Raw genomic sequence first — 144,179 nt, forward strand, 5'->3', positions numbered from 1 at the left:
CGGTAATAATGGCAGTCCCCTATGGAGTCCTATTGGATGGGGATTAGCCTACCCCTACTGGCACTTGGAATCTGCCAGCATTTCCAGCAGACTGACAGTAATTCCGTTTGGTGGTATCTTGCCCGATTTACCACCGAGGTACCACCAAACTCAAAATGAGGACCAAAGTATTGAACTTTCTGATGCAGAGTGTTAGAGGATCTGCAACCCTTTTGTTTGTTTGTGAACTACTAAAACCAGTGGAAGGAAGTCATTCCCCCTTGTGGGGAACTTTCAACCAGAACTGTGCCACCTAGTCCAGGAGGAGGGAGTCATTCTCCTGGACCAAGGACTTTGGTGTAGCTGTTTATTTTAGTTTAAAGTGTAAAGGACAAGAGATGGGGACAATGTGACAAAGGGCAGTTGACTTGTTACGTTACTAAGACATACTGACAGAACCATTAGCACTTTAGTGTTTTTTTTCTCTTTATTAACATCTCAAATAAGTCTATTACAATCACTTTGCCACCTGTGTCTCAGTCTCCTACTTCTGCACCCTTAGAATACCTAGAACAATTATGCAAGTGAAGTCACTCCCATGTTGCATCACCAAGCAGAGTTCTGTTGCTGGAGCTGAATCACTCAAGACCACGGGGAAAGGGTTATTATCTGCTATCCAATTTCCACCTTTAAGTTGCCCATTGAAAATGAAAAATGTACACTTTTAAACATTAATAAAACAGAGACACCACTGAAGGGAATCTAGCAAATATACATGTTAAACATACATTTGCCTTTTGCAGGCAATTTGCATGATGACATGTTAAGTAGCTTGTCTTTAAAAAAAGAAATCTGGAATGTTGTTTGAGATGGTCACAAGCTTATTAAGGAGAGTATCTATTTTCAATAAAGGAGAAGTAGAAAGACTTAGATAGGCAGGGATGTTCTGATTTAATTTGGTTTTCTATAAAAATTACAACTTTGTCCTGAGCCCTCATCTAATATTCAACGCATGGTAAATGTGCGCTCAGGGAAAACCAAAGGTATACATGGTGATGTGTATGTGTTTTCAAAAATATATACTGAAGTAAACGTATCATTGAAAATTTAAGAGACCAGTGTATTGATCATTCTTCATTGTAGTCATCATTGACATTGTAATTTCATAGATGCATAATTTGTTTATATTTAAATTGATTTAATAATTTATATTTGATTTATTAATAGATCTTCTGTGCAACCTGCCTGCTCCTTGTCCCAAAGGGGAGAGAGGCTCTATGGAATTAATATTGGTAAATTGGGAGTAGCAGGTTCATAGAAATAACTTTATCAAATAAATACAAATTCTATGTGCCTGATTTGGGGTGGGTGGAAAATTCCACCGAACTAGATGTGACCCAATGAAAACATCATACAAACTGCAGGTCCCACTGAGATATTTGTGGGATTACTAGTGTCATTGCAACATAAACCTTTTAACTCAAGTTGTGCAGAGTCCATGAATGTGCATGGAAACATTTGTTGCATTTTAATTACATGTTATTGATATCGCAGCCTCATAAGGATATACTATGGTGTGCACAGAAGTATGATATTGTGTGGAATAGATCAAGGTTTTAATTTGTTATTTGTTGTTGTAAGTGACTGAGTGACAGTAGTAACCTAGCAGTAAGCAAAGTTTACATTTTTCTGTTTAGCGAGAAATGTGGAGGTAGATTGCTACTTTTTAACCAGAGAGATGCCTGACATAGAAATATCTGTGGTTAAAGCCTATGCTCTTTCAAATTTAAATTTGAAAGGAGATTGGACTATCACAGATATTGAAATAGGGTGGACAGAAATGATAGCAAGAATACCATCTTTGGATTCAGATAGATGGGATGAAAAAGGCCTGTTAAATCTGGCCCTACAGAGGCTATATATTACTTCAACAGTCAAAGAACATCATTTTAAACTGATATGCCTCTTTGCAGATTTGTATTTCCACCATCAATTGGGCAGAATGACAGATATAAATGCTTAGATTAAACAGTGTCAAGATACATCCTAGAAACATACTGAGTAGCTGCTGAGCGCCAAACAATTGTGTAATGACTAGAAGACGTTATGTGGTTGCAAGAAACACTGAAAGAAAGTCAGCTTTCCTTATTGCAACAGCAACATGTCATTGTGCAAGTTTAATGTGAAATCAAGACATATCGTGATGAGCTGCAGAGCCAAGTGATGCAGTATTTCAGTCTCTAGCACATTTATAATGAGTGTATGGAGGCCCAAAATAAGCTTCAGGGAAAATATAATGATCAGTTTGCATTTAATAATGCCTCATTAGATAACATTTGGACACTGAAACAACCTATTGAGGAAATAAATCAAGAAAATAAGAATCTAATTCTCAAAGAAGTTGTGTCCCAAACTGAATTTGATCAAGCCACGTCTCTTCCCAAGAACTAGCTAAAGTGAAAGATGACAATTTGTGCCTACAAGATCAATTAGAAAAAATAGATACTGACTTGAAACAGGCAGCCCAACAAAAAGAGTAATGTGAAAAAATAAAGGATGTACTGGCGAGAGAAAACTCATGAAAACTCTATTGTAATGCAAACTTGCCAGCATGAGAATACATTTTTGCAAGGAATTGCAAGTTAATTGTCTTTACTTCACATAGCAAAATGCCAGAAGCTAGTTAGGCCAGTATGCGTGATTTGAGAGAACAGTTTATTTTATTTTCCATTTATTTCCGTGCACACAGCCCTGAGGCATCTAGGCGCTAGTTACAGAAGATGCAAGGTACATTGGTGTAGTGCGAGGATATACATATGGTTACAAACATAAAATGGTGTGTGTACACTAACTGGCAATGCCACATCTCATGTTACAGGGAGCTACATCAGGCTGCATATAAGTCAAATAGATACGATCACACAGACTGAGAAAGCCACACCTCATGTTACGGGGGGCTATATCAGGCAGTATACAAGACAAATAGGTGAAATTGCATAGACTGGCAACGCCACACCTCATGTTACAGGAGGCTATATCAGGCTGAATATAAGTCAAATAGATACGATCACACAGACTGAGAAAGCCACACCTCATGTTACGGGGGGCTGCATCAGGCAGCATAAGAGACAAATAGGTGAAGTTACACAGACTGGCAAAGCCACACCTCGTGTCACAGGGGGCTACATCAGTCTGTGTATAAGTCAAATTGGTATGATTACACAGACTGGGAAAGCCCTGTCTCGTGGAGTGAGGCGCATAGTGAAGGACTAGTAAGTGAATAATAAACAATGAACATAGAGAGCGTCTTACCAACCCGAAGGACACTCTACTGGCACTCTAATGCACAAGAGCAAATATTGTTGCACAGATGTAAAAATACCTACATTCAATATTTTGAAAGGCACTTCAAGGCATGCATAACATGGAGGCATTGTTGTTAATTTTGGACATGAAACTATCGATGGACTGTGAGGAACAGACTCACAGTGCTTGGCGAAACATGCCAAGGTTCAAATTTAACAACAACACAAGAATGTGTTACAGAGGAGGGAAGCTTTCCAAGCGAGTGTGATCACAAAAATGATCCATGCGCTTTCAAAAGAGAACAAATCTTCCCAAGCGAACAAAGCTCTCCCGCGCTCGATCATGAGCTGCACCATGCCACTTGGGAAGCCGCGCACACGATCGGCATTCCCACAGTGCGCCCATTGATCCGCAGATTATAGGCCACCTGTCACCTCAAAAGATTGCGCTTGACCAAACAGGATGGCACGCGCACAGAGTCCAATGAATCCACTCTTATGGTATTTTGAACACAGGACAGAGGGGCTTGTGATAAAACTCCTGACATACGCCCTGTTTTTGCTGTCTTACAGGATTCGAGAAACGCACCGCCACAGCTGATTAAAAACCCGGCTAACAGCCTGCACACGCCAGAGCTTTTATAAGGTAACCACCAGCAACTAATGCCATCAAAAGAATCAAAAATAGCCAGAACGACCATGAATCACTGTTCAGTTAATCCTAATGTTCTTTAATTAATGTATTCAAAATAATTAAAAAAGCACTCCCTTATTAGATTAAGCATAAGAAATTACAGTGACCTCAAGACTCAAAACCCACTTTGGTTTTCTCTTTCTCTTAGGTAGATGGGATGATGGCCCCCGCGCCCCTCACCTACCCTTGATCTCCCTGAGACAAGCTAAAATCACAGTCCTGAACAAGATGATAAATAGCCATCATCGAAACCGGTCGACCACCTTTTTAACCAAGGATATCCCAGAAATCAAGCAGGGATACCCCATGAACTCGACCATACAAACACTGTACTATGGATGAAGTTCCTTGTTTTTAATTATTTTTTACAAACACTTTGTTTGTTTTTTTGAACCATCAACAAGTGATTTGTAACTCGGGGACCACACACTTCCTATGAAGGTCAATAAAAGAAGAAAACATAGTTCCTCTCTGAAATGTGGCCCCAAGTTCTTCTGAAACAAAACAGTCAACCCAGAAATGGGCAGCAGTCCCATACACCCCACGCCTAAGGACAGAAGCCCCCATATAGTATCAGGAATCTTCTGTGAATATCGCTCTTTGAGGTCATCCATTAATTGGCACCAGAGCAAGAACCAGCCTCCACACTGAAAAAGGTGGACCCCAAAAAGTGTTCATGTGTGTTAAAAACATTGTTCCAAATAACACTTCAGGAAACAACTTTCTAATTCATCGCCTCCCTGAATGTGATCCAGTATATCTTTGTGATCCAGTATATCTTTGCGCAGCCGTCTGACTGCTGGGAAGTATAAATACTAACTGGTCTGGAGTATCACTCCGGTCCAAAAAAGATTGACAACAAGAAGGAACAGTCTGGACATTTTGGCTAAAAAAGACACGTCCTACAAAAGCCACCATACTGTAGAAGATGGCAGAAAACAACTACCTAGCGTTTGCAGAAGATCTCGTGGAAGGCATCCTAGCGAACCCCTCGCTACTTGGAACAAACGCAACAATACAAGCCCTGACAAATAATGACGAATGGAATGAAATTGAAGCCCTAAGAAAAAAACTAATATGGACAGAACTACATGGAGCGCTAATGGTAAAATACCTAAGAGCTCATGCAGCCCCTAGTGGACTCATCATACACATAGAACCAAGAATCCTCCTAGATGACCTACAGTTCAGAAAAGACTGGTCATTTATAGCTAACAAATGCAAAAGAGATTGGCTTATCCTCATTATTAACACAGCAAAAACAGTTTCAGAAAATTTAATGAAGGACATTCAAACCAAATTAGACACCAGCAAAGCAAATATTGCACTAGAGATTTACAACACGAAATTAGCAGCGCTAGAGACATCCTTGAAGGAATTCCACAAACTAAATCTCACCCGGAAGATCAACAAACTGAAAAAAGATCTATCAACTTTCTCACACGAGAAAACCTACCCATACACCACGGAGAACTATTTCACTGAAGAGGCAAAATTAGCAAAAAAAAACGCTTTTCTACAAAGCCAACAAATGGGTGGAAGACAGTACAGAGGCAATAAATCGGGCTCCTCCAACAATTCTAGTATGAGCTCAGACGATGACCGAAGGGCACAACAACAACAACCAACTACAGCAGACCAATCCCGGAACAACCAGGGGTGAGGCACCAACAATGTCCATTTTTTAGGCCAACAAGGGAACCAACTAGGGAGACCACGTTGGCAACCCTTTTCCCCAAGGACAACCCGCAGCCGCGGAAGAGGATTCCAACAACCGAGCTTTCATTAGTCATGAATTTGTCATCACATGCACTCACAGAAGCAGAAAGAAACATCCTGGAAAAAGGACTCTCATTTGTGCCAACTGCTTGGTATGACCCGTTGCAAACACGAATTGAAATAACGCAACTGATCACAAAAATAAGTTTAAAACAGTTTTTTCAAGATACCACAGAAACAGAAACAGGGAAATTCACGGATCTCCGTCCAGCCTCACAATTCTTTCCGCCCACTGAAAGCAACACCCCTGAGGGCAACACTTTCGAAAGAGCACTCCTTAAAAAAGTAGAAATAATGGAAAAAGAACACAAATTTACACACAACAACTACAGCAAAGCGGAACCAGAGGCTCTAAAAACATTGGCAAATGATGATACGATAATAATTAAGCTGGCAGACAAGGGAGGAGCTACGGTCCTTATGGATTTACATGATTACCAGCAGATGGTTAATACCCTGGTGCAGGACCCGACCAGCTACAGAGCCATTCCCTGTGACCCCACTCCATCCTTAAGAAGACTTATTGCACCAATAGTGGAAGAGGCACTTAATGAGGAATACATTAATGAGAAAGAAGCCTCCTTCCTTACACCGACACATCCAAGGCTAGCAGCATTCTACGCATTACCAAAGGTGCACAAGGGGATAAAACCCATACCTGGAAGACCCATAGTATCAGACATCAATTCAATTCTGGAACCCCTGTCCCAATACGTAGACAGATTTCTACGTGATAGGATCCCAAAGATGACATCTTATGTAAAAGACTCAACGGCCATACTAAATCTGCTCACTGCACTTACCTTTGACAGAACCAACCAATGGCTAGTAACAATGGATATCGAGGCCCTGTATACCAGTATCCCCCAGCGGGAGACAGTTAAAATGGTAAGAAGAAATCTGACTAATGACCACACTATAACACCAGGACATGCAGGTTTCATCACTGAATTTGCCAAATTAGTACTATCCAGAAACTTCTTCATTCTTGAGAATACATTTTTTCAACAGATTTCTGGAACAGCAATGGGCGTAACCTTTGCGCCCAGTCTAGCGAACCGTTATGTTGAACATTTCGAAAAGGAATTTGTGTATGCAAACACAAACCCCTTCCGGGACAAAATAAAGATGTGTAAAAGATATATCGATGATGTCTTCATGATAAATCAAGGGACGGAAGAAGAATTAACAGCATTCCACCAGTGGATGAACAACTGCAATGGTCATTTGAAATTCACCATCGAGGCTAACAGGACAGACACACACTTCCTAGACCTCCAGATCACCAATCAAGGGAATGAACTTCTGGCACGGGTCTACAAAAAAGACACCGATAGAAACTCATTGTTGCAATATAACGGTTACCATACAAGAGCCCTGAGGGACAACCTCCCCTTTGGCCAATTTCTCCGGTATCGCAGGACATGTACAAGATTGGAAGAATTCAAAGAATAATCTGGGGCTCTCAAAAAACTATTGAAAAAAAGAGGTTATCCAAAAAGAATTATCAATGACACATGCAAACGGGCAAGAAATATACCGAGAGAAATCACGCTCCAACAACACAAAAAATATGAAAAAAGAGAAGAAATAACGGCAGTAATGAGTTATCCCCCCATGTTCAACATCATCAAAAGGGAAATCAAAAAACTTTGGACTATCCAAAATACAGGTTCCAGCTCCCTGGCTTTACCAGCCTTCGCCATAAAAAGGCGCAGAAATGTAAGGGACAGCCTGGTACATACTATGAAAGAACCAATTGACAACGAGGTAGAGAACACAATTTGGGGAGCAAACAAACCGATGGGACATACACCATGCAGGGGTTGCTCAATGTGTGCACAAACATCCAGAAGCAAGTCCATCGAGATTGGATGGCACATGCCATGGCATCAAAGAAGCTTCACTAATTGCAAATCCAAAGGGGTAGTCTACCTCATCACGTGCCCGTGTACCCTCCGATACATGGGCATGACAACAAGGGAAGTGAAAAAAAGACTGATTGAACATAAATCATGTATTCGAACAAAAAAATTGACAGCCCCTCTTGTGAACCACTTTGTCAAAGAAGGACACACACACGAGGATTTCACGTGGACCATTCTTGAAAAACTAACCCCACCAAGAAGAGGTGGGGATTTTGGACAAATGCTCCTTAAATGAGAACAACTTTGGATTTTCCAACTCAATACAGAAAAAAATGGATTGAATGAAGAAATCCAGTGGAACAATTTGGCCCTAATGAGATGAATATATAACAAGATTGCCAAAAAATACTGTTTGTAACACGGTTTTGTGAGGACACAGTTTGATGTAATAACCTAAGAACAATAATGTATATGTCCTACACATGTGGAACCCACTCTCCGCAGTCAACTGGTGCTAGTGCCCCCATCCCCACATAAATAATCGGGCTTTCCACCTACTCAAATCAGAATGAGGTTAACACCTTGAAATTAAACAATTAAAATTAAAACTATTAAGTTTTGCCCCCCAGCACAGCACCACTGATGACGGAAGAAGGCAGATACATGTGTATGAGACACAATCACTGATATTGTTATGTAACATGATAAGGGGGCCCACGAGCCATATCAAAAAGAAACACCGATTTGTATCACTGCTGTATAAATGTAAGGGACAAATGACGCTGCACCCTTAGCAATCCTTCAGTGTTTAACATGACTATCCCATGATTAGCCCATAGCCCCAAGCCACTTCAAAATGGCCGACAGAAACTAGGAGCAACAACAGCAACAAAGGACTATTTATAAATGTCCCCGTTGCTGGCCAACCGTTGCCAAAACTGAGCAAGAACCACGGCGTCCTGAGGCCAGACACAAGCGGCTGCTCGAAGGCATACAGTGAGTGGTTCTCCTGCAATCTCCCCACGCGTTCTGAAACAAATAAAAAAGACGCTCCCAATTCACCCTCCGCGCACGAATGCAAGCAATGCTTTGCCATCTCGGCTTCCATGCACGAGGCATCTAGGCGCTAGTTACAGAAGGTGCAAGGTACATTGGTGTAGTGCGAGGATACACATATGGTTACAAACATAAAATGGTGTGTGTACACTAACTGGCAATGCCACATCTCATGTTACAGGGAGCTACATCAGGCCTCATATAAGTCAAATAGGTACAATCACACAGACTGGGAAAGCCACACCTCATGTTACGGGGGGGGCTATATCAGGCAGCATAAGAGACAAATAGATTAAATTACACAGACTGGCAAAGCCACACCTCATGTTACGGGGGGCGATATCAGGCTGCATATAGGTTAAATAGGTACGATCACACAGACTGGGAAAGCCACACCTCATGTTACGGGGGGCTATATCAGGCAGTATACGAGACAAATAGGTGAAATTACATAGACTGGCAACGCCACACCTCATGTTACAGGGGGCTATATCAGGCTGCATATAAGTCAAATAGATACGATCACACAGACTGAGAAAGCCACACCTCATGTTACGGGGGGCTACATCAGGCAGCATAAGAGACAAATAGGTGAAGTTACACAGACTGGCAAAGCCACACCTCTTGTTACAGGGGGCTACATCAGTCTGTTTATAAGTCAAATTGGTATGATTACACAGACTGGGAAAGCCCTGTCTCGTGGAGTGAGGCACATAGTGAAGGACTCAGCAGGTAAGTGAATAATAATCAATGAACATAGAGAGCATCTTACCAACCCGAAGGACACTCTACTGGCACTCTAATGCACAAGAGCAAATATTGCTGCACAGATGTAAAAATACTTACATTCAATATTTTGAAAGGCTCTTCAAGGCATGCATAACATGGAGGTATTGCTGTTAATTTTGGACATGAAACTATCGATGGACTGTGAGGAACAGACTCACAGTGGTTGGCGAAACATGCCAAGGTTCAAATTTAACAGCAACACAAGAATGTGTTACACAGGAGGGAAGCTTTCCAAGCAAGTGTGATCAGAAAAATGATCCATGCGCTTTCAAAAGAGAACAAAGCTTCCCAAGCGAACGAAGCTCTACCGCGCTCAATCATGAGCTGCACCATGCCACTTGGGAAGCCGCGCACACGATCGGCATTCCCACAGGGCGCCCATTGATCCGCAGATTATAGGCCACCTGTCACCTCAAAAGATTGCGCTTGACCAAACAGGATGGCACGCGCACAGAGTCCAATGAATCCACCCTTATGGTATTTTGAACACAGGACAGAGGGGCTTGTGATAAAACTCCTGACATACGCCCCGTTTTTGCTGTCTTACAGGATTCGAGAAACGCACCACCACAGCTGATTAAAAACCCGGCTAACAGCCTGGACACGCCAGAGCTTTTATAAGGTAACCACCAGCAACTAATGCCATCAAAAGAATCAAAAATAGCCAGAACGACCATGAATGACTGTTCAGTTAATCCTAATGTTCTTTAATTAATTTATTCAAAATAATTAAAAAAGCACTCCCTTATTAGATTAAGCATAAGAAATTACAGTGACCTCAAGACTCAAAACCCACTCTGGTTTTCTCTTTCTCTTAGGTAGATGGGATGATGGCCCCCGCACCCTTCACTTACCCCTGATCTCCCTGAGACAAGCTAAAATCACGGTCCTGAAGAAGATGATAAATAGCCATCATCGAAACCGGTCGACCACCTTTTTAACCAAGGATATCCCAGAAATCAAGCAGGGATACCCCGTGAGCTAGACCATACAAACACTGTACTATGGATGAAGTTCCTTGTTTTTAATTATTTTTTACAAACACTTTGTTTGTTTTTTTGAACCATCAACGAGTGATTTGTAACTCGGGGAACACACACTTCCTATGAAGGTCAATAAAAGAAGAAAACATAGTTCCTCTCTGAAATGTGGTCCCAAGTTCTTCTGAAACAAAACAGTCAACCCATAAATGGGCAGCAGTCCCATACACCCCACGCATAAGGACAGAAGCCCCCATATAGTATGAGGAATCTTCTGTGAATATCGCTCTTTGAGGTCATCCATTAATTGGCACCAGGGCAAGAACCAGCCTCCACACTGAAAAAGGTGGACCCCAAAAAGTGTTCATGTGTGTTAAAAACATTGTTCCAAATAACACTTCAGTAAACAACTTTCTAATTCATCGCCTCCCTGAATGTGATCCAGTATATCTTTGTGATCCAGTATATCTTTGCACAGCCGTCTGACTGCTGGGAAGTATAAATACTAACTGGTCCGGAGTATCACTCCGGTCCAAAAAAGATTGACAACAAGAAGGAACAGTCTGGAAATTTTGGCTAAAAAAGACACATCCTACAAAAACCACCATACTGTAGAAGATGGCAGAAAACAACTACCTAGCGTTTGCAGAAGATCTCGTGGAAGGCATCCTAGCGAACCCCTCGCTACTTGGAACAAACGCAACAATGCAAGCCCTGACAAATAATGACAAATGGAATGAAATTGAAGCCCTAAGAAAAAAACTAAAATGGACAGAACTACATGGAGCGCTAATGGTAGAATACCTAAGAGCTCATGCAGCCCCTAGTGGACTCATCATACACATAGAACCAAGAATCTTCCTAGATGACCTACATTTCAGAAAAGACTGGTCATTTATAGCTAACAAATGCAAAAGAGATTGGCTAATCCTCATTATTAACACAGCAAAAACAGTTTCAGAAAATTTAATGAAGGACATTCAAACCAAATTAGACACCAGCAAAGCAAATATTGCACTAGAGATTTACAACACGAAATTAGCAGCGCTAGAGACATCCTTGAAGGAATTCCACGAACTAAATCTCACCCGGAAGATCAACAAACTGAAAAAAGATCTATCAACTTTCTCACACGAGAAAACCTACCCATACACCACGGAGAACTACTTCACTGAAGAGGCAAAATTAGTGAGAAAAAACGCTTTTCTACAAAGCCAACAAATGGGTGGAAGACAGTACAGAGGCAATAAATCGGGCTTCTCCAACAATTCTAGTATGAGCTCAAATGATGACCGAAGGGCACAACAACAACAACCAACTACAGCAGGCCAATCCCGGAACAACCAGGGGTGAGGCACCAACAATGTCATTTTTTTAGGCCAACAAGGGAACCAACGAGGGAGACCACGTTGGCAACCCTTTTCCCCAATGACAACCCGCAGCTGCGGAAGAGGATTCCAACAACCGAACTTTCATTAGTCATGAATTTGTCATCACATGCACTCACAGAAGCAGAAAGAAACATCCTGGAAAAAGGACTCTCATTTGTGCCAATTGCTCGGTATGACACGTTACAAACACGAATTGAAATAACGCAACTGATCAGAAAAATAAGTTTAAAATAGTTTTTTCAAGATACCACAGAAACAGAAACGGGGAAATTCACGGATCTCCGTCCAGCCTCACAATTCTTTCCGCCCACTGAAAGCAACACACCTGAGGGCAACACTTTCGAAAGAGCACTCCTTAAAAAAGTAGAATTAATGGAAAAAGAACACAAATTTACACACAACATCTACAGCAAAGCGGAAGCAGAGGCTCTAAAAACATTGGCAAATGATGATACAATAATAATTAATCCGGCAGACAAGGGAGGAGCTACGGTCTTTATGGATTTACATGATTACCAGCAGATGGTTAATACCCTGGTGCAGGACCCAACCAGCTACAGAGCCCTTCCCTGTGACTCCACTCCATCCTTAAGAAGACTTATCGCACCAATAGTGGAAGAGGCACTTAATGAGGAATACATTAATGAGAAAGAAGCCTCCTTCCTTACACCGACACATCGAAGGCTACCAGCATTCTACGCATTACCAAAGGTGCTCAAGGGGATAAAACCCATACCTGGAAGACCCATAGTATCAGGCATCAATTCAATTCTGGAACCCCAGTCCCAATACGTAGACAGATTTCTACGTGATAGGATCCCAAAGATGACATCTTATGTGAAAGACTCAACGGCCATACTAAATCTGCTCACTGCACTTACCTTTGACAGAACCAACCAATGGCTAGTAACAATGGATATCGAGGCCCTGTATACCAGTATCCCCCAGCGGGAGACAGTCGAAATGGTAAGAAGAACTATGACTAATGACCAGAGTATAACACCAGGACATGCAGGTTTCATCACTGAATTTGCCGAAATAGTACTATCCAGAAACTTCTTCATTCTTCAGAATACATTTTTTCAAAAGATTTCTGGAACAGCAATGGGCGTAACCTTTGCGCCCAGTCTAGCAAATCTTTATGTTGAACATTTCGAAAAGGAATTTGTGTATGCAAACACAAACCCCTTCCGGGACAAAATAAAGATGTGTAAAAGATATATCGATGATGTCTTCATGATATATCAAGGGACGGAAGAAGAATTAACAGCATTCCACCAGTGGATGAACAACTGCAATGGTCATTTGAAATTCACCATCGAGGCTAACAGGACAGACACACACTTCCTAGACCTCCAGATCACCAATCAAGGGAATGAACTGCTGGCACGGGTCTTCAAAAAAGACACCGATAGAAACTCATTGTTGCAATATAACGGTTACCATACAAGAGCCCTGAGGGACAACCTCCCCTTTGGCCAATTTCTCAGGTATCGCAGGACATGTACAAGATTGGAAGAATTCAAAGAATAATCTGGGGCTCTCAAAAAACTATTGAAAAAAAGAGGTTATCCAAAAAGAATTATCAATGACACATGCAAACGGGCAAGAAATATACCGAGAGAAATCACGCTCCAACAACACAAAAAATATGAAAAAAGAGAAGAAATAACTGCAGTAATGAGTTATTCCCCCATGTTCAACAACATCAAAAGGGAAATCAAAAGACTTTGGCCTATCCTAAATACAGGTTCCAGCTCCCTGGCTTTACCAGCCTTCGCCATAAAAAGGCACAGAAACTTAAGGGACAGCCTGGTACATACTATGAAAGAACCAATTGACAACGATGTAGAGAACACAATTTGGGGAGCAAACAAACCGATGGGACATACACCATGCGGGGGTTGCTCAATGTGTGCACAAACATCCAGAAGCAAGTCCATCGAGATTGGATGGCACACGCCATGGCACCAAAGAAACCTCACTAATTGCAAATCCAAAGGGGTAGTCTACCTCATCACGTGCCCGTGTACCCTCCGATACGTGGGCATGACAACAAGGGAAGTGAAAAAAAGACTGATTGAACATAAATCATGTATTCGAACAAAAAAATTGACAGCCCCTCTTGTGAACCACTTTGTCAAAGAAGGACACACACACGAGGATTTCACGTGGACCATTCTTGAAAAACTAACCCCACCAAGAAGAGGTGGGGATTTTGGACAAATGCTCCTTAAACGAGAACAGCTTTGGATTTTCCAACTCAATACAGAAAAAAATGGATTGAATGAAGAAATCCAGTGGAACAATTTGGCCCTAATGAGATGAATATATAACAAGATTGCCAAGAAATACTGTTTGTAACACTGTTTTGTGAGGACACAGTTTGATGTAATAACCTCAGAACAGTAATGTATATGTCCTACACATGTGGAACCCACTCTCCGCAGTGAACTGGTGCTAGTGCCCCCATCCCCACATAAATAATCAGGCTTTCCACCTACTCAAATCACAATGAGGTTAACACCTTGAAATTAAATAATTAATACTAAAAACTATTCAGTTTTGCCTCCCAGCACAGCACCACTGATGACGAAAGAAGGCGGATACATGTGTATGAGACACAATCACTGATATTGTTATGTAACGTGATAAGGGGGCCCACGAGCCATATCAAAAAGAAACACTGATTTGTATCATTGCTGTATAAATGTAAGGGACAAATGACGCTGCACCCTTAGCAATCCTTCAGTGTTTAACATGACTATCCCATGATTAGCCCATAGCCCCAAGCCACTTCAAAATGGCTGACAGAAACAAGGAGCAACAACAGCAACAAAGGACTATTTATAAATGTTCCCGTTGCTGGGCAACCGTTGCCAAAACTGAGCAAGAACCACGGCGTCCTGAGGACAGACACAAGCGGTTGCTCGAAGGCATACAGTGAGTGGTGCTCCTGCAATCTCCCCACGCGTTCTCAAACAAATAAAAAAGACGCTCCCAATTCACCCTCCGCGCACGAATGTAAGCAATGCTTTGCCATCTCGGCTTCCATGCACAAGGCATCTAGGCGCTAGTTACAGAAGGTGCAAGGTACATTGGTGTAGTGGGAGGATACACATATGGTTACAAACATAAAATGGTGTGTGTACACTAACTGGCAATGCCACATCTCATGTTACATGGAGCTACATCAGGCTGCATATAAGTCAAATAGGTACAATCACACAGACTGGGAAAGCCACACCTCATGTTACGGGGGGGGGCTATATCAGGCAGCAAGAGACAAATAGATTAAATTACACAGACTGGCAAAGCCACACCTCATGTTACGGGGGGCTATATCAGGCTGCATATAAGTCAAAAAGGTACGATCACACAGACTGGGAAAGCCACACCTCATGTTACGGGGGGCTATATCAGGCAGTATACGAGACAAATAGATGAAATTACATAGACTGGCAACGCCACACCTCATGTTACAGGGGGCTATATTAGGCTGCATATAAGTCAAATAGATACGATCACACAGACTGAGAAAGCCACACCTCATGTTAGGGGGGGCTTCATCAGGCAGCCTAAGAGACAAATAGGTGAAGTTACACAGACTGGCAAAGCCACACCTCGTGTTAAAGGGGGCTACATCAGTCTGTGTATAAGTCAAATTGCTATGATTACACAGACTCGGAAAGCCCTGTCTCGTGGACTGAGGCACATAGTGAAGGACTCAGCAGGTAAGTGAATAATAAACAATGAACATAGAGAGCGTCTTACCAACCCGAAGGACACTCTACTGGCACTCTAATGCACAAGAGCAAATATTGCTGCACAGATGTAAAAATACTTACATTCAATATTTTGAAAGGCACTTCAAGGCATGCATAACATGGAGGTATTGTTGTTAATTTTGGACATGAAACTATCGATGGACTGTGAGGAACAGACTCACAGTGGTTGGCGAAACATGCCAAGGTTCAAATTTAACAACAACACAAGAATGTGTTACAGAGGAGGGAAGCTTTCCAAGCGAGTGTGATCACAAAAATGATCCATGCGCTTTCAAAAGAGAACAAAGCTTCCCAAGCGAACGAAGCTCTCCAGCGCTCGATCATGAGCTGCACCATGCCACTTGGGAAGCCGCGCACACGATCGGCATTCCCACAGGGCGCCCATTGATCCGCAGATTATAGGCCACCGGTCACCTCGAAAGATTGCGCTTGACCAAACAGGATGGCACGCGCACAGAGTCCAATGAATCCACCCTTATGGTATTTTGAACACAGGACAGAGGGGCTTGTGATAAAACTCCTGACATACGCCCCATTTTTGCTGTCTTACAGGATACGAGAAACGCACCACCACAGCTGATTAAAAACCCGGCTAACAGCCTGCACACGCCAGAGCTTTTATAAGGTAACCACCAGCAACTAATGCCATCAAAAGAATCAAAAATAGCCAGAACGACCATGAATGACTGTTCAGTTAATCCTAATGTTCTTTAATTAATTTATTCAAAATAATTAAAAAAGCACTCCCTTATTAGATTAAGCATAAGAAATTACAGTGACCTCAAGACTCAAAAACCACTTTGGTTTTCTCTTTCTCTTAGGTAGATGGGATGATGGCCCCCGCGCCCCTCACTTACCCTTGATCTCCCTGAGACAAGCTAAAATCACGGTACTGAAGAAGATGATAAATAGCCATCATTGAAACCGGTCGACCACCTTTTTAACCAAGGATATCCCAGAAATTAAGCAGGGCTACCCCGTGAACTAGGCCATACAAACAATGTACTATGGATGAAGTTCCTTGTTTTTAATTATTTTTTACAAACACTTTGTTTGTTTTTTTGAACCATCAACGAGAGATTTGTAACTCGGGGACCACACACTTCCTATGAAGGTCAATAAAAGAAGAAAACATAGTTCCTCTCTGAAATGTGGCCCCAAGTTCTTCTGAAACAAAACAGTCAACCCAGAAATGGGCAGCAGTCCCATACACCCCACGCCTAAGGACAGAAGCCCCCATATAGTATCAGGAATCTTCTGTGAATATCGCTCTTTGAGGTCATCCATTAATTGGCACCAGAGCAAGAACCAGCCTCCACACTGAAAAAGGTGGACCCCAAAAAGTGTTCATGTGTGTTAAAAGCATTGTTCCAAATAACACTTCAGGAAACAACTTTCTAATTCATCGCCTACCTGAATGTGATCCAGTATATCTTTGTGATGCAGTATATCTTTGCGCAGCCGTCTGACTGCTGGGAAGTATAAATACTAACTGGTCTGGAGTATCACTCTGGTCCAAAGAAGATTGACAACAAGAAGGAACAGTCTGGAAATTTTGGCTAAAAAAGAAACGTCCTACAAAAACCACCATACTGTAGAAGATGGCAGAAAACAACTACCTAGCGTTTGCAGAAGATCTCGTGGAAGGCATCCTAGCGAACCCCTCGCTACTTGGAACAAACGCAACAATACAAGCCCTGACAAATAATGACGAATGGAATGAAATTGAAGCCCTATGAAAAAAACTAATATGGACAGAACTACATGGAGCGCTAATGGTAGAATACCTAAGAGCTCATGCAGCCCCTATTGGACTCATCATACACATAGAACCAAGAATCTTCCTAGATGACCTACAGTTCAGAAAAGGCTGGTCATTTATAGCTAACAAATGCAAAAGAGATTGGCTAATCCTCATTATTAACACAGCAAAAACAGTTTCAGAAAATTTAATGACGGACATTCAAACCAAATTAGACACCAGCAAAGCAAATATTGCACTACAGATTTACAACACGAAATTAGGAGCGCTAGAGACATCTTTGAAGGAATTCCACGAACTAAATCTCACCCGGAAGATCAACAAACTGAAAAAAGATCTATCAACTTTCTCACACGAGAAAACCTACCCATACACCACGGAGAACTACATTACAGAAGAGGCAAAATTAGCGAGAAAAAACGCTTTTCTACAAAGCCAACAAATGGGTGGAAGACAGTACAGAGGCAATAAATCGGGCTCCTCCAACAATTCTAGTATGAGCTCAGACAATGACGAAGGGCACAACAACAACAACAACCAACTACAGCAGGCCAATCCCGGAACAACCAGGCGTGAGGCACCAACAATGTCCATTTTTTAGGCCAACAAGTGAACCAACGAGGGAGACCAAGTTGGCAACCCTTTTCCCCAATGACAACCCGCAGCCGCGGAAGAGGATTCCAACAACCGAACTTTCATTAGTCATGAATTTGTCATCACATGCACTCACAGAAGCAGAAAGAAACATCCTGGAAAAAGGACTCTCATTTGTGCCAACTGCTCGGTATGACCCGTTCCAAACACGAATTGAAATAACGCAACTGATCAGAAAAATAAGTTTAAAACAGTTTTTTCAAGATACCACAGAAACAGAAACGGGGAAATTCACGGATCTCCGTCCAGCCTCGCAATTCTTTCCGCCCACTGAAAGCAACACCCCTGAGGGCAACACTTTCGAAAGAGCACTCCTTAAAAAAGTAGAAATAATGGAAAAAGAACACAAATTTACACACAACAACTACAGCAAAGCGGAACCAGAGGCTCTAAAAACATTGGCAAATGATGATACGATAATAATTAAGCCGGCAGACAAGGGAGGAGCTACGGTCCTTATGGATTTACATGATTACCAGCAGATGGTTAATACCCTGGTGCAGGACCCAACCAGCTACAGAGCCCTTCCCTGTGACCCCACTCCATCCTTAAGAAGACTTATCGCACCAATAGTGGAAGAGGCATTTAAAGAGGAATACATTAATGAGAAAGAATCCTCCTTCCTTACACCGACACATCGAAGGCTACAAGCATTCTACGCATTACCAAAGGTGCACAAGGGGATAAAACCCATACCTGGAAGACCCATAGTATCAGGCATCAATTCAATTCTGGAACCCCTGTCCCAATACGTAGACAGATTTCTACGTGATAGGATCCCAAAGATGACATAAAGAATCAACGGCCATACTAAATCTGCTCACTGCACTTACCTTTGACAGAACCAACCAATGGCTAGTAAAAATGGATATCGAGGCCCTGTATACCAGTATCCCCAAGCGGGACACAGTCGAAATGGTAAGAAGAACTCTGACTAATGACCAGAGTATAACACCAGGACATGCAGATTTCATCACTGAATTTGCCGAAATAGTACTATCCAGAAACTTCTTCATTCTTCCGAATACAATTTTTCAACAGATTTCTGGAACAGCAATGGGCGCAACCTTTGCGCCCAGTCTAGCGAACCTTTATGTTGAACATTTCGAAAAGGAATTCGTGTATGCAAACACAAACCCCTTCCGGGACAAAATAAAGATGTGTAAAAGATATATCGATGATGTCTTCATGATATATCAAGGGACGGAAGAAGAATTAACAGCATTCCACCAGTGGATGAACAACTGCAATGGTCATTTGAAATTCACCATCGAGGCTAACAGGACAGACACACACTTCCTAGACCTCCAGATCACCAATCAAGGGAATGAACTGCTGGCACGGGTCTTCAAAAAAGACACCGATAGAAACTCATTGTTGCAATATAACAGTTACCATACAAGAGCCCTGAGGGACAACCTCCCCTTTGGCCAATTTCTCCGGTATCGCAGGACATGTACAAGATTGGAAGAATTCAAAGAATAATCTGGGGCTCTCAAAAAACTATTGAAAAAAAGCGGTTATCCAAATAGAATTATCAATGACACATGCAAACGGGCAAGAAATATACCGAGAGAAATCACGCTCCAGCAACACAAAAAATATGAAAAAAGAGAAGAAATAACGGCAGTAATGAGTTATTCCCCCATGTTCAACAACATCAAAAGGGAAATCAAAAAACTTTGGCCTATCCTAAATACAGGTTCCAGCTCCCTGGCTTTACCAGCCTTCGCCATAAAAAGGCGCAGAAACTTAAGGGACAGCCTGGTACATACTATGAAAGAACCAATTGACAACGAGGTAGAGAACACAATTTGGGGAGCAAACAAACCGATGGGACATACACCATGCGGGGGTTGCTCAATGTGTGCACAAACATCCAGAAGTAAGTCCATCGAGATTGGATGGCACACGCCATGGCAACAAAGAAACTTCACTAATTGCAAATCCAAAGGGGTAGTCTACCTCATCACGTGCCCGTGTACCCTCCGATACGTGGGCATGACAACAAGGGAAGTGAAAAAAAGACTGATTGAACATAAATCATGTATTCGAACAAAAAAATTGACAGCCCCTCTTGTGAACCACTTTGTCAAAGAAGGACACACACACGAGGATTTCACGTGGACCATTCTTGAAAAACTAACCCCACCAAGAAGAGGTGGGGTTTTGGACAAATGCTCCTTAAATGAGAACAACTTTGGATTTTCCAACTCAATACAGAAAAAAATGGATTGAATGAAGAAATCCAGTGGAACAATTTGGCCCTAACGAGATGAATATATAACAAGATTGCCAAGAAATACTGTTTGTAACACGGTTTTGTGAGGACACAGTTTAACGTAATAACCTAAGAACAATAATGTATATGTCCTACACATGTGGAACCCACTCTCCGCAGTCAACTGGTGCTAGTGCCCCCATCCCTACATAAATAATCGGGCTTTCCACCTACTCAAATCACAATGAGGTTAACACCTTGAAATTAAATAATTAAAACTAAAAACTATTCAGTTTTGCCCCGCAGCACAGCACCGCTGACGACGGAAGAAGGCGGATACATGTGTATGAGACACAATCACTGATATTGTTATGTAACATGATAAGGGGGCCCACGAGCCATATCAAAAAGAAACACTGATTTGTATCACTGCTGCATAAATGTAAGGGACAAATGACGCTGCACCCTTAGCAATCCTTCGTTGTTTAACATGACTATCCCATGATTAGCCCATAGCCCCAAGCCACTTCAAAATGGCCGACAGAAACGAGGAGCAACAACAGCAACAAAGGACTATTTATAAATGTCCCCGTTGCTGGGCAACCGTTGCCAAAACTGAGCAAGAACCACGGCGTCCTGAGGCCAGACACAAGCAGCTGCTTGCGTCTGGCCTCAGGAGAACAAAGCTTCCCAAGCGAACAAAGCTCTCCCGCGCTTGATCATGAGCTGCGCCATGCCACTTGGGCAGCCGCGCACACGATCGGCATTACCACAGGGCGCCCATTGATCCGCAGATTATAGGCCACCGGTCACCTCAAAAGATTGCGCTTGACCAAACAGGATGGCACGCTCACAGAGTCCAATGAATCCACCCTTTTGGTATTTTGAACACAGGACAGAGGGGCTTGTGATAAAACTCCTGACATACGCCCCGTTTTTGCTGTCTTACAGGATTCGAGAGACGCACCACCACAGCTGATTAAATACCCGGCTAACAGCCTGCACACGCTAGAGCTGTTATAAGGTAACCACCAGCAACTAATGCCATCAAAAGAATCAAAAATAGCCAGAATGACCATGAATGACTGTTCAGTTAATCCTAATGTTCTTTAACTTTAATTAATTTATTCAAAATAATTAAAAAAGCACTCCCTTATTAGATTAAGGATAAGAAATTACAGTGACCTCAAGACTCAAAACCCACTTTGGTTTTCTCTTTCTCTTAGGTAGATGGGATGATGGCCCCCGCGCCCCTCACCTACTGTTGATCTCCCTGAGACAAGCTAAAATCATGGTCCTGAAGAAGATGATCAAATAGCCATCATCGAAACCGGTCGACCACCTTTTTAACCAAGGATATCCCGTGAACTAGACCATACAAACACTGTACTATGGATGAAGTTCCTTGTTTTTAATTATTTTTTACGAACACTTTGTTTGTTTTTTCGAACCATCAACGAGTGATTTGTAACTCGGGGACCACACACTTCCTATGAAGGTAAATAAAAGAAGAAAAAATAGTTCCTCTCTGAAATGTGGCCCCAAGTTCTTCTGAAACAAAACAGTCAACCCAGAAATGGGCAGCAGTCCCATACACCCCACGGCTAGGGACAGAAGCCCCCATATAGTATGAGGAATCTTCTGTGAATATCGCTCTTTGAGGTCATCCATTAATTGGCACCAGAGCAAGAACCAGCCTCCACACTGAAAAAAGGTGGACCCCAAAAAGTGTTCATGTGTGTTAAAAACATTGTAACCAAATAACACTTTGGGAAAAAACTTTGAAGTATAATTCATCGCCTCCCTGAATGTGATCCAGTTACAGAGGAGGACTACAGTAAAACATAGAAGGGAGAAATGGCAAAGGCACACCTAATTCAGCAGTATTGTGGGCTTGTGAAGTAGCCTAACAGTGGCCCTCATTCCGAGTTTGGCGGTAAGTAACGTCCCTTACTGGCATGGCGCAAATAGCGTGTCTGTGCTGGCACCAGTCCACTAATTAAGGACTATTACGACTTCACGGGCACAAGCTTTGCGCCATGCCGGTAAGGTACCTAGCGCCATGCTGCAAAAGGCTCCCAAAAAGCCTTTATCGGCATGATGCTAGGCGCAGATTACACTTCCGACTTAGTGCAATGCGTCATTAGCGGTGACCGTAAATAGCGGTGACCGTAATTAGCAAACACCGCTATTTACGGTCACTGCTAAATAGTGAAACCAGAAATAGCGTCGTCGCCCAGGAACGGGAAGGAGCACGGTGGCCATCTTTAAAAACACAATCCATTGCCATCCTCAGCACACAGGACCCCTGTTACACTGCTGATTGACTGAAAAGTACCCCCTACAAGCCAAGAATGCCAAAAGCTCTGAAGAAGGGATCTGCCCGCCTCCGAAAGGAGAGATTTAACCAGGACGAACTGCAGATGCTTGTAGACACTTTGCATGAGCATGCAGGCACATTCTTCAGCAGCAACATGAGGAGAGAGGCAGTGCTGCGTAAAAAAGAGATCTGGGCACTTGTTGCCCAGAAGGTTAGTGCAGTGGGCAACACACCCCGCACGGTGAAAGACTGCCGTAAGCGGTGGGATGATCTGCGCCTAAGGGTGCGCAACATATTATCAGTAAATCGCACCCAGGCCATGGAAATTGGCGGAGGACCTAGGTCACCCATAAAACTCACTCCGTGGGAGGACACATGTGCAAGCATGATTGGGTCGGAATCGATTTAAGGTGTAGGTGAGATGGAGTGTGGCGCCACGACATCTGCTGATGGAGGTGAGTGTTCAAAGTAAACACTGCTAATGATGAAAGTCAATGCCAATGTCTGTCCAAAGAGTCACGCCATGGTCAGCCACACACACACTCCCTATAAAGTAGGCCGAAGCAAGTGAGACACATGCTGATGCCTTCTGCAAGCCCATATCGTACATGACACATACCACACAAAGTAGGAAATTCCACAAGCCACACAGCGTGCATGACCAAAATAGTGAGCATGTCAGACAGCACTGTTCCTGGCCAACATGAGTGACTCCGACATATGGCTGCATTTACCACCCATGTATGAAATGACGTGCCCTTCCCAACACAAATGCCTATTACCCAAAATTGTGTGGATGAGCAATTGGCCCAATGTATGTATGATGCCTATCCAAACATCACTCATGCCGTCCCTCTCTTCCACCCCCAGAGGCAGTGAGCATGACAGCGAAGAGCAGGACACCACCTCTGCACAGGCCACACCGAGTAAGAGGTCCCAGGAGGACAGCAATCGTCAGTCAACTTCCAGGGGACAAATCAGTGGGCGCTGTGTCCCAGCAAGCAAGCCACCGCAGGTACACATAGCACCTGTACCACCAAGGCCTGTGGATGGCACACCCCCCCAAACCTCCCACCCACTGTTCTGCCTGGAGACACCTGTAAGACACCCCATTCGGAGGAGTCCAGTGTGGCTGGGGAAGTGGAAGAAGCCAGGATGACATCTCGGGCACCATGGAGGATGATGCAATGGATGTTGTCCATACCCAAACCCAAATTACATCCCCCCAGGTATCTACGAGCGATACCGTTAACACCAACACCCCAGAGCACTTTGCCCATGATGACACCCAGGGACATATCAGTCCAGTATCCAGTGTTGGGGAGGATGAGCAGGCTGGGCATGCCAGCCACATACCCAGCACACCCGCAGGTGCAGCCGCAGGACCACAGCGGGCTGACGTGTGCACTGCAATCATCCGAGAATTCATACAGGACAACCGTCAGGCCAGGGAGGAGTGGCGTACAGAGTTATCAGCACTGGGCCGGTCCTTTACGGACAACACCAACCGCCTCTGCGAGGAGGTCTTGGCCCTCCGGCAGGTGCTAGGGCGCATCGCTGATGCCTTGGAGGCAGGTTGTCCCACCCCACCACCTCAGCAGTAGGCCACACCATCCTCCAGCAGTTCAACCCAAACCAGCCTGCTCCACCGGTCGGTCCGAGCACTGCGCCGACGGAAACATGCCACCCCCTGGCTCTGGGAGTGCTGAGTGAATGTTATGGCAGCCTCATGTAGGCTTCATGGACTCAATGGGACTTGTGTGGGGGAGTTGTGGGGGGAGGGGAGGGGAGTGAGGGTGTGTGGGGGTGTTGTGTGGGGAGGGGAAGAGAGAGGGGGAGGGGGTGAGGGTGTGTGGGGGAGTTGTGGGGGGAGGGCAAGAGGGGTGAGGGTGGTGGAGGGTTTTGACACTTACGTTAATATTGTTACATTCAATACACCAGTTGTGTGAAAAAGAAGACCTGAGTGGACATTCATCATCGTGCATGTGTCATTTAATAATTCACAGTGCATAGTGTACATGTACCCCCACACCCAGTGCCCTATGTCCAAACATTATGTCACCTTCTGCTGACATGTGTGTCAGAAATATTGTGCGATCAATGACTGCCGCACAGCACGACCCTCCTGTGCATCAGCACCGTGATGAGGTCCTGCCACATCTTCCTCCTCCCCTTCATCATCATCAGGTGGTAGCAGTTCCATGTCAGGGGCAGGGGCACGTTCCAGCGGATGCACATATTGTGCAGCATTACACATGCCATGGTGATCTTGGCCACCTTCTCATGCCTGTAGAAGATTGCCCCACCCGACCGGCTGTGGCAGCGAAATCGTGCCTACAACAGGCCAAAGGTATGCTTGATGACCATTCCATGGGTATGGGAACGATTGTAGTCCTCCTCGTGCCTGTTCTGTGGGTTTCAGACAGGGGTGAGGAGCCACGGCTTCAAGGGATAGCCGCTATCACCTTTATGAGAGAAAAATGAAGGTAAATGTCAGGGGAATCATGAAGGACAGCTGTACTAGTCACACATGCCTGCAGTTTATGGTTGCCCATATGCACATGTCCCTGGATGCATTGCGGCCATTTACTGTCCCTCTATGTGTCCTGTGCCATGGTCTAATGGTGTGGGTTTCATCTTCAAGATGATGGTGTGCACTGACGTCTAGTTGCACATGCATGGTGCATGCATACATCTGTGTAAGTGTCAAAATAGTGAGGTGTTGTGTCATGTGAGATTTGGAAGTAGTCTGTGCCATTTTGGGCAGTCAGCATTGGCATTCCCATGGTGACATGTAGCATTCCTGTGATTGTGGCGGCCCTGTGCCGGACTGTGGATTCCTAGTAGGTTCAGTATGATGCTCTCCCAGGGATGCTTGTCCTGTGTGGTGATATGCTGGAGACATCAACATGGTGCATATGCACTGCATGGTGAAGGATGGCGTTACGGAGGGTGAGGGTCGCTGATTGGTGGTGCACGTGTTGTGGGATGTGGGGTGGCTTCCTGTTAGTCATGTTGTGATAGGTGTGGACCTTACTTCATTTATATTGGATTTGTGTGTCTTGTACGGTATGTGATGGTTTGGGCACAATGGTTGGTGATGTGCACATCGTGCAGTCTCATCAACATTGGCAGCATGGTGGTGTGTGCATCTCTCCCCCCTTTTCAATGCCATGTGCCAGTCCTGCTACTTACCAAGCAGCCAGGAACGTCGTCCAGCATGTCGCTCCATGAAGCGTGGTACTGTGGAGTTCCGCAGGACCAAAGAGTCATGAGTTGATCCGGGATATCGGGCACAACAATGTGTGATGATCTTGCTGGCGTCGCATACCATCTGCACATTGATGGAGTGGTATTGCTTGCGGTTGCGGTACACCACCTCCATGGCATGTGGGACCACCATCTCCACGTGGGTGCAGTCGAGGGCACCTACACAATTTGGCATGCCTGCCAGTGCATGGAAGGCAACTTTTGTATCAAATATCTCCTGGGGAGTCCTTGGTAGGGATATGTAGTCGCTTGTGTGCTTGAGGAGGGCATCCAGCACTTGGTTCAGGATCCGGGAAAATAAGGTTTGTGATATGCCATGCATGTGCCCCACTGTGTTGCTGGTAGGTGCCTGTGGCAAGGAAGTGGAGCACAGACACTACCTTCAGTAGAGGGGGGATGGCGGTGCGTATTTCAATGAGGCTCACTATGTCGTCGTGTATCAGGTCAACTATGGTGGTGATGGTGTCCAGATCCAGATGGTACAGGTTGTGGATCTGCTCAGGGGTTAGGTTGAAGGGAGTGGCTCTGATGCGAGGGATTGGGGGCTGCTGGCGTGGTAACGGTGGCTGCACTGGTGGGGCATGCTGGGCCTGTCTCACCCTCCTTCTTCTCCTGCGTCTCCTCTGTGGTGGCGGCTGTTGTTGTTGATGTTGAGGCATTGCAAGCAGGTCCTCCAGCTCCCGTAATGCTACTACTATTGGTATCATCTTGGTGTGGGAGGGGGTGTGGTGTGTGGGTGTGCTCCTTTTGTACTGGACCTGACTCAATTGCCTCCACCTGTGCTGATTGTGTGCACCTGGGGCATTTGGAAACACTGCTCAGGGCTCTTTACGGTAGGTCGGCGATGCTGGTATTTACGGCATGCCGGTAGGCACTTTTTCCGCCTTCATGAGGCCGTTATTTGCATGTCCGCCTCACTTGTGATCTGCTCCGGTTTACGGCATGCCACTAATGCCGGCATGGTGGGTCGCGTGCGCGCACCCAGCCCGCTATTAACGGCATCGTACTTTACGGTGCCGTTAATAGTGGTCAGGTTGGTCAGAATAGCCCGTAGTGGTAAGCGATTCCGGTAATCCTTTTGCCGGCATCGTTTTTCCCTTACCTCCAAACTCAGAATGAGGGCCAGTGTCTGGGACATGACTGTTACTGTGTTATTGCTAGGGGCTCCTGAGGTGCACGATTGTGTGGTGGATGGCAGAGGAGAGTTTGTTCCAGGAGGCAGAGGGGTGATGAAGCATAGGCTGGTGGGTGCCTCAGAGCACTCAAGGCCCTGACAGGGCCAGACAGGTGCCTTAGTTCAGGGCCTTCGTGCAAGGCTTCAGAAGGCCGGAAAAAGCACACAGCAGCCAATCAGGAGCATTGTTTGATCTGCTCCATGGACACCCTTGGAGGCACTCCAGTGCCAAAGATGAGGGTGGCCATTTGTAAATGATGGAAACGCAAAGCGCCCCACACATGGGAGGGTTAATCTTCTGAGGACACACTCGAGAACATAGTGCAGTGTAGATAGGGCATTTTTAATCTGCTGTAGAGAGCAGATTAGACATGGGAACACCACTGCTGTGCTTCTGTGCCCAGCAGGGCTTACCTTGATGGGCAAATGCTGGTGCAGTCCTCTTGTGCAGAAGGGCTCATCTGGGAGAGGCGGGGGAGCCGGGAGGGGGCAGCGACCAACATGCTGCTGAAGAAAGCTGGAAAGGTGGACAGTGTAACCAGACGGGGCATTAGTTCAGGGCCTTCATGCGGGGGGTGGCTTTCATCCTGCCGGTTTCTGATAGGCCAGAAAAAGCACACAGCAGCCAATCAGGAGCATTGATTGATCTGCTCCATGGCAACCCCTGGAGGCACTCCAGGCAAGGAGGAGGGCAGCCATTTGTAAATGATGGAAACACAAAGCAGCTCACACGTGGGTGAGAGAATCTTCTGTGGGCACACTCAAGAACATAGTGCAGTGTAGATAGGGCATTTGCAATCTGCTGTAGGGCGCAGAAAGCAGTTATTCCGTTATAAGCAGAAAATGATGGAAACAAATGAACGATTATGCCAGGAAGTAAGGGTCCATAAAATGGCCTTACAACCACAGAGAAGACAACCACAAGAGGAAGGCACTTTGGTCTGGAGTGATTATTTCCTTCTGCCAAAGGCCTCATCCAACCCACCTAACACTTCCTATATGCATGCTGAGGGACATAATATGTCTCTCCGCCCTGCAGAACAAGGAACTGTGAGGTGTCTAACATTCCCTCTCCAAAATATTTCTGATCAGGTAGTTGATCATTCCTTATCTTGCCCAAATGACTTCTCATCCTTACCAGCAAGAAGTGAGCAGGATACCCCATTCAGTATGTGAGGTGGGGACAGGAGTAGAAATGAAAATACATCTGGACCAGAAGAAAAATATCAAGACTACTTGAGAGACGTAGAACTGCAGAAAATGATCCAGTAGAGAAATCTAGAGCAAATGCATGCATACTGGGTGCCTACTAATGCTTAGCGCCTCTCCTCAAGTTCGAGCTAATATGCACCTAAGCTAACTACTACTATCCATCATCCACGAGCCACTCTTGCCTGCTTTTAACAAACTCGCATTTATACCCTATGCATCTATATAATGTACCCTTATAGCTGCATTTAGCATAACCTCGAAAGCTGCATTCTGAAAGCTGTATTTAGCCTGACCTAAGAGCTGTATTTGAAAGTTGTTTTTAGCCTGACCTAAGAGCTGTATTTGAAAGTTGTTTTTAGCCTGACCTAAGAGCTGCACTTTTTTGCACTTCTCCTTGATTTCGAATCTAGGTGCCCGATTGTATTCTTACTTAAAGTGTTGCATTAGTGCATCTGTGCTACAGTCTGTGACATCGAACCTAAGAGCTCACCACTGCTCACTACCTGCGATTAATTGCTAGGGGCACCCCCACGGTGAACTATTTGCCAGCCTGCCAGCCGTTGAGCCTAGTCTGCTAACCACTGCGCCTCTCCCTGATTGCGCCTACTTGCTAGCCATTGTACTGACCACTGTGCCTCACCATGATTGAACCTACTTGCTAGCCATTGTACTGACCACTGTGCCTCACCTGGATTGTGCCTACTTGCTAGCCATTGTACTGACCACTGTGCCTCACTTTGATTGTGTCTACTTGCTAGCCTCTGCGCCCTAGTCTATTGACCACTGTGCCCATTGTACCTTATTCTGTTCTCGACTACTTGCCCTCCTGCCTATCCCAACCCAGTCAGCTCCCGCTCCACCCCAAACTACTCAACTGCAATCTAGCCTACCTCACCCACTATACCCAGGTCTCACACCGACCACCCATGGCAAACCTCTACGTAGTCACTCTCACCTTAACAGCTACACTTGCCTTGCTCCACCTCAAAAACTCCACATGCCACAAACACCGTCCACAATCACCCCCAACCCAACATCCCTCATACACCTCTACCATGGGTTTTCTTGAGGCCCAACATATTGACCAGCCCAACGGCACCCTCAGCCCCATAGAATGGATCCGTCGATTTGCTGCTACGCCCACTCCCTGGAACCCATGCCCATTGAAAGACAGAAACCTGAGACTCGGCTCTCGGTTCATAACCCCCAAGTCTCTCGCCAAAAGACACTCCCCTCATCCCATGCTCAATCAAGCCAACACCGCCCAAACTTCAAAAAACACCCAAACAGCCCCCCTGAACACCGCTGAACAGCCATTGATCAAGGGCGCCCTCATTAATGCCCACTCCCTGGTCGCCCATGCGCTAGATATCGCAGACCTCATCTCTACCAACAACTTGCACTTTCTGGCCATCACTGAAACCTGGCTGCACCAAGCAGCAGGCCCAGCTCTATCCCTCGCCTTCCCAGAAGGTTATTCAATACAAAGGAAAGACCGGGACACAGGTAAAGGAGGAGGAGTAGCCTTCATTGCCAAAACATCCCTTGGCCTTAGATTAACCCCATCGCCCAGCTTCCACTCTGCAGAACTTCTGTCAGCCAAGCTCCAACTCTCGGCGATCCAAACAATGTGCTCTCCCTGGTAAGCACCATCTCCCAACTACGGTTCAAGCTCAGAATCACAGACCCTACTCACAAAAAAGGCAGGACCCTGGACTGGCTAGCGGATTTCAACTGCTCTACGACCATCACAAAAAACGAGCAAACCGTATGGTCTAACCACCACGCCATCGCCTTCTCCATCCAAGGGAAATCACAACCAAACATACCAACCACCATCCCCCAAACCCTCACCAGAAACAACCGCAACATCACCTTACAAAACCTCTGCCCACTTTTAGACAACATCCTTACCCCCACAAACTACGGTAACCTAGATGCGGAGAAACTTGCTGACCTCTACAACAAAACGTTAAATTCAGCAGTAGACACCAGCACTCCACTGAAACTCTCCAAAGCCAAACCGGCAGCCCACATGAACAAATGGTTCACACCAGAGCTAAAAATCCTCCGAAACTCCAAATGAGCTGCCGAAGCCACCTGGAGAAAAACACCCAACCTATCCAACAAAACACAACTCTCGATAGCAGCTTCCACCTACAAAACCGCCATCCTCAAGGCCAAAAAAGAGACATATGATAAAAGAATCGAGAGCGCCAAATCCAAAACAAAAGAGCTCTTTAATATCCTCAGCGAACTCAAATCCCCCCCTACACTGGCAGAAACATGCGTGAAAGATGCAGACTGGTGTGAGAGGATTCAAAAAGCCCTAGCAGACAAAATCACCATGTTATAATCCACAATCGAACAGAAAAAGCTTAGCCTGTCCAAAAAAACAAACCGTCCACCACTCCCAAAACTCCCACTTGCCCCCATTCTCCTTCTCACCAGTATCCACTAAAGAAGTAGAAAGCATCATTAAGGGCCTCAAACCCTCCAGATGCCAAGGAGACTCATGCCCAGCTCCCATCATCCAGGAAGGCGCCAACATTCTGGCCCCCTTCATAACAGCCCTTATCAATGCATCCTTCAAATCAAGCTCAGTGCCTAGCAGCCTCAAGGAGGCCTGGGTCATGCCACTACTAAAAAAACCTAATCTAGACCCCAACAACCCAACCAACTACAGGCCTATCACCACCGTTCCTTACATCCTAAAATTCTTAGACAGAGTGGCCTACCTGCAAATACAGAAGCACCTGGAAGGCAACAACCTCCTAGGTCTTAGACAATCCAGCTTCAGGCCAAAGCACGGAACAGAGTCAGCCCTACTGGACCTAAAAATCCAGATGTATGAGGCAAAGGACAAGGGTAATCTAGCCATTCTCCTACTACTTGATCTATCAGCAGCCTTCGACCTCGTCGACCATCAGATCCTCACGGAACATCTGACGACCTCAGCGGCCTTCTCGAACCAAGCTACCACCTGGATCCAGTCCTTCTTAGCCAACCGAACTACCCAGGTCTTCTCCCCGGGGGCCTCAGCACTCCCTGTCCCCATCTCCTGCGGCGTCCCTCAAGGCTTGTGCGTCTCGCCGACCCTATACAATATCTTCACTTAGCTATTGTTTGACCGCTTAGATAACCTGGGTGTCACATACACAAACTATGCTGACGATACCCAGGTTCTCATCACCCTATCAGGGTGCTACGGTGAGGACTCCACCAAAATCAACAACCTATATTTGGAGATCCAAGCCTGGATGGCAGAGCACGGTCTATGCCTCAACGACGAGAAAACTGAGCTCCTTCTTGTCGGCTCACAACCACAGCTAAATAAACTAGACCCCCGTTACGCGTCCATCAACATAGATGGTAACCTAATCACAGTAGCCAAAGAAATTAAAACCCTTGGGGTTTATCTAGACTCTACTCTCTCACTCAAAAGACAGGTGAATGCCACAGCCTCTTCCACCGCTTATACAAATAAGCTGATCAATGCCTGCAAACCCTTCCTATCTCCCTCCAGCTGCATTACACTAGCCAGAGCGCTGGTGCTCTCAAAAATTGACTACTGTAACACACTCTTTCTCTACACATCAGAACGCAACCTGAACAAACTACAGGTGCTTCAAAATAATGCCCGCAGAGCCGCCCTTAGTATCCCTCGACACGCTCACACCTCCTCCAGCTTCAGGCAAGACACTCACTGGCTCCCGGTACGAGACAGAATCACGCTCAGATCCCTCGTCATCGTCCATAAATGCCGCTCCAATGACGCACCCAAATACCTGGCAGACAAGTTCCAGAACCACACATCTACTAGACCAACGAGAACGCCATACTCACATTGCCTCTCCATTCCCAAATTCTCCCTAAAAAAAGCAGGTGGCGCCAGCTTCCCGGTCCTAGCTGCCAAACTATGGAACGCTATGCCTCTGACTCTTACAGCAGAACCCTCTTTCTCGACTTTTAGAGCCAATACTAAAACATGGCTTGCCAACAAAAATTCTGCTTAAGGCACCTCATCTCTGCATGTCCTTTGTTTACCATCTTGTAACCTGGTCCTACACACTCTAATGCTGTTATTTCACAGTCTGTATTATATACTTTGCCATGTTATAACTGTTTCTAAGTCTCCGGCGCCTGGTTACCCCAGGGTTCGGCGCGCGGTACAAATAAAGAAACTAAACTAAACTAAACTAAACTAAACTAAACTAAATCATCTCACCCACGTGGCTGATACAGGCAGAGAAAATCCTCAGCCCAAAAGGAGCATTTTAAAAGTCTCTTCACAACAGAGCGACTGTGAGTACTCTTCTAGGTCATCTAGGAGAAAAGACAGTATTTGTTTTCAATCCTTAGATGAACAAACCCACTATAATCTGACCTCTAATATGGGATCCTTGGAAACAAAACGTGGATATTCCCAGAAAATAGAACAAAGGGAGGAAACTGTATCCCCTGCATCTAAACGGCATTCCCAAAATCAGTATGATAGGGAGGGCCCATATGACAAAAGGCAATAGGGTTCCTGCAGAAGCTCTGACTTTCAGAGAGAGTGGACTCAGGTTCAAAGACGCAGGAAGTGTAGATCCCAAAAGAGTTGCATTAAAGACTCCATAAAGCAAATAAAAGCCATAAAAAATGTCCTGACTACTTATTACAAAAATGCCAAATATTCTGTGTTGGAATATCTAGAGTTGTATAAAGAAACAATGTCCTCATTTGGAATGAAGAGTGATTTCAATAACATGGAATGTGCAAAATGGATCTCCATCCTGAGTATTCCAGCTTCTTTGCAGGGCTGGAGGACCAAAACCACCATAAATGGTGTACTTATAAGGCAGCCATTTTAAAACACTTTTCTACACACAGAATCCCCCAAGAGGCCGGCAAAGCTGCATACAATATGGTGTGTGGGGAGGACCGATCTCCAAGATAATTTGCCCATGAGTTGAAGCGTGCATTCATGCAGGCTTCTTGCGGGTAAATACCAACAGTACTGATTTCCTTACTGCATTTTTTCACACTCCTCCCATAAAAATGGTCATCCAGTTAGTGAGGGATTACGGTGATGGATTTTTATTTTTAATCTCTATTTGTTTATTGCCATTTTGTTCTGATACAGTGGACATATAGTGTTGAGGCACACATGCGCAACATTTCATAATTCAATTTGACAAGCCAATAATCTTTCAGCGGGAAGGAAATAGGAAGAAAATGGGAGGGGAAAAACTGGGAAGGAGAAAGAGAAGAGAAATAAAAGAACAAAAACCTGATACCCAACCATTTCTGCAAGAATAGTGTTACAAGTGTTCATTTTGCACCCGAAAGGTAACACAGCTTGTCACTTTAGGGGATCCTGTGTGTCTCTGACTGCTATCTGCGTAGCAGGGTGGGATGTACAGTTTATTCTGCAGGAGACAAACATGTATGAAGGGAGCTTACTCAAGTCCTACCCGCTCTCTGAGGTAGTTCATGGTGGTTTATCGTCTGAGGGATAAAGGACAGAATTGACTAATGCCTTCCAAGCTTCGAAATGGAGCCCCACCCCTGGGCAATGTACATTGATAGAATGTCCCAATGCTGTAGTTTCAGCTTCACACAAGCGCTGCATTTCATTTAGCCATATTTCAAACTGCTGACCTCTACTTGATTTCCAGGTCATGGTTATGCACCTCTTACCTAATATCCAGGCTATGTCCATGAATCTAGAGACATGTTTGTGCTTGCTTGTTCTGGAGTACATCCATAGTATGCACTCCTCTGGGGTCCACTTATATCTACTAATCCCTGCCTTCTAACAAGTGCATTTAATTCTAGCCCAAAACCTTTGTATCAGCACGCATTTGCAAAGCAAGTGCATTAAGTGGGAATTTTCTTGAACTCATCAGGGGCTATTAGATGATGCATATTTTTTTAACTTGCCACTCTAGCAGGGGTCATATATGTGTGATGAAGCACATTGACTTGAATCAGTCTACATCTCATATTGCGGGACACATTTTCCACAAAGCTGAGTGCCCATATCCACTGCTTGTCTGTGATATATGCTCCCAAATCTGTCTCCCACTGCGTCTTAAGTTTTATAAGGTTGATGTTTGTGTTATCTATTAGGGCCCTGTAGCATCTGGACACCGGCCTATAGCCACCGTCTAAGTCATACATGAGTACTAGCAATGCATTCTGCTGGGGTTCAGTGGGCCAGTCCGGCCAGGTGCGCTTAACAAATTTGGTTACTCTCATATATCTCAGAAACTGCCCTCTTGGAAGACCCTCTTTTTCTATGAAGTCTGGGAGTTCTCTATAGGTACCATTCTCATACATGTCTCCCCAAGTTGCAATACCTGACTCCTCCCAACATTGTGCTGCCTTCAGCTCCTCTGGGTCCCACTGTGTGCTAACCAGGATGGGGGCATGCAGAGAATAGGGGTGTTTAAGTTTCAAAATTCTTTGAATCCTTAGCCAGACCTGTCTGCCCACCGTTAGCAGTAATGGGTCGGTTACGTGTTTCCTCTCGGGGTGCCACAGCACTTCTCTTAATAACATAGGGGCAATCATGGCGTTAAGCAAGCTATGTTCCGTAGTGGCGTCATCCACCAACCATTTGGTAGTGAAGCTAAGGTGGGCCGCCAGATAGTAGTATTCCAGCTTTGGGTGCTGGACTCCACCCTGTTCAAAGGGGCGAGATAGTCTGTGCCTCTTAGGACCCCATAAAAAGGTCCTCAGTGTGGCCTCCAATTCTCGAAAGAAAGAGGGTGAAATATAATAGGTAACATTCATGAACCCATGCAGAGGTTGGGGTAGAACGATAATTTTCATGATGGTCCCCCTGCCCATAAGTGAAAGAGGTAGACCGGACCCAAACACCATTGATTTCTTAACACCTTCCACTGCTCTTAATGTGTTTAAGGTATGTGTTTGTTCCGTGGTATGTGCAACTCGTATGCCTAAATATCGAAAGGAGTCATGTTTCCACATTAGGACCCAGTCCAGAGTAGAAGTCAGCCTAGTCTCATTTAGCCCAGCTAGGGGAACTAAGCATGATTTATGTCTATTGAAAGTAATCCCAGAAATTGTCTAGTAGCTCCAGCACTATAGGCAGATTATAGTGTGGCTGGCATAGGTAAAATAGTACATCATCAATGTACAATGAAAGTAAATGCATGGTGTCTCCAATGCGTATCCCTGCCTCATGGTACTCTTGTCTGAGATATGCCGCTATGGGTTCTAATAACCTGGATAGTCTCTCCCAAGTAGCTCGGCAGTTGAACTGAGCTTCTCCAAGGGCCCTCCCCGTAGATAGTGTTTGTGGTTGCCGTGACTCTAGTTCTCTAACCTTGGCCTCTAGGACCTCCAATGCCTTTCTCAGTTGTTTACAGACTCCACCAGCCCCTGCAAGAACTTCACCTATAGTGGCCACATTTAAGGTTTCATAAACAGTCCCCCACCTTTTAACACTGCCAATATATTGTGGAGTTGTTCTCAAAAGACTGGGTCTGACAGTGTGTCTGTGGTCATGCGCCACGTCGGTACAGGGGAACACTGTATCTCCTGATGCCATGTAACAATAGGTGCGGAGTGGTCTGACATGATGCAGGTTATATACTCTGTGTTTTTAAATTCCTGTAAGCGGTGAGTACCCACGAAGATGTAATCTAATTTAGTGTGGAGATTATGGGGGGAGGAATAATAAGAGTATTCTCTCAAACCTGGATGGATCTCTCGCCAATCATCTGCCAAGGTCAGATCAGTTAGAGCTGTGTTAAGTGAAGTTGTGGCTGGGGAGGATCGGGATCGGAGTGGTATGGATCTGTCACATGTCAAGTCCAGACACAATTAAAATCCCCGCCCCAGATAAAGAGGGCATCCCTGTGGGGGGTCATACGTGCACTTAATGTTTAAATATGCGCTGGTATAGCATGGTTTGGAAAGTAAGAGTTGACTATGACCAATTTCGTACCACCTAGGTAAACTTTGAGGATACTGTATCAGCCCTCTGGATCTTTTTTGCAGTCCAGTAACTGGAATGGGAGCAAACCACTGACCGATATGAGAACTCCCACTGCATACTTAGAGTATAGAAACCCATGCACTGTGCCTCCCCAGCACTTTACCACTGTTCCCTGCTCCATAGCTATCTAATGGATTTCTTGTAACAGGGTTATTGAGATCTTTTTACGCTGAAGGTATGATTTGACCCTATTTCTGTGTATATATGTGGCCAGGCCCCTCACGTTCCACGTCATAATCTTAATCTGCCCCATATTCTACACATGTTATTTCCGACTATTAGGCGACGGTACACAGTGCCCCAGCTTCGTGTACTATTAGTCAATCTATTACATAGTGGCCAATATCGGGTGACCTCTAGCTCTGCATAGTTAATCAGACAATGGGTGTGAACAATCACAGTGGTTGGGTAAATAAGACTGAACTTAAACAACCAACCAAGGAACATGGGGTTCCAACTGTGCCCAACAGATGTAATCTGTTCGGACCTACCAGTGCTTGGGTCTCTGAGCAGGCACCAGCTTGAGAGGTCGACAAGTACCACTTGTCGATTGTGCGGATGGATTGGGGTGAGTCCCATTAAAGCTCAGTGGGCTTGGTCACCTGCTCCGGCATAATGGCTGCAGTTTCCACAGCTGCTTGTTCATGTTGTCCTGAGCCGCTGTGCAGTTGTGGGTCAAATCTCTAGTGAAGCTTTCTTTACTAGTGTGTGCATTGGGCCTTTCATTTTCAGGCGTCGCTTTACAATGCGGTGTGTGGATAATCCTCATAAACTGCTGTCTTGGTGGTTTTGGTTCCAGATTCTTGTTGCGTAGGATCTTCATACATGTCTAAGTTATTATGTTCCATCCACATTGACACTGCCTCCAGGCTCTCCAAGAATCTTATCCTCCCTTCGTGTATCACCTTAAGTCTCGCTGGGCACGTGAGCATGTACCTAATCCCCTTTTTCCATAGCTTGGCTTTAGCTGAGATTAATCTGGTCCTTTGTTGCTGCACTAAAGGGGTATAATCAGGGTATATGGTTACATTCGAGCCACCTCATTGTATAACTCTGCCGTTCCTAGAGAGCTTCAGAAGCACCTTCCAATCCCTAAAATTCAGTATTGTAGCTATCATGGGGTGAGGGTGGGATCCGGGTAGTGGCTTCTTTTGTAGTGATAGCGAATCCCTGCGATAGCTTGCCTGGGCCGACCTCCTACAGGAACAAATTTTCTGTACAGGTTGTTGGGTCTTTGCCCTCTGTGTCTTCCAGTATGCCAAGAACTCTGATGTTATTTCTGCGGTAGCGATCTTCTGCGTCTTCAGCTCCCTGCTCTAGAAAGCTATTTTTGGACTCAAGGATTTTCAGTCGGGTGGCGAGATCAGTGGTGTTTGCAGCTGTGTCTTTCAAAAGTTCCTTGAGTGTTCGTGACTCACTCTGCTAAGGGAATCGAAGTGATTTGCCCGCGGCTGAAAATACCGCGGGCAAATTGTTCACATGAGAAAGGTGCGAACTACCAAAAGTTTGCACCTTTCTCATGCGAACACACATACATTCTCACACACACACAACACACCCATAACACTGCCCCCACCCACACCCTCAGCACACCCCCACCCACACCCGCAACATAAACAAACCCCACTTACCTTGTCTTCACGCAGGGTCCTTTTCTTTTCTTTTTTTTTGTAACGGAAGGCTGTGGTGCGTTCCCCACAGTGAGCGGGGCGATGCGGGGGACAAATCCGCAGCCCCTGTTTATTTTTTTGTAACGGAAGGCTGCAGGGGTGTCTCCTGCAGCCCCCGCTCACTATACCATGAAGTATAGTGAGCGGGGGGCTGCGGGGGGACACCCACGCAACCCCAATATTTATTTATTTATTTATTAAACAAAAGGCTGTGGGGGTGTCCCCCGCAGCCCCTGTTTTTTTTACAATGCTACCACCAAAGGTTCGAACTTTTGGTGTTCGAACCTTTGGTGGTAGTATTTGTAGAACTTTTGGTCAATGCGATCATTTAGTTTTGGTTATTTCGTCCTAAACCTCTAAACCTGCTAAGGAGCTCACATCCTGGCATAAGAGTTGCACATCAATTTTAACCTCATCAATCTCATGTTCTAGAGAGGTTCTTAATGCTGCAATTGCTGCTAGTACCTTGTCCTCTTGCGGAACTGCCTGAGCTGCCTTATCTACTGCAGCTACACCGCTCCCCCCCCCCATGGCCAGCACCTTTGTCTTCGCCAGACCTGCAAAGGAGTCCATATTGGTGGCCTTCTGTTTGTTTTTTGTTGAGGGCATAGCTTCTGTTCCAGTGGTTCTAATGTGCAGTGCCATCTGCGTGCGCTCAAATCAGATCTGCTAAGTCATGTTTTGATTTAACCCTTTCTTCAGCAGTTCTCTAATGGGTCACTGTAAATCTATTGATGCCTGTACTCGCTCTGCTGATGTTTGCCAGATTCAGGCACACCTGTGTACAATCCTTTGTGTACTGTCACTCCGCAGTTGCCGCCGCAATAAAGGTGTCCCACCAGAACCTGTGTAGATTAATTGATTGCTATAGTGTGATTTAGTAGCATTAGGAGTCAATATAAGCACTTCAGGGCCTAAAGATGCATCAGTTCAGGTAAGGTTCAGTTGTACAGTTCCGCAGCTTGGAGCGTCGAAAGGCCCACCAGTCACTACACCAGTCTGCACACTACCGGTTGCAAAAAGTGTTTGTAACAAAAGAGGGAGGTTTTTCCTCTTCTTAACCCAAAGCAAGAGCAGCCCCTGCACTACCGGTTATACTCAAGCGGGCAAAACTAAACCATGTCTTTACTAACACACCACACTGAGGAGCTGAGGGTTCCACCAGGAGCCAGGCACTAGTATTCAAAGGCCCCCCTAAGAAGGGAGTGTCCGGCACACAAACGTGGATCCACCAGGGAGGCAGGTGTAGTTATTCACCGGGTCCTTAATAGTCCTTTGGCTAATTGTACCATTGCAATCTGTAGTCGCCACAAGAAGTGCAGGCATAAGGTGATGGAGCAAAGCCATACTATGCACTTCAATGAGGGGCAGAGTCACCATGCAGGGGAAGGGGAAGTCTTGTATCCGGTGTTTTGGCTGCCGGTCATATGCCATAGGGCATTCACCCTAGATACTGCCGCTCCTTTGATACTCTCCCCATATCAATGTCAGGCCCCTGCAATGCCAGGCAGTGCAACTGCCCACAACAACAAGAGGGGGCAGGTAGGCAACCAGATCAGGGCCCAGTCATTTAGGTTTGTTCCTTTGCTGCAGGGGGGGACAACTACCCTCCAGCTGCTTCCACGCCATCAACAGTTACACAGTCACTAACGTGCAGCGTGCCTGCTTCACCGCGCTGGCCAACAGTCCTAGTGGGACACCTCCTCAATACTGGATATACCTAGTTTCCACATCGATGAAGCACTTGCTGTCGGTGCTCTGTTGTAGTCCATATAAAAGTCCTTTGGCTAATTGTACCATTGCAATCTGTAGTCGCCACAAGAAGTGCAGGCATAAGGTGATGGAGCAAAGCCATACTATGCACTTCAATGAGGGGCACAGTCACCATGCAGGGGAAGGGGAAGTCTTGTATCCGGTGTTTTGGCTGCCGGTCATATGCCATAGGGCATTCACCCTAGATACTGCCGCTCCTTTGATACTCTCCCCATTTCAATGTCAGGCCCCTGCAATGCCAGGCAGTGCAACTGACCACAACAACAAGAGGGGGCAGGTAGGCAACCAGATCAGGGCCCAGTCATTTAGGTTTGTTCCTTTGCTGCAGGGGGGGACAACTACCCTCCAGCTGCTTCCACGCCATCGACAGTTACACAGTTACTAACGTGCAGCGTGCCTGCTTCACCGCGCTGGCCAACAGTCCTAGTGGGACACCTCCTCAATACTGGATATACCTAGTTTCCACATCGATGAAGCACTTGCTGTCGGTGCTCTGTTGTAGTCCATATATCCATAGCATTCAGCTACCGGGAGCCCGTGCAAGTTTTCAATCAGTGCTGGCCATTCCGCTGGATCTCTGCTCACTATATCTCTGTATGACGGCACCGTTTGTGCTGGCAATTGTCTTTCAAGCCAGCATCCCGGTGGCTTTTAGGACCCAACCGCCGTCCTGTGCGTGCCGCCAACAGGGGAGCTTTTCCCCATTGCAGGGGGGTCAAGTGCACAAGACCTGTTGTGTCTGCAAAGTATGTGAGGAATCTGCTCCATTCTCCGGCTTCTCTGGCATCCAACACTTAGCCGTTGATATGGCACTCCTGCTCTGCGGTGTTGTCTCTCGGCTGCATTCAAGTCGGGCACCGAGTGCCAGCCATCATTTCATTTTGTTTGCGCTGTATAGAGGTCCGGATCTCTGTTACCTCTATCAGGTTTCAATCAATGGTAGGCAGACCGAACGCAACACAAATCTTGTTTGTAGAGGTTATTGATGATGTGTAAAAAGCAAGAAGGTCAAAAAAAGACAATAAAAAAGCCATGTTACAGGATCTTTTGCCAGATAAGTGCCGGAGCTCAGCTCAAGTGCAGCCTTTCAGCATGAGCTCCAGGCCACACACCCCTAGGGTGATTGATGAAGTATCTAATAGGTGATTTCTCAAGCTACAAGGATTTACAATGTGCAAATGCCTACCGAAAGTAAAAATAATCCCTAAACTCCCAAATAACCCATAACACCTACCATCGCCAAAGCGGCAGAGGTGAAGAGGGCTCCTCCATTGGATATGGCGTTAGTGGGGTTGAAAAAAGCTCATCCTACTACCAAACAGAATGACTGACAGAGGAGGCCCTCTGCACAGTCCCAATTGAGAAATGCTCAACCTGCGTTCCAAAATACAGGCACTTCTGACATCAGTACATCTATAAGTCCACATTATATGGGTTCTAGACCCATTGTGCCTATGGATAAACTCCTGCGCAACAAGGGATGAATCCGAATAAAGGAACAGTTCAGCTGGGAAATCCTAATCAGAATTGTTCGCGGGAAACAAACCCAACATTCCCTCTAAATCAAAATGTCCAAAATATATACCCATTGTAATCCAAATTTACCAAACAGCTTCCCTCCTTCTCCTTCTAGAGCCCAGAATCAAGGGGAGTGGAAACGCACAAATGATGGTTACAGCAGTAATTTTCAACAATATCCGAGTTACCTTGCTCGGAGGGATAGTTACTCTTCCAGGGAGCAACAGAAGTCTGACGTCCAAAGACCTTCCTATAGCCTTGAGGGAGGAGAAAAGAACTATCAACATGGGACAGGTCAAGCAATTGACAGAGAACCTTGGACAGATGTTGAGGGACCAACAGAACCCTGAGACAGCCAGAATTCCCCAATATGCTGCTATGTCCTTGTCCGGTGCCTGGGGTGACAATGACAAAAGACAAACAATTCCAATCATAGTGTCCTAATGGAAGAGGAAAAAGTGGATATGGAGGAAGAGCTATGTGAAGCCTTTGAGAAATCTTCCTTTCTGACCCATGAAAGACCCAATAATTAAATAAAGAAATGCCTGAAACTAGTAGCGACCACTCTTCCCACTGGGAAAAGGAGCCAAAAGAACAGAGAAAAGTAGTGAAATTCCAAGAAAAGAAAAAGAATAGTCACAATTGAAAAAGGAAAGATCTCAGAAAACCCAGAAAAGAAAGTCTTCCCCTTGAGAGATGGTGTGACACCTCCCAAAGAAAAGTGAGTACAAATAGAAAACCCTGAGATAGGCAGAGAAAGAGAAGTGTGAAGAAGCCCCTAGATACAAAAGCCAATCGGATAAAAGAGAAACTAAAAACCCAGAAAGTTCCAAAAACACTAGAGGCACCATATCTCTTAAAGCATTCTGAAGCTTGTCCTCTGAAAAAAGAAGACAGCAAAGAGTCTGCGTAAAGAGGGATACACCTACTCCATATTTAATTTCCAGGTACGTGTGTATTCTGATAGGTTTCCAAACCTTCTCATGTGAACTTTATCTCCAATAAGGTAGCGCGCACATGGCGGTGACCCAAAATCAAGTTTAAGGAATATACAACATAAAGAAAGTTGATGCTGAGTTGTCCAATAACTCACACTTTCTTTATAAACTAGAGTCTAAAGAAGTTAGGTTCTATGCTCCTGTCTAGATACAAGGTCAGCATGATTTATCACGTCTGGTAGACACAGGGTCACAATCGAACTAGATTTATAAACAAATCTTTGACCAACTGAAGCTGGGAAGGGGGTAGGGGGCCATGAAATGCCCTTTCAAACCTCTTTTAGGGGAACTCCAACATTTCTGTGAAAATTATATTTCCGTCAATGGGATTGCAAAACTGGAGATCAAAATTGGTTGACCCCATCAGAAAAACATTTGGTCATCATCATGGTTCCAGAGGGCATATCCTTCTTACTGGCAAACTATTGCCTTTGGTGTCATCCCCTCTGATTGATTGCGTCAAAATGTCCCATCAAGCTGAATTGCCAGTTATGTTAGCCTTAATGGCACTTATCACTTGATTGAACGATACCTCAATCAAATTGAATTTCATTTTCAGAATAATCAGGTTCCAGAGATCACCATCATCTCTGTAGGTTAGCAGAGTAGGGAGGGGACCTCATCTCAACTCTTAAAACATTATCTCTATCCAAATGACAAGTAGTATTCTACATTTCAAGTGGATATTTTGAAGTTCTACACTCAGAAGGATCCCAAAGAGATACAAGGTGCTCCCAGAAACAGTTCAGAAAAACATATTCACAATATGACTGACATTCAGAGAAGGGCAAACACACATTCTTCCTTATTCAAATAAATAGAGGGAAAGATCTTGTACTCGCCAGAGTTTGTCTAATCAATGGAAAAAGCTTACTAAGCAAAGCACTGTTTCAGTGACTCCAAAAAGATGAGACCATTCCCTGTTTAATTTGACAAATAAATGACAAGTTGGTCTGGAAACCCAACATTTCAAACATAAAATATCGAGCAGGTTTCTGTTCAGAGTTTCAATGATGATAAAACTAATGTTCATAATATTTGAATCGTTAGAGATGTCACTTCTGACTTTTATCTGGGTGGAGATATTCTCCATTGATTTGTAATTAATTTGGATTTCACCAATAATGTTTAGTCAAGACTGGGGAGGGTAAACCAATGGGCTTTGATAAAGTTGAGAAAGTATGTTGGTCAGCTCAACTGTTGCCTTATGCTGTTGAAGTCCAAGCAAAAATAGAAGTTACTATCCCAGGACAGGTGTCACAATTTACAGGAGACATTTATAAATTTGAATCATACACTGAAACATCAAGGATTGCCCCCCCATAGCGATCCTCAAAGTATTACTTTGGACACAGACACCTCTTTTGGAATGGCTGTCGATTCTCAATACTATTTGATTGATTTAGAAAATGAAATTATAGGCCAGAATCCTAAAGATTGCTATGAGAAGATCGACATTATGCTACCAAAAAAGATTGACACCTGAAAGGGGGGACATTTCATGGTGTATTCTTTGTGCCCTTACAGGGTAGAAGATATGAAAATGTAATGTTTGACATCTTGGAAGATGAGGTAGTATTTAGAGTTAATAATATCTATCACTCGAATCCTATAGGGAAACATCATCAAAGGGAATCTCTCCACCCAACTAGAGGATATTCCTCAAGTTTCAAAACCACAGGTATTTCCGGGTTTCTGACAGATGGTCAACTCTCTGCAGATCAGACTTTTTTCCAAGCAGAGAGTGGGGGGTATATCTCTCCATTTGGCAGGTGCCACCCTCTGAAATGGCCTCCCTGCCCCCCTCAGACTTAAGCCGGACCTCCTTAAATTCGGAAGCTTCTCAAGACCCTGTTCTTCTCTACTTCCTTCCCTCTCTCTAACCTCTTGCTAATGCCCCCATATGCCGCTGCAACTATGGCCTGGTCCCTTTTGTGTCTTACATTGCACCAGGCCCTCCTTGACCAGTCTATACCAGCACCCCCCTAAAACAGCACTGCCCTACTGGGCCCCCTCCCCTGACTAGCCTGGTGGGTCTTGCATCCCTCTAGAGTCTGGTCCACCCACATTCCTTGGACTTAGATGGTGGTCTGCCCCCGGCAGCCCCTGGCACTTGCCCCCCATGGGATCCTCTAGCACTTGTCTAGTATTTGTGTCCTTTCTTCTCTCTTCCCCCCCTCCCCTGCATTTGTGTGCCTCCTTCCCTGACTGTTTACTTACCACCCCCTGCCCCCCTTTCCACCACTGCCCTCCCCCCTACACTTCTTGTTAATGCACTTGCACGATCTGAATATCACAAGGTCTAGTAAGACTGTTATTGTTGTTTATCTCCAGTGCCCCCGTCCCCTTTTATGTCTTGTGGCGCGTGGAAACACCATTTTGCTATATTGTGCCCCTCATAAATATGCAATAAATAAACAAACAAATAAATGAATAAAATAAAACATAAAAATAACAGATGAGTATGGCTGATGCCTGTGAGACTGATGAACAGTCATAACAACTAAGATGGGTATTCCTGGATTTCCAGAGTATCTTCTCATTTGACTCTAGTGATTGCAGGCATACAAATATTCATTCAACAACAACAACAACAACTGTGGTCCCTGAAATGGCCCCTGTGTTTCCCAGCTGTCTCTCATGTCCATGGAATCACTCACAGAGATGGCCAGAAATATGCAATCCATTAGGATAATTCATAATACCTTTAACACCCTGATAGGGGGATCCTGGGATCCTAAAACTGAATAGACAATGGAGACTTGGTGCCGACCTGAGGGATTTAAATAAATGGGTACATGTAAAGGTAGCCTATTCCTTATATTGACGAAGGACTGGCACAGATCCAAGGGTCAAAGGTGTATTCAGCTCTTGACCTGATAAATGATTATTGAACAGAACCCATAATTAGGGAAGACTAGTATAAGCTTGCTGTTACCTTCGAGGTGGTTGGGCAACAGTATACTTGGACCTGCAGACCCTTCAGATACATCAATTTAGGAAATTAATTCATAAATGTTGTACTCAAGGCCATTTTTGATTTGGACGAAAAAGGAAACTTGGCCTTTGTGGATGATTTGTTGATCCAAAGCTCAACCGTGGACGAACATCTCGTAGAAATCCAATATGTTCTTGCCCAGTTGCAAAAAACTGGTGCACATTTATCTTTCCAAAAAGCACAATGGTACCAAACAAGAGCTAACTTTTAATCCCTAGAAAAAGGTGTTCAAGGCACTACTTAAATTAAAGAACTCCACAAATCTGCGTGAGTTGCAAAGCCTCCTTGGACTGACTAACTATAGTTGACAATTCATTGAGGATTGTGCACAGATCACACGACCTTTGGTCCCCTTATTGAAGGCTGAGTGAAGCGAGGGGGGAGAAGCACAATTCAAGGCAGTAAAGCAATAAAGAGAAGCCTTTCACAAGCTCCTTGTTAGGGTTACCCCATCAAGAATAAGGAGTTTTTCTTACAGACTTGTTTCTCAGATGTCAATATGGTAATCTCCTACAAAAGCAAAACATTTTCCTCTGTAGAAGAGACATTTAATGATTGCGAGAAAGCACTCCTGTAAACACTGTGGGCATTGAAAAACTATCAGCTGTTTTTCCAGGGGGAGCACATCATAGTAGAGACCCCCACCAACTGTTACAATATCTACAAAGTGATAGAGTATGGGCTGGCAATGTCTCTAATTCAAGAATTACTTCTTGGATTCTGTCAGTGCAGGTCAGGTATTAGACTAGCCCTCCAGTTCAAGGATTGGCAGACTTATATGATTGTGCTGAAGTACATTGCCTTGAGGATGAAAGTCTAATGACCACTGATAATATGAAGGTATTCCGGGCATCCCACTCAAAATATATGAAAAACACCCTTGTCACTGGATACCCACAGTTTATGTAGATGGGTGTTCAGACCATATTAGTAAAGACAGGGAGAAAGAACAAATCTAATTTATTTGCCCATGGCTGAAACTACCGCGGGCAAAAGGTTGGCATGAGAAAGGTGCAAACTACCAAAAGTTTTTCTTTTCTTTTTTTTTAACGGAAGGCTGCGGGGGTGACACCCGCAGCCCCCGTTCACTATACCATAAAGTATAGTGAGCGGGGCGATGCGGGAGACACCCCTGCAGCCCCTGTTTTTTTTTAAATGGAAGGCTGCCGGGGTGTCCCCGCAGTCCCCGCTCACTATACCATGAAGTATAGTGAGCGGGGCGATGCGTAGGACACCCCCACAGCCCCTGTTTTTTTTTTTACAATGCTACCACCAAAGGTTTGAACTTTTGGTGTTCGAACCTTTGGTGGTAGCATTTTTAGAACTTTTGGTCATTGGGACTATTTTTTTTTCAGTAAAATCTTCCTATACCGAAATAATTGGTTGCTGGCATTGGGCATGTGCCGGTGAATGATGTACCTGAACTCTCTGCTACTTTCAAAATAGGCACCCAAAGAAGTCAATTGGCAGCGCCGATGGCAATTTATCCTCACTGCTATGAACCACTGACTCAATTGGTAATTGTCAATTCTGATTATGTACGAAATGGGTTTGCAGAAGCCCTGATTAGTTGGAAAAAAACAGAGGCATGCTTTGTGAAAATGATAAACCATTAGAAAAATATCAAAGGTCATTCAAAGATAGAGGGTCCTTATAAAACTGGAAATTATTTGGCTGACCACTTTGCCAAAACACAAGCTCTATAGGGGGGACTTCACAGATATGGAATACCTCCTCTGAGAAATCCAGGACACAGCTGTGACCAGATCACAAATTTGCACTGGCAGTGACTGTTCAGCTGCTCAGTGGAATAGAGCTGCTTCTGATGTTGTGTTGATCCCATTATTGGGAAATTCTATCCATATTTGGAAGACCCAATCAGCTTTTCATCTGACAGTACCAGATTATCAAGGAAAAGAAGACCAGGTTCTGTTGAAGTTTCAGAAATTTTTTAAAATTTAAGGCGGGTTGTTTTAAGCAAACCCTAATCTGATTATAGCCAGTGGGTGGTATCTACATCATTCTGCAGTGTGATGGTAAATCAGGCCCATGACGTGACTCACTGGTCAGAGGGAACTTTAAAAGGCTCTAGGGATACTGTTACAAGTCGCTTAATGGCCACACATGGGCCAGGATCTCAATAAATATTTAAAGGGAAGTCTTGTGTGTGCCCATTGCAACTGAGTTCTCCCACACACAGAGCTCCTCTACAGAAGAGAGGAATGACGTTAGGATCATCTGATTTGACTGAGACTTCATAGGAACAGTAACTTGTTCTTCCAGAGGAAACAAATACTTGTTGACAGTGACATGCCTCTTCAAATGCCTCTCCACAAACTGGATTGAGTGCCTTCCTGCCCCAAATTGTAAGGCAGAATCAAACACAACTTTGATGATCAACCACATCTTTTCTTGTATCAGTCTTACTCAAAGTATTGGGTTCGACAAAAGTAGTCATTTTACCATTGAGGCGATGCCCTATATGTGGGAAATGCTAGGAGTGAAATGAAAACCCCATTTCACCGACCACCCAGCATCCAGTGGGTGTATGCAGAGATACAACAAAAGAACTGTGGGTATCGTTAAGACGTTTGTGGTCAATTCTCAATCAAATTGGGACATCCCATTACTGATTGTCTCAATGTCTTTCAGATCTGCAACTTCTTCTGTGTCAGGATCGGGATCCATTTGGGTAACCCCAGTCTCAAATGGCAACTGGCGTCTCCTTTCGCAGGGAGACTTTTCCCCCAAGAGCGCAGCCTGCATTAGATAAGGAACCTGTCAGGCTAGGGGCTCAGGTGAAAAGGCAGGAGCAAACAGCAGAGCTAAACGGGAAACAAAAAGATATCACAATTCAATATCCCTGTTAGGCCAACTGGGTATAAACCACCGTCAGACAAAACCCCAAACCTACCTGTTGTGATTCAGTTCTAAGCAAGGAGCCTACTTGCACAACTCCGGCCAAAGAAGTTCCAGGTGTAAGCGAGTCCAGGAAGAGTGTGTAGTTCCAGGAACAACCAAGCGAGATCTTAGTAGAATGGGAATGCCTAACCCGGGTGTCAAAAGGGCTAAATCTAGGGATGCACACACTACAGGACACCAGGAGGCAGGAAGTCCAGAAAGCTAACAGTTCCACAGGTGAAATCCAATAGAATGTTCAAATTCAGTTCCACAGGGGCAAAAGAGTTCCAGGAGAAAAGGTGAGCCAGGAAGTCACTAGAGGAAGCAGATGATAATTCCATGGAAGAAGACTCCAAGTTCATAAGCCAGTAAGGGTACAGAAATGAGGCCGTCCAGTACACATGTGCAGAGATCAAGGGGAGCCAAATAAACCAGCCAAGGGACCAAACGTCAGACACAGATGAAGGCAATGCACAGATTTGCCATAGAGAAACAGAGATGCTGGGGTCGAGGGAACCAGGAAGTCAGATCAGAGGGGTCGAGCGCTGGAATCAGTGAGGGACGAGACAAAAGCAAATCCAGTAAAGAACAGCCAGGAAGTCAAAATGCAACGGAATACTCAGTCGCAGGAATAGAAACAACATGGAGCAACCTTGCCGGGCGAACACAACGGTTATGGAGCGTCGCCCGGCAAGTACTGTTGCTTCCAGGTAGTTCAGTGAATGAAGAGACGTGCCGCATTATGTGAGGACCGGGTGCTGGGGTTGCTGGGAATAGAAGTCCATTGAGAACACCGAAGCGTCCATTGAGCTAGGGGCCATGGCAAGCGCCAGTGTCTCCGGCACTTGGCATTACAGGGCTGGCCAGTCCTTGGCAGCAGGTGGAGCGTGACAGCACCCCCCCAAAGAACCCTGTCCCCGGGAGGCACGTGTATGGTTAATATGGAATGCACGTAACAGCCGAGGGGCAAGGATATGGGGAGCTGGTTCCCATGTCCTATCTTCCGGACCGTATCCTTTACAATCGATCAAGTAATAACAGACGCCCTTTGTGACACAAGTGTCCAAAATTGCTGATAACTCATGCTCTTCTTCCCCATGCACACGTTATGGGGGAAGGTTTAACAGGAAGTCTGGTGCCATTGACATAAGACCTCATTAAGGAAACATGAAAAATGGGATGAACACGCCATTTAGAAGGAATCACCAGATGGAAGGCCACTGGATTGACTCATTTGTCGATCATGTATGAACCGATATACCGCGGGAGCAGTTTACATATTCTGCGGAATATGTAAATATCTGGTGGACAACCAGACCTTATCGCTGGGCTGATAATCCGGGGCCGGTGAACGATGGTTATCGGCCTGTTGCTTCGTATGATAATGGGCGCCATGCAGATGTTGCACTACTTCTCTGCGAATGGAGGTAAGTGACAAGGCCACAGCACTTGTCCCCGGAACCTGCACCGGGGAAGGCAAAACAAGAGGCAGGATTCGAGGATGTTGACCGTAAAAGGAGAACAGCCCACTGAAGAATGGTGAGAGTTGTTACACTCTGCTGCCCCTAACACCGAGAGCCAGTCTGAATGATACTGAAAACAGAGACATCGGCGGTACTGTTCCATAGTAGCATTCGCTCTTTCTGTCTGACCATCGGTTTGTGTATGGTATGCTGAGGAAAAATGAGCACCAATACCCAAAGACTTAGTTAGGGCCAACCAGAAGCGGGAGGTAAATAGCGATCCTTGTCTGTGACAAGTATGGAAGGCAGACCAAAGAACCGAACAATGTTTGTGAAGAAAAGCGTGGCCAAATCAGAAAGAGAAGGGATACGAGCATCAACCACTATCAAAATAGTGGTCAAACCCTGTAATGGTGGCATCTCAACCACAAAGTCCATAGAGATCATGAACCAGGGTTTGTGCGGGATTGGCATGGTTTGCAAAGACCCATCAGTTTACCCGCCATTGTCTTGCACTGTGTACACACTGCACACTTTGAAACATAATCTGCAACATATCTCTTCATATGTGGCCACCAGCACCATCTGTACAGCAAATCAAATGTCTTCCATTGGCCTGGATAAGGAATAATCCATGTGTTGTGCGACCACTTGAGTGCAAGTAGTCAGGTCCGGGTGTCAGGGATATACAGGAACCCTTGTATGTAAGGCAGACCACCAAAAAGTTGCGCTTTCAGGGACGTGATGTCAGCGGGATGATCCCTCACCCAGCATCGAATCCCATCCCGCAAAGGGAAAGAGGCCGTACACACACAGAGCATGGATCCTTTAGGTAGAAGTGGAATGACAGATTGTGTAACGTTGAAATCTCCTCCTAACCTAGACAACGCATCGGCCTTGACATGAAGAGGACTGGGACAGAGCCTGCAGGTTATGACGCCCTGCAGCCTTCGTCCAATTAAGTGCTGTTGCTTCCGGGTAGTGCAGAGAGTGCTGCATCACGTGAGGACTGGGTGCTGAGGTATCTGGGAATAGAAGTCCATTGCGAACACCGAAGCCTTCGTTGAGCCAGGCACCACGGCAAGCGCAGCGCAACATTCTGCCATCAAAATGTCTTCATTTGAATTAATAACTGGACGAAAAATGGTATTTCCACAACACCTACTCCACCGTACTCACAAGCAGACATTGATACATGCCTCAACTACTCATGAATACATTGAGAATTTGAGGTAGCACCGATAGTATGCTTTTGCATATGCTGAACACAATCTGGAGATTTTGCTGAAGGGATGAAGACATATTAATACCTCAAACAACGAAACGGGGCACGAGGTATTTTTGTCTATAATTTTCAAAAGGAACTAAGTGGTTTTCCCTTCTTGGCGAGGTGATTTTGAGATAATTGATAAGGTTTCCCCTATGACCTGTAAGATCTGCATCTACATCACAAAAAGACAGTGATTAAAGAAAAATGGGTCCATGTATATCAATTGAAAATCTGCCACCCTACACCTGCATTGAGCATGATTGTGGAGTCATCCAAAATCAGGACTGAACAACATTCTGAAGAATGAAACCTCAAGATCAAAAAAAGGAGAGGCGTGAAAAGGGATATTAATTGATAAGTACTAAACTTTGAGTGCAAGAAGGTGAATAGATGAAAATATCAGTATAAAGCAGTGAAGGTAATGCTGAAAGTTCCACAATAGGATGTACGTTTTTCATAAAAACGGTGTCCCTATGTATTACTAAACCTGTCTTTCTACCCCTTTCTGTAGTTCAATAACTGGAGACTTCTTTCCGGGGCCTAAGGGAAAGGAAACAGGAAGAAGAGATGGTAGAAGAAAGAACCCAGAAGAAGAGGCAGATCCCTTGTCCTTCCCCTTTTGTGATGGTGAGGGGCAAGATCAAGATGGGGACTTGTAATCACATTCACACAAGAACGCAGAGAAAAGCCCTGAATTTAAAAACAAAAATGTGAGCAGCCCATCTACAACAAGAGAATATGTCCAATATAACTGACAGGGCCAAGAAAATACATTCTTCCAGTTACTGGAAAGTATCCAGCAAAATTTATAAAATGGAAAACAGTCATTCTGGGATGTGAAAACACACTATAGTAAAAAAAATGAATTGGGCCCTGCATAGTGTATGTTCTCCTTTACAGGACTGAGAATCCGCTTTTTATAAAGAAAAATACACGAGATATTAAAAATGTAAACCTTTGATAGGAATTTGATTGCAAAGAAAATGTTATGATGTTGCCCTGTTCAAAGTGAAAAAGAAAATAACTTTTAAATGCATTCATGAATAGAACAGTAGTTGTGGGCCTAAAAGGCAACACATATTCCTTCCCCATAGCTTCAGCAACACAGCAACAAAAGGGTCTGGCTTGCTTCAGAGAAGAGAAACTAGGCCTTCAAGCTCGACCATAAACTTTGAGGTGGCTTGTTTTCTTTGTTCTCAGAAACAGGCCTGGGTAATAAAAACAAATGCTTCCCCTTTACAGCTTCTATATGCCTCTAGGCCTCCTAGGCTTAAAGCCCTTAAGATTACAACTAATATGCTCGGAGAAGTGACCTGGAGTGTTCTGCTCTCCATGTAATCACATCTTCCATCAGCCAGGTCTTTCTAGGAGGACGTGATTCATACTTCAGAGACTTTGAGTCTGACTCGAGTGACAGGAAGGGACTGTAATTACTCAGTGGGAAGGGAGCTGGGCCAACAAATGGCTGGGGAAACCTACTTTTAAACAGCCTTCTGACCATGGTCCTCTTGCAACCACTTTCTCTTGGAGCCATGGCCCAGCTCAGGGTTTCAAAAGGAACTGATACCCTTTGGCTGTTACCAGGCCAGGATCTATAAATACCATTAATATTGTGTTCAACCCAATACATGTAAAGGAAAACAACCACCTATTCTAATTTTACCTATGGAATCATATTTTGGTTTGGAACTTTTGAAGTAAATATAGAAAATCACTTTTTAAAAAATTGTTCAGGTTGAAAAGCTCCATCAGCTGAATGTAAAAAGATATTTTATTGATACTTGTTTAATTATGCAAACTAGGTGAATTTGGATATTTTTGCTCACAAACTGCACATGTTAGCGACTCATTTATCCTAGCATCCATGTCACATAGCCCATTATTCTAAGATGGAAAAATAATTTTTGTATACTAATATCAAAAGGAAAAATGTAAATATCTGCATCACACACATCAGATGTCATGCAGAGATGAGAATGGCATGATTGGATCCACCTGAGTGAGAGCAATCTGATGACTTGTTAGCAACATGAACACCTGTGAAAAACATGTGGTTTCAGAAAATTGTACGTTCAAGGATGCTTTAAAATGTGGTTAAAAAAGAAGTTTAAGGAAAGTAGCTTGAAAGCAAATATTGTAAATTTGGCAACTCTTAAGTACAGTGGTGTCTATTTAGAGTATCGTCTAAATCAAAACTCTCCACCAGCGTATATTAAAGCCTACCTAGCTCCTAAAGTATTATGTAATTATTTGCTAATGAAATTCAATTGCAGCACAACTTGGGAGTGGAAGGTTGATTTTAATGGAGTACCACGAGTTAGTAGATGATGTTGACTTTGTGGCAATATGGTACTGGAAACACTAAAACACTTATTAGTTGAGTGTGAAAGCCTACATGATCTTAGAACATCGTACCTAAAATCGTATGACAACCAGTTCAATTGTTCTAATACTTCACAATGTTGGCATCTATTTATGGATGGACAGGATATGAATTTTGTATATTTTTCTATTCTGTTTTATTGGAAATGTGAGGAAATATTAAACCAACTTTCTGAAGGTGTTGTAAATAGAAATAAAACTAACTCGTTTTGATGATATTGAGTGTATAGATATTCTGGATGTTTATTTCAATAGTTCACATGTTTTATGTTGTAAAAACAAAACAAAAACATTTTTATTGTTATTTTAGTCAACTTTTCTTAATTTATTGTGAAAATTAAGACTATTTTTTAATGTGAAATACTTTTATTTTGTTGTGAAAGGTTGTCATATTGTATATACAAAACCAATTTGGTTGCATGTATATTAATTAATTAATTAAATAAATGAAAATAATTGCTTTATTTAGAAATCTCCAAGATGACATGATATCAGCTGGGAGCAAAACTGGGTGTAAAATCTAATCCCATTAGACTGCCATCTTCATTAATATGCCCAATGAGTATGAAGGGAATGGTTTAGTGTGATGTCACTTTTGGAACCTTATTCAATCACCCACACTGACCAATTCATTAGATAAATTATACCCACCTCTAACACGAGGTGTTTCTAATATATAAAAAGTACAATCACATAGATTCTAGGGACTCACTTGTTGACTTACTGACTGGGATGGACAGACTGACAGAAGGAGAATTTACAGCAACAGAAAGGAGAATGGACTAGATTCCTTTCCTTTTGGACCAATTTTTGGATTACTAGCAGTATGCTGTAAGGCAGACCTACCTGGAGTTAAAGCCCCAGACCTTCAGTGGGAAAAGCTAGCAGACCGATGTAATACTGAAGAGGGAAACCAGACTGTGGAGGGAAGCTGACCCCATCTTGCTGACTGATGCCCATCTGTTACTAGAGGGGGATATGATATGATATGGCATTTATAATGCGCCTATGCACAAGTGCTTCAAGGCACAACGAGGCAAGGGAGGGGATACAGAGGGAGAATTTAACGAGTCCTTAAGCGCCCATATGTTTCTAGAGGTGGATAATTGAACTAATCCGCAAGATGCTGTCCAAATGTCTGTGAGACAGTGTAATACTTTGAGCTATTATATGGCCCTGTGCACAGTGCATTCTGGTGCGCTCGAGCTATAATGGACACTCACTCCATGCCTCAGTGAAAGCTGCACTTGTTGTGAACCTGTCATGTTCACCTGGTCTCCACGGGGGCATCGCACAAAGCTGCACGAATGACGTCTGCACTCACGTTGCACGGGGCTGAGTGATGATGCTTGCACGTGGCTTCTCCCTCACTATCACTTCCCAAGAAGCATTTGTCTAAAATGTCGAAACAAGATATTATCCAGCCATGAGGAGCGGGTTTGGCCCCCACCTCCCGTAACCTCCTAGTGCCCCTCTCTGTTTATGCCTCACCTTGGGTTTTTTTAATGGTGGCCTCTCCGTCCTGCAATATCTAGCAGGGTGTGATATGTTCAGCCTTTTCCCTGGATCAAGTTGCTTCACTGATCCTGCGGGGCTGTAGCAGAGTCTTGAACAGCTTGACTCAGTAAGTAAGCCCCTATGCCAATAGATGCTTGGTATAGTTTGCTTAATGTCCTTATTGCCCAAGTTCTCACTGTTGTTCTTAATTTCTTTCAGGCTCGGCCTTGGGCGGTTTTCTGATGAAGATTTGCCTCTTCCTACGATGATGAGCAGATTTCCTGCGGGTGAGTATTAGCGCGAGTGAGTGGCGCTGAATGTCTTTTAAATGGTTTCTTTCCTGTGCGCGACTAACCTGCTGTTCTTTTCTTTTTCTGCAATGCAGGTGAGGTGCGGGTCCGGAGCGGCGATTGGATGAACCGCTTCAATGGAATCCTAGAAGAAAGAAGTCTCCGGGTGAGTATTGGCTCTTCATGCAAATGCCTTCTTTTCTGCAGGTGCGATGATCCGGAGAGCAGCTGAAGGCGCGGCCTTTCGGATGGACTGCTTCAGGTAAGGCCTCATTCGCTGCTCTAATTCCTGTTCCTTTCTTTCCGTTCTTCACAGATGCCGATGGATCATGATCCCAGGACAGGCGTGGCAGTTGAAGATCGGGTATGGGAGCTAAGCAGACACAGTGAGCGTTAAGCTGCAGGAGTGCAGAATAACACGAAGTGTGTTCTGTCTGTTGGGTGTGGTTTAAATAGCCTTGCAAGTAGTTCCAGGTAAAGTAGTCCCTCCAGCCTCACCCTGCACTAATAATCCCATGTAAAGTAATCCCTCAGCCACACCCAGGGTAGGCTGGATGGCTCAGCCCCATAAGGCTGGGCTGTATTTAGTCCCATGCAGTTTACCACCAGATAGAACACAATGAGCCTGGCGCCAACGGCGCCAGGACTGAGTCCAGGAAGTCCTAAGACAACCTTTTGGGGCTTTATAAGCCCTTATTGGTGCCATAAACTGGGGTAGGCCCGTCGGCTCCTGATGTTTGGGAAGATGCACCATGGCAGCACTCCCCCGAAAGGCCCCCATAACGGTGGGTCCTCTCATGGGTCCAGGTTTGCTTGGATGATTATGATGGAATCTTTTTAGCAACCATGGAGCATGAATGTGATCACTAGGTTCCCATGATCTTTCTTGTGGTCCATAGCCTTTTCAGTCTATTAGATAAAATAGTTTTGATTTGATAATCTTTGAGTCCAGAATATCCTTAACTTCAAATTCAGGTTCCCTGTCAACCATGATTGGTTTTGGTGGTTTCAGTACTCGGGTCCCTGGTTGCACTGGTTTCAAAAGCGAGACGTGAAACACAGGATGAATCCGCATATGTGCAGGTAAGTCCAATTTCACAGCTACCGGATTAATGATGGCCTTTATGGTGTATGGATCCAATTATCTTGGATTGAAGTATGGGTTCCTTTCACTGGTATGTGTTTCAAGGGCAGTCAGACTTCATCCCCAACTTGATACCTGGGAGCTTCACTTCTATGTACGTCTGCCGATTTCTTGTATCTTTCCTTAGCTTGCCTCAGATGCTCTGTCGCCTGTTTAAAGGCTTGAGTGATGGTAGTGTGCAAACTTCTTACAGCTGGCATTTCTAGAAGTTGAGGCGGGTCAAGATTGGAGGTTTGTGGATGCATCCCGTATATTGTATAGAAAGGACTCTGCCCAGTGCTGGGGCTGGAGTGTAAGGAAGTGTTATAGGCATACTCGGTTATCCACAAAATGTCTTTCCAACTTTCCGTTTCCGTTTGGTGTAACATACATCTTAGGTATTGTTCCAATGTTTGGTTGGTCCTCTCGGTCTGACCATCAGTTTGGGGATGGTGGCTAGTGGAAAGTCTTACATCGATTTGAGCTGACTCGCAACATTTCTTCCAGAAACGTGAAATAAATTGACTGCCACGGTCTGAAATCAGGATGGAAGGAAATCTGTGTATTCGGACTATCTGTTCTAGGAATTCCTTAGCCAGGATTGAAGCTGTGGGTAAGCCTTTTAGTTGAATGAAATGGGCCATTTTGGGAAACAAGTCTACTACCACTAAAATGGTGTTGAATCCATTGCAAGGAGGGACATCAGTGATAAAATCAAGAGATAACGTATGCCAAGGTGTATGTGGAATATCCAGAGGTTGTAGTAGGCCTGGTGATCTCTTCTTTTGAGCCTTCTTTTGTGCACAAACACCACATGATAGTACAAACTGCTTGATGTCCTTACGCCACGTTGGCCACCAAAAGTGCCGCTTGATCTTGGCTTCAGTTTTAGCAATTCCAGAATGACCTTCTACCAGTGATTCGTGTTCATTTGAGATTACCTTTTCCTGAAGTTCTTTGCTGGGTAGATAGAGACATCCCTGAAAATATGGCAAATGGTTTGAGACTGAGTGGTGTGTACTTTTGGTTAGCCATTCCTGCAGAGTGTTGGTATCAATGAGATGCGCAATTTCCTCCTGGATGTCATCTAATGTTATAGACGTCGTAATTCCTAGGATTCTTCCTCCAGGGATAATGGGTACTGGGTCTGGATTTGTGTATGCGTCTTCTACCCCTATACGGGACAGGGCATCCACTTTTCCGTTTCGACAGCCAGTCCGGTAAGTAATTTCAAAATCAAATTCAGCAAAAAACGCCCATTGGAGTTGGTGAGAGGATTGTGCTTGTGCCATCTTTAGGTATTGTAAACTGCGGTGATCTGTGATTACCGTGATGGTGTGTCTTACTCCCAAGAGATAATGCTGCCAAGCTTTGAAAGCCGCCCTTGATGGCCAAAAGTTCCCTGTCCGTCCCGGCGTAATTCTGTTCTGATGCCGTGAATTTTCGTGACCAGAAGGCCACTGGGTGAAGTTGACCCGTTTCAGGGTCTCTTTGAGAGAGGACCGCTCGCATTGCCAAGCTGGAAGTGTCGGTCTCAACCACGTATGGGAGATCTGGACGAGGGTGTTTCAGGATTGGAGCTGAGATTAATTTTTGTTTAAAGTTCTGGAAAGCTTTTTCCACCTCTTCAGACCATTGAAAACGTTTATTCTTTCACAGTAAAGAGGTGATGGGGTGCACTAGTTGCAAAAAGCCCGGAATAAAGCGACGATAGAAATTTGCGAACCCGAGCATACTCTGAACTCCTTTGATGAAAGTTGGAGAAGGCCAGTTGAGGATGGCATCAACCTTTCGCGAATCCCTACGCACACCATGAGGAGTTAGGACAAATCTACGGAACTCGACCTCAGTAACATGGAAGAAGCATTTTTCTAATTTAGCATATAATTTATGTTGCCGGAGTTTGTCCAGAACAGCACGGACGTGTTTCACATGTTCTTGTTCAGAAGGGGAGTATACCAGAATGTCGTCGATGTATACTACGACACAGACATCGATCAACTCTCGCAGGACGTCATACATGAAATATTGAAACGCCGCTGGGGCATTACAAAGGCCAAAGGGCATCACCTGGTATTCAAATAGCCCATATTTGGTACAGAAGGCAGTCTTCCATTCGTCCCCTTTCTTAATTCGTACAAGGTAGTACGCCCCTCGGAGTTCTAACTTGGTGTAAATTCGAGCGTCTTTAACTTGATCCAATAGTTCAGGAATCAGCGGCAAGTGTTATCGATTTTTAACAGTGACTTGGTTCAATGCGCGGTAGTCGATACAAGTCCTAAGGTCTCCTTCTTTTTTAGGCACGAAGAATTAGGGTGAGGCCACAGGGGACTTGGACGGACGGATAATACAGTTTGCCAGGTATTGGTCTAGATACTTCTTTAAATGCAGATTTTCAGGCTCAGTGAGCGCATAGATTCGGCCGCATGGAATCTGTGCGCCCGGTATAAGGTCGATCTGGCAGTCGTATGGTCTATGGGGGGGAAGAGTGTTGGCTTGATCCTTCTGGAAAACATCCTGATAGTCTTGGTATACCTCGGGTAGTGGATTCGTTAGACTCATGATCGTTGTCACTTCTTTGGCCAAAGGTTCTTCTGCTTGATAGCAAGTATGAGCACATTCGACTGAGAAGGTCAGCCTCTTAGCACGCCAGTCGATGCAAGGATTGTGTGACTCTAGCCATGGCATTCCCAGAATTATTTGGAAATGTGGAGCCTTGATTAAATCAAACACAATGGCTTCCCGATGCCCATCTTGGCACAAAAGCGTCATCTCTGTCGTTGAATGTGTTACAGGTCCCCAGGAAATCTCTGTTCCGTCAACAGTGGTGACTAAGCCAGTTGTTGCCTTCTCGCAAAGAGGAAGATTCATCCTTGTAGCCAATTCCTGATCCATAAAGTTACCAATGGCTACGCTGTCGATATATGGTCTTACTGCGTGCATTCGAGACGGCTTTTGGTGACTGATGAGAATAATTGGCAAGGCTAGGTGCGAGGTCTGGGAGTCCTTCTTTTCGCTCGACAAACGGACCTCTACGCCTGTCGGGCGGGGACGTTTTCCGGCATTGGCTCTGCCTCAACCTTGCCGGCAACCCCTACTGCCTTCTTGGGTGGTTTCACCGAGCACACTCGGAGGAAGTGGCCGGCTGTCCCGCAATAAAAGCATAACTGTTGCTTCCTTCTTTTGTCTCTTTCAGCCTTGGATAGTGGCCCTCGCACCCCTCCAATCTGCATGGGTTCGGATATGTCGGTGGTTTTGGAAGCATTTTCCCTTGGACGCACAAATACCGGAGTGTCCATTCCAGCTCGATCAGCCTTAAGGTTCTGCAGTCTGTGATCAAGCTGGACCACCAAGTCTATATATTCAGCACAGTCTCTGGGTGGATTGACCACTTGAGCTAAAACGTCTTTTAACTCGCCTCTCAATCCATGGTGAAACAGCATTGTTCTTTTGTTGTCTGGCCACCCGGTTTCCACTACCAGTCTGTTGAAGGTTGCGATGTACGTTAACAGATCTTGGTTCCCTTGACGCAGAGACAGGAGTTCATTATCTAATGCCTGACCTTGGGAGTGCCGGGCAAACAACTTATCCATATCCTGTTGGAACCTCTGAAAGTCTCGCAAAAGGGGACCATCCCGGTTGACTAGTGGTACCGACTAGTCTGCAGCACTGCCACTGAGATATGAAAGCACAAAGGCCACCTTCGATTGTTCATTTGGAAAGGCTCCCGGCCTGCATAGGAAATGTATACGTCACTGATTCATAAAAACCGTGTACCTTTTTCGGTCTCCTGCAAAGCGTTCTGGGGGTGCCAAAGGTACGGCTCCTAGAAGGACCAACTGTACTGGATTGCTTGGTGAAGCGGGGACTGTTGACCCCATTCCTGGTAGCGGACTTTGCCCTGCCTGTGATTGAAGCAGTTGTCTGGCTAGGTCGTCTGTATGATCCTTGGCTACAATTAGTTCTCTCCTTAAAGCATTGGTTTCTTGCCGAGCAGAATGCACCTTGGCCCTGAGTTCCCCCAAAAGCTGGGCTAGCTGGTCAGTCTCTGAGGTTTCCATGATGCCCAGGTGGAGGTTTTGTGTAAGGCTTCTCATTCTGTCATGCTCACCTGGTCTCCATGGGGGCGTCGCATGAAGCTGCACGAATGATGTCTGCACTCGCGTTGCACGGGGCTGAGTGATGATGCTTGCACGCGTCTTCTCCCTCACTATCACTTCCAAGGAAGCGTTTGTCTAAAATGTCGAAACAAGATATTAGCCAGCCGTGAGGAGCGGGTTTGGCCCCCACCTCCCTTAACCTCCTAGTGCCCCTCTCTGTTTATGCCTCACCTTGGGTTTTTCAATGGTGGGCTCTCCGTCCTGCAATCTCTAGCAGGGGCGCGATATGTTCAGCTTCTTCCCTGGATCAAGTTGCTTCACTGATCCTGCGGGGCTGTAGCGGAGTCTTGAACAGCTTGACTCAGTAAGTAAGTCTCTATGCCAATAGATGCATGCTATAGTTTGCTTAATGTCCTTATTGCCCAAGTTCTCACTGTTGTTCTTAATTTCTTTCAGGCGCGGCCTTGGGCAGTTTTCTGATGAAGATTTGCCTCTTCCTATGACGCTGAGCAGATTTCCTGCGGGTGAGTATTAGCGCGAGTGCGTGGCGCTGAATGTCTTTTAAATGGTTTCTTTCCCATGCGCGACTAACCTGCTGTTCTTTTCTTTTTTTTGCAATGCAGGTGTGTCGCGGCTCCGGAGCCGCGATTGGATAAACCGCTTCTATGGAATCCTAGAGGAAAGCAGTCTCCGGGTGAGTATTGGCTCTTCATGCAAATGCCTTCTTTTTTGCAGGTGCAACGATCCGGAGAGCAGCTGAAGGTGCGGCGTTTCGGATGGACTGCTTCAGGTAAGGCCTCATTCTCTGTTCTAATTCCTGTTCCTTTCTTTCCCTTCTTCACAGATGCCAATGGATTGTGATCCCAGGACAGGCGTGGCAGTTCAAGATCAGGTACAGGAACTGAGCAGACACGGTGAGCTTTACGCTGCTGGAGTGCAGAATAACGCAAAGCGTGTTCTGTCTGTAGGGTGGGGTTTAAATAGCCTTGCAAGTAGTTCCAGGTAAGGTAGTCCCTCCAGCCTCACCCTGCACTAGTAATCCTGGGTAAAGTAGTCCCTCAGCCACAGCCAGGGTAGACTGGATGGCTCAGCCCCATTAGGCTGGGCTGTATGTAGTCCCATGCAGTTTACCACCAGAAAGAATACTATGAACCTGGCGCCAACAGCACCAGGACTGAGTCCAGGAAGTCCTAAAACAACCTTTTGGGGCTTTATAAGCCCTTATGGGTGACAGTAACTGGGGTAGGCCCGTCGGCTCCTGATGTTTGGGAGTATGCACCATGACAGAACCATAGACATATTTTTTGCATCATTCGCACTGTTTCACTGAAAAACATGCTTTCAACATTATTGGTTGCTTATGTTGGTTTGCAGTGCTCAACCAAGAACACTGTGTGCGAAAAGGCTGGGATAAGCAGGTGTCGGCTGGTACCTGGTAAGGTTGCCATGGACATTGTCAAAGCTGAGGATGAGATACAGAGTTGTTCTTGCTGCTTTCTTGAGAAAGTGTTGAGTTCTGCTCCTTGAGGTTACTGTGGGTCACTCCGTCGGGGGTCGTACAGAGAGTGCGAATGAGCAGAGGCTCAGGCCAGAAGGTTCTAGAAGATGCCACCCTGCCTTTGTGGAGGGATTAAAATGTGGGGCACTGGAATGGTCAGACTGAAAGCTTCACCTCGAAGGGGGGATGCCTTGCTCTGAGCCTATTGCTACCGAGGTCTCTTTCCCTGGCTGATTTTGGGGCTTATTCAGCAGATTCTGGCGAGATGAGGGCATTCCTTAAAGATGCACCAACTGTGATGTATTTTCTTTAGACTTCTTTGCTTCATTTATTCTGAGTGGCATTTATTCATTTATGTATGCTTTTTTGATGAATAAAGGGCCGTATAAAAGCCAGTTTATCATTTAGCAAAGAGTGTGCATGTGTGGATCATTGCCTCCCCACTTTCAAGGTTTTTCAATCAGTGTATTGGTTAGAGAAAGAAGATTTGTCTGTGCACTCATTGAAAAGCAAAACAGACAGCCAAAATAAACTCATATGTAAGTATAAAGCCAAGGAGAAATATAATAGACAGGAACTATACTCTAAAGGAGAATAGATTAAATCCCAGCCCTTTTCATTTGTGAAAGTACTGCGGGTGAGGGGGTATATAATTTGACTGTACTTTCTGGGAAATTTGTAAATTTTTTAGAAGTGTATGTGTTTCTGGAAATATAGACTTTACAAAATAGGTCCAATGGTGTGTATACAGGGAGATCTCCAGATTCCTTCTCTGTAATGCACAAGCACAGAAGATCTATTTTGGGAGGGAAAAGAAAACCTCACTGTGTACATACCTAAAATGTATAAATAATAATGTAATGGAAGTCACTCCCTGGTTACATCACCAAGCAGAATTCTGTTACTGGTGCTGAATCACTGAAGACAAAGGGGAAAGTGTTATTATCGGCTAACCATTTTCTTACATTTAACTTGGCCATTGAAAATGACAAATGCAGACTTTTACACATTAATACAAAAGAGACACCACTGCAGGGAATGTAGCAAATATATATGTTAAACGGTACAACGTCATTTCATCGCCGGATGTTTTTTCACACGGTTTTTTACCGCAGATTTTTTTTCCCAAAAAATCATCTAATTTTTTGGGGGGGGTTAAAAAAAATTATATACATTTGGTGTGGGTGTACGGGGATATAAATAAAATGAAAGGGGATGGGGGATTTGGGGGGCTAACCCCCCAAAAATAAAAAAATAAAAAAAATCGATTAGTTTTTTCAAAATAAAATCTGCAGTAATAAACCCCACGAAAAAACATCCCGTGATGAAATGACATGGAACCATGTTAAACATACATCTGCCTTTTGCAACCGTTTACATGCCGGAATATTAAGTAGTTTGTCTTTTAAATTTAGTTTTCTGGAATGCTCTTTAGGATGCTCACATGTATATTAAGGGGGAGGTCTCCATGTTCAATAAAGGAGAAGTAATGAGACTTAGATAGACAAGGATGTTCTGATTTAATTTGGTTTTCTATAAAAATGATATCTTTGTATGAGCCCTCATTCACTTTTCAACGCATGGTGGATATGTGCTTAGGATAAACCAAAGGTATATATGGGGATGTGTGTGTTTACAAAAATATATCCTCACGTAAGTATAGCATTAAATATTGAAATTACCAGTGTATCGAACATTCTTCATTGTAGTCACCATTGCCATTGGAATTTCACAGATGCATAATTTGTTTATATTTAAATTGATTGAATAATTTCTATTTTTATTAATAAATAGGCTTTCTGTGCAGCCCTGCTTGTTTCTGGTCCCAAATGGGGAGGGAGGCTGTAGGGAATCAATATTGTTAAATTGGGGTCCCAGGTTCTTAAAAAGAACATTATCAAATGAATAAGTAGTGTGCACGCCTGGTTTGGGGTGGGTGGAAAATTCACACAGATTGGATGTCGCCTGATTAAAACATCCAGCAGCATTCTTGAAGAGAACATTATTAGTGTTGAAAACAAACTTGTGGGCAGTTCTCTTTCCACTGGGCATTGCACTAGCAGTACTCGTCTATCGCCAACTAACTTGTGAACTGAGGAAGTCGCTACAGCAGTAGAATGGACAATGACAGTTTGGAGCTCCATATAGGTTTGGCAAAAGAAAAAAAAATCAAAGACAAATATATAAAAAGAGAGACTAGTGCACACCACTAACATGTAGTTTATATTTTGAGGCTAAGTGGTGTATAAACATTAAATGATAATTCATCATTGATATACTGGTTTTAGCCAAGGCTCTTTACATTTAACATCTTCATATTGCCAGTAAAATTGATCAGCGGATTGAGCATGTGTTGCTGTGATTAGATCTGCAGGTCACAGGTTCAAATCCCAGCATGGTGGACTCAGCCTTTCATCTTTCTGAGGTCAATAAAATGAGTACCAATTTCGATTGGGTAATAATAATAATAATGTACGTAAAATATGTGCTATGTGAAGCACTTTGGTGTGGTGGCTGTTACGCTTCTTTGTGCTTCTTCCTACCGGCATTGGCGTTGGTCGCCAGTGCTTGCCTGACTCTGCCCCCTGCAGTTGGGCCTGACAACAAATACCACAGGATACCGTGAAGCGGCCGTGAAGTGGCTGACAAGTGAAGCGGTTTGTGGTCCGCGGGCTAAGAGCTGCCGAGTGCCCAGATCAACTATTCCTACATTTTCAGTTACTGTGCAGCCTTTAATCTTCCTGTTATGTATCCCATTATATTTATGGGGCGGTCTGGTTTGAGAAGCAAGGGTGGCCCTAAGCATCAAAAGATCAAACCAAACTCTGTGAAAATGCCACCTGACACAAACAGAGGCCAGACTTCGCTTATGGATCACTTTAAATGCAAATCAAACTGTGTCTCTCTGCAAGAAGTTGCCATTGTTGCGGAATTATTGACCAATTTAGGCAATGATGTTCAGCCACCCCAGCTAAAAATGAGCACTCAATTAAAATCATTGAGTCCGCTGCCCCCAACAATTCATATACATAAAAAGAATCACCAATGGGTCAGACTCCTTTTACTCATTTTTTCAAGAAATCCGTTTCCAGTACCAAAATTAAACCCTGTGGAAAACTGAGAAATGTTGATCAGATTGATCATTCCCACGTGAACGATTTCAGCATGATAAATCTTGCTGAATCGATGGCATGCGATTTATCGAGTGCTCCACTTGTTACGGCACCATTTCCAATAATGGCGAGCCTTTCCTTACCTCTTTCTTCAGATCACTCTCCTCCTGATTCACCAACTGACTTAACTAACCTGTTAGAGGAAAACAATGGGACACATGTAACAGCAGAACCTGAGCCTTGTAGTTTCAACAATGACCGAGCTGGCCTACACCATACTTTGTTGGAACTGGACGATAGAATACGACTGACCTCTCCAATGGTTTCATCGTTGAATATGGTACTCAGTTAATTTGTCGCATTACACGACAACATATTTGAGGAAGTGAAGGACCATTCTAACTATTTGGAAGCAATACCCCGGAATTTGGATATGATGTGAGATAATTTGTATCTACTCCCATTGCTCTCTCCTGTCCACTTCCTAGAAAAACAAGAAGAGGGCTCCGACTTTATCATTTTGGATGACTCTGCAATCTTGGCTGAATCGAGCAGCCAAATTCCGGGCGTTGTGTCTGCAGCTGTTCCGCGGCCTTTGAAAATTGGTGCTGAAGCTAAAAAACCTTCGGGTAAACAAATGTGCAGCAATCAAAATCTTTCACGACATGGGTTGCGATCAATATTAATGAAACAGAGTTGCAGGATCGGAAAAGTCTTAACTAAGAAACATTCACTATGAAAAAAGTCAACGAAGGTTTCTGCAATTATAAAATATTTCTATGAGAAAAGAAAAAAAGCAAATAATCATGTTGACAAGGAACCTACTTCTACAAATATTGAAATCTTGTCTGATGGACCTTTGTCTGTGTCAACCGTAACAAACATTTTAGTGAATGACAACCTTCTGTTGCTACCCTCAGTTGAAGTGAGTAAAGAGGTTGCTTTACAAACACAAGAATCAAAGGTTCTACCAAGCTCCATTTCCGTCAGCATACAAACAAATACGCCAACAGATTCAGGTAATAAGCCTGCAATTGTGCATTCTTGTCCCCAATTAGGTATCGGAAGCTCAAATAGAAGAAGAGAAATCAGTGACTGAGGCGATATCCAATACTAAAGGGGATCTGTGCACTAGGACCCCAAAAGGCCCATAAAGCTGAGGGTTGCCCAATAGTACTTTAAGATGGAATAGCAGCACCCGTGAGATGGATGGGGATGCAGATTAGTACTCTAACATCAAATCAATAATGACAACTCAATAGCTTGGCAAAGGGAGTCAGTTTAATGATAAGTACAAAAAACGGGGAATCTCAAGAATATCAGCGGTTGCTAGATCTTCCTTCTCGCTTCATAACTTCAACGAACTTCATAAAAAACACAACATTTATACTAAAATCTCATCATCACTGACGCGTAACGCTTAAAATGTTGCATGCAATTCTATTGGTTCTAGGAAGGTAACTTTAATATAGGTACTATATCTGTATATGGTAACACAGTGAGGGGATTGGGGAAACACTGTCAGGTGGGGCATCTAAGCACTACCTTGAAAATGGCTACTGTAGACGTCACTAAAAATAAGACGTCCCATTGGTTCTACTAACTATAGGACCCTAGATCACTTGGTCCACTATGATTGGGTTGGCAACAACCCCACTCATACTTTTCCACTTTGTCTAGCAGCATGCAGAATGGTCAGCCAGGTGCAGGGTGCACGTCAGCTCCCACAGCCTTTCTCCAATTATTGCTACAATCAATCATCACTTCGGTGGTCATGTGTCCGTTATTTCACTGTGGTTGGCCTTGAGACTGCACCTCTGTCTGGAAAAGTTCTGATTTCTTGCATGGCACACCGCCATGCGTAGGTGTGAAAGTCCCCCTTCTTCTCGCTCGGCTGGTCACGTGATTCAGACACCGTAAAATCGCCTCATTTTCCATGTAATTCATGTATTTGATTTTCGTTTGTCCACGACCTGCCTTCTGCTTCTTATCTTGACCTTTCTGAGCAGGATATTCTGTTCCTTTCTTTATTAATTGTAGCTACTGTTGGCCTATTTTAGCTGATATGACCTTGGCTTTTTGGCATGATTTGTCTTTGAGTTTCATTTCTGTATTTTATTCTTGATTTGGTAACTATGAAACTCTCTTCATGCGACCTCTAGTAACCTTTGGTTGATTCTGCTCTTGTGCATAGTGGAAGTATACTTATATAAAGTGCTCCTTTTTGAGGTAGATATGTATAGGTGGCGCTTTCCGCAATCTATTTTACTATTAAGCATAAGCAAGCCTCACAAATTCTTGCTTCTTGCGGTTCCTTGCATATGTACACGTGTAAACTAACTGAATATCTTTGTCGTGCTCATGGCATAAGCTTCTTACATTTGACATCGTCCTTTCACTTTAGGTTTGCAATGTCTCTTATCCATGGCGTTTTGTCTCTTTTCGCCATTCGCAGGTCGTCATATCTTCTATATGTCAGTCAGTCCAGGTTCTTGTGGCCTTTTTCAGGGACTGTACTCAGACAATCTTTATTCTGTTTCATTTGTTGATATGGTTTTCTCAATGGATACTGCCCATGTTTTCTTAGGTGTAGGTACCTCAATGGGTGTGGTTCTTCTGATAGGTACTGGACAGAGCCCCACTGCGGCTCTCTGCTGGTTTATTTGCTCCTCATATGTCACATACTTCGGCGTGAATGTTCCTGGTTCTTCAAAATGGACGGTTGGAGTGCGGGCCGTACTTGGGACCTCCACTACACTCCCCCATCTGGGTGATTCATCGACCACTTTCATTTCTTCCTTTGTATCCCTCTTCTTTGAATCCTCTGTATTCACTTTTTCTTCATCTTCTGGGTCTATACATGACGGTCTGAAGAAATGTCTCTTTGGGGTCCATATCTTTATGACTCCTTTTAGACTTCCTGCTGTTATTATGTGTTCATCTTTGTTCCATATCATTAGATCACACTGTCCATTTGGGCTGCAATAGATCCATCTTCCCACATAATATCTATGCTTTCTGGGATATCAAAACTTTTTTTTCTTTCTGGTGCATGAATGCTGGCTTTCACAAAGTCTCTTATTTCTTAATCAGTCGGGTCTTTGGGCTTCCACCCCGGTTCGACATCAATCGTGATCTTCATCCCTATGGCCTTTTTCGCAGTTTTCTGACACTGAGGTATTATTATCTTGATAACACAGAATCCAAGCAATATCATTACTAGCAGGGCTCCTAGAAACTTGAATGTGCCTGCCATCCATTGCGGAACCCATGAGAATAGTGCTCCAGACCAACTGTCGTTCTCCACTTCATCAGTTTCCTCAATCATTTGGTTCTGTAGTTTCATCAGCAAACCTATGGCCTCTGTTAGAGTTCCATTTTCTTCGTTGTGAGAAGGTATAAATGTGCAACATGATTCTCCGATTTTTGCACAAACACCTCCATCCATGGCTGTGATCATGTCAAGGACATATCTGTTCTGGAGAGTCATTAGTTGTATCGCTCTTAACTCTTCCTTGATTGCATTGAATCCTTTTATGGTCGTGTTGATGGTCTGCAGTAACTCCCATCTGGTTATCTGCAACCATTTAGTGTTTGCTCCAGCCTGCATTCTTGGCATGAAATTTGCCGTGAATACTGAGGAAGTCTGACTGAACAGCCTGTGTTCATAAGGGATAGTATCAAAGGCGTCTATGGATTTGGCAGAAAAGTAAAATTCTCGCTTCATTCCGTTCATCAATTCCGCAGATCTCTTCTTCCTCAGGTGACCATCTGCTTTTGGAAAACTGCCAATATTCAGGTCACTTTTTGGAATCACCAATGCTGTAATGTGGACATTCACTATTGTGCATATACCTCCCCAGTTTCTGAGCAGTCTGATATATGCTTTGGATCCACGTGCCCAATAATGATCCATGATCACTGCAGTACCGTGTACCATTCCCGGAGCCTCAAAAACGTGTCCACTGTTCTGATTCTCTCCCATCTTCCTGGTGCCATTATCCCTGAAGCAGAATTTTGGGCTTTCCAATGGTACTATCTGCAAGGGTCCTCCTCTGTCCTCGACCCATGTTATCAGTTTTGCAAGCTTCGGCCACAATGGCTTGCATCCATTCTGTACTATGCCAATGGTGCCTTGGTAGCGACCAATGACCACCCATGCTCTGCAGATCACCACTCCTTTCTCCCATCCGTCTGGTGAAAGCAGTGTTCCCCAAGTTTGCATTTGGCCTCTGTTCTTCCACTTTCGAGCCTCTTTTGGTGTCTTTCCTTGAAAGTTTGGTTTGTGATTTGCTTCTCTTCTTTTTTCTGCTCCTTTAACTCCAGGCTTCTTGTGTCTGATCACATTGTGTTTTTTCTTTCCATTGTTTCTTGACTTTATGTCCTGGACATAATCATCTTCATTTGGATCAGTTGCTTCAGTTGCCCATTTCAGTGAGGCATCACTTCCCATGAACTGGCCTCTGGTTGTGCATATTGCTACATATCCCAGACAGTGTGATGTCTGGACATCAATTTCTACAGTTACAAATATCTTTGACTTCCCCATGCTGTAAGGTAGGAGTGCACAAACAAAGCATTCCCCCTCTGAATTCCGTCTTCCAACTTCTTTCATATGCTGGTACCATATTCTTTTCCCAAATGTGCTGTGCTGTCCAAATAATGGTTTAGCTCACTATTGTCTCCTTGTATGCTTCTCTTAATTCTCAATGTTTTCTTGTAGTTTGCCATAACTACGTCCTTGAATGCATCCATATGGCTTCTTCTTGCTGGAGGATTCTCAGGTATTCTAATCCATGGTGTAGGCATCTTCATCGGTGCCAGTCGAGTAGAGGAAAGTCCAGCAGTTCTTTCCTTGTCCTCTTGTCTTTCCCTAACTCTGGTTATGAACGACCACATTGATTCTGCTATCATCTGTGCTTGTGAGATTTTCCCTGGGCTTGCACTTGCCTCTTTCAGGACTGTATCAGGGGTGTTCATTAATATTGTTTCAGTTGGCTTCCTCTCGAACTCCTTTTGTCTCTTCACTAGTTCAGCTTTCTTCATTTGGTTTTTAACTTCAATTGTAGTAGAGCTTCTCATTGTTTGATGTCCAACCTTCTCGTCTTTGGCATGTGGTTCTGTAATTATTGACACTAGACCTGGTGTGTGTGCATTCATTGTTTGCAAGCGTGTGGTTGTCAGTAGTACAAGAGAGTAAAATGTATGTGACATCAAGCAGCCGAGGTGTGCAGTCACTGTATGGAAATCATTACTGTGCAGCATTTTTCTGCACTGTGACAGAATACACCTTTCATTATTTCTCTAAGGTCTGGCCATTTGATCTCTCCTGTACATATTTAAATGTTGAAATAAAAAAACCTAGCCAATTACATAAAGCAAACATGAAAAGTATTGTGTGTTTTGAGGTTCGATAGCAGAATTGTCTTTTGATGTTTAATGAAATTTTTCCTGGAATTATTACTACCTAATGGTATGCCTATGTTATGATGCAACAATGCAGAGAGGCACGGACACCATGCTAAATTCTATATCTAATCTAATGGTCAAATGGTTATTTATATAGCGCTTTTGGCAAAGCGCTGTACATAGTGCATATTTATCACAATTATCACCAAACTAAATTTGTTACTCCTTAATTGACCTCGAAAGGATGAAAGGCTGAGTTGGCCTTGCTGGGATCCGAACCGGCAACCTGCAGATCATGCATAGATTGCAACAACGAGTACTCAACCAGCTGAGCTATCTTATTGGCTAACATCCTTCAGAGGTCGGTTAACTGAGTATCCACTGAGGTATAATAATCACAGTACCTAGATGTTGGACTAACCATTAATGAAGCGCTATATAAAGTTAAATACCTATCTGGATTATCACAGGGACAGGTTTTGCTGAGTTTTTATTTCAATTACCAATGTAACTTTCCTTTGTTTGTTTTTGAACAGCTCTTGCACTTCCTGGAGAGTCAGGTTTTGGATGTTTTAATTGTAGTCTTGAAGATTTGAGAGGCTAGAACACCTGTGATTGGTGTAATGACAATCACTCACCATTGAACAAAGACTCTGCTGCCACTGACCATTTATAGTAATGTACCCCATTGACTGCAAGGTTGAATGGATGCAAACTATAATGTGCATAGTCATCATTTTACACACTGTTTTTATAATTAGAGTGTAAATTAAATTATAAGTGTAAAAATGATCGGCCTCTGAATGATTATGCACACAGCACCGGAACTCTGAAAAATTCACTTGTGCAATACTTGTCTGCTTTCACCGTTAAAAAAGCATAATTGCAACTTAGTTTTCCATCTTATTAATTATACAATCCTAAAATTCTAGGAAAATATGCACAGTGCTCTGAAGCTAATTGGAAAGAAACAATTCCTTTTATCACCGTGTGCAGTTTCTTTTTTGAAAGGCTTCAGAGAAATACATTCTGTTTCAGAGGTGGCTTGCAATTACATCCATGTAGATAAAAATCAAAAGAAGTCTTCTGGTGTCTGTCAAGTAACCTGACCTTTGCACTGCCCTCTGCTCTAAACCTGTGTGTAAATGTACACAGGAAAATAATAAAGCTGTCGTATTTAGAAGATTTTCATGCGTAAAAGTGGCTGGTACTCGCCTTATCTGGAGGCCTGGTCATTGCTAATCACATCTATCTCAAGTTCACTCATTCCGCTATCAGACCTTCTGGGGACTGGAATGACTATGTAAGGTCTGGATGCCTTCGTGGGTTTCATGCTTACATCATTAGGTGGGTGCACTGGAGTCGGAACACTTTGTCCAGCAATAGAAAATGCAGTTCTAATTGTCAGTGACAGTAAATCAATGATGAATACAATGCATAGTAACAGGATTCCTCTATAGGTTAATCTACAACACTCCGTTCAGGAACAATAAGAGTGTCTCTCCCCCTGAGGGAAGACAAGATTACTACTTTGGTTTCCAATCTCAATCATCTGAGGAAAGAAACTAACTTTTAATACACTCTGAGACAATATTATCTCTGGATTCTTCCGTTTCTGCTTGTGGGTTGCAGGTACTGAAACAATTGTCCTTCTTTGCCTGGATGCTGGATTGTCTATTGTCTCTGGATACTGTTCTTTTGTTTGGTTATGATCAGTTCAGCAAGTCTCTTTACTGTGCATGTTCAAAATACATGAGCTCCCAGTCGATTCCCTTTATCTGTTTCAATCCAGAAGACATGTCGTCCTTGTCAGTATAACAAGAGTGAAGACTCTGGCAATACCTTCTAGATCTGTCACTTGGCGGAAAGTTTAAAATCTTCTCAGATAGTTCTGTTGATGGTTCGAAAGTTCGACCTGCATCATGATACCATGCAAGAGCATATTCATCTGTGTAGAATTATCTGGGTCTGAATGTGAGGACGTCAACAACGGCAGGTCCTCCCACAAGTTCTGGAAAATCCTCAATTACGCGAAAGAAGACGTTGCTTTCCAATCTGCTATTTTCTGGTGACAGGGACATTTTTCCTGCCTTTGCTAAAGTTTGGAACTGTTTGGCCCTCCCTGACTGTGAGCAGTTTCTGCAATCTCGATGTGTGTGAAGAGCAACTTGGATGATAATTCCGTTCAGGATTATACTTAAATGTTCTGTGTTTGCTGGATCTCAAAGAAATGTCAAAACATCTGTGTTTCTCCTGACAAGATCTTGGCAGTCTTCAATTAAGCGAAAGAACAGCACGTTGATAAGCCTATTTGCTTCTTCTTTTGCTTGGAACATTTGTTTTTCCCCTCTGTACTCCGGAAGCAGGAATAACTGCTCGGCAATCACAGTGAGCAGCCACCTTATTGTCTTTTCGTTTTCAGGATCTTGAAGAAATTCAGTGATGCTGGTGAGCCTTCCCACCAATAATGGGTATGACCTTAAGACTAGGTCAAAATAACTTAAGATGTCTTTGGTGATGTCGCTGCTGTGGGACACCATAAGTGAGTCCAAATAATGCTCCTGTTTAGAAATATGGATACTGTATTTTCTGCCAATTTGTGTGTTCTCGATCAAAATTTGGCATATCCTTTTCTTATCAAGGCTTCAGTGTGCCTCAGTCCAAAGTTCAAAGTTAATAACCTCTGTTATGGCTTCTGCATGCAATTCTCTTCTTCACCCTGCAACTAAGATGCACAGAGTGTCCGTTTCTATGTCCTTATCCCCTTTTTTGCTCCGAGGAAATGTCCAAAATTAAACCACAAAAGTTCTTTGCCTTCGACTTGCTGGTAATGCATCATTCTTCCTTGTCATGGATCTTGTCTGCACGTGCTGCGGTTCTTCCCCTTCGTCTGTAGTCTCTACACATTGGGGTGCGGGCAGGAGGCCTTCTCCGATGTATGGCTTGATATCACCCAGAAAGATCCAAGCTCTTCTTCCTTGCAGCTTGACTGCAGAGGGAGTGACATCTTCCACTGTGAAGGGACAGTTAAACCTTGGCTCGTCCCACTTCTTTCTTGTGTGATTGTTCACCAGGACCGTGTCTCAAGCCAAGATTGATGGAACACATAAACTCTGAACTGTGTCTGCAGTAGGTTCTCCTTCTGTGTTCTGTGCTGCCCTGCACCCTTTTCGTCGTCAATGCAGCTGGCCTGAAATTACAGTTACACAAGATGTCATGCAATTCAAGTAATTTTGCATTTTAGACCCTAAGATTTCTCCTGTTGGCTGGGCATCACTTCTAGCTCTGTCTCGGGGTGTCAGGGGAGTGCACATCCTTCTGCCTGTTGCTATTTTGTGCGGCGTAAGATGACGGTCAGAACCAGGCTTGTTTCTGAGTGCATACAGTGCCAAAGGAAGGCAGTGTAACCATCCCTTCCTTAGAGTAAGCTTCAACTTGGCTATTTTTTCCTTAAACAAGCCGTTGAGCTTCTCACAAAATCCCATTACCTTGCGGGTGATACGCAGATGAGAATGTGTGCTTTATACCAAGCAGCAAGCTAATCTGTTCAAAGACTTCGTTAACTAAGAGAGCCCCATTATCTGATCTCATAACCTCACATACTCCTCACCTGGGAAATATCTCTCTCACCAGAAATGTGGCCACAAAGGTAGAGTCTGGTTGTGTACATGGACCTGCTTTTATCTATCCAGAGAATGGACATACCACAACAATTAGGTACCTGTACCCGTTACATACTTGAATCATATCAACGTAATCGATATGCAAGTGCTGAAAAGGTCCATTGGGCCTTGGGATGACTCCTCTAATTACTCATAGTGTATGCCCAGCTGTGAACTGTTGGCAGATTATACAGTTCACCATAAAAAATGCAACATGCTCTGCTAAGTTCGGTATGAACCAGTCTTCAGCGAGCGTTGCCACAAGATTCTCTTTTGTCATGTACGCTGGATAGTGCAACTGTTCCAATACTAATTTTAACAGGGCTATAGGCATTACTGGTTTACCAGTGCTGTCTTGTCACCACAAGCTTTCGGAAGGGTTTAAAGAACACCCTCGCAGCTTCCAGAGTTTCTTCTCCTCCTGTGGTGCCTCCCTTTCGAGTTCCATTAACTGGGTTTGCCCCATTTTATTATAGCTCTCCTTTTCCAGTGTGCTAGGCCTGCGTGCACTGTTGATGGCAAATAGGCGGAGTCACTGTACACTGTTACTTCCTGGTCTGCGTGATTCTCAATCAAGAATATCAACGCCAATAATTCTGCAGCCTGTGCTGAATAATGAGATGTAATCGTGCACTAATGAGTACTCGAAATTCTCAGTTTGCTGTGTGCTTCACTACAGAGGTGCCTGTATATCTTTGCCCATCGTTTTGATCGATTCTCTAGGAACCGTCAACGAAGACAATTTCTCCTTCTGCCAATGCATTCTCTTTCACTCTGGGAATCTCATCATAGAATTCTTCATAATTCAAGCAGTCATGTATTGGCTCTTCTTCAGTGACTGGCTCTGCTAGAAACCTAGCAGGGTTTACTATCTTACATCAAATTATTGTAATCGATGGATTTGATATGATCACTTCATAAGCAGAAGCTCTTTGAGATGTCAACGTGCCCTTTGGTTTCTCTAGAATAGCCAATAGCGCGTGCTCGACGTACAATGTCATGGAGCATCCCATCACAATGGTTGTAGCGTTCTCTATGGCAAATGCTGCGGCAGCTAAAATTTGTTCTCAGGGGAAGTGGCCTTTCTTCACTGGGTCCAAATTCCCACTGTAGTATGCCAGGGGCTTGTACCCCAATGTGGTTCTCTGTGTGAGCACTGCCATCATAACGCTGCCATTTGTGTGTGAAAACAAGTAGAATTCCTCTGTATAATTGGGAATCCCTAAAACTGGCGCAGTGCAAAAGGCTCTCTTGGGTTCTGCAAACCCTTCTTACATGGTCTCAGACCATTACATTTTCCCTTTCGTCACCTGTGCCTTCCTTAGGGCTAGTAACAAGGGCTTGGTATATGAGCTGTAGTCAAAGACCAAAGCTCTGGCATAATTGCAAAGACCTAAGAAACTCTGCATCTGTTTTATTGTGTGTGGTTTAGCTGTGTTCAGTATGGCTTCAGCCGTTTTAGGGGTAACCCTTTTGCCCTAATGCAAGATCAGTTGGCCTATCTACAGCACTTCATGCTGACAATATTGTAACTTTTCTTTGTCAACTTTATATCCTTTCTCAGCCAATATAGTCAATAGCTGAACAGAATTGCGTCTGCATTTTTTCTCTGTCGTGCTGCAGATTAAGATGTCGTCCACATATTGCAGGAAAACACTCTCTAATGCAATATTGGTTAAGTCCATCTGCAGGACTCTGTTAAAGATCGAAGGAGACTCACAGTACCCCTGGGGCAACCTTGTGCTTTTCAGACGCATCTGTCTGAAGGTAAATGACGTTAAATCTTGTGAGTCTTGGTGCTATGGGATTGAGAAAAATGCATTTTTCAAGTCAAGCAACGTGAAATATGTTGCGTCAACAGGTATATTACATAGGATTTTGGCCGAGTTAGGGACTAAAGGGAACTCTGCCTCTACAATATCATTTATCGGGCGTAAATCTTGAATTAGTCTACAAGACCCTCCCTTTGATTTTTTTATAGGGTAAAGTGCGGTATTACATGACGACTCTGAAGTCACGAAGATTCACTGTTCCACCATAGCCGAAATTGTGTTGAAAATTCCTACATCTGCTTCCCTAGACATGGGATACTGTCGTAATTTGGGTAAAATTGCTCCTGGCTTCAATTTAATCCTTACTTCTTCGACTCCTGTCAATAAGCATACATCATAGGGGCCTGTGGTCCATACTGAGACAGGCACCTGGACCATGTAGTCCTCAAAATATTCAGGACGATTCTGTGCCAACAACATTCTCTGAGGCACTTCTCTTTTTATCATTTTCACCCAGAAAGTGCGATTTACATCAACTGTTGTTTCTTCTCCATCTGCTTGCTCGTCAAACAGATCGTCATCAGTGATGTCAGTCAATCTGTACCCTTCTTCAATGGTGATTACTGTGCACCATTGTCGGCCTTCATCATCGCAACCATCGATCAAAGCCACTTTCCCTCACACTATAGCTGTTTTTATCGTCAAGGGAAATACTTGTCCTTTCTCCTCATGCATAGGTATTCTTGGCCCAAATAGAAATTCATCTGTGGTCCTCATGGTTTTGTCTGCAAGGCCTGGTATCCCCGCCATTAGCACACATACTCTATACGCAAATATTTCTGTCTCTAAAGCATGGGTGCACAACATACGGCCCGTGGGCCAGTTGCGGCCCGTCATGCTGTTTTGTCCAGCCCGCGAGGCACAAACACTTTCCTAATGGTGGGCGGCCCGCAAGCAGCATCGGCCGCCCTCCATTAGGAAAGTCTTGGTTGTCTTTCGGGCCGGACAAAACACTGGCCGTCATTGGCTCAGCACACACGCACCAGGTCGCTCCTACGAGCCACGTAGTGCATGTGTGCCTCGCCAGCGTTCTAGCTTACCTGCCTTCCAGCACATCCGGTAAGTGGTCTGTTTGTTTGCGTTTGTGTGTCAGGTCTGTTCTGTTGTATGTTCGTGTTGTGTATGTTGAGATGGGGGGGTGGGGGGGTGTCTGATGTGCATGAATGTTTGTTTTTTAATGTTTGTGTTGTGTATGTTGAGATGGGGGTTGGAGGGGGTGTCGGATGTGTATGAATGTTTGTTCTTGAGTGTTTGTGTTGTGTATGTTGACTTGGGGGGCTGGGGGGGTGTCGGATGTGTATGAATGTTTGTTTTTGAGTGTTTGTGTTGTGTATGTTGAGTTGGGGGGGTGGGGGGGTGTCAGATGTGTATGAATGTTTGTTTTTGAGTGTTTGTGTTGTTGGGGGGTTTGGGTCTGTATGGGTGCATGCTTGAGAGTGTGGGCCTCATTACGACCTCAGCGGTAGCCATGCCGCTATTGGCGGCATGGCTGCCGCCGAAATCGCATCCGGGTCCTCAGAATGAGGAATTACCGGGCCATTCCGAGTTCAGAAGGCCTGGTAACTCCTCCTTCCAAGGACCCGGACCCGGTCCTTCCCCATTCCCATTTCAGCCCCCATAGGGCTGAATGGGAATGGGAGAGGGAGCAAACAAAGGGCCATTACGAATTGGCCCGTTGTTTGCTCCCTCTTCCCCTCGCGGGTCCCGGTAAGCACGCCTGGTTTGACCAGGCGTTGCTTCCTGGGTCCCGCAAGGGGACCTCGTAATGAGGCGGTACGGGGTAAACGGCGCCGGCACCTTTTACGGTGCTGTTTACCCCGTACCGCCAGGCTCGTAATGAGGCCCCGTGTGTGCTGAGTTGGGGGTTTTGGGGTTTGGGTCTGTATGGGTGCATGCTTGAGAGTGTGTGCGCTGAGTTGGGGGGTGGGGGGTTCGGGTCTGTATGGGTGCATGCTTGAGAATGTGTGTGCTGAGTTGGGGGGTGGGGGGTTTGGGTCTGTATGGGTGCATGCTTGAGAGTGTGTGTGCTGAGTTGGGGGGTGAGGGGGTTCGGGTCTGTATGGGTGCATGCCTGAGAGTGTGTTCGGGGTATAGTGTTTGGTTGGGGGTGAGGGGGCCATGGGGCATAGTGTTTGGTTGGGGGTGGTAGCCATGGGGCATAGTGTTTGGTTGGGAATGAGGGGGCCATGGGGCATAGTGTTTGGTTGGGGGTGGGAGCCATGGGGCATAGTGTTTGGTTGGGAGGTGGGGGACATGGGCATGGGGCATAGTGTTTGGTTGGTGGTGAGGGGGCCATGGGGCATAGTGGTTGGTTGGGGGTGGGGGACATGGGCATGGGGCATAGTGTTTGGTTGGGGGTGAGGGACATGGGGCATAGTGTTTAGTTGGGGGTGAGGGGGCCATGGGGCATAGTGTTTGGTTGGGGGTGAGTGGGCCATGGGGCATAGTGTTTTGTTGGGGGTGGGAGCCATGGGGCATAGTGTTTGGTTGGGGGTGAGGGGGCCATGGAGCATAGTGTTTGGTTGGGGGTGAGGGGGCCATGGGGCATAGTGTTTGGTTGGGGGTGAGGGGGCCATGGGGCATAGTGTTTGGTTGGGAGTGGGGGACATGGGCATGGGGCATAGTGTTTGGTTGGGGGTGAGGGACATGGGGCATAGTGTTTGGCTGGGGGTGGGAGCCATGGGGCATAGTGTTTGGTTGGGGGTGCGAGCCATGGGGCATAGTGTTTGGTTGGGGGTGGGGGACATGGGCATGGGGCATAGTGTTTGGTTGGGGGTGAGGGGGCCATGGGGCATAGTGTTTGGTTGGGTGTGGGGGACATGGGCATGGGGCATAGTGTTTGGTTGGGGGTGAGGGACATGGGGCATAGTGTTTGGTTGGGGGTGACGGGGCTATGGGGCATAGTGTTTGGTTGGGGGTGAGGGGGCCATGGGGCATAGTGTTTGGTTGGGGGTGGGAGCCATGGGGCATAGCATTTGGTTGGGGGTGCGGGGGCCATGGGGCATAGTGTTTGGTTGGGGGTGAGGGGGCTATGGGGCATAGTGTTTGGTTGGGGGTGGGGGATATGGGCATGGGGAATAGTGTTTGGTTGGGGGTGTGGGACATGGGGCATAGTGTTTGGTTGGGGGTGAGGGGGCCATGGAGCATAGTGTTTGGTTGGGGGTGGGAGCCATGGGGCATAGTGTTTGGTTGGGGGTGAGCGGGCCATGGGGCATAGTGTTTGGTTGGGGGTGGGAGTCATGGGGCATAGTGTTGCACTCCAAGAGTGAACCCAATAATAAGGCTAAAACAGGCACAGTTAGGAGATGTACATCCTTTGCTTTTTTGAGGAAACCTGACTCAACGAAGGCCATACTCCTCTTGGGCAACCCAAACAGCAAACTATAGCAGTCCAAAATAACGGAATGTCCAATCATAGGTCAATAAAATATATATAATTTAATTAAACAGACGATATACAATAACTAAATCGAAATAAATTATAACAATGGAAAATGTGTAGTACAAAATGTAAGTGTGAAATGCAATAAAAATTGTTACCCCTCAAAAACATATATTCTTTTTCCATGTGTTTAATACAAATTGGCGGTTGAAAAAGCCTCCTGCCACGCCCCGCCTACCGCCCCGCCCACATTTACGTTTCGGCCCACTATAGCCCTCATGTAAGGTACTTTCGGCCCTCTGTCAAAATTAGTTGTGCATCCCTGCTCTAAAGGGATTGCTCTCATAGCTTTGTGTCCTGCGTATGGTCTAATCATCTTGCATACGTTCAAATAATGCATTCTTGGAGTTGAACATATTATGCCCTTTTCTGTGAACGAGATTGTCATGTTTAACGTTGTCATTAGGTCTCGTCCCAAGATATTTACTGGGGTTTGTCTTGAATATAACAGTGGCACATTCATATCACATTCTCCTATAGAGTCTGGAAGTGTATCTGTAAAAGGAATCACGACTTATTGCTCCGGTGAAGCCCTGAGTATTTAAAGCATCGCCGGACAAGGAAAACTTGCCTTCACATATACACGAGCGTGTTGCCCCTTTGTCAACTAAGAAGGAATATTCTTTATCCCCTATAACGACATCCACCCTTGGTTCCTGGTGAGGGTCTGGTGTCACTGATAGGATAGAACACATCAGGGTTCCCAGTGATCCATACTAGTCCATATACAACTTTGTCCTGTTTTGTGTGAATGGACTCCCTCCTCCATCACCAGTGTTACCTCTTAATCCAGAGTTCAGACTGTCCTGCACTTACTGTCTGTACCAGTTGCATCGGCGACTGTTGAGACTGTCCTTGTGGAAAACTTATCAAGTTCTGAGGTTGCAAGCTTTGCTGCGCTCCTGGCGTTTGCTGTTGCAGCATGTGATTCTGTGCAACTCCATTTCCTCCCTGCTGTAAAAACACAGGTGGATTCACCATACCTGCTCTTGTTCCTTGGTCGTTTTGCACCATGCCTTGACTTCTGCCTGTGCATGCTAGATGCCCTGTCATCCCACACGTCCAACATATTGGTGGTGGTCTGATTATTCGCCCATTCGACATATATTGATTGCCATATTGCATGTTTTGACAGCTTTCCTGATTACTCTGCCAACCCTCTTCCTCTACATCCTCTCCCTCTGGGGTAAAACCCAGTATTGCCTAGATTAACCTGCTGTGGATTATTGACCTGCTGTATGTTCGATCCGTCTATGTTAGTTATCATTGCCCCTTCAATGGCATATTTTGACTATTTTTTATGCACTCATTTTGCTTCTTCGGCTTTTCGCGCAGCCTCTATTTTGTGATTCTTTTCCTGCAGCAGTCTGCAATAGTGCGCTTTGGTTAACTGTATTTCAGACCACGGGTTGGCCTTGATTCCTACTAATTTCTTGAGCTGCTTCTGTACCTGATCTGGCAGTCCTTGGCATAATATATGGTAAAACACGGGTATAGATTTTCCCCAAGATTCCCGCATTTCCAGTACCCACGCGTCTTGGAAATTCTGGATGTAAAGCAAAGGGTCCTCTGACTCCTTCATTTTACATGTCATTACAGCTCCCATGTCGGAAGTATCCGGATATAGCAATCATAATGCTTCCATACTGCGGCTCTGCAATTGTTAAATGGCGCTCCGTTGTGTGCAGTATTAACTGTGGTTACGCCGGGATAACCTGCATGTGTCCACACATCGTCAACTCTTTCACCAAGTATGGCGATTAAAAGACCCTTGATATCCTCTATAGCTAACGTGTTCCCTCCCATCATTTTCTCTAGCTCGTGTATCCATTTTCCGGCTCCCGATGTCAACATTGGAAGCTTATTTTTCAGGTTTTCCCGATCCATGTGTGGCCATGGAATATACTGTGGTCTTGTTCCTCCTTTCTCGAGCAACGGAAATTGTGACGCATAGCTCTCCCTCTCTTCTCTAATCGTTATTTCTGTCTATTGCAGGAGTGATATTTGTGCATCGCCGCCTACCTGGTAATGTCCTTAGTCGGCTCACGTAGGGTGGTGGACACACCCCCCTCTTACCATAAGATAATTCTTCATGTCGGTCTGACTGTGTGGCTGACTCTGATGCCTTAGGTGCAGACTCGCTAAAATCTGACCATCTTATCCCTTTTCCTCCGGAGAAGCGTTTTTCGTGTCTCCTCTCTTCCTCCTCGTTCCTATTGATTGTCAACCTGTCTAGGGTCAGTTCTCTATTTCTACTACTTTGAGAGACGTCCTCAGCATCGTACAGCTGAGTGCTCTCCAGGCGCTCGTCCTCTCCTTTCCCTTGGGGTACTTGTTCTAGCCCCATTTCATCATATATCCTATCGATCGTCTCTCCGATGCTTCTGGTGTCAAAGTCATCCTCAATATTTGCCCTAGACGTGCCTGGTACTGAATCATACTCAGGAAACAATTCTTCGATGTCTTCCCAATCTACTACTGGATCAGGTTTTTCAACCTCTCTTTCTAGATATTCAAGATCACGTGCTCTCTGTCTTCATTTACGTTCTACGTCGTCATCAAATTCTCTACGCATCCTCGCTTCCTCTCTGACCCTATCTTCTTCCATTTTCTTTGCATCTCTACATTCATTTGCCCTTTGTATTTGCTCATCCCTTCATCTCTTTATTCTTTTTTCCTGTATCTTTTGCTCTTCTTCTTCTATTCGCTTTTGTTCCTGTCTGTCCGGATCATTAGCTGTTCTCTGTTTATGATCGCGTTGTCTTTCTTGCTCTTTGCGTTACAACTGCTCTCGTCTCTGCCTATCTTTTTTCCTGATCCTTTCGTCTCTCAATCCTTTTTCCCTTTCCTTCTCCTTTTTGGCTTCTTCAGGGACTGTACTCAGACAATCTTCATTCCGTTTCATTTGTTGATATGTCTTCCCACTCATACTTTTCCACTTTGCCTGGCAGCATGCAGAATTGCCGGGCAGGTGCAGGGTGCATGTCAGCTCCCCAGCCTTTCTCCAATTATTGCAACAATCAGTCATCTCTTCGGTGGTCATGTGTCAATTATTTCACTGTGGTTGGCCTTGAGACTGCATCTCTGTCTGGAAAAGTTCTGATATCTTGCATGGCACACCGCCATGCGTAGGTGTGAAAGTCCCCCTTCTTCTCGCTCGTCTGGTCACGTGATTCAGACACCATAAAATCGCCTCATTCACCATGTAATTCGTCTATTTGATTTTCGTTTTGTCCACCACCTGCCTTCTGCTTCTTATCTTGACCTTTCTGAGCAAGATATTCTGTTCCTTGCTTTATTAATTGTAGCTACTGTTGGCCTATTTTAGCTGATACGGCCTTGGCTTTTTGCCATGATTTGTCTCCGTCTGAGTTTCGTTTCTGTATTTTATTCTTGATTTGTTAACTATGAAACTCTCTTCATGCGACCTCTAATAACCTTTGGTTGATTCTGCTCTTGTGCATAGTGGAAGTATACTTATATGAAGTGCTCCTTTTTGAGGTAGATATGTATAGGTGGCGCTTGCCGCAATCTATTTTACTACTAAGCATAAGCAAGCCTCACAAATTCTTGCTTCTTGCGGTTCCTTTCATATGTACACGTGTAAACTAACTGAATATCTTTGTTGTGCTCATGGCATAAGCTTCTTACATTTGACATTGTCCTGTCACTTTAGGTTTGCAATGCGATGTCCCTTATCCATGGCGTTTCGTCTCTTTTCGTCATTCGCAGGTCGTCATATCTTCTATATGTGAATGAGTTCGGGTTCTTGTGACGTCACCATTCGTCTTCCATTAAGACCTTTTGGGCTTCTTCAGGGACTGTACTCAGACAATCTTCATTCCGTTTCATTTGTTGATATGGTGTTCTCAATGGATACTTTACTGTCCAGGTTTTCTTAGGTGTAGGCAGCTCAATGGGTGTGGTTCTTCTGATAGGTACTGAACAGAGCCCCACTGCGGCTCTCTGATGGTTTATTTGCTCCTCGTACGTCACATACTTTGGCGTAAATGTTCCTGTTACTTCAAAATGGACGGTTGCAGTGCGGGCCGTACTTGGGACCTCCTCTACACATCCACTAACACGGTCTCTGATGCAATCTCCTACCTTATTCTCCACAAGTGGGACTCGCCAAATTCTTATAAAATCCAAAAACAAAGTAATTATACCTTGTTAGGAATGGCGCTTCTCAGTTTGCCCCATAAGGTTGCTGCCAATTAAGGAAAAGAAAGCTTTGCAAAAAGGTTTGTTCGGAGTATAATAAATCAAGTTTGTGGTAATGTGCATGATCTGTGCAGAATTCACTAGTGTTAAGTGTTTATCACAAACAATTCCTTTTAAGCCAAAAACATCGGGGTAGAGCACCCAAAGCTCCTAGTTGTGTAAATTAAACTTATAGCTTCACATATAACAGATAACAGATGTCCCAGACCCTATTGTGTTATGTAAATTGCAACAATCAAGCATTTCATTAAACCATACATTATAAAAAGCACATAAAGTTAATTTCTTCGTTGAGACCCCTCGGTGTCAAGGAGCTCAATCAATCAATCCAGAAGGTTTCTCTTTGGTCCATCCTTTTCTGGACATTTTCGTGGAGGTCTCTTTTCGCTACCACCTCCAAAATAACAAATCGAATCTGAGCTAGGTTGTGTTTTCTATCATGCCAATGTCTGGTCACAGCTGAATTGGGATTATTGTTCCTTATGCAGGACCTGTGTTCATTCCATCTGGTTTTAGCCACCCTGAGAGTTTGTCCCACATAGTATAAACCACACGGGCCCTTTAAAGCCTAAATCACATTGTGGGAGTCACATGTTGCAAAACTCTTGAGTCTAATTGTCTCCCCCGTATGTGGGTGCTTCACTGATTCGCCTTTCATTATATATCCACAGTTGCTACAGCTCAAACAAGGGTATGTACCAATCCGCTCTGTGATTTTCTTCTTGATTGCTGGTTTTATTTGGACAAGTCTGTCTTTCAAATTTTGACTTCGCTGAAATGCGAATGGGGGAACCTCTTTAAACAAATGTTCTACTCGTTGATCACATAGTAGTGTGTTCCAGTGTTTTTTGATGATGCATTTAATTTGATTGCTCTGTCGGGAATATTTAGACACGAAAACAAGTGGAGGAGCATCATCTTGTTAATGGAATACCTCAAGGGCAATTAATGCAAAAAATAACAAAGACCACAACCAGGAAAGGGCAAAACCAAATATGACATACCAACATCTGGCCAGGGAGGGTGGAACTAAAGAGAATAAATGTCCATCTTGGACCGGGGCATCCACCCAGTAGGGGGGAGGGGCAGGGTGCACGTCAACACCCACATATGTGGATGTTGAAAAAAACAATTCCCTCCATGGGTATATGGACTGCACGGCTATCATGGATTGGGAGGGCTGTTGCTGCTGTCACTACTTTCCTGTGTAGAATGCAAAGGTGGTACTGCTACGGAAGGTTGACCACGTATAGCCCTGGCCTAGTCCTCCATGGCAGTGGCCAGGCAGGACTCAGATGAATGCATCTGCAACATGAAGCCTCAGAGGTCCGCATGGAACACCTCAAGGGATGCACAGAGATCCTCTGAGACGATATGAGCCAACAGTTGAATCTGATGTTCGTACTGTGTACTTCGGGCTGCTTCTAGCACTTCCATTGAAGCTCTGAGAGCCAGCAACCCCTGCCTCAGGGCTTCCTTGTGGTCACGACCCTCTGCAAGCAGGGATGCCTGCAGAGACCTCAGTTCGGCCTGTTGGCTCCTGCTGCTGGCCTCCATGTGCAGCCTGTATGAGCGGCATGTGGACCGCAATGCCTGCAGTTGGTGCTCTACCTGTGTTGCTGGGGCGATTATGGAATTGGCCACCCTTTCCATGCCCTGAGCCAACATCTCATTGGAAGCACACTGTTGCTGTGCAACCCTATACATGGACTGCTCCCACACTGTCTCCCCAGCTGTAACACATCCACCGTGTGTGCATGCCCCACGCCTGCCGGACCCATTGGAGCATGGCCCTTGATGTGAAGCCACTGTCTGTGGCTGCAGGACGGCATCCCTCCCATGGTCACCCGTCCCAGGACCGGAAGTCAATACAGTGGAGCGTGGCCTTGCAGCCGTAACCACCAGAGACGGATGTGCCAACACTGACTGGCCCTGTGAGGGGATGTTACCCCCTGCAGACGCACAGGCTACATCAGCACCATCACTTGATGCACTCACCTCCGACAGCATAGAGAAATGGACATCTGGTTCACCACCAGAGCTACTGGTATCATTGGAGTCAGACTCATACTGATTCATGCCCCGGATGGACTAAAGCACCAATGGATTCTCATGGGCTACCACAACACATCCTCCACTGATGCTGGTGGCTCATCACCTGCACACAGAGACATAAAGACATGAAGAATCATGTTAATTGCATCTACTATATGCATTGTCATCACAACGCTGTCCTGCAACAGATGTACATGCATGTGAACATGCCATGTGTGGATGTTGAAAAAAACAATTCCCTCCATGGGTACATGGACCGCACGGCTATCATGGATTGGGATGGCTGTCGCTGCTGTCGCCACCTTCCTGTGTAGAATGCAAAGGTGGTAGTGGTAGTGTGCATTCACACACTATGTACAAAAATCCCTGAAATCATGGCGTATGCAGACTTGCCACCACATCCCATGTCCCGGACCATGTTAGTACTGCAGACATTGCCAACAGACATGTGTGGTGTCCCAGGTGTGTGATGCAGAGAGAGTGATGACATGTGCTGGGAGATACGAAGAGGGGATAGTGACACGCAAGAGGGACAGGGCCATGCATCCATGGGGGAGGGGTGTATTTGTGTTGCAGGTTAACATGGATGACTCCAGACACATTTTTTAAAAGGTGTGGGCAGTGCCATTGCTGTGGCAGGGATTTGCACAGTGTAGTAAAATGCTATAACACTCGTGGCACAATGTCCTGCCCGCTGACAGTGTTCATGGAAGGTATGTGTAGCATGAAACCACCTATGGACGTGTATGGATGGAATTTCTATTACATGCAGTGCATGATCTATATCACGTGCTTCAGGCACAAGCATTTGACTGGCATAGCTGAGTTACTAACATCACTGATGTAAATAGCCAGATGCCAGGTTGTGTTGGCATGCTGGAAATGTGTTTTAGTATCTGACGGTTGTGAATGACTACTGTCCCAAAGCCATGCTCAACTGATGTGCAGCACATGTGTTGTATGCACTCTGCAGTACACTAAGCACAAGTCAGTAGACTATGACATGGTTCACCCATGGCAGTCATACAAATGCAGACAGAAGCGCCACACAATCATACCTATTCATTCAATCTACATACACATATTCAGGATGCACATGCCTCATCACTCACTGGATGTTTCCTCGTAATCTGGCAGGCCTCCCACGCCTTGCACCTTATCCACATGAATCAACTCACTCATGGCCTCTTCACGTGGAGGGAGATCCTCCTCCTGTGGCGACCCGCCTCCAGTCACCAGAGCAGATGCAAAGTTGTCACCCAGCTTGTGTTTGGTTCGATGGTGGAGGTTATTCCACCGCTGTATGACCTCACGAGCTGTGCGCCTCTCATTGCCCAAGGCGTTGATGCCACCCGTGACTCTCTGCTAGTGGACCATACGCTGAGCAGGCATATGTGTGCTCCCTGCCTGGGTGAGCATGTCACAGTGGTTTGCGCGCACGTAGTCCACGAGCAAATGGATTTCTTCATCACTGAAGCTCCTCTTCCTCGACGTGTCTGTCTCCTTTGCCATGCTTTTGGATTGAGTCTTTCCCTGTTCTGCATGCTTCTGTCTCTTGGAAGGTGGTGCAGACCCTGTGTGGCTGGGAGCACACAGGGCATTAGGGGCTGGACCACTAGTGGCCTGGGCCATTGCATCACCCAATGAGGTCCCCGTACCTGGCTGCTGGGGATAAGTACATTAAATGAACATCCCTTCCCCTTGGACACACGGACAGCATCTGTCCCTGCGTGTCCTTGTAGCTGGGCTGGGATGACTACAGCCATGGCTGCAGATCCCTGAGCCTGGGTGTTGAGGACCGCAGCTGCCTCTTCAGCTTCATGAGCCTGGCTGGTGGGGAGAGCAGACGACCCTGAAAGTCCCGGACCCTGGGTGTTGGGGACATTGGTTTTGCTTGAATGTCCCTTCCCCTTGGAGGCAGAGACAGCATCTCCCCTGTGTCTCTGTGTACTTGGGCTGTGACCACTACACCCATGGCTGCAGATCCCAGAGCCTGGATGTTGAGGACATGGGTTTTGCTTGAACGTCCCTTCCCCTTGGAAGCAGAGACAGCATCTCCCCCTGCGTCTCTGTGTACCTGGGCTGTGACCACTGCATCATGGCTGCAGATCCCAGAACCTGGGTGTTGGGGTCATGGATTTTGCTTGAATGTCCCTTCCCCTTGGAGGCAGAGACAGCATCTGCCCCTGTGTCTCTGTGTACTTGGGCTGTGACCACTACACCCATGGCTGCAGATCCCAGAGCCTGGATGTTGGGGACATGGGTTTTGCTTGAACATCCCTTCCCCTTGGAGGCAGAGACAGCATCTCCCCCTGCATCTCTCTGTACATGGGCTGTGACCACTGCACCCATGGCTGCAGATCTTGGAGCCTGGGTGATGGGGCCAGGTGTTTGGCGTGGACGTCCCTTCACCCTGGATGCACGTAGAGCATCTCCCCCTGTGTGTCTGTGTAGCTGGGGGGGACGACAACAGAGACTGCTGTAGCTCCCTGACCCTGGTTGGTGAGGACATCAGCATCACTTGCAGCCCCCTGACCCTGGTTGGTGGGGACATCAGCATCACCTGCAGCCCCGGACCCAATTGGGGTGGTGTACAGCTCTCGCTGCATGTCACCGACCCTGGCCACCACGCCACCTCAGCCACCTCTGCCACCTTTCCCTCTTGTGGCCTTCCCACTTATGGTACAGAGGAATTAGTACAATGGGAGGCACACCAAGCAATTGTCCTGGGCAATTGCAGTGAGGGGGCAGGGTATGTGATATAAAACATATTAGTATTGTCCAGAAAGGCTCAATCTTACCCATGGTGAAAAATTAAACGAGATGCGTAACGCACAGGCACTCCAAATATCACAAATGCATGTACGTGACCTCTCGGTAGCTCACCTGAAAAGAAAAAGCATTACGTGGTACGCTGTGGCACCCAGCAACACAAAAAATGCATGCGCAAAGCACACGTAAGTTACTATAATGTTAAGAATGGGGGTACGTGATACATCGGGGCAACCAGAGTGTGAATAATGCATACGCAACTCACCGTTAGCCTCAGGAAAAATATAAATACACGCGCAAATCACCCACCACAGTAGTGAACAAAATGCGTGGCACCCCAAAAATCTCTGAAGTCCACACGTCCGTCCACTCCAATTCGTACGTGCGGTTTAATGTTCTACTACGCACTCCTTTATCCCGAATGTGAACCCCAACGCCCAACGGCCAGCGCGTGTCACGTACCTTACGCAATGAGGGCCTTTCCACTGATTTCACGTGTACACGCTAATTTTGCACACGCGAAGTACCCATCACTCTGTTTCTGGCTGCCCATGCAAGTAACACAGAAGACCCACGTGCTCCTGCCTATGAGCCCTTTTACCGGCCTCCAACTGCCCCGAGCTGCCGCCTAGGAGCCATCTGCTGCTGCCTGCCCGCTCTGCGTGCTTGCTGCCCACCTGCCCTGCAATTTGAGTGCCTGCTGTTCAGCCATTTCCAGTGCTCCTGTCATGTGCCCTGTGACCACCTCAGCTGATTCAGAAGACTCACAACGTGCCATTCCATCACCACCGGTCTGACTGGCCCTGTGAGGGGATGTTACCCCCTGCAGACGCACAGGCTACATCAGCACCATCACTTGATGCACTCACCTCCGACAGCATAGAGAAATGGACATCTGGTTCACCACCAGAGCTACTGGTATCATTGGAGTCAGACTCATACTGATTCATGCCCCGGATGGACTAAAGCACCAATGGATTCTCATGGGCTACCACAACACATCCTCCACTGATGCTGGTGGCTCATCACCTGCACACAGAGACATAAAGACATGAAGAATCATGTTAATTGCATCTACTATATGCATTGTCATCACAACGCTGTCCTGCAACAGATGTACATGCATGTGAACATGCCATGTGTGGATGTTGAAAAAAACAATTCCCTCCATGGGTACATGGACCGCACGGCTATCATGGATTGGGATGGCTGTCGCTGCTGTCGCCACCTTCCTGTGTAGAATGCAAAGGTGGTAGTGGTAGTGTGCATTCACACACTATGTACAAAAATCCCTGAAATCATGGCGTATGCAGACTTGCCACCACATCCCATGTCCCGGACCATGTTAGTACTGCAGACATTGCCAACAGACATGTGTGGTGTCCCAGGTGTGTGATGCAGAGAGAGTGATGACATGTGCTGGGAGATACGAAGAGGGGATAGTGACACGCAAGAGGGACAGGGCCATGCATCCATGGGGGAGGGGTGTATTTGTGTTGCAGGTTAACATGGATGACTCCAGACACATTTTTTAAAAGGTGTGGGCAGTGCCATTGCTGTGGCAGGGATTTGCACAGTGTAGTAAAATGCTATAACACTCGTGGCACAATGTCCTGCCCGCTGACAGTGTTCATGGAAGGTATGTGTAGCATGAAACCACCTATGGACGTGTATGGATGGAATTTCTATTACATGCAGTGCATGATCTATATCACGTGCTTCAGGCACAAGCATTTGACTGGCATAGCTGAGTTACTAACATCACTGATGTACATAGCCAGATGCCAGGTTGTGTTGGCATGCTGGAAATGTGTTTTAGTATCTGACGGTTGTGAATGACTACTGTCCCAAAGCCATGCTCAACTGATGTGCAGCACATGTGTTGTATGCACTCTGCAGTACACTAAGCACAAGTCAGTAGACTATGACATGGTTCACCCATGGCAGTCATACAAATGCAGACAGAAGCGCCACACAATCATACCTATTCATTCAATCTACATACACATATTCAGGATGCACATGCCTCATCACTCACTGGATGTTTCCTCGTAATCTGGCAGGCCTCCCACGCCTTGCACCTTATCCACATGAATCAACTCACTCATGGCCTCTTCACGTGGAGGGAGATCCTCCTCCTGTGGCGACCCGCCTCCAGTCACCAGAGCAGATGCAAAGTTGTCACCCAGCTTGTGTTTGGTTCGATGGTGGAGGTTATTCCACCGCTGTATGACCTCACGAGCTGTGCGCCTCTCATTGCCCAAGGCGTTGATGCCACCCGTGACTCTCTGCTAGTGGACCATACGCTGAGCAGGCATATGTGTGCTCCCTGCCTGGGTGAGCATGTCACAGTGGTTTGCGCGCACGTAGTCCACGAGCAAATGGATTTCTTCATCATTGAAGCTCCTCTTCCTCGACGTGTCTGTCTCCTTTGCCATGCTTTTGGATTGAGTCTTTCCCTGTTCTGCATGCTTCTGTCTCTTGGAAGGTGGTGCAGACCCTGTGTGGCTGGGAGCACACAGGGCATTAGGGGCTGGACCACTAGTGGCCTGGGCCATTGCATCACCCAATGAGGTCCCCGTACCTGGCTGCTGGGGATAAGTACATTAAATGAACATCCCTTCCCCTTGGACACACGGACAGCATCTGTCCCTGCGTGTCCTTGTAGCTGGGCTGGGATGACTACAGCCATGGCTGCAGATCCCTGAGCCTGGGTGTTGAGGACCGCAGCTGCCTCTTCAGCTTCATGAGCCTGGCTGGTGGGGAGAGCAGACGACCCTGAAAGTCCCGGACCCTGGGTGTTGGGGACATTGGTTTTGCTTGAATGTCCCTTCCCCTTGGAGGCAGAGACAGCATCTCCCCTGTGTCTCTGTGTACTTGGGCTGTGACCACTACACCCATGGCTGCAGATCCCAGAGCCTGGATGTTGAGGACATGGGTTTTGCTTAAACGTCCCTTCCCCTTGGAAGCAGAGACAGCATCTCCCCCTGCGTCTCTGTGTACCTGGGCTGTGACCACTGCATCATGGCTGCAGATCCCAGAACCTGGGTGTTGGGGTCATGGATTTTGCTTGAATGTCCCTTCCCCTTGGAGGCAGAGACAGCATCTGCCCCTGTGTCTCTGTGTACTTGGGCTGTGACCACTACACCCATGGCTGCAGATCCCAGAGCCTGGATGTTGGGGACATGGGTTTTGCTTGAACATCCCTTCCCCTTGGAGGCAGAGACAGCATCTCCCCCTGCATCTCTCTGTACATGGGCTGTGACCACTGCACCCATGGCTGCAGATCTTGGAGCCTGGGTGATGGGGCCAGGTGTTTGGCGTGGACGTCCCTTCACCCTGGATGCACGTAGAGCATCTGCCCCTGTGTGTCTGTGTAGCTGGGGGGGACGACAACAGAGACTGCTGTAGCTCCCTGACCCTGGTTGGTGAGGACATCAGCATCACTTGCAGCCCCCTGACCCTGGTTGGTGGGGACATCAGCATCACCTGCAGCCCCGGACCCAATTGGGGTGGTGTACAGCTCTCGCTGCATGTCACCGACCCTGGCCACCACGCCACCTCAGCTACCTCTGCCACCTTTCCCTCTTGTGGCCTTCCCACTTATGGTACAGCGGAATTAGTACAATGGGAGGCACACCAAGCAATTGTCCTGGGCAATTGCAGTGAGGGGGCAGGGTATGTGATATAAAACATATTAGTATTGTCCAGAAAGGCTCAATCTTACCCATGGTGAAAAATTAAACGAGATGCGTAACGCACAGGCACTCCAAATATCACAAATGCATGTACGTGACCTCTCGGTAGCTCACCTGAAAAGAAAAAGCATTACGTGGTACGCTGTGGCACCCAGCAATACAAAAAATGCATGCGCAAAGCACACGTAAGTTACTATAATGTTAAGAATGGGGGTACGTGATACATCGGGGCAACCAGAGTGTGAATAATGCATACGCAACTCACCGTTAGCCTCAGGAAAAATATAAATACACGCGCAAATCACCCACCACAGTAGTGAACAAAATGCGTGGCACCCCAAAAATCTCTGAAGTCCACACGTCCGTCCACTCCAATTCGTACGTGCGGTTTAATGTTCTACTACGCACTCCTTTATCCCGAATGTGAACCCCAACGCCCAACGGCCAGCGCGTGTCACGTACCTTACGCAATGAGGGCCTTTCCACTGATTTCACGTGTACACGCTAATTTTGCACACGCGAAGTACCCATCACTCTGTTTCTGGCTGCCCATGCAAGTAACACAGAAGACCCACGTGCTCCTGCCTATGAGCCCTTTTACCGGCCTCCAACTGCCCCGAGCTGCCGCCTAGGAGCCATCTGCTGCTGCCTGCCCGCTCTGTGTGCTTGCTGCCCACCTGCCCTGCAATTTGAGTGCCTGCTGTTCAGCCATTTCCAGTGCTCCTGTCATGTGCCCTGTGACCACCTCAGCTGATTCAGAAGACTCACAACGTGCCATTCCATCACCACCGGTCCATAGCCCAGCCCCAGGACAACCTTGCCCAACCACACCTGCCTCGGGGGTTGCTATGTATTAACCAACATCTGCCGAGGTTAGTGGCAACCCCGTGGCAGCGAGGCAGAGGGCTGTCAACTTCACTGCTAAAGAAGTTGACATCCTGGTGGAGCAGGTCCTGGGGCATTATGATGCCCTCTTCCCTGGACCAACGCAGGTCGGCAAGGAAGGACGGAAGCTGATCTACGACCAGATTTTGAGTGCCCCCAATGCAGAGGGGGTGGCACTCCGTGACTACCACCACATGCACAAGCGCTGAGAGGACCTCAAATCCAGGACCCACAACCACAGGGGCCGGCTTAACACCACCGACATGCAGGTCCTTGAGAAATTCTACTCAGTGCTGCACACCCAGATCAACGAGATGCAGCAACGTCTGGAGTCGACAGTAGTGTCCATGTGTTGCTGGCATCCACAGTTCATGTGCATGTTTATGTATGGTCGGAGTGTGCACCTTGGGCTTACAGCAAGTATGCCTCTTGTACAGATGTCTGTGTGCATGTCTCAGACAGTGCTCTACATGTGTTCAGTGAACCATGTGTGATTTCAATGGTTTGACATTTCCATTGTGTGTTGTACTGAAGCATTTCACAACGTGCAAGTGGTTACATTTGTCTGAGACATGCCTGTGTAACAAGTGTGACAGATGAGGTGGTGTTGTCAACCTAATGTACATGCATGGTGTTCATGTGTAGGTGTCTAAGATGTGACTGTGTGACTGGCCTTCGCTTATGCATGGATGTAACAGGTGCATTTCAATGTGTGACCTAGTCTTGTTGCGTGATTGCTGGTGAGGTGACTCTGATGTGATTGCTCAGTGCACTGCTTGAGGACTGTCAGGTGATGTGTGTGCATGACATGTGTATGAACGCATGATGCATGTGTGTGAAGCATGCGCAATTGATAGTTTGTGACAGTGCCATGTCCCCGGATGTGATTGCCTGTTATGAATGACAGACATGTATGTGTATGTATGTACATTGCATGTACCTGTGTGTTGAGGGTGATGATGGCTGTACCCTTCAGCAGTGTACTTTGTACAAAGATTTTTAGTGCCAAGCACACAACGGTGCAGTACCCTGACATTTGTGTTCTATGTCTCCATATCGGCCCTTGCGTTGGATAAAGAGGGCAGAGATAGTGCTGTGGAGCAAGGCAGCAGCGATGCCTTCACCAGGCATAGGTGCAAAGCCCAGCCACAGTCCCTGGACACATCTTCATCGGGGACCGAGGTGGCTGGTGTCGCGTCTGCACCATCGGCCGAAGCTGCTGAGGGGAGGTCCAAGAGGGCGAAGGGGGACATGGACTCCTTGGTAGCGCGGGGGGTCATGTGAGCTGACACAGGGGCCATCCACTGCGGAAGACGCTGGGAAGGCATCTAGGTTGGTGGAGGAGGAGGAGGGGGCAATGGGGTCCTGAGGGTGTGGTGAGGTGGGTGTGACTGGTGCAGTCCTGAATCAGGGGCAGGAGACAGTGCAGGTTGTCATGGAGGTGCCTGTGCCAAATCCTGTCCCTGGGCCAGCATCTGCATCAGTGTGCACCTGCTGGCATTCCCCAGGCTGGACTCATCTGCAGGTGTTGGATGTTTCCACCCAAACCAACACCCCAATGCCTGCGAATCTGGCCATTCCACACAGAGTGGAACCCCTGCTGGCCGGTTATGCGAGGCGTACCAGCGTCATTTGTGATGGTGTGCAGGCTTGCACTAGCGTGCTTGCACATCATCACAATGATGTCTGGCATCTCCTGAACTGGCTGGCAGGAGTTATGGTATTGTTTGTGCTGCGTGGGCGGGACCCTAATGCGACCCCTTCCTCGCTCATCTTACTCCTCTGTGCGCCAGTCGTCCTCCCGTGTGCCTTCCGGCCCAGATACCAACAGGGCCCCCTGTGCACCAGTTCCACCCATGTCAGCCCGTCTGGCAGAGCTAACATACCTGCCTGACTTGGGAGTTGACACTGGATCAGCTCAGTTGGTCACCATGCTGATCCAGGCTATGACAGGAGCATAGGCAATGGAGGGAGAGCAGGCACCCAGGAGCGGGGCACGTGCCAGACACCACAGGATAATTCCATCAGCCCGGAGGGTGTCCATGCGAAGCAGGCACCGGGCGATATCGCAGCAGGCTCTGAGGAGGAGGCATTTGTACTTGGGGCATACCATCCGAAGTGGGCAGGTATCAGGCGTCAGGCAGGAGGCAAATGTGGACCTCACATCGAGGATGTCTTTCGTGTTGGTGCGATACGGGCAGCAAATTGGGGCAGAGAGGCAGTGGGCTCTGGAGGCGAGACTCGCCATGGCCAGGGCAGAAATTGCACTGCGTCGAGCGAGGCGGCGTTGCCTCATCCTCAAGGATGCTTGCAGGGGGTGGTAGGTGAGGGAGAGGGCCATGCTGGTGGACCTGCAAGTCCTCGACATTGAGCGACATTGGTGTGGATGAGGACTAGCCCGCTGCCTTTGTACATAGTTTTTTAGATATAAGTTTCCTTACATTTTATTTATTATTTGGAGCTTTTGGACATTGCTCTCTTATGTGTAGGTTTCCTTTTATTTATTTTATTATTTTGAGTGGACTTTGGACATTACTCCATGTTAATTTTGTACATAGTTTTATTAGTGTGTGTTTTAGTGTTCAACATGCAGTAATGGATTCTTATTTTTTGTAAAACTGTATCGTATACATGGACATTTTGACTTTCATATTTTTGACATGGACAAATTTATAACTGTGATTTACAGTCTGTATGATTGAAATACAACTGGTAAATATAATTTATTTTTTATCTCGCAGTCATTGTTTCTCACAGTTATTTTTGCACTGTGCCAGTTTGGTAGTCCATTTAGTAGCCCAGAGTTTGACCATCGTTAGTCATGTGTGTGGTTCCTTACATGCATGTGTAATGTTAAGGGTTTATTTGCGAGGTGAGTATACACATTTTGCTGACCAGTGGTGCAGTGTGAAGTGGGAGTTTGGGTATGCACCGTAAAATGGCATTTCATTTCACATGTGCAGCATCACTGTGTATTAGCCCTCACTGTGTTTGTGACGGAGCTGGGTGGGGTGACTGTGGGAGTGTTGCATGTTCAGGATATTGGAACATGATTTGCTTGATGCTGTGTAACACACATGTAGTTCTTTCCCCTTCGCACGCATGTGTTTGTGCAGTTTTCATTATCTCTGGTGTTGGTCAACCTCTTGCACTGGTATACAATATTGGCATTTCTTTGTATTTACACATCGGCTGACCTATGCAACTGTCTCGGTGCGTGGTGCACTGTCTGATTGACAGGTCCTTTAGACATGGGAGAAACAGTTATGTGTTTATTAGGAAATCTGTTCTATGAATAGCAGCTCATTGAGGCTCAGGCTGTGATACGCCTGGCCACTGTTTGTTCATGTGGCACACATTGAGGGTGATTTTTATTCTGTCATTGTAAGACTGTTTGTCCCGGTATTACCCAAATTGACCTTTTACTATTGACCTTTTTTCCTAATTGACCTGATTCTGCTGGTCCTAATTGACCTTTTGCACAATTGACCGTTATATTATTTTAGTCATTTTATATATGTATTGTGTTGTTTTTGGACTATAAATAATATAAGGGGATTGGGTGGGGGTTGTGGGGGGTTTTGCATTGGGTGGGGGGTTGCAGGATGTTTCCTCCCGCATATATGTCCTAATTGACCTTTTACATTAGATCAATTCTCCCGAAGTTAAAAAGGTCTATTGCGAAAAGGTCAATTATTATACATCCATTTGTCCCTGGTGATTGTTCACATGACATTGTCACATGGCCAGCATGGCCTCACTTTAACATGAACTTGTTACATGTGTATGTTGGGAGATAGTTGTGGACAGCAATTGTGTTTGAGCAGCTGCCACACTCATGGATGTGGGCCAGGTTTATGCATTTATTTTGGCTTGCAGGATACATGTTCCAATGTACATTCAGGGTGGTGGCACAACACGGCAGTCAAGGTGGACAACACACCATCGATGGACTGATGATGTGTCACTATGTCAGTATACAGCATGCAGGAGATGTCCTGCCTGGAGGGGGCTGCCTGCAGGGTGGGGTCATGGGTGAAGGGGGCTGCAATATGCCATGTGGAAGAGGCTGCCTGCAGGGTGGGGTCACTGGTGGGGGGCTGTGGTATCCTTTGTTCAGGGGGCTGCCTGCAGGGTGGGGACACGGGTGAAGGGGGCTGCGGTATCCCATGTGGAAGGGGCTGCCTGCAGGGTGGGGTAACGGGTAAAGGGGGCTGGGGTGGTGGTGTCCCAGGTTGAGGGGGCTGCCTGCAGATTGGGGTCAAGGGTGAAGGGGGCTGCCGTATCCCATGTGGAAGGAGCTGCCTGCAGGGTGGGGTCACGGGTGAAGAGGGCTGAGGTATCCCATGTGGAAGGGGCTGCCTGCAGGGTGGGGTCACGGGTGAAGGGGGCTGGGGTGGTGGTGTCCCAGGTTGAAGGGGCTGCCAGAAGGGTGGGGTCACGGGTGAAGGGAGCTGCAGTATCCCCTGTGGAAGGGGCTGCCTGCAGGGTGGGGTCACGGGTAAAGGGGGCTGGGGTGGTGGTGTCCCAGGTTGAGGGGTCTGCCTGCAGGTTGGGGTCACGGGTGAAGAGGGCTGCCGTATCCCATGTGGAAGGAGCTGCCTGCAGGGTGGGGTCACGGGTGAACAGGGCTGAGGTATCCCATGTGGAAGGTTCTGCCTGCAGGGTGCGGTCATGGGTGAAGGGGACTGGAGTGGTGGTGTCCCAGGTTGAGGGTGTTGCCTACAGGGTGGGGTCACGGGTGAAGGGGGCTGGGGTATCCCATGTGGAAGGGGCTGCCTGCAGTGTGGGGTTACGGGTGAAGGGGGCTGCGGTATCCCATGTGGAAGGGGCTGCCTGCAGGGTGGGGTAGTAACGGGTGAAGGGGGCTGGGGTGGTGGTGTTCCAGATTGAGGGGTCTGCCTGCAGGGCGGGGTCATGGGTGAAGGGGGCTGCGGTATCCCATGTGGAAGGGGCTGCCTGCAGGGTGGGGTCACGGGTAAAGGGGGCTGGGTTATTCCATGTGGAAGGGGCTGCCTGCAGGGTGGGGTCACGGGTAAAGGGGGCTGGGGTTGTGGTGTCCCAGGTTGAGGGGGCTGCCTGCAGGTTGGGGTCACGGCTGAAGGGGGCTGCGGTATCCCATGTGGAAGGGGCTGCCTGCAGGGTGGGGTCACGGGTGAAGGGGGATGGGGTGGTGGTATCCCATGTGGAAGGGGCTGCCTGCAGGGTGGGGTCATGGGTGAAGGGGACTGGGCTGGTGGTGCCCCAGGTTGAGGGTGCTGCCTACAGGGTGGGGTCACGGGTGAAGGGGGATGGGGTATCCCATGTGGAAGGGGCTGCCTGCAGGGTGGGGTCACGGGTGAAGGGGGATGGGGTGGTGGTGTCCCAGGTTGAGGGTGCTGCCTACAGGGTGGGGTCATGGGGGAAGGGAGCTGCGGTATCCCATGTGGAAGGGGTTGCCTGCAGGGTGGGGTCACGGGTTAAGGGGGCTGGGGTATCCCATGTGGAAGGGGCTGCCTGCAGGGTGGTGTCACAGGTGAAGGGGGCTGGGGTGGTGGTGTCCCAGGTTGAAGGGGCTGCCTTCAGGGTGGGTTCACGGATGATGGGGCCTGGGGTGGTGGTGTCCAAGGTTGAGGGGGCTACCTGCAGGGTGGGGTCACAGGTGAAGCGGGCTGCGGTATCCCATGTGGAAGGGTCTTCCTGCAGGGTGGGGTCACAGGTGAACAGGGATGGGGAATCCCATGTGGAAGGTGCTGCCTGCAGGGTGGGGTCACCAGTGAAGGGGGCTGGGGTGGTGGTGTCCAAGGTTGAGGGGGCTGCCTGCACGGTGGGGTCACAGGTGAAGGGGGCTGGGGTATCCCATGTGGAAGGGGGTGCCTGCAGGGTGGAGTCATGGGTGAAGGGGGCTGGGGTGGTGGTGTCCAAGGTTGAGGGGGCTACCTGTAGGATGGGCTCACAGGTGAAGGGGCTGCAGTATCCCATGTGGAAGGGGCTGCCTGCAGGGTAGGGTTACGGGTGAAGGGGGCTGCGGTATCCCATGTGGAAGGGGCTGCCTGCAGGGTGGGGTAGTAACGGGTGAAGGGGGCTGGGGTGGTGGTGTCCCAGATTGAGGGGTCTGCCTGCAGGGCGGGGTCATGGGTGAAGGGGGCTGCGGGGTCCCATGTGGAAGGGGCTGCCTGCAGGGTGGCGTCACAGGTGAAGGGGGCTAGGGTATCCCATGTGGAAGGGGCTGCCTGCAGGATGGGATCACAGATGAAGGGGGCTGCGGTATCCCATGTGGAAGGGGCTGCTTGCAGGGTGGGGTCACGGGTGAAGCGGGCTGAGTGGTGTTGTCCCAGTTTGAGGGGGCTGCCTGCAGGGTGGGACCATGAGTGAAGGCAGCTGCAATATCCCATGTGGAAGGGGCTGCCTGCATGGTGGATTCACGGGTGAAGGGGGCTGGTTTATCCCATGTGGAAGGGGCTGCCTGCAGGGTGGGGTCACGGGTGAAGGGGGCTGGGGCGGTGGTATCCCAGGTTGAGGGGGCTGCCTGCAAGGTGGGGTCACGGGTGATGGGGGTGACCCGTCTGGAAGGTGCTGCATGCCACGGATTGTGAGGTGTTGGGGCACCATTTGGCTGGTGGTGGCCCAGGCCTTGCGTGGGAGGGCATGCGTTTTCTAGGGATGCGGCCGGGGTGTGCGGGGTGTTTTCATGCGATTACGCTGGGGTACAGCCGGGGAACGTGCTGTGTTTGCGCGCTATTATGCTGGGGTGCAGGCCGGGGTCGCGGGGTATTTTCGCACAAGTACGCTGGGTTGCGGCCATGGATTGCGAGGTATTTTCGCATGATTACGCTGGGGTGGGGATTGTGAGGTGTTTTCACGCATTTATGCTGCGGTGTGGCTGGGGATTGCAAGGTATTTTCGCATGTTTACTCTGGGGTGCGGGCAGGGATTTCGAGGTGTTTTTGCGCGTTTACTCTGGGGTGCGGCCGGGGATCAAGCAGTGTTTTCGTGCGATTACGCTGGTGTGCGGGTGGGGATTGCAGGGTGTTTTCGCATGTTTACGCTGGGATGCAGCCGGGGATTGTGCAGTGTTTTCGTGCAATTACGCTGGGGTACGGGTGAGGATCTGGGGTGTTTTTGCCCGATTTCACAAGGGGGGCTGAATGCTGGGCCAGGGATGGCGCAGAGGATTGCGCCGTGTTAAGTATTTCACTTGCTTTTGCATGTGCGTGGGGGTGTGTTGGGGGCATTCCTCGTGCAGCTTGCTGTTACTTGTGCCACGGCTACTGATGCCTTGGGAAATCCATGAATACGTGTGGCGCACAAAGATTTCTGGGCACCACGGCTGAAGCAGACTCCTTCTCGGCTCACAGCACTTGCACCTTTTCTGCACCAGATTCTATGAATCAAGACCTTTTTCACCTCCCCCATTTACGGAACCATGTCAGGCTGATGGTTCTGATAATATATTTGATTCAGGACTAAGGATTTGGGTGGTTAATCACCAGCAAGACTCAAATTCTACATTTAATGCCTCTAACAGCAAGTGTCATTAGTTTGTAGTGTGCTGCGCTGAGCAAAAGGTGGGGACTTATCTCTTATCCACCACTCTAGAGTAATACCCTCTGATATGTCTCTTCTTCCTCTTACTAATTCCCTTTTCTATTCACATGATAGACCTACTGAATTGTCAACAGATAACCATACTCCTCTGCGACTTGCACATTGAGTGCCACAACAAGTAAAAAATGACACTAAAACATTGTATATGTCTTGTCAACTTCCTGGGGACTTGTAAGTATACTTAAATAGGATGAATGTACTAACTATTTGTGCAGCAATTCCTACGCTATGCTCAATATCCTCTTTTGACATTGAAAGAATCGATTTTCCCAACCATTTACAATCAGACAAATGTTTTATCCATTTTTGTTTATGTTTAGTTATGGGTTTGGTCCTAGCTGAAAAGGCCAAACTGGAAGGATAGCATTTCAATCTCGAAATTTGTAACGAGCAAAAGTGTATACAAAATGAATTAGATGATTCTGCAAACAAATTAAACTCTTGAGAAGTAATATCAGGGGTTAAGAATGACAGAATGTGGCCAAATGGTGGTAGAACAAACCAAAAAACAAGTACATTTTGGTCCCACACCAGTACATTGGGTTAGAAAACGTAGAAATTGAAGCGCGGCAAGTGGGTGACTCTTAACCCATTTCCATCAAATGTGTTAGCAAGAACATTAAGGCATGGTCTTACTTGAATACGAATACACTAATGTTTTTTCAAGAAACCTGGCTGATTAGCTGCCTTCCTATAGATGGCTATGAGAAGACAACAAGAAACACGTTGGATTTGCCTTATGGACACCTGCCATACCGGTCTAAACTCAGATCAAGATCTATTTCATTTTCTATAATATAGCAACCGACTATATTTCCAGTTCCCATCTTATATTTTTTCCTGCATTTAACTCATACCTAAACTCCACACTCTCAACATCATTTCTTCCTCATCTCCTCCCAGTCATCACACTCATTCATTCGACACCATATGGGCACGTCAGTGAAAACCACAACTTAGATATATTAACAAATATCTTGCACCACTAACATTGACGATAGATTCAGCTCACTTTTAGCAAAACGCACCCAATGTATTCGACTTTGGCCAACATCATGTATCACTCAAACTTTCAAAAAGTTCAGCTCACTCTAGCATAACATACACAATACAATTTATTTGTGGCACCTTGCAGCTTTATTTGCAGCTTTAATAACACCTTTTTTCCCACTGAGTCAGTATCTCATTAGCTCACCAGCATATATGTATCATAGCCCTATCAGTATATGTCTTGAATTACCCAAATTTACAATCTCTCATAATTTGATCTATTTTATCTGTGTCATATCATGCTCTTTGTTGTGCATCTGTACAACATATGTCTGCATAAGACAACATCGTTAACATCATCTACACTACCCACTTATATTGGGGTTTCTTTTCACCATACTATTTGCTACCATGTCATCCTTTTCGGCACACATTGCATGATTTCATTCAGTACCTCCTAAGGTAGTGGGATAACTTGATTGTTTGAGGACTTGTGCTTGCTACCATCACAATTTTGCATGACCTAAAGAAAGAGGCACTACATATCAGGGCACACGTACTCAGTACAGTTCAGTACTATGTGCACTTGTACTTGCTACCATCACAATTTTGCGTAACCTAAAGAAAGAGGCACTACATATCAGGGCACACGTACTCAGAAGAGTTCAGTACTATATTATAAGCAATTTTTGATCACAAGATGGCATTTCTCATTTACGAACGCAACATTACAATATGCACCATTTAATAATGGCGGTCACGAATAAGGCGGATGACATCATGACGTCATCACGCATTCACGTGAGGACGCATGATGTCATCACGCGAACGCCATTTCCCTGCACTTCACGCGCTATTTAAGACAGTCTCTAATATACTTTTAACATGGCGGACAGACCTTCATCACGGATGAAAATGGACCCATAATCAGCACTGACAATCTACGGGTAAGCACACCTCGAATCCCAATGCTAAAATTGCCCTTTCTTTAGCCCACACCTGAGGATCTTTTCTTTACCGCTTTCAAGGACTTTGTTAAATCCCAGAGCTTACAGCTTCCAACTTAACAACATTAATCAATCTAGATTTCTGGTCTGCAAAAGTAATAGAGGATTTTTTTCAAAACCAAGAACTCACCGCTTTTAAGGACTTTGCCAGATCCCAGAGCATAACGCTCCTAATCAAATCAAATCAATAATTTCAGATCTTTGGCCTGCATAAGCAATAAGGAAATCAGGCCTCTACTCAACATTCATCGTACTTTGCTTTAAATACAAGTAACTTTTCTAATAACAAGACCAACCAAGTGCTTGGAACAAAGTCGACTCAAAGAAGAGACTCATGAGAATTGCATCAACAAAAAAAGAGAGTCGTGACTTATTGAACATTTAGACACAAAATGACCAGTTTGGACAATTTTTTGGGTTCTTTTTTCGTATTTGTGCAGTGAAATAGTGCATTAACTATATCTCTATATTTTTTGTTTTCATTTTTACTGGTGCCAAATACTTTAATAAAATAAAACTCAATAGATCTCTAACAAGCACACATTTGTATCTATCATTCACGTATCAGAGAAGCGCAACCTAGGGATCTTTATTTTCACTCTTTCATCAAGCTACGACATCAGTGGGAATAGGCAAACCTTCAGGTGGATTAATCGTTGCTATTCGAACTGACCATGGTTTGAAGGTAACTAAAGTTACTAATTCCGGGTTGGAGATTTTAGCGGTTGAAATGAATGTTGGTATACTAGATGCACTGATACTCCAAGTTAACATATATTGGCACAAAGGTATTGCTGATCTTGATGCGTTTCTAAAGAATTTAGAAGGTTGTATACTTCAATGGAAAACATCAATTAGAGGAGGTCACATTTTACTAGCTGGTGACTTGAATGCTGATTGTCTTCCTGATGATGAATTTTGTGGAGTCACAGCTGTGTTTCTCCCTATCGGTGCTAAGTCTTCTGATGGCCTAAATTGGGCTCTAACTATGCAAGGGCTTGGGTTGTTTATGGTTAATGACATAGACATCTTGACAGGCAAAAGTGTACCAACATGGCATAAATGGGTGATTCACACGACCTTGCACTATATATTTGTTGACAGAGCTTTAATGTATGTTTGTGCTGAATTTTCGGTGTTAGAAAACACATGGACTAACCATAACATTGTAAGGACACATTTCAATGTACCTTATGCCAAGGTTAGCAATGGGCTACTCATGTGATAGTTAATAACAGGGTCAACAGAGTAGGATGGTCTCATAGATCTTCAATCAATTTAAATAAAGAATTTATGAGCTTTCTGGAAAAATTGGCATATGAAAGCAAATTGGCTTGTTTTGGAGTTGAAAATTATGCAGAAAATCTCTTGATATTTTTATCAAAAATATTGCCAGATGAGTCAATGAAAAATAGAGATAAACCTGGCATACACCAACACAAATATAATGAACAACTTGCTATAACAAAACAAGCATTTACAAGAGCAATTAGGTTGGAAAAGAAGTCATTGGGTGAACATGCAACTAAGATTGGCAACCTAAAACTAACAAAGCAGAAATAAAGACATTTTTGCAAACAAAATAAAGCTGTTCTATTACAAAAAGACGCTGAATCTATGCTAACAATACTGGTTGGAAAATACTCCTGACTTTTTTGGGAAACTGTTAATGCAACAACCAATTATAAATATCATTCCTAAGTTAATGCAAATCTCAGAGTTCTAATAGGTATCTCATTTTACTACTTTATACTCTGGCAATAATGTATATACGATCACGGATAACGAGATGCAAGCTCAGCTACAAGTTGGTCTCCCTATTACTAAGCCAGACCCAGATGAAATTACTACACTGATTAAGAAGCTAAATCTTCTGGTGCTGCTGGCCCTAATGGCCTCTCCATAAATCTTTTGAAAGGATCCATTGACATGGTCTATGATAAAGTTGCAATCCCTAATTTTTGGAATCTGTCACATATAGTCCACATCTATAAGAAGGGTGGGAGGTCTGTTCCGACCAACTATAGACCAATCGCTCTTCTAGATGTTGAGAGTAAAATCTTTGCCGGTGTCCTCTTAGGGCATTTCGAAAGATGGGTAAAAGAGACGGGAAGATTGAATTGCTTACAAACAGGTTTTCGGCTTCACCCCTCCACTAATATTAATGGTGTGGTTTTGCACGAATTACAAGAATCTGGCTGGAGTTTGCCAAATAAGAAAACATATATCACATCAATTTACCTCTCTGCAGCATTTGACAAGGTCGATCACTATAGGCTGTGTGCTAAAATAGCCAAATGGGACATACCTTCTGCCCCTACTGGTATTTGTGTGCTACTAAATCAACCTGGAAACCTGTCATGCAGAGTTGTCACTCATCAAGGCCTTCGACAGGGTTGTATTTTAGCTGCTTGTCTTTTTAATTTATATGTGTCGGATATTGGAGAGTGTCTTGATACACCTGTGCTAATTCCCAGGGTCGGACCGAGCCGTCGGCCAATCGGCCCGTGGCCTATACAAAATCATGGAGGAGACCTGGGGGCCGGTTCGTGAAGCCCACGCTGGGCCGGTCTCCGGCCCAGGCATGGACTTCACTGTGCCTTCACACTTCAGGAACCAGCCCCCAGGGCCTCTGCCCTGCCGCCGCCAGACAGATGTAAGTTGCAAAGGATCTGTAAGTAAATAACTTACAGAGCCTTTGCAATTGCAACCCCGTCGCCGCCGAAGTGTTACCTTTCTTTGATAAATGCGGCGGGCCGGCGGCCAACTGCTGCGGCCCGCGACACCATGGTGCCAGCAGCAGTCATTGTTTCAAAACACTGGGGGGGAGCGGCAGGGTTGGGTGGGGCCAGGGTTGCCTCAGCCCGGCCTGCTCCCTCCCAGTGATTTGTTACAGACTACTCTGCTTCTGCTCTCAGAGCATCCAGTGCCGCCGCAAGTTGACAGCAGCAGCATCCCAGGACGTGTATGAGAGCTGAGCGGGACTTGGTCTGTCCCGGGTGTGACGGGACTGCACGCTGTTCTTGTGTTTGTCGTGCTGCCTCACAGCTGTGGTCGCGCACACACACTCTCTCCCACAAGCTGGCCCTTCCCCCAGCCTCACTGGTCCCTGCCTCCCTGCCTGGTCAGCTCTGTGCCGAGGAAGCCTGCGACACCCACTGTCTGTGCTGCTGCTGCTACTGAAGCCGGAGGACCGTGGTAAGTGCTTTTGCATTCCTCATGTCCCTGGGGAACTGCTCCCTGGCTGCTGGCCGCCTCCCAGCTCTGGCCGGGGTGGCTCAGCTGCTGTGTGTGCCATGCGGGGGAGGACGGCGAGTGCATACTGTAGCGAGAGTGAAGCGGTTTGTTGTCTCTGTCTCGGCTGGAAGCTCTGCGAGGCGAATTTGGCACCCCACTGCATGCACCGACAGTGTTAGGAGGGCACCCGGTCCAGTGCAAAAATGCAGCACAGCTCAGGAGCAGCTGCCCTAGAGCGCGTACCTGCTCTTACTGAAACCCTTTTTCCAATGCTAGTCCGCATCTGCCTACTGACCCAACAGCGTTGATCCATTCTCCGAAGGCGTGCAGTGAATGTTTGCATGCAGCGGATGCCAGTGAGTGCCAAAGGATGTCTTCCCTGAAGCGGACCTGCATGGACTGCTTTGTCCAGCGTTAGGCCATACACTGAACACTTGCATGCACTGGCATGCTTTGGATGCATGATGGGAGAGGCCCTTGCTGAGTGCCCATCTGTTTATTTGAGAGGCTGTTGTTGGCTGTGAACACTGACTTTAATAATGCGTACAAGACCTTGGATGGAAGTGTCACACTTAAGTGAGAGCACCTGTGAGGCTCGGTTTTTACCCATCAAGTACCACCTTGTTATGGTGTGCTTAGAGGAATGACCCATATTATGGAAATTTTGCATCTGTGCAAGTGCATTTTGCACTTTTGACGAGAACAAAAATTACCCTGGTGCAAAAAAACATCAAGGCATGTTTTAATGCATTTAAGCACCAGGGCAAATGTCTAGGTCAAACGGATGCAAACTTGTATTGAATGAATATGTTGTATTGCAGTAGGGCTGTGTCTGTCCTAGTTTTTATTGCAAAGTATCTATAATGCTACCCTTCATGGCCGTCGACCATTTGGCAAATCCTAACATTGTCTCCTGCGCAGTGGTATATGCTATTGTAACACCTCCACAGTTATAATTGTCGGATTGCGTGAGCCTGAGCAGGCGCAGATAGACCAGAAACACCAGTGCAATTTGAGCTATCTAGATTCCCTTGGAAAGTGCAAATAGTGCATGCGCAGCACTGTGTGACGCAATAGAATGAATATACAATAAACTTGAACCCTCCATAAATAGCATTTTCTGTAAAGTCGTGAATTGACGCGATTTACGGATTATGTTTTAAGGGCCACCTTTTTTGAAGGTTGGCCCACTTTTTGAGGCGAGGGGTGGGCCACTTTTTTTTAGGTGTCCGGGCCTATTTCTTGTCCCAGTCCGACCCTGCTAATTCCCCCTAAATATGTTAATATAAAAACCTCGGCGGAGTACCGTGCAGAGTACCAGTCTGCACCAGAGGGAGAGGACGTGTTCTGCTGTGCTGCTGCTTTCTCTACGTGTTCCTTTAAGGAAAACAACCTCCACTGGCTTTAAAAACACTTCCACAGCATGGAGCGCGCGCGGAGTACCGTGCAGAGTACCAGTCTGCACCAGAGGGAGAGGACGTGTTCTGCTGTGCTGCTGCTTTCTCTACGTGTTCCTTTAAGGAAAACAACTTCCACTGGCTTTAAAAACACTTCCACAGCACGGAGCGCGCGCGGAGTACCGTGCAGAGTACCAGTCTGCACCAGAGGGAGAGGACGTCTTCTGCTGTGCTGCTGCTTTCTCTAGGTGTTCCTTTAAGGAAAACAACCTCCACTGGCTTTAAAAACACTTCCACAGCACGGAGCGCGCGCAGAGTACCGTGCAGAGTACCAGTCTGCACCAGTCCGCGCCGTACGCGAGCCTCACCACCGACACCGTGCCTGCCAGTGAGTCCTCTACAGAGGTGAGAAAGACGACGTCTTTTGCTGTCGGAAAAACTACTCGAACTGTGATCTGTGTCCTGTGAACTGCGACCGAATCTGTATTCGATCTACATAGACCTATAACTACCTCACCTCTGTCCTCCCACTTACCTACGAGCCCCGTTCTCTGTTCCCCCCCGGTGCACAGCGCACGACTCGCCTACTCATGGAGGACGACTCCGATTCACGTATCCTAAGAAGTCACGTGAAAAAAAACTCTTCGCTCACACTGCAACCTCCCACTATGACAAACTCATTCTTTACGCCCAAAACATGGATCGCGTCTGAACCCATTCTGGACTGCCAATCTCCCACTACATCGGGAGACCACCGCTTCCTTCCCTCTCAGCCCACATCCGGCAGATCAAACCTCACACTGTTCCCATCTCGACATGATCACACCGGACGAAAAGACAACACACCCTACTTCTCGCCTATGGAGCGAATTCCGGCTCCTCCGGAGATCGCGATGGACCTTGATTTGCCTAACGCGCTTGACTCAGAGGTCGGGACACCCACAGCAATAGAGTTTCTTCCCGTCAATGTCTCCTGCCCCGTTACCGCTCCGGCGAGTGACCTAAACGACGAGAGGATCAGAGGATCCCTCGCGGCAGGTCTGAGGGCAGGGGCCAAGGTGGATGTCGACGACTTGATACCCGCAGGGGAGCCGCATGGCCCACTCAGGGGTCACAGCGAAGAGTCGACTCAACTTCAACCTGTTTCTTCCACTACACTCTCATTTCAAGAGAATACAGAGGGCCAATCAGAAGCACATCCCGGTCTGGTGACCCAGATTTGCTACCCAAACCAGGAAAAGTGTCCCGAACAAGGCCCTGCCAAGGCACTTCAGCAAAGCCCAAATGGATCTCCGCCGTCTCTTACTGTCCTAGCCTTGGTCCACAACTATCCGCAAGGAAGACTGTCGGAACAACCCGAGACAGCCCCACCTCCATTGCCACTCTCTGCTGTCTCCATCCCCACAGGCTTACTTGCCAACTCTAACCTGTGCCTGCCCGCAGAACCAGCAAACCATTCTCTGGACCTGGTACAAGCAGAGTCCATGGGCTACGACTCAGACTCGGAATCCCACACCCACAGTGACACGTCTACATCTAACTCAGTCCAAAACGACAACGATCAACTTAATGCTGCACCTACCTTAATCTCCAAACCGAACTCGGTGATAAACAAGAAAAGACTGCAGTACTCTAAGAGAGGGAAGCCTAAACTCAAACTCCCCCTGTCCCAAGGATCCGGGGATAATTTTTCTGTACAAAAAAGAAAGGCAGATCTGAAAACAAAAGAAACTAAATCAACCACAAGCTCGGCCCCACTAGTGCCTCTCAAAAAAGGGGGTACTGGGAAAAGGCTGCTACCTGTTCCGCTCCTCTCCAATGCTCTGTTGAATTTCTTTAAAACACAAGGCAAGCGCAAACTATCCAACGATTCTGAGTTGTCGGACGCAGAAATTCTTGAGGCACTGGAAGAGACTCCTCCATCAGCCAAATGCAGAAAACACATCTGACCAAATCCACAAACGTGCTGACCACAGAACACTTGCCTTGTGCAGCCACTGAGGAACGTAGCTCAAAGACAGTGCCCTGCAATCATTCAGAGGCTTCGGTCAAAATAGCTGACACGCCAGCTCAACATCTGCAAGTAACACGCACAGACTCTGTGCCCACCGCCCAACCAGACCTTCCGATTACAGCTCCCACGGAACAATCCCTACTCAAAGTGGGCAAGACAGACGCACTGGTCATCACAAGACCAACCAACCACCCAGAAGCCCCAGGCCTGAAGCCAACAAATCCAGAGGTTTCCACAATTAGTAAAACAACCGAAACATCGCTAACAGAAGCACGAACGCACCAGCATGGAATGCTGGACATATTTGAACTACTTCAGCCCAAAGTATACCCTGTGCACAAAGGAACGAGCCCGCAACCCGGGTTCAAAGCTCACACATCGACACCCAACCCCCGCCCGCCCCTTCCTGTCCAACGGATCTTCTACCACATTCAGCACCAAGACGCGGCCCCTGGAACCCTTCACCAAGGATTGCTAACTTACCAGAGGCAGCCGCCACTATTCCAGGATGGCGGCACTCAGTCTCGAGCACTTTACCAACAGGCAGCAGAGAACTCTCCCCAAAAAAGGGTTGTACATTGAATCTCAAAAACCTACACTAAAAGAATCGCCCCATAACAAGAGAGACATGACCACGATAATGTCAGCCATTACAATTGCCATGGCGCCTTTCTGCAAACTTTACAAAGCCATAGGTGATGCTTTGAAAGACAACACTGCTACTCTGGCAATCATCCAATCCAAGCTGTCCTATCTGGAAGGCTTTATCACGGCCATTGACCTGAAATAAGACATCTCAGAAAGGAAAAGTGACAGAATCGACCTTGACGCGGAACACGGCCCGGCCAGCTCAAAACTCGTGTCATCGAGGCCACAAGAATCAAAATCAACTCAGACTCCCAGACCAAAAGAGAACGACAACATTGCTGCTATTTTTCTCAGCAAAAACAAACCGGCTCCAACTCCGAACAGACCACCCACGAAGACCGATGCCACGACCACCAACAATGTGGGCCTATTGCATAACCAGGGGCCGGGGAAAAAAGCTCTTACACTTGCAGAGAAGGAGAAAGCAAACCCTCCAACGCGACACCTCCTCAACGCGAACTACCCATCGCTCACAAGGAATAGTGCAACAACACACGATAACGCCGTCATAGAACCACTGCAAACGTCTGCCGCCGACGCGATAGACCTAACTCACTCACCCAAAATGGTCAGGGAATTCTCAGACTCCAGCCCTCTAAGCAACCTCTCTCAGCATCCTGATCCAGTGACCCACACATCCTCCGGGCACTTGGAGGAAAATCCACAAAAGGAAGCAAGACGGCCCTCCACTCCCACGGAGAAGATAACAACCCATCTACCCTCAAGAACCCAAAAAAGGGATGGCCCTCCAAGCCAACAACCCAGGAAAGATGAAGCCCACCTTCTATCCACACAAATTCCTTTAGCGAACAAATGCTCCAAAACCCAACTAACTGACTCTGCACAAGGAAACTTGTCGTCACACCACACGACACCACACAGAACCACAGGAAATACTAAAGCCTATGTCATAAATGTCAAAACCACTCGAATATTCAAAATTGAACAGTCCTCAAACAGAGGCAAATACATGGTTCTCAATCGCAGAACGGTGCTACAGATCATAGCATCCACGTCTGAGCTAATGAACTTGAAAACGGACGATTTCACACTAATTGAGCCCTACCATAGAGACAACAAGGCGAAAGCATATCTCCACATTAAATCAGACGCAATTCAACAGTTAACTCGGAAAGTAGAATCTGAACTAAAAGCAGCCGGATTTCTTCTATCCGAGATTAAAAGCTCAGCCCCATCACATAAGAAAAGAATCCAGGAAGAGAAGATAGTCAGCAAAAGCAAAGATAAGACAACCTCACCAGACCACCACCACACTCGAAAAGCGGAGTTAAGAGCCCATTTCCGGGTGAGTCCAGACAGGGAACCCGCCCGTCATGACGAAGACAGTAAAACACCCAGAAGAACTGACCCGATATCCTCCACGAGGAGACTAGGAGTGCCCGTCTGCCGAAATTACCCGACTGATGATTCGGAGGGCTTTTCATCTCGAGACTCTCGACACAGAAGTAGGCACAGCCCGCCCCAACAGTCTTTCACGAGACACCACGACCCGCAAAGAAGCGAGAGGAAACGAGAGCATTCCCCGCAACGAAGAAGACTCAACAGCTACAGAAATCGCAGGAAGCAATCACCATCTCTTAGAGTTCCGGAAACATCGGCCCACTTAAACAAAGATTTGTCGGCAGGCGGCCCATGGAACTGGCTAAAAGGAGCGTTAATCGCCAATCGAAGCAGATAGCAACTATCCACCGGAGCCAGTCCACCTTCTCTAACAAAGACGCTGTCACTCGCCTCGTGGAACACCAGAGGCCATGCCCACTTAACCGACGCCAATAGTGAGGACCTAGGCCACTTTGACATCCTTTGTCTCCAAGAGACATGGCTCCTAGAAAAACCATCCATGGATGGATTCGAGATTGAGACTTCCCCGGCGGTCAGGGGCCTACTAGGCTACCCCTCAGCTGGCCTACTCATTGCTGTAAAAACAGGCCACAATCTAAAAATTGTCAAAACCATTGTGAGATCCTACGGGATACTGGCATCACTTATTGAATGGACCCACTTTACGGAATCACCAAAGCAACGGTCAGTGACCTCACTGGCAATAGTCACGGTGTACTGGAACCCTCAAAGAACGTCGTCCATGGCCTTCTGTCAATCAATGGCTGAAACAATCGACAAAATCGTAATCGAGTGCAAAACCGTCCACCTCTTAATATGCGGTGACCTGAACGCCAATTGCCGCCATTCAAAAGAAGTTCCGTCGCATTCGCCAGCTGCAGCGTCAACGGATTCAAGAGGACAGGCCTGGATGACACTGATGTCGGCCAGGAAAATACACAACGCAGCATGGATCAAAGACTGGCTCCCGCAAATCCCAACCTGGGAAAGAGGTTCTTCAAAGGCTACGTTGGACTACATCTTCATTTCTGAACCGATGTGCCCAGAGATCGAAAACTTCAAGGTTTCCAAAACGCTACAGAGCGATCACAACATGCTCAGCGTCGTCTGGTCTTCTGTTTCTCAAGAACCCAGCAACTACAAATCGTCGATAGAGGTAAACCCCCAACAAACTCGGCTACACTTGACAGCGGCCAGTGTCAGAGCCATGACCAAGCAATAAGATACAACCTGGGCTGATCCTCCAGTGGCTGAGTCACTGTCGAGACCCAACTACATCCCGCTTCTGACTAACCACAAGTCCATCCAGAAAAAGAGAAATAAACCTCCCACTACTTTCAACCACACCTACGACAAACTCATAGCGGATAACTAAAAGGCTCTGAGGAAATTGAAACGTACTGCAAAAGCTAAAAATACCATATCGCATGGGCACTCTGGGCAAAAGAATACTAAACCTACAAAGCATGGATAAGATTGCGAAGAGCCACTATGTACCAAAACGACGCAGAAACCATGATGAGAACACTGGCGGCAAAAAAATCTGCTGACTTCTGGGCCCTGATCAACACCGTGCAAGGCAACACCCGAGCAAACATGATCAACTCGGTTCCGGCAGCCTCTTGGGTACACTTCTTCACAAAGCTCTTCGCTACTCCTGCTTTGAACATGACCCAAGAGCCGGAATTCAACAGGACCCCCTGGGTTGATCTCTCCTCGAAAGCTGACATCTACGAGTGGATTCAGAAGCTTAAATCATCCAGAGCTCCGGGACCTGACGGGCTCATGAACATTGACCTAAAAAAAAACATCGATGAGTGGACAGAGTTTATCAGTCTTCTGTTTACACACTATAGAATCAGCAGAATGATACCAATGTCATGGACAGAAGCCACCCTGATTCCGATCTTCAAAAAAGGAAGCAGAGAAGACCTGGCAAACTACAGGCCTATCGCCCTACTTGACATCATGGGCAAACTGTTTGCCACTCTCCTCCTCGACCACTTTCGACGATGGGCCAAATCCGCCCCATGCGAAGATCAATTTCAGATGGGCTTTAAGAAGAACGGCGGACAGCAGTCAACATCCTCATCCTCAGCATTCTAAAGGCTAAGATAAAGCAGGGCGCTCCAACTGTCTACGCAGCTTTTATAGACCTGTCACAGGCCTTCGACAGAGTCGATAGAACGCGCCTATGGAAAAAGCTTCAAGGATGGAGCTGCCCAGACGAAATCCTCCAACCGATCAAAGCTCTCCACTCGAAGACATCCCTACGTGTTCGCTTGAACAACCAAGGCTCTCTCACCAAAGTAATTCCATCAGAAAGAGGAGTGAAACAAGGTTGTCCGCTGGTGCCGGCCCTCTTTGTTGCTTTCCTGGGAGACTTTCAAAAATCTGAAGTGACGGTCCGCAGCTTTCCTCCGAAGCTGGGCAACTCCGTCCTGTCCCGTATTCTCTATGCGGACGACATGATCCTGCTAGACCAGACACAAATAGGCCTTCAACGCCAGCTAGATAACCTGGCAGAGTACATGGCCGTCAACAACCTCACAATAAACAACAGTAAGACAAAAATCGTGATACTGGCCAAGAAGCGCCAGCCGAAGAAATCAGCGCATTCATGGTCAGTGAATAATTGCAGCAATGAAGTCGTCCCACATTTTAAATACTTGGGAGTCTACATTGATGGGTCTCCAAAGGAGACAAAAATGCAACTGCATCTCTGGGAGAAAGTAAAAAACCTAACCTCGCAAATGAAGATGATTGACCGCAAATTCGGCAAATTCTCTTGGACGCCCGTCATCAATTTCTACAAAGGCAAAGTAGTCCCTGCACTAACCTACGGCATGGACGCCACCATTAACATGCCTAGTTCAATATGGCCTAAACTGGAAGGCTACATATGGAAGAAAACTTTGGGTCTTCCGAATTCCATCCCGATCGCAGCCATCAGAAGAGACCTGGGCCTACTCTCGCTGGGTGCAACGGTCAGCCTTGCCTCCATGGCTGTCTTCAGAAAGACCCTTATTCAAGACGGTCTCCCAATCTTTAACACCATCAATAAAGAACTGGAATCAACTAAATGCTCGGAGATCAAGAAGTGGATCGCCTGCCAAGCAAATAACCTGGAGCAAGTGGCATGTTCTACAGAGGACCTGAAAACCAACCCACAAAGAGTGTCTCAAAAATTGAAAAATCAAGATTGGATCATTACAGCCGACCAAACCAGAGCGATCAAATTCTTAAAGCATCTGCCACCGACATTCAACCGGCTCAACTGCCCACTGGCCTACTGCGTAAAATTTCCAAACAGAAATCTTCGAACATACTTCCTAAGAGCAAGGCTTAACCTGCTCCATACCAGAAAAATCTTGGCGATAAGAAGTCTGGCCGCTGCAACCACATGCAGATTATGTCAATTCGACGACGCAATCGAGACAATTCGCCATCTTCTGCTAAACTGCCACACTCTCAACGCAGAACGTGTAGCCTACTTGGAACCCTTATGGGTCAACTCAGTGTTGGTGGAGGAAGACATGTGGTGGTGCCGTCTCATCTCGGGCGAAAAAACACGCTGGGCTGTAGCGGCATGCAAACTACTGGAAGTTGCCTTTACAAAAGTAAACGCCATAGAATCTGCTCACTAGGCAGACAAAAACACGGCCTCTCACTGAGACAGACAGCGCCTCCTCTGGTGTAGCAAGGTCTGTCCTTCGGATCCACAGTCACACTCAGTTCTTCTGGGCCTGACCAGTCCGGTCAACCCGTAAGGGACCCTAACTTCTTGCAACGGATTGTGCGAGCTGGCGTATTCACACACAAGCAGAAGCACACGCGGCTAGCTCGGATTCTGATCATCCTTGGATTCTGATCATCCTTGTAAAAATCATTGTCTCTTATGATTATTCACAAGTAAATAAAAAAAAAATAAAAAAAATATAAAAACCTCATGGATTGCCTGCTCCGATGACAATTTGCTTTCTGATCACGCAAAGATAGGGATGCGTAGACTGTTGTTAGCATTCACTAACTATGCAAAGGAGAACGCGTTGATCATAAATCCAAAAAAGACAACATTTTAGTGTTTTCCAGAGGTAGAAGACATGATTGCAGTACATTGTTACTTCAGTCTAAAGAACTGGAAGTTGTTTCTAGCTTGGTATATCTAGGCTTTCACTTCTCCTCAAAACCTAACTTTGGCGCTGGTCGAGCTTGGTAAGTTGGAAAGCCAAAAATGTAACTAGTCAACTAAGTCTTATTGACAGAAGATATGGATGTTTTTCCATTAAAGCATCTATCCAATTTTACAAAACAAAAGTAATACCAAAGCTAATATATGGGCTGGAACTATGGCCAAATAATCCCATCATTGGCTTGATATTATAGAAGTGAAGATTTGGAGACAGGTGTTGCGACTTCCAAATTGGGTGCCTGTTGCAGCCAAGTGATTTGAATTAGGGCTAGCCTCGCTTAAAGTCCATGTCCACTGGGAGGTCCTGTTATTATATTATAAAACTCTCACAGCTGATCAGGATACTCTTCACTCTGAAGCGCAAGAGTTTTGCCTCTGACAGTCTGATCTAGGTCCTGGAGGATTTTTATCATTGTTGAAAGCCAACTGGAGGCAATACTTCTTGATTTAAATGTTGATGTCGGATTTCTCCAATTCATGCCCGGCAAGGTCAAAACGGCCTTGTATGATCAAGATGGGATAAACACAACTGACAATCTGCATGGTTTTGCTTCTATGTAATATCTGTCTCACAAACACTAATGCAGAGGTGTTATAGCACCCTTTCTTCTGATCTTCCCAAGTAGATACTATCAATCTATGTTATTATATGTTCGGTGGAATTTATTTCATACCATGGAGATTCTACTAAGAAGGGGTACCATTGACCATCTTGAAACAGCTTGTAGACATTGAAAAGACAGCAGTGTTGTAGAGAGCATTACACATCTCTTTATGGATTGTACAGCACTTCAACATGAATAATCTGTCTATTTTAATACAATCATGGGTGTGTCTGAAAAGGTTGATTGGATTAAAGTGTGGTAAAGAATGCTTAACCCCAAATCGACAGCTGAGAGGGTGGCGGGTGCAGCATTTGTTAAGACATGACGATACCAATTCACAAAGAAGAAATCTAACTTAACTTGACAATATGTGCAACAACAACAAAAAATGTTTTGTTGTTATACAGGTTTGGTTTTCTTGGTTAAAATCACTTTTCACTCTCTTTTTATGTTTAGATGCTTGTGCTTATATTCTTTCATGTTGCTTTTGAGTAAATGATGTTAGTAATTCACAAATCTTTGTATATGTAATATGAAATGATAATGTCTGACTTTCATATATTGTTTAATGGACGGTGAGGTTCCGTTTAATTCATATGTTCTGTTTTGTTATTTGTAAAGGTTTTGGAAAAACCACTTACAAATATAATAAAACAAATAAATAAAAATTACCCAATCAAAATTGGTAAACCATTTATCATTTTTGGAAGCCTGAAAGGTAGACTTTGGTGGAATTTGAACTCACAACCTACTGAACACATACATATCTCAGCAGCACGCACTTAACCTGCTGAGATATCTGTGCAGGATTGACAGAGTGAAGTGTACTAAAAGAGGAATGCCCAGAAATGTCAATGGGTGGAAGGCTTATAGTTACTGAGGTCCTTATCATGAATATGATTGAAAACATCTGCTGCTTTGGAGTAAATTGGGAAAGATGATGGTGGGGGTACATTGAGATCACTGTGCATATCTGGATAGACTGCAGGAAGTCTAGCAGAAGGACATAAATAAAACCAATGTGTATGCTTAATGTTCATTAAAGTGGAGGAACACAAAAAGTGAGAAATTGTAGGGAGCAATAATGTAAAGATTAAATCATCCACACTACAAACTCTATTCGAAAATGTTACTGATCGGGGGCGCTTCTGAGCAGCAACAGAGATGGCTGCATAGCCTTGGAGCTCCGGTTCCCAGCAAGATCCTTTATCAAATGAATCCTGCAGTTGGGCCAGTAAATTGACTCCTGCTGGGGGGCTAGCTGGTGGACTGTGGCAGGAGCTGAGATCCCATAATTTGTGGCGCTTAAGGGGTTAAGCGGACGGCAAAGCACATTGCAGTCATTTGCAGGGTGAGCACATGAGAGCACTCTGGATGCACTTCCAGGCATTCCAGCATGCAAGTGTTCTGCATCACCACTGCACTGTGCTGCCAGGCAGGAGTCTGTGCCGGTGGAGACGAGGTGGAGAGAGAACGCATATGGACGGATGCTTAGCTGGGTCCTGCTGCCACACCGAAGGGACTCCCCATACTGTTACAGAGTGCGGCAGAGTGGATTCTGAGAGATTCTCTGTTATTTCAACCCTGTTCTGGCTCTGTAGGCTGGCTCAGGTGGCGACGGTAATGTCAGTTGGGAAGGGGATTTAAGATGCAGTGGTGGGTTGCGGCTGATGACTGAGCTGCAGGGCAAAAGTCGGTGGTGGGGTCGGCAGGGCACACACATTGAGGAGCACCATGGAAGCTGATGTGTACACATACGTGTGGGCATGAGAGAGGCTGTGTTTATGCCCTCGCTGCAGTTGATTAGTTTGGGCATCGATCTTGGGGCATTGTCGGGCGGCCCGTTACAGACTTGAACCCATCGCTATGGTGTGAGTGCCCCTGGGTGGCTGCTGAGTGTAGCGAGGTGGCTGTGGGTCTGTCCGTGAGCAGGAAAGGACTGAGTTTCTGACTATAGGCCAAACGGGACAACAAGTGAAGCCTGCCGATATTGTAGGGAGCAGAGAGGGGGGCTCTTGGAGGTCAGACAGTGTGGAGACCTGACCCAGTGGAGAACTGTGAAGCTCTGCCCTCTTGAGCTCTGCAGCAGATACAAGTGCCAAGAAACTAGTGAGGCACTCCAGGGAGGCTGCTGGCTGTCTACTAGTGTCGGTATCAAACACCATTTCCAATAATTAATTTAAAACGTCAGCTGCAGCACTAACTTGCAATTACTGCATCTGATTGCGTGGCGGGTCACTCACCTTGTACAGTTGCAACGATTTCATGTTGACCTTAGACATGACAAGAGGGGCTGGGAAAAAACATGGGCATATGGATTCCTATGCAAGCACGCCAACCAAAAGACACCGCAGTGGAGCCTACCTCGAATGCTTCCTCAGTGGGCGGCCCAGTGCCTCCCTCGCAAATGGAACCCATCATGGCTGCCATGCAGATCGGTTTTGTGTCCATCAACTCCAAGCTAGATGACATTTTGGCTAACATAAGTTCCTTGCAGGCCAAGTTGAATGAAGAGAGTGGGCGCATCTATGCGGCTGAGATGCAGATCAGTGACCTGGGTGACAAAGTGGAGCACCGCGATCATGACATGTTTCACCTAGGATGAGTGTTTCATAGTTGTATTCCATCTCTTCACCTAAGACAGCATTCATTACCTCCACGATCCCCTTCCAAAAATCCTTCAATTTAATGCAGTCCCATAAGATATGCTCCAATGTTCCTTGCCCCAGGGCACAGCACCAGCAAGAATCTGAGTCTAATAATCCATGTTGGGAAAGACAGACAGGAGTCCAAAATGTTCTTTTGAGTATCTTTACTTGTCCATCTTGATCCCCAATGTTTATGGAAACTCTTTTAATGTTCGCAGAGATATTTGCCCATCTTTGTGAAGTCATCTCCCATGTCAACAGGATTCCGTGGTCTGGCTCAGAGAAGTCACTCAACATAGTGTACATTTTAGATGCTAAGTGTGCTTTACCGGAGAAACTCTTAATAGTAGAGATCATTGGAAAATCTTTTGTCGAAGGCAGCCTCACTGTTCTCCTCAATTTCCTGTAATCTCCATATAAATTGTCAAGTAGGTTATATTAAAGACCCATCCCCTTTTTTCTTCTTTCTTTTACCCACACTTTTCTTCTTTGCCTTCTAGAGTGGTAACTTTGTATATTCATTGCAGTCGAGGTATTTGGGGAAGTTGTGGGTGGGGGGCTGTTAACATTATGTTTTACTCATATGTTGTGATGAGATGTCTGTGAAGATTTCAATGTTTTGTATAAATTGTATTTTGTCTTTTTAAAAATTAATAAATGTGTTCCAAAAAAAAAAAAAGAACTGGGTCCTAATGGGAATGATTAAAGGTAATCTGTTAAAATTCCAGGAATTGGCAGAGAAGGAGTTATATTAAGTATCCAAGCCGGTTCTAGCTTGTAGATACAGGGAAACAGACAGACCTGGGAGGTCCCTGGCCCAGACGGTGAGGGTGGAGCGTAATACACAGAGGTGAATCATGGACCCGGCCGGTATTGTTCTCACCACAGAGGGATATATTCACTTTAAGTTTAGATGGTATTAAATGGCATTGTATGCCGATGCTGACATGTGCTCGGATGAGAGTGTGATAGAGTATTTGAGCGGCATCAACCTTTCGCAACTCCCGGAGGAGGCGCAACTGGCACTTGTTTTGCCTGTAACCATTGAAAAGGTGATGGCCACTATAACAGCAATGGTGTCAGGCAAAGCACCTAGGTCAGACGGCATGGGTGTGGAATTTTACAAGGAATTCAAACTAATTTTAGCACCACATTTACTTCAATTATGGGAAGAATCACTGGAAATTGGGGAACTACCACCATCCCCAAGAGAAACAATTATTACTGCGTTACTAAAACCCAATAAGCTGCCAGACGATGTAGCCTCATATTGGCCACTGTCATTGATAAATGTAGATGCAAAGATTTTTGTTAAGATTCTGACTGATACATCCCGATCAGTCGGGATTCCTACCGACTCAGTCCACTGTGCTATATTTGAGGCAGTTCGTCTGTATTAAGTCACAAATAAACCCACATACTAGAGCAGTTGCAGTCTCATTAGATGCCGAAAAGGCTTATGATTCCGTGTCTTGGAAGTACCTGTTTGCAGTCGTCTGGTGATTCCGGTTTGGTCAGTATTTTCTTAGTTGAGTCCAGCCCCTGTATTCACATACTACAGCAAGGGTCTGCACTAATTGTACACTATCCCAGGGCATGCAGTGGGGAGGGTAACACGTCAGGGGTGCCCACTGTCTCCTCTGGTTTTTGCACTTACAATAGAACTATTAGAAGCGATAGTATGGGCGAAACATAGGGTTATTTGTATAGCTGGACCAGCCCAGGTGATTTTGCTATATGCTGATGACACGTTACTATATGTCCATGACTCAGAGATTAATCTCAAACCCATTATGGATGACGTGCATGACTTTACAAGATATTCATGTTATAGAGTCAAAAGGACTAAATCAGAATTGTTCCCCTTAACGGACACTACAAGCCCACTCCCTGATTTGATGGGGTTCAGGTGGGTTACCGCATATTTAAAATATCTATCCATTAAGGTCTCCAGAACACATCAATCTCTCTATGTTGATAATTATGTTGAATATTTACTGCACCTTATTGCAAAATTGAAGGTATGGGTTGGACTCTTGATTTCGATGTATGGCTGCCTCTCCCTATTAAAAATTATAGTGCTACCTAAATAGTTGTGCTTCTTTTGCAATATACCAATCTGGCCTAGCAGAGCATTGTTCACAACACTGAGATTGTTAGCAATAGAACTTCTTTGGTGGGCGGCGTGGCAAGGATCATTTGGGAAAAATTGCCAGAGCCATATGAGCATTGGGGATTGGCTGCCCCAGATTTTGAATTATATTATCACAATGTGTGGTCTATTAGTATGCTTCTTCCTCAAATGTGGTACATCTATTGCTGGAACGGTATGGAGCGGCACCTACTAGCCTGAAAACAGTTATCTTTAATGACAGATACATAGATTACTGCACCTATGATCCTGCAAGTACCACAGTAAATGATTGGTCCAGAATCTTTTGCAGGCTGGGACTAGCAGTCCTGTATAGTAAACATATCCTGCTCTGGAACTTCCCGGTTATTGCCCTGTCATTTGATAGCGATATTAGGAGGTTGCGGGGTAAGGGGAGAAATTGATACTTGAGGACTTATTCCCGTAATGGCGTTTCGTGTCGTATGCAATTTCACAAGAAAACTAGGGAATAATCCTACCAAGATATTACAATATTATCGCTTGAGAGCATCAATCAGGTAATTATGGCCGTCCTTCCTGCAAGAACCAGATACACATCCATGCATAGAAGAAATTGGTGCAGGTGAGTGCAGGGGGCGGGGGAACCAGGTGAATGGTCTCCAAGCTTTATAATCTTATTCAAGCCAATAATGCTCTAAGAATTAGTGTGCACACGCAGTGGGAGTGATATCTGGGATACGAAATCTCCGATTTACGGTGGAGGGCATGTTTGTTAATTAAAGAAATGTCTATGAATGTCAGATACAGAGATATAAAGGGCTAAGTGGACAGTGAATGTGCTTGGGTAATAGGTATGTAGTATGCAAAGTTAATATTGAGCGAAAACTAAAAAAACAGTGCAAAGTAGGGATTAGGCCGCTGACTCCCTAATTAAGTAACATGTGTAGATACTTTGCCGCTATTGCGCTTATCTAAGAATATAATCAATTCTGTATCCAATTTCAAAATATGTCATTTAATGCATTCAATTTTGCCAAGTTTGCCGACACGTGTTTCGACCCTGGGTCGTTTTCAAGGCATTACATTGGATTAATTACTTAATACACAAAGATAATTATACATGTCATAATTAGATCATATCATTGTAAAGACAAATGTTCAAAACATTACCATTGAGGATGTTTGGAAGATTGAAGATATGAAAATAAAATATTACAATTTTTCTCTGCAAGTCTGTTAGGGTTGGTATGGCCTCTGTGAGGGTCCCATTTTCATTACCATGAGCAGATTTGTATGTGCCGCAAGATGGCCCAATTTTTGCACACACAACAGCCGCTATGGCCGTTATCAAACTGAGCACATACCTATTTTAGAGAGACATGAGCCACAATGTTCTCAGCTCTTCTTTGATGGCATTAAAACCCTTCACAATTGCATTTATTTTCTGTAACAGCTCCAATCTGGCTATTTGTTACCATTTGGCATTTGCATTTCATTGCTACCCAGGAGTAAAGAAAGGCGTAAAGAACGCTGTTGCTATATTGAGTAGTTTCTACTGATCTGGTATTTCCTTGAAGGCCACTTATGATTTAGTCAAGAAGTAATTTTCTCTTTTACTGCATTTCAACAGGTGGGGTCTGAGGGATCTTTTCCTTGTTTGGTGCCCATTCATTTGTGGGAAGTCACCAATTTGTACTTTACGCTGAGGTACTACCAAAGCAGGTGTACTTATCTCCACTAAGGAGCATAGGCCTCCCCAATTCAGAGGTAATTGCATGTTGGGCTTTATGCCACAAGCCCAATATGTTCCATCTAGACAGTGGGGCCTATTTTCATGCCTGGCACCTGGAATTTGTGTTTGCACCCTTTGTTTTCTCCCACCTTTACTGGACCTGTATTCTTATAGCTCAATGTTGCATTTTTTATGGGTATTATTGTTAGGGGGCCTGTTTCATCATCTACCCATGTGAGTAATTAGGCACATTCAGTCTAGTCCTTGAGGCATACATCATTTGCATTCTGCACCACTTCTACTGGTACGGTCAGGAGAGCCTGTGATTTGCACCCCATTACTGCTTCGACCCAATCATCTGCGGTAAATACATGTCCATATATCTGAAATTGGGGTCTCTCCCAACACCCAGCCTCCATTGGGTCTGTTTCGTTGTGGTATCTGGGCACTGTAATAGCTTAGCATCTACCGTCCTTCTCCTTGGTTTGGGCCTTGCAAAACGTATTGTAGCACCTTATCTTTTCCTCTGGGGGTACTTTCACCATTGCTTTTGTTTTTATGTTGTTATGAAACTGTCTTCATATGGGAACACCACTGTGACATCCATCATAGGGTAGCCCGGTTCGCTTGAAACATGTCTCAAACATGTTTTAGGCCAGTTGCACTGTGTGCTGGTATTTCTGTCATTATAAAAACTCTGGACTCGCTCATGGTTTAGGGGATGTCACCTCCTCTATAATATGTGGACCCTCAAAACGTGGCTTGTGCCTGCGTTGTGTGAAGCGCCCAATGAGCACTCTGTGTCCTGGATTTAATGCTAAGGGCTTCAACACTGTTATGGGATCAATTTGTTTGCTGTCTTCATCACTCTTCTTTGACCTCCCTTGCCAGGCATGACACTGGTGAGCTATAAAAGCAACACTTGCCGTCATATCAGTCAAATAATCATGCACTTCATTTCTGAGTACATTCGACTTGCTGTGAGCAGCAGTTTGCGCTCGAGTGGGAGGATCATCAAGAGGTACAGCATCCCGTCACCAGCTTGTGAGGAGTCAGGTGATGGTATGAGCCGGACTGACTGCACAATGCAAATAAGGTTAAGGGTAGGCAATGGAGCCATCCTTTTCTCAGGGTCACTTTTAGCTTGGCAATACGTTCCTTGAGGAGGACATTTAGGCGCTCAAAAATTCTGTTTGCTTGAAGATGATGAGCAAAAGAGAATTTGTGCTTAATACCCCATAGGATTGTGATGTGCTCAAAAACTCTGTTTACAAAGTGTGGTCCCTTATCAAACCGGAGGACTTCGTACACTCCCCTTCTTGGGAAGAACTCACATACAAGGAACTTTTCAGCACATGTGGCATCAGGAGGATGTGTGTATGGATCGGCCTCAAACGATTGAGAGAAAGGACACATGGCTTCTAGCATATATCTGTAGCCATTACAAACTTGGAGCTTAATCACATATGCAATATGCAAATGCTGGAAGTGTCCAGTAGGATGGGGTTTTGCTCCTCTCACTGTTGGCAGTGTGTGCCGTGTGGTGAACTGCTGACAGACCAAACAATTCACAATGAAGGCAGCAACATTCTCTGCAAAATTTGGTACGGACCATTCTTACGAGTTTAGAGCTGCAAGGCTCTCTCTGGTTGTATGTGCTGGATAATGAAGTGGATCTAATGCTACTTTAAGTAATTCAAGGGGCATTCTGGTGCTGTTGTTCAGCCGTTTTGCATCTGTGAGAGACAATGAGCACCTTCTGCGCTTCCACAATTCCTGCTCTTTTGGTGAAGCTCGTCCCTGTAACTCAATGAGTTGGGCTATGGGCAATGTTTTAAAGCCTTCTTTCATGATCATGTTTCGCGCACGTCTGTATTTTTTGGGTGCTCTGTCAAATTCAGATATTTCAGGGAAATACGCAGCTTTTTTGGGTTCTAAGTTAGTGCTTTGTTGCAGCAGGAAATTAAATCTACGCCTTTAGTATGCCCTGTGCACTTCACCACAGTGATGGCCAATGGGACCTGTAGTGTATTTATGAGCCTGTCCAATAACGGCACATGGCATTCGCCTGCCGTCTGGACGTAAGAGCCCATGCCTCTTCCAACCTAACAGTCCTGCGTGTACTGCAGTGCTTAATTTGTAAGAAAATAAGTTATTATTATTTATTCATTGCTTATGGTTGACAAAAAAGAAACCTTTGCAATAAAGCAGCAATGATTAAAACAGACGATTCAATTCATGATCCAGTCTGTTTCAAATATTTTCTTTTTGATTTTATGAAGCAAATGTCTGAGATCATCTTCAAGAATGTTATAAGATTAAAGAAGTTTTGTAATTTTTTACTTCCATTCAAATTAAACTTTACATGAGTTCAAACTTAGTTCTATCTTTTAAGCAGAAAACACACAATTGCCCAGAAGCATTAAAACATTTCTCCACAACTGTACTTTTTTCCAATCTACTTGAGCACGTAGTGAGATCAGACTGGCCTCATGCCATATGACTGAGATCAGAGTTCTACAAGGCAAAAATAAAATATGCTTCCATGAAAATGATTCAGCCTTGTCCCATAAGTCATACAGCAGACCTGCTTGTGCTCCATTACAGAAGAAAGGGGACCGTTTATTGATGATAATATTTCTGAATAGGGACAGCCAAGAAGCAACCACATTTCCTGTGAAAAACCATCAATTCAGCTACATTTGCATTAAAAAAATATTTGGCAAATATTCCAAAACTAGTCGAAATTGAGTGCCTGGCATAGATTACAACGGCCAAATATCTAAAATTGGAACCACTTCTAAACGTGTGCGGTTCAAAAACCAATTAAAAAGAATCTTTCTTCATTTAATATAATTTATCATTAACATTTTAGATTTATTTGTATATAATATCAAATCTTTTGATACAAAATAGTCATTTGGTGCTGCCAAGGCTCTCTGCAGGCTCTCTGCAGGACAATGGGAGTTAAAGCAAATAGAACAACATCATCAGCATAGGCCAAATGATTAATTTGAAGATTTCCCAATTTAGGGGGATTATTAAAAAAATTCTTTAAAAATGACTCCAGGGTCGCAAATATAGGGATTACATGAAAAGGGTGGAAAAACGCCACCTTGGCGTGAACCCGCTTTGTTCTGATCCATCTTGGTGTGTCACCATTTTGATAGAGTCTGACTTTAGTTTCTGTCTCAGAGTGCAGGGCAATCAACCTGATATGATATGATATGATATGGCAGTTATAACGCGCCTATACACAAGTGTTTCAAGGCGTGATGACATACTCAATATGCTTTGAGGACAACCCAACTTCTCTAATTCGGCCTACAGCATAGCCCTATTAACACAGTGTAAAACCTGCATAATATACATGAAGGCACAATCGAGAAATCGTTTTCCCTTTGAACTTGCTCCTGCAACAAATGGATTACAAAGCAGCTCTGGCCAGTACTCATACCTGCTCGGAACCCTGATTGATATTTGTCACAAATACCCATGCTAGATACCCAACTCTGAAGTTCTTGTAGAAGCAAATCACCAAATATCTTGCTAGAACAATAAAAAAGAGAGATTGGGTGATCATGTTTGGGCTGTAATCTATCACGAGTTTTATAGATTACCATCATCAGGGCCTTTTTGCAAGAAGCTGGAAAGGTGTTTAATCTTAAATAATTCCGGAAGAGGCCTACAAAATAGCTGCCCACAAATTAACGTTACATTTTAACGTTGCATCATCAAGCCCATTCAGAGGTGGTGCATCTGATGCTTTAGTTTTCTTTATTAGGGATTGAACCCTTTCTAAATCCAGGTCCATACACTCAGCCCAACTCCCAATCCCTTCAAACCCCTTTTCATTCCTATCTCCTCTTTCATCATACAAATTGGAGAAATGCACCTCCCATATCACTGTCTGTATTGTTTGGGTTTGTAGAGAACATTGGAGGACTGGTGCCCTAACCAAACTCCAGAAAGACTGTGCGTTTTTAGATGTTATTGAGTCAATCATTGCCTCAGCATCCAAGTTATTTAAATTGAAACACTGGTTCGTTAGCCAATTTTTATAATTTTCTCTCACTGATTTACTTTGAGCCTTTAATACCTAGGTGAAGCTTGTTTACGTATCTTAGATCTTTCCATAAACAACGTTTCCTTTCACTAACTTTTTTTCATACATATGTTTGTGCCCACACTGCCCCCTTGAGGACTGGTAGAGCAAGACTTCAGGGGTATATAGATTCTGCAGTATTTTATACACCACCATGTCATAAATAAGTGGATTTAACAATGAATCCTTCTCAGTGGCTTTAATTGCCAAAACTTTGTCTTTAAAGCGGGTTACAAGCTCTGGTTTCCATACTAAAGCCATGATTCTTGGGTTGAAATCTATACAGATAGTAAGATTAACAGAGATATTTTTCCCAAAATTTTAATCCACAGATAATTAAAGTAAACAGTGATCACTGGAGTTAATTTCAATCACATCGAGATTCAGGCACAACCCGCTCAGGTCAGCAGAAAGAAACACAATCTAATGTAGACTTTCTATCCCTGTTTTGCCAGGTAAAATGAGGGGGCTTATCACCCCTCATATTACCATTAACTAAAGCAAGGTCCTAACCTTTCATCTCTTCTCGTATGAGCCTTCCCCTTTCTAATGCCCAGGGAGAGATTTTGTTTCTGTTTTTCAGCCGATAATAGTGAGGATCTAAACATTCACTATTCAGATCTCCCAAAAAAAATACTTCACAAGGTTTCAGCCAGAGACTCAGCCATCAAATCCGACTAAATGTCCAAAAAAGATACTATTGATGATAATGCAGGATTAAAATAAAGATTAAACACATAACAAGAGACTTCTCATGAGGTTGCACCCCTACTCTTCACTAGTTTGGCCAACTGAATATCAGCCCTCTTGGTTTCCACAGGGGGCATTTTGAGACCCATGCCATTCTTTAGTGAACACAATAAACTCCCCGGCGGCAGACTTCTTTGGCTCCGCACAGCATTTACGTTGCAGATGGTGAAACCATGACAACTGCAAGGCCTGTGAGCCAAGTCTCCTGTAAACAGATAAGGGAATAGGGTTGTAAAGACTCAGAATGTGTTGACAAAAACGCATGCCCCCTAAAATTCCAAGAATCAATATTGAAAGAATGTTTTCATTCGTAATTTTCATCACCATAAAGGCTTCCATGCAAAGTAGAAAGAATGGAAGACCAATCATTACTTTGATGCACCGCCGTGGGATTTTTATCAACCACCCCACGGACCGATTTAGGGCCACAAGAGACACTTATAGTTAAGGGAAAGCGATGAACCAACTCTAATGAAGTCAAAGTAGGGCTTGGTACAGATCTACAATTGGCATCACTCATATTTGACACGTTCCTAGCTTGCATCACATTGTATCCCAAAGACATAAAGGCTTCCAGTTCTGAAAGTACCAGGTTTCTGATCATTCTAGGGAAAAAATATAATTTAACCACATCCACTTGTATATCAGAAACAAACTCAACCTGAGCAATGTCTTTTGTAGTGACCATCCTAAGGTTCGGGATCTCTGAAAACAAGGCCATAACATGTCGACGAATTAAAGGAAACAGAGAGCTATCCATAAGAATTTGTTCAATATATAAAATGTGATCCTACGCAAAAGAATTGTTAACTTCGCCAGGCCCATCAGTCCCTGTTTTAACCCTTAAATGATGCTGTTGCGAGGGCACCATAAGCTGGCTTACAATTTTGTTAGATGGTAGTGGTGGGTCCCTAGAGAGGTGGGGAGGACACTCTAGTCCATCCAAACCCTTCTTAGTGAGGTGTTGAATCAAAAGCCACCTTTTTTCTTCTAATGTCATAAATGTTTGTACAGTGGACACTAGTTTCTTTGAGTACATATCCCTCCCCCCGTGCACCCTCTCCAAATTCTCAGTCAAAATGGATCTTCCGGTTAAGGTGGAGCTTTGAGTAGCAATTTTCATTTTGGGTGACAAATTCAGATCTACGGCAACACTCGACCGTAGATTTTGCACCGTGGAGTGTGAGTGCCTTTGCACAGCAATTCTGGAGATTTGGATTTTATAGAGCGCCTGCGACTTTAAATTGTCAGTTTTGCCACATTGAGCTCCTTTTGGGGGTGATTTAGCCGAAAACAGCTTTTTATATACAGTCAGTAAAAAAATGGGTGCCAATTTATTATGTTTGCAGGCAAATACACATTTCTTTATCTCCACTGGCAAAAGGGGAGTTTTCACTAAAGCGTCTAAGGACCTATCAGTTGGCTCTCCAAAACCTTCCATTTCAGAATAAACTGACAGCACGCTCAAGTTCAGATCTTCTTTGAATTCTGAAATGGGTTTTAAGAATTTCTTAATGCAGCCTTGTACTCCTGTTAAACCCTTTGTTTCTAAATGCTTTCTTTTACTTGTGTGCTTTTTTGGAGCAAAAATAGACTCATCACATTTATCTAATACATATTTCCTGGACTATAATACACGACGCATGCTCATCATCACAATTGGAAGGTACTCTTTGATTGGTAGTCAGTGCATCGCGCCTCAAGTTCCTCAAAAATGCACCAGAACCCTTGTTTTTTGTTTCAGAGGATTTTTCATATATTTTGATTTCATTACCATGCAGACAGGGGCAGGAACTGTAATTGAAGCCATGTGCCTCGTTTTTGCACTTGAGGAATATTCACGGGCTGGAGTAGCATTGGACACCACTCTGAATAAGTAAGGCTCCTGGTTGTCAGTTTGTTGTGCTGATAATAAAGGGGACACACATTTGTGTTTCCCATTCCTGAATGACGCTCTTGCAGTAATATTGGCGATCCCATGCCTATAGATGAAACTGGCAGCATAGTACATCCCACAAAATCGATCCCCTGGGAATTTTTCTTCTGTTGTAATGGGGGTCCTTGTAGGGAACTCCTAGGTACTTGTGCCTTTTCAGACAGAGCTGAATAGTGATCCTTTGATGCAGAAGAAATGTCAGTTTTAAGATGTGGAGAGCCATAAACAAAGCCCTCTAAAAAAGTCAGTTTTGACGCGATGTAACTAATAATTAGTCTCTGGTCGCAAAACTGTTCTGCAATTGGCTCATTGTCTCTAGAGCTCTGGTTCTCCCTAGGCTGGACTACTGCAACAGCCTCTTTCTAAATCTGCCTGCCTCTACTCTCCGGCATCTACAACTCATCCAAAACAGGACTGTGAGACTTGTCCTTGGCCTCAATCCCACGGATCGTATCTCTCCAGGAGTGAAATATTTGCACTTGCTCCCAGTGGCAGAGAGGATTACGTTAAAAACCCTCTACATTGTCCACAAGGCCTTCTGGGGCCTGGGGCCTTAATACCTTCAACTCTCTCTTCCTAAATATCTTCCTTCTCGAGCTCTTCGCTCATCCGCCTCCAACTCCCTCAGGGTCAGTCTCTTCTCCAAGCAACGAGTTGGTGGTAGATCTCTTTCTTCTGCTGGGGCCTCCCTCTGGAACAGCCTCCCTGCCTTTCTGAAACTTGAGGAGAACCATCTCTGGTTCCTGAAGCACCTCAATACCTCCCTCTATGCTTCTGCTTTCTCTCCTCCTTTACCCTGCTGATCCCCTGCCTGAAACTGAAACTCCACTGGTTACCTGTCTACCCTCTGATCTCGGGTCCAGGTCCCCTACCCACCAGTTGCACACCTGCACTGCCCCCATGGCAAACCCTGCACTTGGGGACTGTTTCTGTATGCCTACAACCCCCTACCAGCACTTGACACCTGATGTCTGCACTTACCCTGGCACTTGCCACCAGCTGGCTGCACCTTTTTATTTATTTACTGTCTTTATTTATTTTACTGTTTCCTATGTACTGCACTGCCCCCTCTCCCTTTCCCCCTGCACTTTTCCCCTTCCCCCTGCACTTGCACGATCTCAATGTCGCCTGGCCTATTAAGATCCTTGTCTCTGTCTTCCCTTTGTTCCCCCTCCCTTGCCTCGTCACGCCTTGGAACACTTGTCTATAGGCGCGTTATAAATGCCATATCATATATCATATCAATTGGCAAGCTGCGCCAAAGTTATATTTCGCGCATGTAGGGCCGACCCAGGTGTTGCAGGGGCCTCGTTTAACGATGTGCCCACTGACAGGCGACTAGTTGCAGTAAGTGGGGAAGCATGCATAAAGGAATTTAGTAAAGGGTCGTTTGAGTTTGCCGATTTAGGTGAGTCAGGAATAAACAGTGAAGGAGACTGAGATAAATTTCAATTCGATCTGAAATGATGCATATTCCTGACGAACATTATATGCAGCGAGGTTGCACTGATCCCCCATCATATTCAGTGAGACTAGCACCCTCCCTTATATCCAAGTCGAGCGAGCCTCGATTTACAAAGTCTGCATGCAACATTCAAGAGTCAGTTATTGATGGACAGGGGAGGGTAACGCTGGATTGAGGAAAATGCTTAATCTCAAGAAGTCCCACAGCAGCATCTGAAAAAGAGCACGATGAAATGTGAGATTCTATGTCAAGGACGAAGGCAAGCATTATGCTTCATCTTCACATGTATTCCAGTCTCCAGCAGTTTCAACAAAAACAAAACGTTACAAATTCCCAGATGGGAAAACACATTTTCTTTTTGTTTTTTTTTAATAAAGAAAACTACATTTCCCTTAGGTCCAAATCTATCTGTAGTCCATTATGCCTCGAGCATGTTACCATAGTCCTTCATGTTCCTGTCATCTCCCTCTTCTTTCCTACTCTCCAAGCAGATAAATCACATATTTACTTAACTGTGTAAAGCTTTACTCATAGAAGAGATTGTACCTTGTTAGAGCACATTAATCGCGTGCGTTATCTAGAATCATTTGGAATATATTTTTAACTAATGGGTTAACAGTATCACAATAGAACATTAGCAACCAGGGGAGCCGTCAAACTCCACAGCGTGAAAGCACCAGCCCCCTCGGGAGGGAGGAGTGTGCGAGGTGGGCGGGGCCGCCCTTTTCCCTTGTGAGCTTGCCACACCTCAGCAGCGTGAGCAAAGCAGTAGATCTCCCACCCTTGGAAGGGAGGATTTCACTCCTGAGCTCAACGTGTATTAGTAGCGCGAGTAAAAGAACAGAGCCCCCCCCCCCCTTGGGGAGGAGGAGTTTTCCTCAGTGACGAGTTCAAACGAAACGCTGTACAACACACACGGTATGCGCTTCATGTGTAGAACATGGGGAGAAGTGAAATTGTGCGCAACGGATCGCCAGATTACCTCTTCAAGAGGCAGGGCGAGGTTGCATAACAACGAGAGCCTCAGCTCCCCAAACAGAGACATTTCAGCGAGCAGAAAGCTCCTTTGATTGGCAGCAAGACAAGCTTGAAGAGCACATCCTGAAGCCTGACCAGCAGGACAAAAAACAGGTGCAGCCAAACCATAAATCACAGTAAGTGGACGTGCCACAACACCTGATTAAGGTACATAAAGGCACAGTAACAGCACATAATACATAGCTCTCAACTCACACGCTTTTGGCGGGTGTCACCCGCCTTGTAAAGGGCTGAATCACCCGCCAAGCCTCCTGCACGCCCATTCATTCCAATGGGCGTCTCACCCGCCAAAAACAAAATCAGGTGATTTCACCCGCCTTTGTGGTATAAATGGCTGAGAGCTATGATAATAAATGGCAGAATTCGAGTGAAGCAAGGAGGAGCAGGCTGAAGACCTGGCCTATTGCTCTAGAGAAGTGCTGGGAAACTCACCGGTAGAGGCTGTGGCACAAGGGGTAAGACCCCTACAGGAGAGACTGGCGACCATCGTGACGTTTTTAAGCCAGGAGAAGAAAGGCACCAATAACAAGGAGAGCACATCCCCAAGGGCTACACCAGAGGCCCCTCGGGTGGTACAAGACCCGGAAGAGAGAGAACGCTTCTGACCCCCTGGGTCAACTAGACAGGGCAGATGATAAGGCCTGAGAGGCTACCGATGCATTTATAAAATTAAGGCACGTGTTTATGAGCAAGTTGGGAGTGCTAAACCTCACAATCCCCCACCCAGAGGAGGAGAATATGGGAAATGAGGGGCAGGACTCAGAAGAAGAGCCCACCGAGACCCCACGATCCTCGCAAGAAGAGGACGATACAGCTGAGGAAGATGAACCTCAGCCTCCTCCTAAGAAAAGGCTAAGGAAACTTAATAACATAGAGGAAGATGATGAGATGGCTGACATGTTTGAGCCAGAAAATATCAGAAACCCTAAATCAGCAGACTGGCTGCCCTCACCACGAGTCGCTAGGTATAGGACTCAGAGACTGCGCAAAGTGCTCGAGAGAGAAGCTAGGCAAGCCTTGCGGGCTGAATGTCCGAAACCTGAGCTGCAGGGGAAAGTGGTGGAAGCGCCAGAACTCAACACGAAAATGCTGGCATTCGTGTCAAAGACCTCCAGAGACCCCAGGAAGGGGATTGACAGGTCTTGGAAAAGTTGCCAGGAGAAGGTCCTGGATATCGCTGGGCCCCTGGCCAAGATTATGGACTTGGAGGAGCGATCCCGGGACACCGGAGAAGAGGTGGACCCAGACGTACTAGTCAACTGAGCGCAAAGAGCTGTTTGCCTCTTGTGCAATGCAAACTGCATCATATCTTCGGAGCGCAGAAGAGGCCTCCTTCTAAAGATCAACCCCAAGTTAGGAGACCTAACCTCCTATGAGGCGGGGGAAGCGGCACAATGACTGCTATTTGGAGAGACATTCAGGAAGGAAATGGGGAGGTTTGTAGGCACCCCAGGCATCGATAACGAAGATATTCCCAGGCAGAATTTTCTCCTGGACCGGTCGGTATTGAGGCCGAGCGACCAGTCGCTTTCAAGCCAGAAGAAGGCCTCAAAATAACAGGGCCCATTACTGGGAGAAGATGCTTTCTTCCCTGTGAGAGGGCGTTTCCCAAGGGGAAGACGAGGAAGAGGCCAGGGAAGAGGACAAAGCTTCCTCACAGGTGAGACTTATCCCTTACCAGCCAGTTGGGGGAGAACACAACGGTTCTGGGACAACTGGCCTTCCCTTTCCAGCGACGCCTGGGTCTTGCAGACAGTCAAAGGTTGCATCTAGAATTTATGCAAGTACCCACGCAGACCCAACCACCCCGACCAATGCACACAGCCCAGCTAGAGAAAGAAACTTTACAGCAGAACTGCAGAGTTTAGCGCAGACGAGAGCTATAGAGCATTGCATTTATAAGAAACATGTTCCTGGTGCACAGGAGAGACAAAGTCAGACCTGTAATAAACCTAAAGGAGCTTTACAGCTGGTTGACATACCACCATTTCAATATGGAAGGGATTCACCAGGTCAGGGATACCCTCAGACAAGGAGATTGGCTCACGAGGATCGACCTGAAGGACGCATACCTCACAGTACCAGTCCAAAGGGAATATCGACCCTTCCTAGCGCTCCACTGGGATGGACGATTTTGGCAACTTACGTCAATACTGTTTGGGCTAGCCTCAGCACCTTGGGGTTTCACGAAGCTCATGCAACCGATAGTGGCAGCATTCAGAGAGAAAGGGATCAGGATGATTATTTACCTGGACGATATACTGCTGATGGTGAGTAGCAGAGAGACGCTTCAATATCAGACAGGCTGGGTGCAGGAGCTTCTAGCATCACTAGGCTTTCCAGTGAATCGAGACAAGTCAGACGTGACCTCGACAAGGAGAATAGACTTCCTCTGGTTCATCATAGACACCAAAGCAGCCAACATGGATCTACTAGCCAGAAAAGTAAGAGACATAAAAAGAGAGTTAAGGAGCTGCCTAGACAAGAGCGCAGTGTCCTCAAGGGCGATTGCGAGAGTAGTGGGTCTACTAGCAGCATCAATTTAAGCTATATTTCCAGGGACCCTACATTATCGAGCCCTGCAACGACTACAAATAAAGCACCTGCAGCAGGGGCTAAGGTATCATCAAACAGTACCCCTCAATGTAGAATCCAAGACAGAATTCGAATGGTGGCTACAGAATATGGATGCCTGGAACGGGAAAGCACACATCAATGACACATGTGCCACAATTGTCCCACACACCATGTCACATCATGAAAAATCACCATCAACACAGCAACTGCCATATGCAGCAGTTACATGTGAAACACATCTGTCTCACAATCAGCCACATGTCACAGAGCTTGTGTGGCATGCCCCCAACACACAAACCGGTAAACACCAGTACCCCAGGCAACAGACACTGCTCGCACCATGTACCCACACCACACATACACCCACACAGCATCCCTGACACATGCATGTGTGCACCATGCCATGCCCTCCACCGCGTCCATGACAATGCACATGATTCAGAAAGTACTAGTATAGATGTCTGTCTGATGGATACACACCCATCACTGATGCCCTGACTTACTGTCCCCCACAGGCACATAATCTTGCAATGGTGGGGAACTGCCGACCACATCCAGGGGCACCAGGGCATGGACCCGCCATGGGACTAACACTACCTCCAGCCAGGGGACCAGCACATCCGCCAGCAGACCAGAGCGGCCAACAGCACCTGTGCCCAAGCCACCCCGCCAGCAGGAGGCACCTGCGTCCATGCCACCCTGCTAGCAGGAGGCACCTGCGTCCAAGCCACCATGCCAGCAGGATGTACTTGTTGGCCAGCCACCCCATCAGCAGGATGCACTTGTTGGCCAGCCACCCCACCAGCAGGATGTACTTGTTGGCCAGCCACCCCGCCAGCAGCATGTAATTGTTGGCCAGCCACCCCGCCAACAGGGTGAACCTGCACCACTTCCACAAGTGGGTGAAGCAGACAACATTGGGGATGAAAGTGGTGTGGAGGACATACCTAGTGACCAGAGCTATGTGGATGCTGTTGGCTTTAGTCCCATGGGCCCTCGTAGCCCACAACCCATCCAACATCCACCAATGCATAACGTATGCAAAATTGAGGGGCGCCACACAAGGATGGGGGAACGTCAACAGGCAATGCACACAATGGTGCAGCTATACCTTGCAGAGGCGCAGCTCATGCGCCTGTCATGATGCCTACCCCCGGAGCACCAGGCCAGGCCCAGCACCCCCGAAAGCAGGCATCATGCCCTCATGTAAAAGCCCAGCGGCCCCTTATAGGGGCTCTTTGGACTCAGTCCTGGCGCCTTTGGCGCCAGGCTCATGTTGGACATCAGTCCTGGCGCCATAGGCGCCAGGCTCATAAAGGGACCATGCTGCACGCTTCAGGCCTCCCTGAGACCTGAAAGGGACTATTTTTTCATAGGGACTATTTTTTCACTCGGGTGTGGCCAGGGAAGGATACATACCTAGTTGGGGATGGATACATACCTGGGAATTCTTTGGAGGCTATTTAAGCCACGCCCAGACAGCAGCTCATGCTTCGCGTTGTTCTGCTTCCTGCAGCTTAACGCTTACCGTGTCTGCTCCTGCTCCTGGACTCCGGCCACGCCCGCCTCGAACCTGGAAGACCTGCAAGGAAGGAAGAGAAGAGAAAGGTGAAAACCAAGGACTATTTCAAACTTCTTACCTGCATCCGGAATCTTCTCGCCAGCATCCCTGAAGAAAGACTTCGATTTAAAAGCATCGCGTTGCTCGCTGCAGCGCCACGCTTCACTCACCTGTCCTCGAGACATCTCCCGGCTCCATCGCGGCTGTCAGCATCGGACGCCACATCTCTGCACCTAGGGGAGAGAGGAAGAAACAAAAGGTGAGCAGAAGGAACACAGAAGGAAAGCCTGATTAACAGCCATAATACTTACCGGCTTTTCTTCCACATTTCGGGTCGGCGCCGCCCCGTTGGCAGGTACCGTACCCCGGCCCCTATGGGGAAAGGACAAGAGACATTTCTGGGGAATGATAAGGACATTTAGAGGGATCGCCCTCATCACTTCTCACCTCGGCAGTTTAACCCCTCGACGCATCGCCTTCATTCTGCACCTGAAATAAAGGACAGATCACAGGTTAGAAAGACAACATAAAGGGGGCCTCACTTGAACTTTGAACTTTCATACTTACGGCGCATCGCTCAGGAAAGTCAAGTGGATTTTGCCAGCGCCATTCTGAAATGCAGTGAAGTAACTGGACGAACACGCGCCCCTGCACTAGAAGCAGGATGGAGAGTTCGTCCTTCCAAACCATAAGGTGAGCTTAAACCGGGGTTTGGAGGAAGTTAGAGAGGAACGAAGGGGGAAGGGGGAAATGGGGGAGCTAGCACACTATTCTGCAGACTGTTAATCCCCTTTCTCATCTTCAGAAGGATATTCCTACGGGCCAGGCAAGCACGATTTTGAGGTCCTGTCCAATCGGTGTTCCGGGTCCTGCGCATCACGCTAGAAGAGGCCACAGCAATCCAGACTAGACCAGCGCCCCCGTGGGAACCAGGTGAGCGTTACAGAACGCGAAGCCTTCCTACAAATTCCCACCCAGGCGCTATGGAAACTTCCGAAACTGACCAGTTGGCCCAATTACTGGGGGAATTACGGGCCGAAGTACACGCCGCTCATCAAGAGACTAGTGCCCTCAGGAGGGAAGTGATTGTAATAAAGGATAGAGCTGATGACCTGGCTAGACAGCTTTTGCAAGGTCAAGCTGGACAAACTCCTTTACCCGGTTCCGGGGGGAACCCCGCTCCTGTGGTTTCCAGTAACCCGGTGCAGATTAATCTACCTGGAAACATGCCGCTGGCCCCACCTGAACGCTTTGCTGGGGACCCCAAACGATTCGCCGTATTCATGAATCAGTGTCGTTTGCACTTCCTATGCAGACCTGGGGCCTTCCCTAATGATCAGACCAAGGTAGCCTTTGTGTTGTCATATCTCAGCGGCTGTGCTGCCGATTGGTCAGTCCCACTGGTAACTCAAGATGACCCGATTCTTCGTGATTTTCAAGGATTTCAAACCAGCATGGAAAGGTTATTTGCTCAACACTCCCAGGGACAGGCTCTGGATGACGAACTTCTATCTCTGCGACAGGGCAATCAAGACCTTCTATCCTACATTGCAAACTTCAATAGACTAATTGTGGAAATTGGTTGGCCAGAGGATAAAAGAATCATGTTATTCTATCGAGGTCTACGCGGAGAACTTAAAGATGTCCTGGCACAAGTTGTAAATCTGCCCCAAGAATGCACTGAATATATAGACTTAGTGGTCCAATTGGATCACAGGCTGCAAAACAGAAAAGCAGATCGGTCCAAGTTTGAAACCCGGGTGTTGGCCAAGACCCACGCTAACTCCAAGGGGGCTGATGCCTCGGAGCCTATGCAAATCGGAGGTGTTAAAGGACCCCTAACTCAAAAAGAACGGGAAAGAAGACGACAGATGCAATTATGCCTTTATTGTGGGTCCTCTGGACACTTTCTACGAGATTGCCCGGTTAAGCCACCCAAGAAGGTGGTAGGAGCCGCTGATAAAATCCATGGAAACTCTGTACCGGGAAACGACCACGCCCGGCAAGCGTAGGGGTCCGCTTGCCGAGCTTGAAAACTAACTCTCAGACCTCGCATTTCATTGTGCCAATGGTCCTTGTAGATCCGGAACAGCCTAAACGGTTGCATGCTATAAAGGCATACATCGATAGCAGGGCTATAGGAAACTATGTGGATCGAGAATTGGTCTCTAGGATAAACCTCCCTCTGCGTCCTAAAACCAACAAAGATGTCATCACCACAGTAGATGGAACCGAAATTGCCTCTGGACCGGTAACACATTCCACAGCTGAGGTGACACTTGTAGGTCCGGATGGCCATCGGGAGGCAGTTGTGTTTGATGCAATCAAGGCTCCACAGTTTCAGCTTATTCTCGGAATCCCTTGGTTAGAGACACATAATCCTCGAATTGATTGGCGAGCGAAGAGAATAACCTTCCCGGATTGTGCACAAACCTGCTACCCAGAAAATCCAAAGATTAATCTAGCATCAGTAACCTCTGTCCCCGTGCAACTACCTCCAGAGTACCAAGACTTTCAGGACGTCTTCCAAAAGGAACAGACCAACACGTTACCTCCCCACAGATCGTACGATTGCCAAATCGATCTGGTGCCCGGTGCACAACCCCCTTGTAGCAGGATTTACGCCCTTACTGAACCAGAGAATCTGCATTTGAGACAATATTTAGATCAATACCTCGCCAATGGTTTCATTCGCCCGTCAAAGTCCCCGGCATCCTCAGCTTTGTTCTTCGTGCCTAAAAAAGAAGGCGACCTTAGAACTTGTATCGATTACCGGGCATTGAACCAGATAACTGTTAAAAATCGTTACCCTCTGCCACTGATCCGTGAACGCCTTGAACAGGTGAAGGACGCTTGTGTATACTCAAAGTTAGATCTCCGGGGGGCTTATCATCTGCTACGAGTAAAAGAAGGCGACAAATGGAAAATGGCCTTCCGTACAAAATATGGACTATTCGAATGCCAGGTGATGCCTTTCGGGTTGTGCAACGCACCTGCAGCCTTCCAATTCTTCATGAATGATGTCCTTCGGGAACTCATCGATGTCTGTGTTGTCGTGTATATCGATGACATTCTTGTGTACTCCTCTTCGGAATCTGATCACAGAAACCATGTCAGGGCTGTCCTAGAGAAACTGCGCCAGCACAAACTGTTTGCCAAGCTGGAAAAATGTGTTTTCCATACCACCGAGGTTGAGTTTCTCGGATTCATCCTGACACCTAAAGGGGTCCGAATGGATTCACGGAAAGTGGATGCCATCCTCAAATGGCCATCACCTAGTTCGGTGAAAGGTGTCCAAAGCATGCTTGGTTTTGCCAACTTTTATCGCAGGTTTATCCCGGAGTTTTCACGTGTGGTGCAACCCATCACTGCACTCTTGCGAAAAAATAAACGTTTTGAATGGACCGAGGAAGCCGAACAGGCCTTTCAGGAGTTGAAAGCTAAGTTCACGTCCGCACCTATTTTGAAGCACCCGCGTCCCGATCTCCCATATACAGTCGAAACCGACGCGTCCAGCTTAGCCATGGGAGCTGTCCTGTCTCAGAGAGACCCTGAAACCAACCAACTGCACCCCGTAGCATTTTGGTCCAGAAAGTTCTCGCCGCCGGAGATAAATTATGCGATCACCGATAGGGAACTATTAGCCATTAAGTCCGCCTTCAAGGCTTGGCGGCATTATCTCCTCGGCGCCCGGCATACCATCACCGTCATCACTGATCACCGAAATTTACAATATTTAAAAACTGCCAAGGCTCAATCGTCTCGACAGCTCCGATGGGCTTTGTTCTTTGCTGAGTTCGATTTTGTAATCACCTACCGCCCCGGCTATAAGAATGGTAAGGCGGACGCTCTATCCCGAATTGGAATGGAAGAAATAGACACAAACTCAGAACCTGTGCCGATAATTCCCGAACAAAGAATTTTGGGGATAACCACTTTACAATCCCTTGAAGACATTCAAGCACGAGTGAAACAATTCCTGGACTCTTCAGCCTTGCAGGATTGGATCAAAAGGGGGTCTAACTTTTCAGTCAAGGATGGCTTACCTTACTTCCAAGGACGCTTATTTTTGCCAGAAAAGGAATTGCAAGAACTGGTTATTTCCCGTCATCATGATACCCTGATGGAAGGACATCCTGGCATTGCCAAAACAGAGGAAAAGGTTAAACGACAATTCTGGTGGCCTTCCTGGCGAAAGGATATTAAATCTTTCGTGATGTCCTGTGGAGTTTGTGCCCAAAACAAAGGTCAAAAGACAAGACCCGCCGGTCTTCTTCAGCCCTTAGACATTCCACCAGCACCTTGGCACACCCTGTCACTAGATTTTATCACGGACCTGCCCTCTTGTAATGGTTACAATACTATTCTGGTCGTGGTGGATTTATTTTCCAAAATGGCCCACTTTATTCCATTGAAAGGATTACCTTCAGCCTTTGTTCTTGCCAAAGAATTCCTCGAAAATATCATCCGTTTGCATGGATTCCCGTCCATACTAGTCTCCGATCGGGGAAGCCAGTTTATTTCTCATTTTTGGAAAAAGTGTTGTCAACTGGCACAAATCGACGTAAGACTCTTGACCAGCCACCACCCACAGACCGATGGTCAGACGGAGAGAACGAACCAGACCCCTGAACAATATCTACGATGTATGTTGCACCAATCGGAGGGTATTTGGAAGGACATTTTATGGGTGGCAGAATATGCATACAATAACTCGGTACACTCTGGAACTGGTCAGAGCCCCTTTTATACCCTATATGGACATCACCCTCGTACTTCAGACTTGGACTCACCTCTGAGCTTTGAAATGCCCGCAGTGGACCATTTGCATTCTACGATTACTCAAGCCTTCAAGGATGCAACTGCACATTTGCAACATGCGAAAGGGAAATACAAAAAGAATGCGGATCTGCATCGAAGAGAGGCGCCTCCATACCAAATAGGGGATCAAGTATGGTTGGCTTCCAAACACCTATCACTCAAGGGGCCTCGAACTTTTAATCCAAGGTATTTAGGCCCTTACTCGATCAAAGCTATAATCAACCCAGTGGCAGTCAAGCTCGATCTACCAGCTAACATGCGGATTCACCCCATTTTTCATGTGTCCCTTTTGAAACCAGTGCACCCAGGAACCAGATTAACAAAGCCACCAGAACCGATTCAGATAGATGGAGAGCCTGAATTCGAGGTGAAGAACATTTTGGATTCTAAGATCTCAAAATCAAAACTTTTCTATCTAATTGATTGGAAAGGGTACGGGCCTCAGGAAAGGTCTTGGGAACCCAGTGATCACGTACATGCACCTCGGCTGGTAAAAAGGTTCCATCGGAATTTCCCAAACAAACCGAAACCTCCAGAAGGAACGACCTTGGGAGGGGCCTTGGGGGGGAGTGCTGTCATGATGCCTACCCCCGGAGCACCAGGCCAGGCCCAGCACCCCCGGAAGCAGGCATCATGCCCTCGGGTAAAAGCCCAGCGGCCCCTTATAGGGGCTCTTTGGACTCAGTCCTGGCGCCTTTGGCGCCAGGCTCATGTTGAACATCAGTCCTGGCGCCATAGGCGCCAGGCTCATAAAGGGAGGTGTTTTGTGCACTTACCTGATGCAGACCATGCTGCACGCTTCAGGCCTCCCTGAGACCTGAAAGGGACTATTTTTTCATAGGGACTATTTTTTCACTCGGGTGTGGCCAGGGAAGGATACATACCTAGTTGGGGAAGGATACATACCTGGGACTTCTTTGGAGGCTATTTAAGCCACGCCCAGACAGCAGCTCATGCTTCGCGTTGTTCTGCTTCCTGCAGCTTAACGCTCACCGTGTCTGCTCCTGGACTCCGGCCACGCCCGCCTCAAACCTGGAAGACCTGCAAGGAAGGAAGAGAAGAGAAAGGTGAAAACCAAGGACTATTTCAAACTTCTTACCTGCATCCGGAATCTTCTCGCCAGCATCCCTGAAGAAAGACTTCGATTTAAAAGCATTGCGTTGCTCGCTGCAGCTCCACTCACCTGTCCTCGAGACATCTCCCGGCTCCATCGCGGCTGTCAGCATCGGACGCCACATCTCTGCACCTAGGGGAGAGAGGAAGAAACAAAAGGTGAGCAGAAGGAACACAGAAGGAAAGCCTGATTAACAGCCATAATACTTACCGGCTTTTCTTCCACATTTCGGGTCGGCGCCGGCCCGTTGGCAGGTACCGTACCCCGGCCCCTATGGGGAAAGGACAAGAGACATTTCTGGGGAATGATAAGGACATTTAGAGGGATCGCCCTCATCACTTCTCACCTCGGCAGTTTAACCCCTCGACGCATCGCCTTCATTCTGCAACTGAAATAAAGGACAGATCACAGGTTAGAAAGACAACATAAAGGGGGCCTCACTTGAACTTTGAACTTTCATACTTACGGCGCATCGCTCAGGAAAGTCAAGTGGATTTTGCCAGCGCCATTCTGAAAACCAGTGAAGTAACTGGACGAACACGCGCCCCTGCACCAGAAGCAGGATGGAGAGTTCGTCCTTCCAAACCATAAGGTGAGCTTAAACCGGGGTTTGGAGGAAGTTAGAGAGGAACGAAGGGGGAAAAGGGGAGCTAGCACACTATTCTGCAGACTGTTAATCCCCTTTCTCATCTGCAGAAGGATATTCCTACGGGCCAGGCAAGCACGATTTTGAGGTCCTGTCCAATCGGTGTTCCGGGTCCTGCGCATCACGCTAGAAGAGGCCACAGCAATCCAGACTAGACCAGCGCCACCGTGGGAACCAGGTGAGCGTTACAGCGCCAGACAATGTAGGAACAATGCACGCATGCTGGGCAGAGCCATGGGGATGTGTGTACCATCTTGCACTGCATGTGAGGGAGGGCAATGGCAGCATCTCATCCCTTGTGGAGTCCATAGCTGTGTTGGTCCAAGTAATAGCCGAACAATGGCACATTACAACGCCACTGGGCCATCCTCCAGCATAACACCCACTAGTTCCCGGCTAAGCAGCCCTTTGCGTCAGTCGCAGCGGCTCACTCCCCTGGCATAGGGGTACACAACTCCAACAAAAAGGGGGAGTAAATAGGACATGGATGTGGTGGTGTAGGGACGGATAGTTGGGGATGGGGGTGGGGAGGGATAGTTGGGGAGGGGCTGTGGGGAGGGATAGTTGGGAATGGGGTGTGGGGATAGTAGGATGGGATGGTAGTGTTAGGTAATGACGTTCACTCATGTACATAGTTAATCTCACAATACATCTGGTGTATCAAACAAACCTGACTGGACATTGCTCTTTGAGTGTGAGTGCATTTATTCATGTACAGTGTAACATGCCCATTGTTATCCATGTCCAGTGCCCAGTGTGATCCATGTCCAGTGCCATGTCTGTTATAGCTGCTCAAAAGTAGTGGTGAATTAGTTCTCGCCGGTTTGCACGCCCAACATTGCCATTGTGTCTCTGTGTGCATTATCCTCATCATCATCGTCCTCTGCCTCTGGTGGCAGCATGTGCATGTCAGGGGGTAGGGGGGACGTTGCGCCGGATGCACATGTTGTGCAACATGGCACATACCAGCACAATTTTCCCCACCTTTTCTGGCCGGTACACAAGGGCTCCCCCAGTTATGCTAAGGCAGTGGAAACTGGCCTTCAAAAGACCAAACGTCTACTCAATGGTGCAGCGAATGCATACATGGGCATGGTTGTATGCCTGTTGGTGCCTGTTGTGGGGTTGCCTGATGGGGGTCAGGAGCCATGGCATCAGGGGATACCCGGAATCACCTGCACGGGAACGAGAGAGAGTCATGTCAATACTTTGACATTTCATGTTGCTACAGGCTGTATGGTGTCCATTTGAGAGACTAACATGCACAGGCAATGATGTATTTACATAGCATATCTTCTCTTCAGTGTACCCCAAGGGAACTTAGGCAAGGTGTGTGTAGGGGGGAGGGTGTAATGCATTTGCTATCACATGGACCAATCACAGTCAAGTTGGCCTCTGCAATGTCCGTACGACTGACGCCAATTGATATAAGATCCATTGATGTGTTACGAATGAAAGTGGACTGTCCCGGTACAACAGTACTTTGGACATTAACATGATTAGCATTGGTGATTTAGTGGGATTCATGGTATGCAGTCCCTATTTTCAATCCTTCATGTAGACATCCCTGAATATCGTAGAATACCATTTGATGAGAAGACATATCTTTCGATTGGATGTGTGAGGGGTTAAGGGTGACATAATCGCAAAAAGGGTGGGTGAGTGTATTCATGTATGATAAATGCTGAATTGGGTGAGCCCACAAAATCACAATCATGTATTCTCGGTAGTGAAGTTATTTCCATTTATTACAAACTGCTCCTAATGCACTCTACTGAGAAGTGAACTAACAGGCCGTGTATCTG

Source organism: Ambystoma mexicanum, chromosome 11, assembly GCF_040938575.1.
Source record: "Ambystoma mexicanum isolate Mex_15411 chromosome 11, UKY_AmexF1_1, whole genome shotgun sequence".
NCBI lineage: Eukaryota > Metazoa > Chordata > Amphibia > Caudata > Ambystomatidae > Ambystoma > Ambystoma mexicanum.